The following is a 144,179-nucleotide window of genomic DNA, read 5'->3' on the forward strand; positions in this document are numbered from 1 at the left end:
ACAGATCTGCCTTGCAGGGAATGCTACTTATTCTTCAAAATATATATATTTTATATATATATATATATATATATATATATAAACTTCGGTATTTGAACAATATTTCCAGCCTTATTTTACAATACACCATGCAAAGACCCCTAATGTATACACATATACTGATGTTAGAATATAAAAAAGGAGTCGCTTTTTTTCATTTAAGCATCAACTAGACGGTCTCTTCTGGGTATATTTTAGGGTATATCACTGAATTTGAGTCTAGCTCACATCTCATCAGACGTAAAAAGTATCGTGTTTTTAACAAGTTTTATTAAAAGGAAGTTGTCATAGACGCCTATGCAGATGTCACAACAGTATTTCACCGTACTAGGTTCACGTCAAAAAACCATTCCCGAATTCTCCTTCAAAATTGGGCCGTTTCCGCCTGCGACAGGGGCTACCTTTTTATGGATGAAAAAAAATTGTGTAAGATGTCTGGCTATTCACGTTTTGTAATAATGCGAGCTAAGTCATTTTAGTGATGTGTGTTGTATTTATTGGAAGAGGTGTGATAAGTTTTTGGCTTTTGGTCTTGTGCTTTTCAAGCACACGTGTAACTTCGACGTAAAAAAAAATCTTGTGCCCTGCTTATGTTTTTGATACTAAATTGGAGAAGAAGTGTTGTTTTAAAAAATATCAAAAGGATTTTCGCAGATGTTTGTTTTGAATTTATAACCTGTGTCTAAAGATGCGCATTTATGGTAGGGATATATAGTAAACTTGAATACTGTAGTGACACCTGCAATACATATAAGGTCTGCCGGAAAGGCCCGAGAAGGTGCCATTGGATGGAAGAACTGTTTTCACCAGCGTAACAGAGGTCGTATTAAAGAAAACCCGTAGCCAAGTAATAGGGTACGGGTTCTTTTAGAAAATTTGAACTCATATAGAAAACTTTTAGTATATTTTCGACGTTATCAAGCAATATTAAATTGGCAAGAAGTTTTATTTCATATATACCAATATAATGGGTACAGTTATCACATAATACGCGAATTCATTTAAATATCTAAAAGTTATATTTAATTCATAGCAATGTTGAATCTTACACATCACTTTCAATTTTTATTGTTAGTAAGTGTTTTTATTACTGCGTAATTTGTCCATACTGCACATAAATTAAATCATTAATAAAATCATATATGCAAATTAAACGAGGTTAGCTGGTATCATTTTATAAAGATTGTTACATATATTTACTGTAGTATTTCAAGTAACTCGACAGTTATATTTTTTCATAAATAATAATCAAATCATTGGTTTTGGATAATTATAAAATTACATATCAATGCAAATTGAAAGAAAAATATTTCTGAAATATTGCATACAGGACACGAAGCCTAAAATAATGTTTATAAAAAGCACCACAAATTATCGTGGAAAGGGCCCGGTGTTAATCGAAAAATTTTGTATATTAAAATTCTGCATGTTTATATAAAACATGGTGTTCATAACTGTAACATATTACATTTAAAAATACTCAAAACCTATTGATATTGTAGAATTATTCCATTATTACTAAACACCTAAAACGCAACTTAATGCATGTAACATCCATTTTTTTCTCGAAATAAATCATCATGATATGGCTTTTGGAGCACCCGTATCTGATATATAATAATGGCATTTAAATGAAATTTATTGTTAATTTAATACTGGTAGAAGAAATACATGTGCATGCAGGATAACTTGAAGATAATTAATGTCTCCCAATTGCATAGTTATTATTTTTCCAGAGTACGACTTCTCCATGTTACGACTTCAGCATCCGTCAGTAGGTGGCGATATATAGGAAACGCGAAAACGAAAGTGGAAGTAGGTTTAGAAATCTGGCGACAAAAAACCGCTGCAGCTAAGTAGTCTATGTATCGCTATGTATTGCTTGTACTTCGATAAATGGCTATCAGAATATATGTCCTGCGATGGGAAGAGTAAAGGGGGAAAAAACTTAACTACGTCTCCCTTTGTTTCCGGTGTTTAGCAATTATTATAAGAACAGAATATCAAATTGTTGATCATTTTCCACAAAGGATGATGAGAAATTTGGCTCCTTGTAAATAACAAAAACATTTCAGTAATTTCAGTATTTTGGATAAGAGGAATATATGGTATGAAAGGGCAGGCACACCTATGTTATCGTATATTTATTATACTGGCGATGTTGATACACTCTCCCTCGTTTACTTATAATGAACCTAACTAAGTATGATATATCTTAATTGCCTTACCCCTTCGCTGGATTACTTATCGAGGTCATTTTAAGTTTGCCATTAGTTTACCCGAAACTGAAAGAAAGAAATTTGGGGTATTTCGAATTACCCAGCTAAATTTAATAGTGTCGGTGTTAATTTAAATGTACGAAACATCAACACATAACTACTCAACAGTCATCAATGTTAATGTGTAAGTTTAGCTATTTACTTAACTGATCATTTCTTCGAATGTCGATATGAAAATACATGTATTCTAGATCACTTCCAGTTTGAATACTGAAATAACCTGTTAAACGTTACATGTTTGTCATCTAAAGATAATTCTTGCACATACTTAATGAGTCTCTACCAACATGTAGTGCATTTCAAATATTCTAGAGGTATAAACTATAGGTTTTTAAATTTTTCTGAATAAATGATGTAATTCACGTATAAAATAAATGTTAAATATCTAAATATCGTCATTTCAGTTGAAATCATACAATGAATGCAATATATTAATTATGTTAAAACATAAATTAACATCTGCATGAATAATAATTCGTCAGCATTATTCCTAAAATAGGAATAAAAACAAATAAGACAATATTTGTTATCATAGGTACGTATTACTGAACTAAGACTTCATTTTGTTTCATGTTATCGACTAAGAATAATTAGGATGGACTAAGGTCCTTTGACTTCGCATAGGTCGATCCTTTACATGACCCTTCTGAAGTCAAAAATCTTACCTGGTTTTATTTTAAGATTACTGGTCTTTTACCGATTTCTTTACACACCCTTTACACCCATCCTTAATAGATATTTTTTAAATGACGGATGACACAGCAAGGTGTGTAGACTTTTTGTCAGTATGGAATCTCATGTTACGTTTTAGTTCCCTCCATAGCGTGAGGGACATTGGGGATTTTATTTTGTCAAAATTACTAGAGGAATGCGATATTTAAATCATTTTTTTTTATCAGGGTTTAAAAAAATAATTATAAAGAAAATGTAAGGCTTGTGACTGAGTTTAAAACACCGTTTTTTGTGAAATATCGAATTGGAAATTAGAATTTTTTCTACAACAAAACATCTGCAGGTAATAAATCCCCCATCAGTAAAATTTTATCCAAAATCAAAAACAGAAATATTCAAGTAGCAACAAATTTAAATGATTTTGAATACCAAGTGCGGTTGAAATCAAGACGTATCATTTGTTCTTCCCTATTGGAACCTCTGTCTCTTAAAACTGCGTAGTTCATATAGATATTTTGGCTCTGGAGCGCGGTTCTGCTGCAGCTAGACATAAGTGTAAATTCGCATTATTCGTTTTGGATTAATGATATCAGTGTTGTTAATTTTGTATGTTTTAATTACGATAATTTGAGTGAACATCATGGATAAAGTAGAAAAAATCTGATATCACATTGGCGTATATACGCTGTTTTTTCGTATAGATGTAACATCTAAAACTAAATATATATAAACAATGTATCAGTATGAGTACTAATAACATCATATAATAGGGAAAAGGAGGAGGGTATGCAAATTGCAAAACCAACATCATCGCCATGATGAAAGAGATGCTAAGAAATACTGTATCTCTGACATCCTCTGTCTGTGAACTACAAAATCGAGACAAAAAACGGAAAGTACCTGACGACGACAAACCAGGCCTTCGCATTTATATTTGAGTGATGTTTCTGAAAACGAGGATGGCCAGAAAGACGATTTGGAGGAGTTCGCATGAAATTACACGTTACGGCCGAACCAGGCTGAAGCTAGCAGCCATTAACAGCAGCCAATGAGCCCGTAGAAGCTAGCAGCCAATAAGGAAATTCATCAAAGTACTGAGAGTACTCGAACAGAAAATTATATTTTACTTTATTAACGGCATATTTTAATTAATATCAAGAAAATTTATGCTTGAATAATTTCTCTGAGCATGGACAATCTCGGAGGCAGTAAAGCTCGCCTGAAAAAAAAATTCGTTTGTGTCTAATGATTTCAACTGAATATTGGTATTTGTCTATTCGTATGCATAAAAATTGATCCCCAAGTTTGTTTACTTACCTCCAAAAATAACATGCATCGAAAATCATAAAAATTCTCTTATTATAACAAAAATGGGATGGACATACTTCATATTCTCATAAAAAATATAACCCTAAATTGAAAACCACAACGTTAGAAATCCAAACATAAATTTGGGATTATTTCGTGTCAGCCATGTTTTGACGTGTACCTTGGAGAAAAATTACAAGGGTCCAGTTAGCTCACCCGATCTTTGCATTTTTTTAAAACTGTTTTTTCACAATGATAAAGGGGTGAAAAGTGGTCCATTATCTACCTTATCTTTGAAGTGTGCATCAAACGAATACCAGGGCATTGTAGGGAACCTCTTGGGCTACTAAATAATCCAATAGGCCCCCTACACTGCCCTGGTATCCGTTTGATGCTAACTTCAAAGTTAAAAGACATAATGGCCTGCCTTTCACCCCTATAGCAATATGTATATATAACTAAGTTCGGGTGAGCTAACCGATCCCTTTTAGGGGTCATAGGTGCCATCTAACGCTTATTATGAATACCTCTTGCGGTCCTCTACCTAATCCTAGTGTTTCCAAGTTCTTGTGGTCAATCTCAAGTGAGATATAAACCCCTGAAATGAGCCAGAGCCTCTGGGAACCACTTGGTGGTATCCCTACAGCTCAAATCTAAAACCGGGAAATAATAGCCCCATATGCCGACTACACTACCCTGTTATTCGTTTGCTGCAGGACTGTAGCTCCCGGTCTGAAAAAAATCGGATGGACGACCTGGGAGCTACAGTGCCTACCATAGGAAAAATCTGCAATTTACGGCGCACAAAAAATTGCGCTATTTTGGACTTATTAACCTTATTTTCACACGAATTCTGTAAAAAGAATTAGTACCATTAAATTCTTCAGCTAATTTACTACTGATATCGTCACTTTACATGCCTCAGACTTTCTCTTAAAAATGATAACCGACCTCGGAAAATGAAGTATGTTAATTCACGTCGAGATCGAGAGTCGCCATTAAAAATTAATCAAACTTTAATTTACAGGGCTGCTGATGGTGTTTAAAAGAATATCAGGGGCAAGTGAAGTGACGATATCTGTAGTAAAATGTCCGAGGTATTTTTGGGATCAAATATTTGTACAGAATGTGATCGTAAATGAGATTAGTCAAAACTAGCGCATTTTTTTGTGCGTAGTAAATTGCAGTTTTTTACTATGGGAAGCACTGTTGCTCCCAGGTCGTCCATCCGAATTTTTTCAGACCGGGAGCTTCAGTCCTGTAGCTAGTTATTCGTTTGATGACTTCAAAGATAATAAAGATAATGGACCACTTTTCACCCCTATAGCATTGTGAAATGCTAAAATATGACAAAGTTTGGGTGAGCTAAACGAACCCTTGTAGGGGTCATAGGTGCCCTCTAACGCTTATTATGAATACCTCTTGAGTTCCCCTACCTAATCCTAGTTCTTGGTCAATCTCAAGTGAGATATAAACCCCTGAAATGAGCAAGAACCCCTGGGAGCCACTTGGTGGTACCGGGAAATAATAGCCCCATATGCTGCATACACTACCCTGTTATTCGTTTGATGCACACTTCAAAGATAATAAAGATAATGGACCACTTTTCAATCCTATAGCATTGTGAAATGCTTAAATTTGACAAAGTTCGGGTGAGCTAAACCGACCCTTTTTATCGCATTGTTGTATTCGAAGGTTCAAAACATGACTGAGACAAAATAATCCTAATTTCACCTGATGATTTTCGCTGTTTTTGACCGCGATATATGATAATTTTCTTATGAGAATAAAATCACAATGCTGGGTGTTCTATTGCTTCATATTCGTAATAATAGGATGTCTTTTAATTTTCGATTGATGTTGTTTCTAAGGGAGTAAAAAGGCCCGAGGATAAATTTTTTTAACACGCACATGTTAAACTTCGATGTAAACAAATTATCTTGCCACACTGGATTGGCTTGGGTTTTTTATTGTATTTTTATTTGTATCGTTTGATGCCTTTTAATTTACTTTAATTTATCATGTCTTTTATAATACGCTTGCATATCACTTTATACGATGCATATAGTTTTTCAATAAGTCTACACTTAGGATAACATTATTTTCATAACTTATGACCCGTATAGACGTATTTCATTTCTATCCTTATTACTCTTATCCAGGCAAGCTTTACTGCTTCGGAAGTCGTTAATTCGGTGTAAGTCCTCGGACTAGACTTAAGTTAGACCCCAAACTTAGGCCTTTTTATGAAACGAGCGTCAGAGTATTACATGTATAAATTTAGGATTTATTTGGAGTATGAAAAGAAGAATGTTAGAAGTTCCTGATCAAAAGATCAAAAATATAAAATCTATTTTGAAAGACATTTTAGAAAACAACCATGTTTCTGCAAGAAAGTTGTCTTTTATTATGGGAAAAATTATTGAATTAAAACCATTATTTGGAAATATCTGTTAACTAAAGACCAGACGTCTAAGTATTGATATTTGTGGCAAGAAAAGTTGGAATGCAATTTTAAATTTGGACAAACATTAACAATTATATTTGATCATTTATCCTTTTCCATGCCATTAGAATTACACCAACTATAGCTAATTTTTGTTTGCGTAGTATTTTTTTCAATACGACTCTTTGTTGTTATGACGGCTATACTTTTTTAGGTAGATTTCATGTATTTGATACTTAGCGCTACAAATAACAAGAATATTAATTTACATTCCAGACGATGATACTTTATTCATATACAGACGTTATTCTGCACATGTCGGTTTCAGGAGCAATATTCATATCGATTTCAGGAACAGTATTTATATAGAGAAGTCACCATAGATACAGGAACGTAGTGATTGTATAGCGTTTTGTTATGGTTATTTTTACAGGGTTTTTTTTTGGGGGGGGGGGCAACCTAATTAGGGTACTAATATCCTGAACGCCTGGCACGGTTTGTAGATGTAGGGCCGCCGGGGTCGTTAAAAAGGTACAGACGATATACACTCTGTATGAAAGACACAGGTGTTGGATGTGCATGCGAAGTAAGGCAGCACTTTCTGTGCAAAATAATACGAATTCTTACAAAATTCTTTCAAAGTCATGTTTCATGTTTTATTTATTATAGTTTCCTTTATTCTTTTTACACAAACAATTAACTACAATGTGTAGTTCATGCATAAAGAGGTCCTTGCAACCTGAATGCCTCGATAGGAAAGCAACCGACCGTAGATTTCTGGACCCGTATATACACCCCGGTGTCAGTTGAATATTGTTAGAATCAAATATGGTGATCAAATGTTTTATGACTAAAGTCAGCTTCAATAAGAAAACAGGGGAAAACAATACCACTCGCTAAATCTATTCGCGAACAAGTAGAAAACAATACATTGGACAAAAAGGGCCCTCTGTCAATTTATTTTAAAAGTATTATCGGAAGCTATGTTAGCGTGTTGTGTTATCTATAGTAACTTTGAAGATTTGCCTGCCTAAAACCAGGGCTTTGTTTTCAGCAGGGATCGGCTCAATAACACCACAAATGTATGAATTTCTGATATCTATTACAATTAAACAGTTTATAATGTTCATAGTAGATTTCATAGTAGATGTTCAATTATAAATATTTACATCCACCAAGCAGGCTTGGTGTATTGCTGAACGTAATGGTAATTCATTGCAATGTGTAATGCCAAAAACTTAGCATTACAAGAAATGGTAATGTAAGGCATTGCTTTCCAAAATCTATTGTAATGCTGGCAGTACAAGGCATTATTTTGCATTACTATGCTTATTTATGCATAATCAAAATAAATCATAATGAATTAAAAAACAAAAATTGTACTTAATTGAAAATATTTTTTAAAGACGAAAGAAAGAGTTCTTAAGTTAAAAACATTTAATTATATTATTCATTTTTAAAAAATCCATTTTGAAGTTGTCAATATTACTAGCTATGACAAAACAATTCCATATATTCTTAAGAGTGTTGTTATTAAGAGTTTGAAATCATTTGGAAAGTTTATTCCAATTAGTTGTGCATTCTCTCTCGATGCCTGTGTTGTATATTAGGTACATTAGTTTGGACTGATAGGAAATACATGAATCATGTGTTTTTCTTTTTATAATTGTCTGAACACTTAATATATTCAATGATAAAGATTTCCAGACAGTGTATCTTTCAGTCCCAGGTTGCATAGCTCCTGTAGAACGTTTTTTCAATGTAGCTAGAAAGATTTTCAAACAGACAGAATGCATTTAAAAGATGAAACCTTTGAAACGTTGATGATCATAGTGTGCAACAGTAATCTTTAATAAGTCATTAATTTAAAGCTGCTTGTAAACAAGAACCTGTAGATATGTTAAAGTGAGTTTTATAATTGTAACATTTGTTTATACTTTAGCTTTACTTTTTAAAAACGTATTATTGACTTAATTTTTCAGAGAGTAATGGAAATGGTAATGCATTACTTTACTCATATAATAGTAATGTATTGCATTACTTCAACAAAATGAAGTATTGGTAATGTTACCTTAATGCCCAAATGCATGAAGTAATGGTAATGTAATCAGGTCATTTACATAATATTATAACACAATTACTCAGATATCTCTTTCAATCTCGTCAGCTTCTAGTGCATTTTGTTACAAGTTTCTTTTACCGGCGGTTTTGTCAATATATCTCAAGAAGCTGTATATAAAGATGGAATACATCTACCAGTGTTGCTAATTGCAACATTCTAATTACTCAGATATCTTATTTTATCTCGTGAGCTACTAGTGCATTTTTGTTTCATATATCTTCATTTTAGACTGCTCTGCCATTTAACTCTAGTAGCTGTATAGTAATTCATAGATTGAAGATATTGAAGTGTTGTTAATTTTAACATTCCATCATGTCATGTCATCCACATGATGTTATGAAACAATTCTCAAATATTGTTCTTAATTTCGTCAGCCACAAGCGCATTTTGTTACAAATATCTCCATTTTTTAACATTTTCTAACGCGGGCGAAAAGTGAAGGACGACTTCATCATGCATCGCGGGCAAATACCCTGGCTCAGCAATCTATGCTTAATTAATGAATCTTAATAAATAAAAATGATTAGTTTGAAGTGAATTTATTTTTGATGGAGAGGACTTTCCAAAAAGGGGTGCCCAGGCTGTTGAATAGTGGGGGGGGGGGGGGGGGGGGGTCTCCACAATTATTTTTTAATCAGTTTTTTTAATTTACATTTTAAAGAATACTTTAGAAATCCATTAAGAAATTTTTTGGACACAGAATACACAAAAATAATGGTTCAACATATTTTAAAAGCATTCTTCATGTGTAAAGTGTAAATTCCCCGCGCTGGAATATTATCTTGTTATGTCATAAATAACAGGATAAAGACGAATTTGAGGTTCTTTTCGAATATAGTTTTAGTTTCATTCATGAAAGCTGGGTGTTATTTCTTATGGTGGATTGAATATGAGCACACAATTCCTTTATTAATTTTCTTAAGATTGATAACATATCAAGTTTGATTGGAGACAGTTAAGATTCCGGACTGAAAAGGTAAATGAAAGTGTGCTGTAAAAAACAACAAATTACCACCTTGTATGTAAAGTTTTCTTCAATAAAAATTAAGCGACCATGTAATATCAAATAACAATACACTCCTTTGGAATACGGATACAAATATTGATAGTTTCTGCTTTCATAACGTATATTTTACATCTTAATCAGTTAACATCCAATAAGACGGCAAACGAATTTGTCAAAATTCGACTTTAGATCTTGTCAAACTTTAAAGAAACAATACAAGCCTATGTTGAATACGATTTTACTCTTGTACGTACAATGTAAACTGTTAGAAAATAAACGATATGTAGTCTGAAAAAGACTACCTTTTCCTGTGTTAATTTTTTCTCTCTCTAATGATCATTATAAAAACACAATTTTGTAACATTTTCTTATTTCACATCAAATAAATATTCTTAAGTGATTCAGTAATCAAGACGAATCAAGATTCCCATTGATCAAAGTCATTTTTTTTATTTGAGGCAACACCTCCGCAAGGGCCCTCATTATATACTTAACCTGGGGTGCCAGGGACACCCTGGATCGGTAATTCTGTAACAAAAAATGAAGATACATTATACATTTTTATTTTTACAAAATAAAGTTCATAAAATAAAGTAAAATATTTATAATCATAGACGATATTACACAAATTTAACTTAACAGTGCAAATTTATCATCTTTCTTATGTAAAGAATATTGAAAAAATATATGTAAACTTTTCTAAGTCATAATTTATCTGCAATTTACGAATATAGTAGGATTTGACAATTATGATGATAGAAAATATAAAAGTTTAATATAGTCCGATAATGTACGATAGGACTTGCTTCCATAATCACAGTCACAGTTCTCATTAGTTGATTTTGATTACTGACTTTCCCCACTGACTCCTTACGTTGACTGGTTGTTGGACACGACGGGTTTTGAAATTAAATAGGTGTTATTTGCTTTTTGAATCGAGGTACGATGACGAAAACAAATAAAATAACGGTAATGACAAGGAATAAAACACCCCCAAGAACACCTCCCATTATTTCAACTGTTTGATTGTCCGAGCTAGGGTTGGCTGCTGTTGTGACAACACCTTGGGTAATGCCTTTTGGACAAGATATAAGGATTTGTTTTGATGATTCTGTCAATTCAATGAAGAAACAGATCTCATAGCGAGACCCAGGGTTAAGTCCAGTTATTGGATGATCCCTTTTGGATTTGTCAAGTGGAAATTTTTTTTCTTGGGGATTGTTTACTCCTAACTGTTTGCATTGCACCAGAAAGTTTTTTAGATAAGTCAAATCTCCACTGACTGTCCAAGAAATCACTATTGTATTGGTTGTTTCACTTGAAATTCCAAACCGAATATCTGGTAATGGGACAACAGAGGTTCCAATTGTTGACGTAGTCATTGTAGCTGTTGTAAATTCTGGGCAAGTAGCAGAATTTGGTGGATTGGAGCAGAACTGACCAGTTTCCAAAGTAACTAAAGATTTACCTGCTAAATTCGCTGGATTTGTACATGTCAAAATAACTAAACCTGAAGAAGGTATTGTCTTCAAAAACTGGTGAAGTCCATAAAGATTACAATCACACACAAAAGAGTTCTGCGAGGCAAAAAAGAAATTGAGTTTGTTAAATCCTTCAAAAACACATTTTTCAATAGTATATATTTGGTTGTTAGAGATATCAATGACATTCAGTGAATATTTCAACCCATAAAGAGATTCTTCTCTCAGAACAGTCATGTTGTTGTTTCTCATAGTAAGACTCCCCAGATTGTTGTGACTGTAGAAAAGCAAGGATGGAATGTCAGAAAGTCCAGTTCTAGATATGTCTAGATTGACAAGATTTTTCATAGCACCAATAGCCTCCCAAGCATACTGATCAATTAAATGGTTGTCCTGTATATGTAGGGTTTTCAGGGCAAGCTCTGCTCCTTCTAAGGCATCTAGGCTAAAATTCATTGGGTTGTTTACACTTGAGTCATACTGACTTCGTAGATCTAATGTATCCAGCCTAGTCATGGGAGACAGTGCTCCTTTTTGAATTGTGTGGATCCAATTTTCAGACAAGTCCAAAGAATGCATATTTCCAAGGCCTTGAAAATCGTTGCTTTTAATCACTCTCAATTTATTACCAGGTATCATAAGGTTAGCTAGTTTTGGCATGTTTCTGAATAAACCATTGGGAATGTCTGTAAAATCAGCCATCATATGACCTAAATTAAGCTGTTCCAGCTCAAGCCAATTATGATTGCCTAATGGTATAATGGCTTCTTTTGTAATTCTGTTCAGTTGAAGACTCAAAAACTCAAGCCTATCGGTGATTCCTATGAAACTCCCATTGAACATCTCCCTAATATCATTACCCCTCAGATCCAGTTCATTAAGAGAACTCAGAGAATCAAACGAGCTGTAGGAAATGGTTGTCATTCCATTGTGTACCCAAGAAAGATGTTGTAGCTTACGAAGTCTGTTTATAGCAGGCTTTGGAAAAGTTGGCACTTGGTTGTTTGCAAATTCAAAAACAGTCAGTTCCTGTAACTGATTTTTGAAAGATTCAGATGAAACAAAGTTTGTGTTCATATTTCTTAACCTCAAAGTTCTCAGATAAGGAAAGTTATTGAATTCTGTACTTTCTTCAATAGTAGGCATGTTAAAAAACTGTAACACAAGCTCTTGAAGATTGGTCATGTTTTTAAGTTGTACAAAGGGAGGGGGAAGTACAGTATCACCCTGGAGTTTCACTATTGTCAGATGTTGCTCCAAACCAAAAAAAGCCATAGGGTGAATGCTTTGTAATTTGATATTTTGGCCACTCATATCAATTTCTTCTATTTTTATTCCACTGAATGCATTGGCTTGAATAACTTGTATATTATTGTTTGGATTATCCATGTCCAATTTCTTGAAAATTTCTGCAGAGGAGTTGAAAGCTGGGATCTGGGTCAGACCAACACACCTGATGTTTCTCCTGCTCTGGCCGGTTACAGTCTCACAAGTACATGCTGGCACTGTGCTGGGGCACTGTGATTGGGTGAAGCCAACATGTAGCAAAGCAATAGTCATCAACACTAACATTTTCATCCTGTAAGGAGAGAGATATAAACACAATAGGTTCACAGTAATAAAATATTAATGTTGTAAACTTTGGACCCTTAACAAACGTTACTTTTAGTAGCCAAGAAAAATTACATGTCTAATAACAAGCGTTCAATGCAGTGCAACGATAACCTGAAAATATCTAGATGAATCAAGATTTTAAAAAATGTTTTATGATAAAAAAAAAAAAAAAGCCAATAGGAAAAATTGCTAACTTGAATCTTGTTTTTAAATCTTTGATTTTTAAGTCACCTGAGCCTGAACCAAAGGCTCAAAGTGAGCTTTTCTGGTTAAGATATTCCCGTTGTCTGTCGTCGTCCCTGTTGACGTCTAAGTCTAAGCGTTGTCGTAATATTTTCACATATTCTTCTCAAGAACAACTTAGCTAACTTCAACCAAAATTTGCACAAAGCATCATTGGGTGAAGGGGACACAAGCGGTACATTACGATGCTGTACTTATTTATTATAGACTGTAAACGCATTACATTTGGCTGTGCATTCTATTTAGCGTTTTTTGGCGAAAAACGGCGTCCGCTAAATCAAGTACATCGCAAAATGTAAAATATTTAAGAAAATAAATAGTTACATTCAGAAAAACGCTAAATGAAATCCATGCTAACTTGCATTTTCGCTAGCCAAGGGTTTCTGATCCGCACCGCTTCTCACGGGCCCTTGGCATAATGTTATCAAAGGTCGGGATTTTTTCCCTGGATTTTGATTTAGGTTTACTGAAACTGTTTGACCAATCAAAAAATCAAAGCCTATTTGATTTAATCGATAATGTTTTCCTACTGTTTATTCACGAGTGTCTTTAACACAAATAGCCCAAACCCTTATTTTTCTAGTCTTTCTGTTTGAGCCTTCATGATGCAATTATCATTCAATGGTGCAATAACAAAAATTGTGTATCAACAGACGCATGCACTAGTATATTAAGATTTACCGCTCCCAGTGTCATGTACACCTTTGAATTTCTTTATGTAACATTTCACATTATTCCTATTTATTGAATACACTGGGCACTAAAACGGTCCTCCAAATTGGTCAATATCAATGTCTATAAAGGCTGCTATTTCTGCACATTAAAGTACGGCGATTTTCATTATTTGGCTGATCTAAAAATAGGATGAGATCACGTGACGAAAAAAATCCCGACTTAAGTAGCACGATATGCGGATCAGAAACCCTTGTCCAGCGAAGATGGCTAACTTGTTCAAAAATCGTATTCCTCCAAATATAGTACACGCTAAAAATAATAGGTTTACAGTATGCTGGTGCTCTTACTTAAACACCGTCTATGGAACCCCTTGATTACCTGTTTGTATTCATTTAAGTTTAGGTTTTGGGTCTATCTGGACCGTGTCAAATCTAACTGCACATTAGCAGAGGGAAACAATTTCTCTGGTTTCATTTTTTATTAGCTTTGATATATACTTACAGACATCTTCTGAGGTGAGTTAACCAATTTAATGATTCATTTTTTTTTATAAGTTAAATGGTTCTTGGATAACTTTGTTGTGTCAGTGAGTTCATTTGTAATTTGCATTGTTTATTGAATGTTTTTTCGTTTGTCAAAGTTGAATAGCAGCCATTTTGTATATTTAATGATGAAAATGTAAACATTTCTTGAACTGGTTTGTTTCTGCCCAAAAACGGACTAAAGAGATAAAAAGCAAAAAATATGAGGTTTTACATGGTATTTTGTATGCAAATTACGCATACAAAAGCAAAATGCATTTTTAATCACCTGGAACTGATCAGCTACAGACTTAAATTCAAGATGTAAAAATTTGAAAAAAATATGAAAGAAGGTCATTGGTGTCCACTCTACGACCATTTGTTAAGAAAATGTCTAAACTTCCATATCTTAGTTGTACCTCGGTCTTTAAAAAGAGGGTTTCCTATACTTAAAATGGATATCAAAACCCATTAATTCCTAGGATTGTTTTTTCTGTGTCAGTGGTAGTACATTAATACGAAAGCCCAGAAGGCTCATTCGACATTCGATATTCAAAATTCGAATCTCGAATTTCGTATTTTGAATTTCGTATTTTGAATCTCGAATGAGCCTTCTGGGCTTTCGTACATTGAAGTTATATTTTCACTGAAAAAATTTATGTATATTTTCTAATTAAGACAATAATTTTTTGGACCATTTTTCTAAAAAGAATAATATGAAAATTTTACTTATAGAACTGAATAACCCTTTGGAATTTGTATAGAGATGTCTTGCACATTCAACACAGACTGTGTTGAATTGACATTCATTTTTTTCTGTGGAAAATAGTATAGACTGGATTTTTCTTGTCCTAAAAATAGATCCCAAACCAACTGATAAACAAAAGGTACCCTATTTTGAGGCATACTTCATACAAAAATGTGCAATATTCAACCTTTTTCTCCACGAATGGTTGTAGACTGGACACCAATGAACCCCATTCCTTTAATTTTTAAGATTTTTAAGTCTGCAGCTGCGCAGTTCTAAAGCTGTTCTTAATTTTCAAATAGGTTTGGTTCTGAACTTTCATGGGTAGTCTGTATATATAAAATAAATAGCCTGATATTTATTGCTTTTTCATCTTATGACAACGGTTTTGGCCAGTTTTGAGCAGAAACAAGGCAGTTTTAGTCTGTTATGTTCTGACGAGTTATTTTACAATAAAACTTTAGGAAGGGTTTTCATAGGTTTCTGTTACCCAATCCATTTGAATGTTTAATAAAATATGTTTGAATCAAGTTACTCAGTAAATTACAATAGAATATGATTGGTTGAGTTATTGAATATAGAGCCTAATTTATTGTGATGTCTAAATTGTCTTAGCCCCAGCCCCTCCCTTGAATTTCTTATCTGTGTCATTTAAAGTTGTAATTAATGTTCTAAAAATTGGCTCTATAGTTATCAGTGTGATAATTTACAACCGAATACAGAATATATCAATTACAAACCACACTGAAATACTGCACAAGTAGATTTTAAGTGAATTGCAGTTATAAATAAGTCCAGGTAGATTACTTCACTTATGCAGCCTGTTATATACGTCAGGGGTCGTAACAAATCATATGTAGATATTATTTTCGATTTAAATATAATTAACAAGTTAAGCCTTTTTTAAAAAAGCTCACCGTCTTTAGAGCAATCACTAAACAGCAGTAAGTTATCAAAGAAAATATACATGTAATTTTTTTATATATAAATGCTGCCTCCCTCTACATGCAATGGCGTGTAGAACTTTTTTATATGTACCTTAAGTGTGCGTGCCTAAAATTGAGAAATGCGTACCAAGAGCTTGTTAGCTGAGATCGACAATAGTAGAGAAAAAGAGATCTTAGAAAGAGTCGTTTTATTTTGATAAAATCAAAGTTGATACCACAGCATTCAGCATCTTGTTTTACTGGTAGTAGTTTTATCCTATCTAATATGCAAACTTGTTTACTGGTATTAGACATACTGTATGAAATTTTCACATTTTTGTTATTTGCATAATCAATACCAAAAGAAAATAACAAACAAAAAATTAGTAGATATTATAGAATATTGCTTTTAACTAGTTGTACTGACAAAATAAAAGCCTGATTTTCATTCGTGGCAATTTTAATGTTTTTTCTTATTCTCATTTTTTAATATTTAATATTTTTTAATAGAACTCCAACTTCTGAATGCCTTAAAAATTATCTCCCTTGTGCCGGACAGCTTTTCAACCTAAAAAATAAATGTAAATTTTCACATCATGCATTTTCTATCAATCACAAAGGAGAGGAGGTGCACAACCCGGAGACTGTAAATTATTTCAACTCTTTATATCGTTTTCCAAGGAAGACGGTAAAAACTATAAATACTAGGCAGTAACAGTATAGAACTTAAGTAAAGTTTAAGACTTAAGACGTAACTAAAATGGCTAACTATAACAATTTAATCGGAACATAGGGTGCCGATAAAAGTGAGTTATATTTGTCATTAGTATTGCTTACACAAATTTAGTATTTTTATTAACTACTAGTATTTAAATTTGGTGCTGATAACAGTTTTTATTATATAAATCGAAAATGATATTTACATATGATTTGTTGATAAAATATTTGCTTTTATCGGTAGAATTATCAATAATGAGCGTAATATGCGATAATATTGTCGCTTACTAAATAGAATTTTTTAATGATAATGTTTTCATTACTTTTATCATGGACTTAATGACAATTAAAAATTGTTAATAAGTAAATTGCAATATTTTCCATCTAAATTGTAGCATGTAGATTAGTGAATGTTACTAAAAAGTATGTAAATACTGCTCAGTTTATTAGCAGAATTAATTGAAAATCCAAAAAGGATTTGATTCACGTTCAATATATATCTTTAACACTGCCATGGTAATATTTAATTACAAACTTTATGAAAGTTATTTTTATTTGAGAAAGGAGACTTTAAATAAAATGTCATTATTGATTTCTACTTCCTGGATAAAACTTCAAATTGTGCTTTGTTCAGTGAATATATATCAAAACAACAATAGACAGAATGCTTCGGCAGAGATCCATCGCTTTGAATTATAATCAAGGTTTTGTTCATCTACACTGAACCTTATTCTCATTGAGTTGTTGTGTTTGTGCCATAAACATTTTATGTAATGAAGGCCCAAGTCCTACGATCCCGCTTTCGTCTTATTTATGACCCTTCTGAAGTAAAATCTTACCAGGTTTTATTTAACATTTATTGGTCTTTGAACTTTAAAAACGTTATCTAGTTTATACATTGTTTTGAATATGTCTTCTCTACACTCTACACCCATCTCTAATAATGGCGTTTACATGTATGCCGTTTTAACGACATTTTTGCGATGTTGAAAACCAGACCAAAATGTTGTCAGCATGACTAGACATATGAAAAAGTTGGGGGGGGGGGGTTTGTTGGAAAATTTTGATATTTTTTTTTTATATTAACGAGGTACAACTATAATTTAAACTCGAATGACGGCGATTTACCTATGCATATTCATGAACAATTAACGTTTGAGGTTGTTTGCGCGTGTGCGCGGGGTTAGTAATTCAGAAAAGCAGCTTGCAGACCGAGGTAATACGACAGGCTTGGTTACGATTGTTTGAATTCTTTGAAGTTTGTGTGCTTTAACAGAGATAAATATCAGATATTGTCATCTGCATTATCATTTCTAGGGCCCCTCGACTTAAAACAAATATAAAGAATTTATAGATTTTAAGTAATCGAGTAATAACTGTACAAGTTTTATCATATCTAAACAATGGATATTTTTTACCATAGACATAAGTTTCTTTTCCGTTATAAGTAAATATCTTATTAAACAAAGAAATCATATTGCTGTGTGAACCCATTTGTCGATAGCAAAAAGTCGACAAGCTCATAGTTAAACATGAAGGTTTTTTTTACACTTGTCCACCGCTGAAAGTGGTCTCCGGTATATATTCTCCTTTTACAATGTTTTCTGTCAAACTATTTTTTTTCTTCTTTATTTTCTCACCGAAAGCATCTTTCCACTGCAAACAGATCGACGAATGGAATGTTTTCGCTCGCGTCGCCATCTTTTGTACGACATCTTTTGTACGTTATAAAATAAGCTTGTCATGTCACGTGCTCATGAATACTTCAAAGTTGGGCGTTTACTGTCAGACCGGTCAATAAATAAATTGATTAGAATGTATATTCTAATACTTTTAAATGCATTTGATTTAAACTGTATAATTTGTAAAAAGTTTATATCTTTTGTAACTTTATTGAACAAGATGCCCATGGGCCACATCTGAGCAACAATGGGTATGATAAGATCACCTTAACAGAGTCATAATTCGAACTATCTGGACAATGTAGTATAATACATGTAGATCCTTTATAAATAAAAGTCCATTTTTTCCCGGGTATGTTTATAATCAAGTCACTTTTCTAAAAAGATGATTTTATAGTCATATCACCTGTTAAGCATTGCAGTTCTCAAAAAGATTCTAAACATTTGTTTATAAATGGGATATAAACCTACATCAAACTCTGAACCCCATGTGAGGCTCAAGAATATTCCAGGGGCCAAAGTCTAAACAATTTGAAAGAATCAGCAATATGTCAAAATGCTTGCGTAAAAGTAAAAAGTAAAACCATACATTATATCATTTCATTTTTGGGCATTTTCCTTTGTAATCCCAATGTACGTGGCGCCACCCTACTCCTCAATATTTTGATTTGAAAGAATTTAAATCTACATTATCATTAACAAACTTGAATCTACACTACATGAGGATGCTTCCACACAAGTTTCAGCTTTTCTGTCCAAATGGATTTTGAGAAGAAAATTTTAAAAGATATACACTATATATTTTCTTTGTAAAAGTACGACCCTCCATTGTGGCCCCTCCATTCCTCTGAGGGTCATTGTTTTCACAACTTTAAATCTAAAATACATGATGCTTCCACACAAATTTCAGCTTTCCTGGCTAATTATTTCTGAGAAGATTTTTAATGATTTACTCTATATATTCCAATGTAAAACTTCAACCCCCCATTGTTGCCCCACCTTACCCCCGGGGACCATGATTTTCACAAACTTGAATCTACACTATCTGAGGATGCTTCAACGCAAGTTTCAGCTTTTCTGACTAAATGTGTTTTTTTAGAAGAAAATTATAAAAGATTTACACTATATATTCCAATGTAAAAGTATGACCCCCTATTGTGGCCCCACCCTACCCCCAGGGACCATGATTTTAACAAACTTGAATCTACACTAAATGAGGATGCTTCCACACAACTTTCAGCTTTCCTGGCTGATTGGTTGATGAGAAGAAGATTTTTAAAGATTTACTCTGTATATTCTATATAAAACTTCACCCCCCCCCATTGTGACCCCACCTTACCCCCGGGGACAATGATTTGAACAAACTTGAATCTACACTATCTGAAAATGCTTCCACACAAATTTCAGCTTTTCAGGGTCAAATGGTTTTTGAGAAGAAGATTTTTGAAAAATATCAACAAATTTTCAATAAATCCTAATTATCTTCCCTTGAAAGAAGCATGGCCCTTCATTTTAACAAACTTGAATTTCCTTCACCCAATGATGCTTTGTGGCAAGTTCGGTTGAATTTGGCTCAGTGGTTCCGGAGAAAAAGTCAAAAATGTAAAAAGTTTACAGAGAGACAGACAGACAGACGGACGGACGCTGGACAAAAAGTGATCAGAAAAGCTCACTTGAGCTTTCAGCTCAGGTGAACTTAAAACGCAAACATTTGGAATTCTTTCTTTTAAAATGTTCAATTCAAACGGCATATTTACCTTAAAATGCCGGTGAAGTGTTATGCAGGTGATACAGTTAGGCCTTTGGACTTTTTGTGTTATAAGGGCCGTTTAAATTCCTTCCATGGCGTGATATGGATTTAATGTTTTCAAGATCATATTGTCAAAATTACTCAGATGCATTATTTTAGTTGTGTTATGCATGATTAGGTTTAAAAATGTATCATTAATGCAATGTAAATCATGCGACTGAGTTTAAAGCACCGTTTTTATGAAAATTTAAATTAAACGAGAGAAAAATAACATCTGCTTGTAACAATTTCCTCTTTGTTATGCAAAACGGCATATAGCAAAGAAAACTTGATTGAATCAAAATCCCCAATTCGGTTAAAGGCAAGACATGTAATGGGTGTCTATTGCGTAAATCAAGGGAGTCGTATCTTGATGCATGGTAAAAGTTTGACTTCAGTAGGGTCATATTGATAGTGCTGCAAGTGCGTAGTATCGCTGGTACATGTATTCAACAGCTGAATTGTCAGGATTTAACTATCAAACTTCTAAACGAGTGCAAATTATGATAATAAGATATACTTCAAAATTTTGGGCGAATTGTCCTAGGCAGGCATTGCTCTAGTTAGGTCTTAAGTCTAAGAATATACTTTATATTTATATACGTACCCTTTATATTTTACGAGTCCCTGGACAATATATACATGTAAATGTTGACCCGTTTTGTTCCTGACATATTTATTATCTCAGTATTGTCCCTGACCAATTGAAACTAGCATCTAAGTCCTATTGTACACAGTCATCGTCTCAAGCTTACCTGTCTTGGCTAGTCTTGCTATTGTGTACAATTTCCTGTTAATTACCACATATAAGTAGGTTCACATTCAACCAAGTTAGCAACTTTGCTATATCTTCCTTTGTTTCAAATATTTAAAACAAAATATAGGATTATTGATCCTTTTTTCACAGAAGGATGATGATGTGATTTACGGCTCCTCGTTAAATGACAAAAACATGTCAAATCGTCTGTTTTATTTTGCGGGTTTTAACCTATATTACGAGTACCGTCATTGAAAATATCCAAGATAAAACAATCATATAGATGATAGACACCTAATGACAGGGGGTTCACTGTTTGCATTCAGTTTCTATAGGTCTTAAGCTCCGCCTCACATATTAAAGCCCAAAAGGTGGAATGCTACACCAACCATCTGGATTTATGGATCGTTGAAGCACCATTTCTGAAACCATGATTTCGTTGTTCAAATAAGGATATACGCCCTTCATTACTTCACATTTTTTTTATTTTTTAGTATTTTTTATGAAAAAATGAAAATCTGTTTTGGGTGCAAGTAAGACTTTGTAGAGTTCAAATTTAGGTGTGAATATAGGCATGATATTACTATCTATTAAATGCCATTAATGTCAATAAGACGTTTTGCTTTTTAAAATACAAAAAAAAATATTTATGAGAATACACAAAAATTGTTTATATTTTTTCAAATCTATGGATAAAATCTATAAAAGAGATGTGTCTTAGAGAGAAGAAATGTTAAGCAATCATTGATTTAAAGGTAAATGAAACAAAATGAAAAAATAAATTTTTGTGCGGCATACCACCTTTAAATACATGAGCACAAATGTAACTATATTTCGCTCCTTTAGTTTATCAACGTATTTCATCAATATCCATCTATATGTACAAAAGTGTACTTATGTATATCTTTTTAAAGTTTGACTTTTCTATTACAAGCATAATCGACTGTTGTTTACATTGAATTAAAAAAGCGATACTTTTAAAAGTCTATGACAGGGCTTGTATCAAATACATTCTCAGACTTAAAACTTTAGCTTAGCGAGAACCAATTTTAAAAAGTAAATTCTAGGACTTACATGTAATTAACTAGAAACACGCTTAGCTAGGATAATTCACTCAGAACTCGAGCGGTTGTCAGAGGTGACTTAAATACATATGTATTTATAAAGTATATGTATATTTTATTTATTTATATCTATGTTCAGAAAGCGCTTGTAAAATAGAAAATTTGGAACTGTCCCTTTTCTTAGTATAACTTAAGCATATTTAGAAGTTCAATAATCAAATCCTTGCCCTTGTGCATTGTTAACACTTCATTTGGTATCTGAATAATAAAAAATTGACACCAACATATGAAACATGAATTAAATGTTTGATTTAATTGATAGAATTTTAAATATTGTTTGTGATACGCGTTAACAGTTTCAACTTGTACACAGCATGTAATGATAGATTTGTGTAAGTTATTGAATAGGTAAGGAAGTTGTTTAATATAAAGATATTAATTTGATGTAGTGTTAAGTTTAAACACCGTTATAACTTTCAGATTACAAAAACTTTGAAATACAGGTGTACATAAGTAGCAATCGAGTACAAGAAAAACCGTTATTCGTGTATAAATAAAATAAGAAGGGGAAGATTACTGAGTATATATATTTTGCAAATTAGACGTTTTTAATTCAATGTTACCTTTCTTTTTTTTCTCTTTAAAATTTTAAGTTTATAACTGTTTTGCTACTTTAAAAACTAAAATACATAGTTCTCAAATACTAGTAGCGTTTTCTTATTTCTACAACGTCTAGACTATATATACTCCTATTTTAATAAATCGAGGTCCTTACGGCAAAATTGTCAATAATAAATGTTTGTTTGATCTGTAAAAAGTTTGCTATTTTAAAGAGACAGTCCTTTAATGAAATACGTATATGTACTTTAGTACTGTATAAACAGTACATGGGTTACTACAATGCACGTACAAATACAATATTTTGATAGGTAGACTATGGAAAGTCGAATCTTTTCAACATGTAGACAACCATAAATTGTTTTGCTCCTAATGCGAAATCATCAACAAAGGGTTTATACAATAATTCCTTGATTTCATACAATGACAATCATTCATTTTCAATGCATTGTATACAGTTATGTCAATAATGGAAGTCGAGGAGGGAAAAGTAAAAAAAAATATTTCTAGTGAAATAAATCAACTAAAGTATGTTGTAAACACGATATATCTTATCTTGTACACTATATATGAAGTCGAAAATTTATCTTTTCTGAGTACGTTCCCTGGCAAACACAAGGAGGCTGTCGTGATAGGATATCCGTTATCTTTGGCCTTCAGGTAAACCTAATGCTGAAACAGCTGAAATAGCAACAGCATATCAATACAATCATATTACATTATTGATAAGGATAAGTTTAAAGCTCATATTAGTTTCGATCGTTCCATAAAGCTGACATAAAATCACAAATACGCATTCTTCCTCTTTCCGACGACTGCCTATTAGCTGTAAAGCTTGTCGCTAACCAACAGCTATTTAAGAGCAAGGAGAACACGTCAAAAGTACTCGTTTTAGAATGGTCCGTTTTATTTCACTGTTATAACGTCGCATATATTTTTTTCTTATAAATACCCGTGTCTACTATTACTTATTACGTTAGTTACTGACTCACTACGGAAATATATTGGGTTGATCAATCTCATAGATGGCGAGGCGAAGTAACTAACCTAACAAGTGTTTTGTTTTCCCGAGGATTATCAAGCGACATGTTTATTCACAAATAGCGATGATCTACGCAAAGCCACGTACAAAATGTCTAACATATCGTCCAATCTCTTCAAAATTTTCTATCTCACCTTTCAAATACTCTTTGAAAATCTTTGCTTCACCCATGTTTACTTACAATGTTTTGTTGCTATTCAATTTTAAATGTTTTCTCCCTTTCCTATGCAGAGATTTGAGCAAATTTCGACGCTGCCATTTTGTTCTCCTCCAGACAAAACAATGTGACGTCAATATTCTAAGGGCAACTACTCTAATTTTAAAGAATTTCAAAGGGCAACTACTCCATATACATTAAGAACTTACGGCATGTGGTTTATGTCTTAAATTCTATCAAATGTCGAAATGAGTAAGCGAAGCGTCGGCCAATGACGGCCATATTGCCTAATATTATTTCTCACCGAACAAATATAGAGATATATGAGGCAATCACGTGCTATGTTTCAACCAATGAAAGTGTGACATTTCAGTCCAAGGGAAAACAAAATGTGCTGAAAGCGTTATATACGGTTCACGTGTTCGATGCGCACATGATGTAAAACAACGATGCACCGTTTCTGTGCAAGATAGATTGACTGTTGTTGCGAAAAGTTTAATTTCTTCATGAATGTGTGGGGTTTTATCGTTTATAAAATGGTACAAAATATGAAGAAAGGTAAAGTAAGTTACTAGTAAATGGCTACGAGAAGTAAGAAAACCTAGCTACTAGAGTGGCTACGAGATTAAATAAAAGTGAGCAACTAGTAACTGGCTATTGGAAACTGGCTACGAGAAGTAAGAAAAGCTAGATACTAGTAAGTGGCTACGAGATGAAATCAAAGTTAGCTTAGCTACTAGTAACTGGTTACTAGTAACTGGTTACGAGAAGTAAGAAAAGCTAGCTACTAGTAACTGGCTACGAGATGAAAGAAAACTTGGCTACTAGTACTAGTAACTGTTCAAGTGACAAAACATACCTGGGATTTCTATTTGTGTTCTTTTAAAATATGTACATTGTATTATATCATCCACATGATTTATCATCTTTTTGTGATATCGTCAGCTAAAAAATGCCTTACAATATCTCATTTTAACATCTTTGTCAAAACATTCCAATTAGCTGCATAATAGATAAAATATATTAACAAGTGGTGTTAATATCAACATTTGACTAGATTATCTATATGATTATACCTTGAAGTACTCATATTCCTCTCATACTCTCATCAGTTATTGGTGGATTTCGTTTAAAATATCTCTATTTTAGACAATATTGTCCATTTGACTCAAGTAGCTGTACTTATAGATTGAAAATATCAACAAGTGTTATTATTTATAACAATATATCAGTCATCCGCATGATACTGTTATATTAATTTTTGACGTAATTTGTGGGGAAGCTTGGGTTGTGAGGGCAATGGACCTTAGTACTTGCTTTCAGCCTCTATTGTCTGGCCTTAAAAGAAAACAAGTTGTACGTCGTTACAATTTTATTATCGAGAAACCGCAACTCTACACAACAGAATAAAACAAATTAATAAACAACAATAATTCAATCAATTTAACAAAATATCCTGAAAAATAAATAATTAATTAATAACATTTTAAATTCCAAGTTATAACATCTTAGTTGCGTTTACTTATAAATGCTATTTCTAAAGCTAAGATGATTTGAACTTCACATACGTACCTTAAAAGAAAACAAGTTGTATGTCGTTACAATTTTATTATCGAGAAACCGCAACTGAGGTTGTCAGGGCTCGCATGGCCATTTTATACCCCAGAACCGGTTTCCATGACGTTTCCACAACTTGTTAACTTTCTTAGTACCCATGTGACTTGACCGCATGTGGTCATCCTGTGATCACTGTTTCATAATCTTAATTAAAAGTTTACCCCTTTGCCAAATTTTCAAATTCTAACTTCATAACACCAATATCAGCATTGGCTTATAATAATAAACTTTATCGAAATTCAACATTTTTATCTTTATTCAAACAGTGATCACGTACATGAAATATTTGATGAATCAATTATTAATCCAAGTGCTTGGTCCCAATGCTTAAATGTAATCAAAAATTAGATAACATGTTGACCATCTTTTTAATGCTGATCATCTAGAATACACAATTTGTAAACAAGGATCAAGAATATTCCACTACTGACGTATAAGTTAGGTAACTTTTGACCTTGCACTAGATATAAGAAATAAGACCTTTAAAATCAATGAATGCTATAAATATACAGTCAAATATGAAAATAATATAAAAAATCTATATTAATACTATAACAAAATTACTCAGATATCTCTCTTAATCTTTTAACCTTCAGCTACCAGTGCTTTTTGTTTCAACTATCTCTTTTTTAAAGATTATTTTTCCATGTTACTCAAGTACAGACACAGCCGTGAAGACATCTTCAAGGGTTGTTAATATCAACAGTGTATCAGTCATCTACATGATTTTACGATGTAGTTACACAGAAATCTCTCTTTATGTCGTCAGCTACTGGTGCGTTTAGTTACGAATATCTATATTTTTGGCGGTTTTGTCAATATATCTCAAGTAGCTGTATATATAGATTAAAGATATGTACCAGTTCTGCTAATTTCAACATTCAATGAGGTTATCCACAGGATATTACGACCAAGATATCTTTCTTTATGTTGTCAACAAGTACTAGCATTTTGTTACAAATATTTATAATTATATGCACTTGTATCTGACGATATAAAGAGAGATAACTGAGTAATTGTGTCGTAATATTATGTGGAAGACTTAATAGAATGTTGAAATAAGCAAGACTGGTATATATCTTCAATTTATATACACAGCTACTTGAGATATATTGACAAAACCCTAAAAAAAGATTTTGTAACGAAATGCACTATTAACTGACGACAAAAAGAGAGATTTCTGTGTAATTGCATCGTAAAATCATGTAGATGACCTGATACAATGTTGATATTAACAACCCTTGAAGATGTCTTCAATCTTCATGTACGGCTACTTGAGTTGCATGGAAAAATTGTCTTTAAAATAGAGATATTTAAAACGAAATGTACTGGTAGCTGCCGAGATTTAGAGAGATATCCGAGTTATTTTGTTTAGTATCATGCGGATGACATGATAGGTTGTTATACTTAATAACTCTTGTCGATATTTTTAATCTATATGTACATATTCTTGCGTCAAATGGACAATATTGTCTAAAATAGAGATATTTTAAACGAAATGCACCAATAACTGATGAGAGTATGAGAGGAATATGAGTACTTTAAGGTATAATCATATAGATAATCTAGTCAAATGTTGATAATAACATCACTTATATTGTAAATATAGTTTATCTATGATGCAGCTATTTGAAAGGTTTTGACAAAGACGTTAAAAATGAGATATTGCAAGGCATTTTGTAGCTGACGATATCACAAAAGATGGTAAATCATGTGGATGATATATAGTGTTATGTACATATAAAGAAAACAAATAGAAATCCCAGGTATGTTTTGTCACTTGGATATTAACTAGTATCCACGTTTTCTTTCATCTCGGAGCCAGTTACTATAGTAGCTAACTTTACCTATCTTATTAACAATTAATTCCGTAGATCTAACATTATAAAGCCTTTTACTGCAATCACTCTAAAAATGCAACAATTAAAATAATTTTGACACATAGATGAATGCTCACGTTTGAATAAAATTGTTTTAGGTTATTCATATAAAGCTTCAGAGATATTCACTTAAATTGATTTTTAAAAACAGATTTTCAAAAGAAAATATTGAAAAATTTCGCACACGACCTTGCAAAAAAATTCATAAAATGTCTAATTAATGAATGTTTCTCAAAAATTATATTGTTTAACAGTGACTTAGAGCAATATATTTGGTTTGGCTAAAAAATACAATAAAAATATTCCATCATACTTAACCATGTAAAGTTGTCTGATAGCGTCTTGAACATGTTACTTTTACCATTTTATTCAAACATGTGAGCATTTATCTATGTGTCAAAATTATTTTAACTGTTGCATTTTTAGAGTGATTACTGTAAAACGCATAATATGGTTAGATCTACGGAGCAGATTGTTAATTGAGATTATTTGGTTAATTTATTAAAGGTGGTTAAATGTTTTCAAGAGTTATTCTTAGCAAACTTTGATATTCTTAAAACGTATCAAAGAAGTAAAAAAATACATAACATTTATGTAAAAAAAATTTGAAAGGGTCTTAAAGGGTCACGGTTTTGGTCAAAAATTATTTCTCCGAATTCGATATTTATAATGCTTCAGTTAGGCATTTTCAATAGGCAACGAAATTTGAGTGTCATTCGTTAAAGGGACTTGGACACAATTTCGCTTGAAATTTTCCATTTTTAATGTTTATACTGATAAAAATAGAAGTTTATAATGCTATGTCAAAATTTGAAAGTCAAATGTCAAATTATAAGCAAGTAACAGAGTTCGTAATTCTTTGTTTTGTAAAAAAAAGCTCGAATGTTGTCATTTTTACATTATGTGTTGTATTGGTGTAAGTTTCAATCAAATGTATCTTTATTTTGTTGATAATAGTATTTATGAAGATACTGAATAACTTTAAATTGTTTTTACATATCATTTTGTTTAAGAAATGGTAATTCTCTACATTACATTTTTTGTAAACAACTTTAAGACTCGAGCTTTGTTTACATAACAACCAATTCTTACCTCTGTATCTCGCTCGTAACTTGACTTTAACATTCAATATTTTGGTCAATCATTTAAAATGCACCAGTAAACCATTTTATACATAAAAAATAAAAATAATTTTTGTTATCTCAAATCGTGTCCAAGTCCCTTTGAATTATAAGCAAGTTACAGAGCTTGAATTTCTTTGCTATATAAACAAAGCGTTTGTTTACATTTTGAACGCTGAAGTGAAAATTCCAGTTTTATACCTAAAATAAATATGTTAAACGTAAGGAACTGTTTATCAATGCTTTAAAAAAAAGAATAAAAATACAAACATCGGCTAGAAAAATATTTTTACTGGTATATTGAACCTGTGTTATCAAAAACAGGGTACGAGCCTTGTTTACATAACAAAAAAATGTGAGTTCTGTATCTTGCTTATTACTCCAAGAATGACTCTCAAATTTTATTTAATCATTAAAAAAATCATTTCCAAAGCGTTGACAAAAGTTAAATAAAAACAGAAAAAAAAGAATTTCAGACTGACCAAAATTGTGACGATGCCCCTTTAACCGTTAAACGCACAATATGGCCCCCAATTTAAAACAATGTTTTTGATATGGTTTCATTTTCATTTTTTTCTGTTTTCAATTTATATCATGTAGTCGAGGGATTTTTATGTTTGCTGGGGGCGAGGCATATTTTTGGTAATTTTACTATCTAAATTACAAGTATAATTCATAAATTTCATTAAGGGGGACTAGGGGGTTACTGTGTAAAATTATTTGTCAATGAATTTTTTTTTTTGCTATTTTTAACACACTTATTGGGAGTTGATTTTAATCAACTCTCCTATGCAGTTACTCAGACAAACCGAAAGTGAAACAGTGTTTGGACCTCAGCACAAATCATCGCTGCTGACAAGACTTAGTTCTTGAACATAATTGATAAATTCGATGTAATGTATGCTACAGCATTGTTTTTCAAGGAAACTTATTTATAAATACCTTGAAAATAGTCAGATTTTAAATGGTACGAACAATTTAGATATTTTTTGTTGTCGTATGTATTCCTATGCCAGAGTTCAATATAGTATCGTTCAACTCGACGCTCGGCTGTCTCCGTAAATCTCCGACAAGCAGAGAGTCTCCCTTGCTTGTCGGAGATTTACGGTGTCAGCCGAGCGTTTGGTTGAACGAGACTATGGAGTTCAATATTGCTTGGATCCATACAATTTTCGAAAGATATTTCTATTACTGATACATAGTTTGATTGAATTAATTTTATCTTTAAAAATTATTTAAGATGATTCATATGGGGGTTTCTCGACATTCTTGTCGAAAAAGTCCAAAAATTCATATTATAAAAATGTGCGTAATTCAAATACAAATTAGAAACTACATGTACTTGTCATGCAAAATAACATATCATTGATTTTAAAATAAATAAACATCGACAAAATCAACTCCCGTCAGTTTTTCAGTACTTTGATATTAAGATGTCTACTAAAACAAATATCATTTTTTCCTTGCAAGGGAGATATTTTGATAGGAATTATCCCCCTTTTCCGGCATTATGATTTTTTTTTTAACAATTTCAATTTTCTGCAATAATTATTTGATGGAATTTATTTGCAAATCATATTCATTAATTTAAAGAACGAAAACAAATTTCAAAACTGTTTACAACAAAGGCTCTTTTACATTGCAATATCATAATTTTACCAATATATTGCTGAAATCAGCACTTCAAATTTTGAAGTTTTTGATTCAAAATTTGAACAAAATGTGATGGCACATAAAAAGTTGTTAATGAAATTTTAAAAAGAATTCATATATTAACCTTAGCATATGCTTTATAACTTATAAAATTTTCATGGCAACTTTCTTCGCATTTCAGAGAGATACTACAGTAGGAATCACCCCTACCCCTTTATTCTGGAATTATGACCTTTTGTGACAAATTCTGTTTGGAACCATCAAAAAAGTAATGCATTATTAAGATATATCAATTACCATGAACACATCATTATCAGAATATATATCTGATTATATTAACCGCTTATGATTTTGTACATTTACATTCCTAAACTAAAAATGTTTCCACCAGTTCATTTTGTGACGATGACTACTTTAGAGCCGTTAAGGAAGGAGTTTTTTCATACTTCAAATATTAAGAATTTTATGAAAATTCGTATACATATGCATTTTAGAACACTCTCTTTCAAAATAATTTTTTTTTTATAAAAATCGACCGCCTTATATCACTCACAGCTCACTCAAGGTCACTCAAAGTCAACATCTTAAAATAGACAATAGTTTACGTTCAATAACCATTATAAGAATATAAACTTTTCTTAGACTTTGATACACCAGAAAAATCCTAAGACAGAAAATTTCCAAACTTACAAGGGATCTAAAATTGTAAGGTCAAAATATTTCAAAACAGTAAAGAAAAAAGGAAATACATTACAAGTTTTCAAGATAATCAAATCCGAATTTCCTCAGACTTTACAAAAAAAATTCAACTCAATTTTGCAAAATATTAATGTATTGAACATCTTTTCCTTTTATCATCCTATAGTAAAAAATTCTTTTCTTTGTTATAATTCCGTAGAATAATATGAGAAAAAAGCTATAGCAAAAGGAAAATAAAATTGACCATTTACATCTCTTTAAATGTCAACCTATATTGGAAATTCCTTTTCTCAGTTTCACGTTTGCCCAGTCATATGAGCCTAGTGTTATACCAAATAAAAAAGAAAATTAACCTTATAATGAACGGTAATCTTTAACCCGAATTTCTTTAATCTTTATACAGAAAATCCATTAAATTTCGCAAATTCTCAATGTTTTGAGCCTCTTTTATTATTATCATCCTATAATAAAAATTTCTTTTCTTGTTATAGTTTCGTAGAATAATATGAGAAAAAAGCTATGGTTCGGAAAAAAGATCTATCGAATCCTGTATGTCATCATAATGTATAAATGACATCATAGCATCACACGATCGAATCAATTATGATGTTATAATAGAGTTATCACATCAAAGCATCATTGCAATGATAGTCACGTGATGCTGTCCCCCTTAAGTGCCTATTATAAATAATTTGACGTGTTTAGCCCGGAAATAGACTGGATTGTCTAATAAATGTACAGAATTACATTTGGAGGACAGGGCAAAAATTTTGTTTGTCAACTTATTAAAAAGATACATTATATATATATGTAGAATTTAATAAGATACAATCTTACATATTATGTCAGTTTGTCAAACGTATTACAGTGTATTAGTACCTATTTGTTATACAGTTTTCCGTCGTGTATTTTATGTCTAATCAGAAAAATTTACGCTCACTTATAACCTTGAGCATTGATATTGTCCTGTGACCTTTGACCTTCAAATATCCTCATTGGCTGTGTTAAATGTATCAATGTGTTTATCTAAAGCAGAAATATAAAAAAAATTTTCAAATGTGTGTGTGAGAGAGAGAGAGAGAGAGAGAGTTAGAGAGTTTATTTGTCCAGTCTTTTGTAAAATAGTTTTCTATTGAACATGTCCTCATAATTTACCAAACATTTGATATGTGTTGAATAACAACCTAATGACTAGGAGAATTGTGAACAGTTATTGCATTTTATCTCTTTAATCTGTTATTATAGCTGTAACTATACTGAATGTAAGGTTCTTTTTACATTATATTTTGCCAAAGTACACTGTTCAAAAATGTGTTTTATTTTATATTGACATGAACAGAGTTGAGCTCTAAGAGTTTAACAGTAACTAACTGTTTCAAAATAGCCCCATTCTTTATTAGCCCAATGACAATATGGGCACATAAGATGAATATAAAATAAAGGCAAAATTTTCCTCTTTTAAAATACAGTGACTCTATTTGACAAAAGATTAATGCCATCCATGCTCAGCACTGGTTTGACCACTAGATTTATTGCATCATGTCTCCTCCTCTCCTGGCTTACTGGCCTGAATCACTTGAGCTAACATCCGTAGTCTCTCTGAGCACACTTGGGCCACGTCAAACATGTCAGGCTGAAATGACAACAGTTTTATAGAAAAAGCATTATAATACTAATTGTGTATCAAACATGTTCAAATACTAGTTGTTACAAATGTATTTGATGATATGATTCAATTTGCTGAAATAACAGAAAATAAAATTGTTTGCTGAAGAAACTGAAAATTTACATCTAATCAGTAATAACATAGTATACATACATGTTTACAGTGAGAAATATATACCTACATGTAGATGTGAATTGACTAATCAAATGTCCCACCTATTAGAAGTTAATAATTAGTTATCATTGCTTTGTTGATGAATATTTGATTATGGCGGTCAACTCAACAATGAAATCCATAAAAATTTGTTTTCTACAACAAATTACAATGCATCATATGATATTTGTGCATTGATTTTTTTCCCAGTAAAATCACAAACCTGTACGATATGGACTCCTTTCTGGGTGACCACAATGAGGTCATCTAGACCGTCCCCCACAATGTCAAGTCTGTCTACCCCCATCACTGGACAAGAGAAGCTCCTCTGCCACAGCAGGCTGTAATGGGCCTGGTGGGGGCCAGAGGGGCAGGCGTTGTCATACATGTGGACCAGACAGGTGCTCTCACAGCTCGGGCACTCCACAGACACGTTCTCCTGAGACTTAGTCTTCCTGGATAGATTAGATCTCGTCAGGTCCTCGTCAAAGTTGTAAGAATGCTTGCATTCATTCGACTTGTGTCGATTCCGAGTGTCATCTGTGGAATTCGTGGATTTGGAGATCTCATCACTGTTTTCTTCAGCTTGCTTGATGTTTTCTGATGAATCAACAAACTTGTAGGCCAAAAGTTCCTAAAATAATCCATACTATTAATTCACAGAAATATACAGTGTTTCAATTCAATCCTAGCGAGTAGTATGGTATGATAAATGGGTCTTAGTTTATAGTTTTATTATGATTACACATTTGCTGTTATGACTAATATTGTCTTCCATAGTTTCCAACAGTAGATTTTGCCATTAAGTAAATTTGACTCAGTAATTGATGAAAAAGATGATGGCGTTACTATCTTCTCTTCACATGACTCCCAGGAATTGAGGTTTAATATCAAAGTTAAGTTTTCAGGGTACAGGGTAATAGTCTGAGGGTAACACAGGATGTTTTGTTTCAAAATAGTTGTTACTAAAGGATGTCAACTCACCTGCCCATAGGTACCCACAAGAAGTTCATTCTGTCCATCAAAATCTACATCCATTACACAGACACAGAGTGGAATATCATAGGCATTGCTTCCAGGCAAGATCAGGCTGTCATTCAATTGTTTGTGAAGGACATCTCTAATAAAAACAAAATCAACAGTAACTTGTGTAGGTCATCTCCAATTAAACAAAATTACTGAACAGTATTTGTAGTTTCTTATTCTGTATGTAAAACAGCTTTAGCACAATGTAAAACATGTACCTCAGAATCAAATTTAATCATGAAAAAAATGCTCTTAGACTAGTTGTAAATAATTCCAGACCTAAACAAAATCAAAGTACTGAAGTACTGACGGGAGTTGATTTTATCGATTATCATTTATTTTCAAATCAATGTATCTTACATGGCAATTAGTTTCTAGTTAATATTTGAATTACGCACTTTTTCATAATATGAATTTTTAGACTTTTCCGACAAGAACTTCGAGAAACCCCATATGAATCATGTTGTGTAATATTTAAAGATAGATTTCAACTACTAGTGTGTATCAGTTATCGAAACACAATTCTAAAAATTGTATGGATCAAAGCACTATTGATATTGAATTCTAGTCTCGTTTAACTAGATGCTCAGCTGTCTCCGTTAATATCCGACAAGCAAGAGAGCCCCCTCTCTGCTTGTCGCAGATTTACGGAGACAGCAAAGCGTCTGGTTGAACGATACTGTATTAACTCTGGCGTAGGAATATATGAGACTACAAAAATATCTAAGTTGTTCGTAGTACATAAAATTTAACTATTTTCAAAGTGTTTATAGATAAGTTTCCTTAAAAACAATGCTTCAGCATACATTACATCGAATTTTTTTCTATTATTTTCAAGAACTTAGTCTTGTCAGCGGTGATGATTTGTGCTTAGGTCCAAACACTGTTTCACTCTCAGTTTGCCAGAGTAACTGCATAGGAGAGTTGATTAAAATCAACTCCCAAAAATGAAGTAGAAGGTTACATAATTTTAGTTTTTAAATTTAATTGAATTAGTTGACCACTTACTTACCTGTGTACCACGGCAGGTGATAATGCACTGACCACCAGTAAATGAAATATTGGAACTTTATTCACATTGGAAGGAGGAATTTTGTCTACCAAAGTAATAAATGTTATTATGATTATAATTATCAAATAAATTATGGCAAAACTGTCCTCCATATGTTAAACAAAGTTGCATGCATTGCACACATTACAAGTATTTTACCTGATTTGACAAATGGCGGTGGTGAAAAGTTTGTGACTGGATAAAATAACCTTACACTTGTAATGGGACTGTCATGTGCAGTCACATAGGTTTGAAGAATTTCTGAAAAATATTGAAAAATACTGGATTTTAGTCTTCAAAAAAAAAATTAATGTTTTTTATTAGTACATGTGAAATTACTATAATGTACATGTAAATATGGGTCAATTGTTTGACAGGGGTTCATATTTTTTTGTTTAAACAAACCTGTTTTGACAGCATCCACAACGGCCAGTTTGACTAGTCCTGTCTGGTGCCCCATAGCGGTCAGTCGCCTGGTGTCTGACTCATAATACTCAATATCCAACCACTGAACGCTGGAGAGAAAAATTGACGACATTCACTGACAACACTGAGATAGTTGCATCATTCATTTAGACTGTAGGACAAAATCTCAACAATTCTGAATTTCATCATTATAACATAAAATATCCAAAATAATGAAAACAGACCAAATTCATTATTCAACCCCAATATCATGAAGGGTAATTCATTTTAGATCCAGTGAAAGCACTAAAGATTAAAAGATCTTTCTGAACATAGTAAGACTCCTTTTATTTTTTTAATGTAAAATACAAAACTTCTTTTTAAGTTAAAAGAGAAAAAAATTAATCACCAACTGTCAAGGTCCTGAAATTCAGGAAAAAACTCATCCGAGTCTTCTTCTCTGAATCTGTGCTGAAGTCCCTAAATAGATTAAAACTTTTTGTGATGTTCTAATAAATTTATTTAACTATTAAATTTCCTGATTTTAATCAATGACATACATTCAATCTTTTAAAGTAATTTTTCATTACATATATATAATGCATGCAAAGTAATATGGTACATTATATGTGTATATTATGTGTTGATGAATAATAATATCCTATTTTATTCATATTGTAAGAAGGATAACATCCTACCTCTTTGTACAGGTGAACTTTGTTATCACTACCTCCAAGTAAGAACACATCTTGTTTATGCCCCTCTGATATAATTCTACAAAACACAGCAATAAAGACTTATTTTCTAGGTCAATAAAATGTGAGTTTTGTTTAAACATTCCTCACTAACATCTTATAAAAATCTTTTGAATTTGATCATCCCATTGCTTTTTTAAAACATGCATGCTAGTTGTGATATTAGCAGCAGCTTCATAAAATTTGTCAGCATTGATTAAAAACCAGCTCATTATTAATGATGTCACACTCTTACTGGGAATGGGTAAGCTGATAAGGAACAAAGTCCAAGTCTATTGTTAGACATCCCTCTGCAACATAATACAATACAAAACAACATTTACTAGCAATCATTTCACTTCACAAGCTCCAAAACAAGTGTTCAACAAGATATTTGGTCCCAATAACTTAACATACATTCATATCAAAATTTGTGCATATGTTGTGATTTTCATACTTTTATATGTTGATTTTTTTTTCATTGAATCCATTATCTGACTATATAAACTCACATGAAATGCTTTATTTTTTAATATTTTCTGTATGTAAACTAAGTTCTTCGCTTTCTTTTATCCACTCTCTGTATGTACATACGTGCTATATACTTTACTCTATTCATTTCCTGATGCTAAACTTAAAAGCTGTTTAATTTAAATCAATCACTCCTCTAAATAAATTAGGTAGTACCGGTATGCTTTATTTTTCCATTCTCTGTAACTTACCGGTAAACTTGTTATATTCTAATTCAAACATTCATTGTTCAAAGTAAACTTACGTGCTATGCTTTCTAATTGTGATTCTTCGCCAGGTTCACAAGAAGAGTAGATATTTAGGTACTGCTGTGTACACCCTCTGTCTCCATCCTCCAAATGGATCTGTGTGAATGAAGTGGAATTAAACTTAGTTATTGTTGTCTAAAGTAAACTAGATGATAATCAACCTTACCTCAGCATTCGAAAAATACAACAGTAAAAAGAGACAAATCAAAGTGAATATCTTTTAAAAATCTTAAAGCGTGATTAAAAAAGAAGAATAAACGAACGACAGAAAGAACTTGCCTCTTGTTTCTGTTTAATGAATGTGATGCCAACAACAATGCCATTGCCCTGGTTGAATTTACTTATAACATCCAGTGAGATAAGTTCTGCATCACCTACAATGCACAAATTTATAACTATAACATGGCTTAATTGTTAGCTAATTCTAAATAAATCTTAGACACCTTAATAATATTGATGCAAGTTCATGTACTGTTAATTCCAAAATTTCTGTTATAAAGCTTATTTCAAGTTGATACTATTAATCTATTGAAAATAACAGTTTTGACTGATCTGCAATAATTTTTTTCATTCTTTAATTCTCTATTTAAAATCTTATCTAAATAGTGCATCAGTTCATTCATCTTATAGTTTATCAAAGATGATTTCCTTAATAAAACTTACGTTTGTGTAAGAATGCTTTCAGACAAGTTTTAGTTTTCACTTTTCACCCCTGTTATACAGTTGAACTTCAATATTCTGAACACTGATATCTTTAATACCATGTATAATTAATATAACAGAAATAATCTGAAAGTCCATATCAGTATTTCTATACATCTACATCTGTATTTAATGGGAATTTTTATTTTGAATCCTCATATACTGGTATCTTAATTATTTCTGGCATCATCAATTTCTGACGATGAGGTTCAATTTTATGATATTCATTAATGCAAAGCAAATATAAAATCATCGATCAGTATTACTAGTATTAATCAACAGCAACTTCCAAACTATATTTACATCTTCCAAGTATCTTCTCCTCTATTTCTTAAGAAAACTGATTGTGATTCACAGCACTATAAAAACTGACAGGGCTGAAATTTACAGTTTATCAACCTGGAACCTTCAGCAACTTAGGAAAAATCAAGGACTGCACAAAATAATCAGAATGATGTCAGACTAAAATTCCAATATATGACACCTATCTAACATACTGATGTACAATTATAATTACCGTAATTTGTTCAAAGAAAGATGTAAATATAAATAATAAAATGCTACATTTGATGACTGCTTACGCAGGTTCTCTATTATTTCTGCAATGATTGCTACCTTCATAGCCCACATGAATCATCAAATCAAGCATTTTATTGTTTATAAAACGACATAACCCAAAGTCCACCAGATCTATTTATCTAAGAAATTATTTCTAGTGTAACTGTAAGGAACTTTGGACTGCATGACACTGTTCAGACACCCCCTTCAAATTTACTTGTTTTTAAAATCATCATTGCGTAGAACATACCAGGTATATAAGTAAAATGGATCTCTTTCGTTGAAGGGATTAAATTATCAAAGCTTCTGAGATATTCAGCAACCACAATTTTGCCTGCCAAAGATGCAATAATGACTTTGTTCGACCCGTCTGGATCTAGAACTTTTGAATGTAGATATATATTTGTTTGCGGAGTTGTTGTTATTCCAAAAATATTTTCTGTTGACGGTAAACTCGAAAAATTTGCATCGCTCCACTTCCAGTTGTTTCTTGTCATTATTTTTCTCCGAAAGTGTGGATAATTCAATGTGGATAAAAATGCTTACACATTTCTTGAAATAATTGTTATTGAACAAACGCTTTGGTGAGCACGATATGATGTTTACTAATTATCTCCCTTTACTCGTTCTCTTACGCCACCACGTGAAAAATGGCAACACAAACAGTTGACGGGATGGAGCAAAATGCGGGCGATACAGAATTTAAAGTCGTCAAGTCAAGAAAAAGAAAACTAAAACCGGAGACAGATGTAACAGAGTCGTCAATGGACACAGCAGCTCCACCTAAAAAGCCACATTTTCCCCCGATAAGTGGTGACAAATTAACAGTAAGACTATTTCATTATTTAATATTTTGATATCTTAAAGTTGACATGGCGAAATAATTGACGTCATGCCATAATATCATGCGTTTTGTTACAATTGGAAAGATTTTTTTTGATTGAAGGTTTTTCAATACACTGATTTGTGAATATGATCCTGCTGATCTGTCCTCGTTATCAGGTTATAGCAGAGACATACATTTTTATGCCTCTGGTACCGGTGTTATATAGTGCCTTTTCCCCCTAGCCATCTTTCTCCCCGGAAAAATGGCTATATAGCAGTTCTTCCCCCCGGAAAAATGGCTATATTGCAGTTTTTCCCCCACGGAAAGCTGACTATATAGTGGGCTTTCCCCCTTTTTATAGCCAGATTACCCCCACGGAAAACCTACTATATAGTGGATTTTCCCCCATTTTTACTTTCCGGCTATGTTTATTGCGGACCATTCGTGACAATAATTTGAAATAACTGATATGATAGTTATTTATCACAAAAAAGAATAATTATGGCATTTATTAATACCTAAAATAAAATACATGGTCTTTCAACCCCAAATATGAACTAAGGCATGCGCCTTCATAACATGATATGCATGTGTCATCATCGTTTATTTCACCTGTTCTCACCCCTTTTTGGTACACCTTTTACACGGATTTCGGAATACCTCGAATCTTTTTCATCTAATCGATGCTTATCTTCAGTTTTTACTTCGACGTTATGAACACGTAAGAACACATTTGAGTGAAAATACGCCGGTTTGGAAATTTAATTTTCCAATGTATTACCATCAATGTATAAGCTTCTCCCAGGGAACTAACTGACCAATCTTGACTTAATTTTGTAGAGGAAGGGAATAAAAAGTGGAAATGTATTACTCCCTTCGTCCAAAAGGCCATCAATTTTAAATTAATACCGTTCGAATTGACGAACTTAAAAACAATTACTAGTATATATTTCTTCTTCTAAATATCAAACGGGAGACAGGATGCAATGATATGATGAGAAACTGAAATGTTTTAGTTTTACTTTGATTGATGGGGTTCTAAATCATGGTTATGGGGTATTTTAATTATGTATTAAAAGCATGTGTAAAGTTAGTGTTTACCATTTCGTTTCAAAACTACGGATATTCATATTCTAAGCACAATTCTACGAAACACGAGATATTATGATGTAAACATTAAAAAAAACAATGAAATGTCTTCACAACCAGAACAATGTCGGTATCTTTGCTGGTTACTTTGGAAAATGTGAAATGGAGCCTGAACTAACTTTATGTTTATATTGGCACTCACTATTTGCTAATTTTTCCATTTTTAAGTTTGCAACGTGATTTATAAATATACAATATTGAAAACGATGCTATATAAATCAAGATATACGATTCCATTACCTAAAAAAATTATACTATTTGTTTCATATTTTTGCAATAAAGATTTACTTGTGTACCATATTATTTCTTCGAACAATTAAACAAGGGTAATTAAAAAAAAACAAAAACAAAACAAAAACAAAAAACAACCAACACATATATTGTGATGAGCTGACTTTTTTTTTTAAATATAAGATTGTTCTTCTAATCAACTAACAAGTAAAAAAGGCGTATATGCGCTTAGGTTGGTTATTTATTTTTGATTTTCGGTTTCTCCTTTTATGAATAAAAGTTCATTGATTTATTTATCTAATTATTTATTATATCATTAGTCATCTTATGAATTGATTAAATGTTTTGAAGAATAATGAATTTTACCCGCGTACCTTTTTAAAAAATTTTGTTCGTAAATTAAAAAAAAAACCAGCAGAATGAATTAAACGTAATTTTTAATCATTTTGATAAAGATATATATGAGTGATTGTGTATTTTTAAATGATGTTTTTACTTTTAAATGACCGTAAAAATATGTTTATGTGGTCATGTGGTCATCTATAGTTTTTGAGACATGGGGCCCTAAAAAATACATATTCTTTATAATTGGATTTCAAACATCGAGCTCAAAAACAACAAAGGCTCCTACCCTGCATGGGGGCTTAAATTTTCGATGTCATCTACTAGTGGTATACCACTATCACTGTGAAAATATGGTTAATTGGTCATCTCTAGAATTTGAGAGAGCACTATTCAATCATTATAATGGGGTTTTTAACATCGGGCCCTGAAACATCAAGAGCCCCTACCCTGAGGGTTGAAATGTTCAGAATCATCTTCAAGTGGTAAACCACTGCCACTATAAAATATATGTGATATTGTCATCCCTAGTTTATGAGACATTGGACCCTAAACAATATGCACTATTATTTTTAGAATAGGATTTTTAAAATCGGGCTCCGAAACATCGGAAACAAAATTTCTCTAAAACAGAGGTTTAGCCTGGATGAAATTTTCACAAACAGACAAACAGTCTGATAAATTTATCAAGAAATTCTTAAAACTTTCTCGTTTAATACAATTTCAGAACACAGAATTATGCATATAAGTGTATAACTTGTAAAACTTTTTTCAATAAATTACCTAAATTAAGTTCTATGTGTATTTCCATTACACACATGTTTAACTTTCAGCATTGTCTATAAAAATAATAAATCGGCAAAACGAAACTTAACCTGTACAGATGAATGCAGATATACATGTATGCAACCTGGGAGTGTAGATACATTGATTTTAATTCTTTCTGGATTTCCATAAATATTTGTTATAATATCTGAACCAAAAACGTGAGGGAGAAACCCTACTATGAGGGAAAAGCTACTATATAGTAGATTTCCCCCCCGGGGGGAAAGGCTACTATATAGTAGGTTTTCCGGAGGGAAAAGCTACTATGGGGGAAAAACTGCTATACAACACCGGTTATAGTCTGTCTAAAGATATTTAATAAATGATGCAGCACATTTTCTTAAATTATTCGATATTTATAAATACCTCAGAGTTCAAATGATTTCAATCGATAGTATGAAAAATCCCAAGATTTCTTTTGAAACGCTCCATTTAACTTGTCAGGTTTCAGTACACAGCTAAAAATAAAAAGTTAAAAAGATGAAGTGAGATAAAAGTACCAGAATGATAACATTTATAAAAAAAAAACTGTGTGAGGTACTCCGAGTAACCTCTGAATGGCAAAAAGATGTCAACATTTCCTATTATAAATCTACATAAGAAATCTGTTTTCATTACCGTGAACTTTTTTGAGTAAAAAATGATAATTTGCATATTCATTTTGATTAAAATTAGATCTTTGATCTGCTCCGACAGATTCGATGTTGCTACACAAAGTAGCGACATCAAATTTGTCGGAGCTGATCAAAGATCTTATTTTAATCAGATTGGTGCAAATTAAGATATCTTGGATATTTTAGCTTTGTATTGAAACCTGACAAGCTAGAGGAGGGGGAGCAGGGGTTCACAAGAGAAATCTTGGGAATTTTTCATACTATTGAATGAACATAACTTGAAGGCATTTTGAACCATTTTAACAAGATCTCAGACTTTTAGTAGGATGTAACTAACTATTTCTTGTGTCAAAACAAGTTAAAAATGATGCTGGTTTTAGGCTAAATAAGCAAAAAGTGCATAGTCTTTGCTCCAAAGTCAGACAAATCTTGTTGATAATTTGATTTCAAAGAGCCATGGCTGAGTGGCTAGCAATGAAATAGACAGGTTTATGTCACATTGCTGTTTGACACAATTACACAAAGTCCAAGCTCTTGTTAAAATGGTTTTATGAATATCAAATGTATTTTGTTACTAGGGAGGAAAGTCAGAGTTCAGGAAAATCCCAATACCTAGTCACAGATACACACCTTTAAAGGAAAATTGGATGAAGATATTTACACCTATAGTAGAAAAACTGCATTTACAGATCAGATTCAACCTTAAAACAAGAAATGTTGAGATCAAAGTAAGTACATGTATTAAGAATAGATCTATAAAAATTGTGAATATGTAGATCCCAAATTAAAAAATATCCGCAGTATATGGGGTAGGGTGGGGCCACAATAGGGGGATCAAGTTGTACATAGGAATATATGGAGAAAATCTTTAAAAATCTTCTTCTCAAAAACTATTAGGCCAGAAAAGCTCAAATTAAATTGGAAGCATGCTCAGGAAGTGAAGATTTACGTTTGTTCAAATCATGGTCCCTGGGGGTAGGATGGGGCCACAATTGGGGGATCAAGTTTTACGTAGGAATAAAGATAGAGAAAATCTTTAAAAATCTTCTTCTCAAAAACTATTAGGCCAGGAAAGCTCAACTTTGAGTGGAAGCATCCTCAGGTAGTGTAGATTCAAGTTTGTTTAAATCATGGTCCCCGGGGGTAGGGTTGGGCCACAATAGGGGGATCGTGTTTTAAATAGGAATATATAGAGAAAATCTTTAAAAACCCTCTTCTCAAAAACTATTAGGCCAGAAAAGCTCAAATTAAAATGGAAGCATCCTCAGGTAGTGTAGATTTAAGTCTGTTCAAATCATGATCCCCGGGGGTAGGGTGGGGCCACAATTGGGGGATCAAGTTTTACGTAGGAATAAAGATAGAGAAAATCTTTAAAAATCTTATTCTCAAAATCTATTAGGCCAGATAAGCTAAAATTAAAATGGAAGCATCCTCAGGTAGTGTAGATTCACGTTTCTTCAAATCATAATCCCCGGGGGTAGGGTGGGGCCACAATTGGGGGATATATTTTTACATAAGAGTATATAGAGAAAATCTTTAAAAAAATTTCTTTTAATAACTATTTGGCCAAGAAATCTCAAATTGGCGTGTAACCATCCTCAGATAATGTAGATTCAAGTTTGTTCAAATCATGGTCCCTGGGGGTAGGGCGAGGCCACAATGGGGGATACATTCTTATATATAGAGAAAATCTTTAAAAGTCTTCTTCTCAAAAGTATTAGGCCAGGAAAGCTCAAATTTGAGTGGAGGCATCCCCAGATCATATAGATTCAAGTTTGTTTAAATAATAGTCCAGGGGTAGGGTGAGGCCACAATGGGGGATGAAATTTTACATAGGAATATATAGAGAAAATCATTCAAAATCTTCTTTTTAAAGACTATTTGGCCAGAAAAGCTTAAACTTGTGTAGAGGCATCCTCGGGTAGTGTAAATTCAAGTTTGCAAAATCACAGTCCCTAGTGGTAGGGCGGGACCGTGATGGCGGTTTGAATTTTTACATAGGAATATATAGAGAAAATCTTTAAAAATATTCTGGGAAAGTTTTTTGGTCCAAAACTCAGTACTTAGTGTGAAAGCACAGGTTATGAGATTAAAGGTAGATTTAAGTTTGATGAAACCATGATTCCCTAGAGAATAGTGGGGCCACGAAATGGGGGGGGGGGGGGTATATAGGAATAGAGAAAAATCTTAGAGGTACAACAACAAAAGGGGCTTTGTATTTACCAAAAAATAAGAGGTGGATAAAAATTGGCAGATCTTCATATTTTTTTTTAGCAAGTCTAGATCTACTGTACTCAGTTGTCATGATATTTTGATACTGTAATGCTAATTTGATCAGAATTAAGGCAATTGTTGCTCAGGTGAGCGATGTGGCCCCTGGGCCTCTTGTTTATTCTCCACGCAAAAAATTGCCAGGGTAATGTTTTTGACTGTCTACCAGTTCCTGTAAGTTTGTCATTCCCGTTTCTTCAATTCTTGTCAGCACAACTCCTCTTATAGCCCTGCACAGAATTTTTAAAACTTTCTAGGTATTTAGGACACATTATGTATGTTCATTATTTTTCTGTCAAGTTCTGCCCCTTTGAACTTAGAATTTTAGCCATATATTGAATATAGTAGTCATCAGTTTGTCAGCGCAACACCTATTTAACCGTTGCATAAAATTTTGTACAGCTTTGTAGGTATTTAGGACACAGTGCATAGATGTGAATATTACCAGAAATTTGTGATTCCATTATTTTTCTGGGAATTTATGCTGATTTATAGTTAAAATTTTGGCCAAATATTGAATACAGTAATGAACAGTTTCTCAATACAACTTTTTAGGTATGTAGAACACAATTTGTAGATGATTCCATTTTTTCTGGGAATTTTGGCCATGAGTACCGGTATATTAAATGAATGATGAGGTGATTAAAAATATACATGTATGTTATAACAAATTAAGGGTATTAGTTTACTTCTCTTTTCAGACCTGTAAAGATACAAAAGACATCGGGTCATTACAGAAAGCTGCTGATTTTGTTAGAGCATTTACTCTTGGGTTTGAAGTTGATGTACGTATAGTGAGAGAAAATATAATCTTACTAGAAACTACATGTATATTACATTTAGTAACACAATATAAGTAATGTTCATAGATTTCACCAAGTGCATAATGATTACAGTTTAATTATTTTGTAGAAAATGGTTAAACATTGAATGTTAAAAAAACAAAACTCTTTCTACTCTCAAACTACTTCAATTTTTATTTTAAAATTTTTATTGAAAAATGCATTATCTTGTAGGATGGTTTAGCTCTGGTGAGGCTGGATGATCTGTTTTTGGAATCCTTTGATGTAACAGATGGTAAGTAACCGAAAGATATAACAATCTACTTTGTTTAAATTAATTTTGATTTCTTGGTAATAAAGTGCAAATAAAGGCCAAGTGTAATTCCAGTAAACTAACAGATAAAAATACAGAATGATTTTGATGTTTGGGTGTTCAGTCAATAATAAAAACTTTAATAATCTTAACTAAAATAAGAAGCCTATCTCTCTTTTACTAGTGAAACCATTGAAAGGTGACCATTTATCAAGAGCAATTGGAAGAATAGCGGGTAAAAATGGAAAAACAAAGTTTACGATAGAAAATGTCACCAAAACTAGGATTGTGCTGGCAGATTCGTAAGTAAACATTTCATCGCCAACTATTTAATTGCCAACTGTGATTAAATTGGAAACGGATGAATATGTGGTGGCTCAATTTTCATGGATTTTATCACAGAAAAATTTACATCCTCAACACATTATGAAACACAGTCTTTGTTTATGATTTTAATATATACAAATTACTACATATGCAAAAATATGACAATGGACTTGTGAAATATTGATACTCCAAGAAAATTGGTCCCTAAAATTTTAAATGATTCCACAGTAGTTATAACTTTAACAGACTTATGTATATGTCACTTTTATTTTTAGAAAAATTCACATACTAGGATCTTTTTCCAACATAAAGATTGCCAGGACGGCAATTTGTAATCTCATATTAGGTACGTATTACAACAACTCTGTGTACTTTATGAGATAAACAGTAATTCACAATACGCAGACAGATTCTCAGTATCATCATCATTTTATTTAACCCCCCTCCCCCCAGTTTCAGTGAGTGTTTTGGTTTTGGGACAACCCAGCAATACACATACTTGATCAAAAATCTCAAAATTAAGATTCAAACCAACAGTTTACTAACCATTTTCAGCTCAACTTCATGTTACTCACTTAATATATAGAGAACATTTTTTTTTTGGACAGACATCAATCTTGATACATGTATACAGGTTCCTTTTATTAAGGAGTAGATACCCCTATTGATTTTTAGACTGTTAATAAATGTACAAGATTAAGATCAGCAGCAAACCTGTTAGAACATTCTGTTAATTTTTGTAATCATTTCTCTTTGCAGGAAGTCCGCCATCAAAAGTGTACGGAAACATGAGGAGTGTGGCGTCCCGGTCTGCGGAGAGATTCTGATCGTTGTTGATGTTGTTTTATTACAAAAAATAAAAACTTTTGTGTTGCCAGCAATGTGTATATTTCTGTTGAATTTTTATTATCAGGTTTTTATACAAAAATCTATGATGTAGTCTTACTGTAAAATTTGATTCTGAAGTGGAATTCAAAATAATTCTGTATTTGGTACTTTCCACTTGATGTAAGTGACATATTCATTGAGAAAAATGGGCTGTAATAATTGGACTGAAGTTACTAAAATGTTAACCATTACATGTGCAGTTCTGATTTAAATTTTTAAATGTTTGAAAGATTGACATAAATTGAATCACCCTGAATGAAAAATTTTTAATATGATGAGCATACAGACAATGATTTGAGATCTTTAAAATGCGAATTGGAGTGTCAGAACTCAGCAATGAAAACTAAGTTTTAGTAAACCAACAAGAAGTCAGTGAGATTAAACAGCCACCCGAATACCGTATATCTATTTTTTTTTTTTGTGTGTCACAAAATCTGTGAAAATGGAGAAAATATGTAACATTTTTAAGATTTGCATCAGTAATTTTTTGTGATTTTAAAAGTTTCTTATAGAAAATGATACTGGATATAATTTCTGCGTATTCTTGAAACAGGCGAAAATTAGACCATCGCGAAAATTACCGGATATACGGTATATGACAGACTGGCAATGAATCCATAGAATGGCATTTAATATACTTAAAGAAACATATTTGTGGGCATTATCTCATTAGTGTTCCTGCTTATAAAGAAGATTCATTTAGGATTGCAGATCTTATCACTTTATCAAATAAATATTGTATAATTTACAAAACATTATTATATTAATTAAAAATGGGATGGGTTGTTATGAAAACCCAAGAGGACTGGCCAGAGCACTTACGTTTGTCTTTAATAATGCATGGGAAGGGGGGGGGGGGGCAATGAGCAGTATTGGAGTTATTAGTTTTATGCTTTATTCATAACTGTGTAAAAGTTGGCCCATGCTCAAAATTGAAAGTTATAAAAGTTAAAACAAATCAACATTCTTTTAAGACATAATCATCGTTAAAATTCTTTTTATATCTGAACATTTTGTGCAAGGTAATCCGGACCTAGTTAACGTTGTAGACTTTAAAATTATAGTAACCGGAAGTTAAATAGTACCCCGCGAAACTCTCCAGAAGGTAAACAAAAAACGTTAAAATGCCCAAAAGAAGGAATCCTTTTGGTGACGGGTCACCTCTCCAGCTAAAAACGCACATTGGAACCAAAGAATTAAACACTGGTGTCAGTGGGGAACAGAATCTTAAAGCTGTTTATGGTAATCATTTGTTTATGTGTTTGTTTGTCTATACAGTGTACATGATGGTCGCTCTGACATATAATCATGATAACAGTTTAATGATTAAGCTCATTTCACTTCCACTACGATTTTACGTTTTGTTCCTACCGTCCTGTGCCGTTGCATTACATTTGATGCATAACCATACGAAAAAAGAAGGATTATTAACAGTATTCGGATGCTGTTAGGGCTTTGTTGACTTTGTTGGGACTCGCTTTTCAGTGTGAGAATTTAATTGTGGGTCTATTACCAGTAAACCAAAGGGGGAGGGGCATTTTTTAATTTCCCGTTTCACTAACAGTTTCATTGTTCATTCGTTTTCGTGTGGTTTTAATGATATTGTGACGGTCAGACCGGTTCGCATACCGGCGCCAGATGGCTCAGTTGGTAGAGCACCTGACTAGAGATTCAGGGGGCGCAGGTTCGAAACCCGGTCTTGTCCGTCATTATTTCTCCCATCCCGTTACATTTGGTGCCGTGACCAACCCCTGGAACTGACGGGTGAACTCCTTCCAGGGGAAGAGCCTGGGGTGATCTTCAGGGACGAAGATCATTTAAGGGGGGAGGAATGTGACGGTCAGACCGGTTCGAATACTGGCGCCAGATGGCTCAATTGGTAGAGCACCTGACTAGAGATTCAGGGGGCGCGGGTTCGAAACCCGGTCTGGTCTGTCATTATTTCTCCCATCCCGATACAATATACTTCTGATGAAATTCTTGACGTGATAACCTTTTCTATATCTTTGTTGTCCCCCTCCGCAACGCGGTGCGGGGACATAGAAATGCCGGGCGTCCGTCCGTGTGTCCGTCCGTCACACTTTTTTGTAAGCGCTCTCATGCCTACAAATTTTGACCGATTTTCATTAAATTTATACCAAATGTTTATACTACTAATACTTTGGTCAAGTTCGAAAATCAGCATTGGTCGATACTTTTTGTTGGAGTTATAGGACTTTGATCACAATAACGACTCTGTTTTATCTAAAAATTGACCTTGTAAGCGCTCTCATACCTACAAATTTTGACGGATTTTCATTAAATTTATACCAAATGTTTATACTACTATTACCTTGGTCAAGTTCGAAAATCAGCATTGGTCAATACTTTTTGTTGGAGTTATGGGACTTTGACCACAATAACGACTCTGTTTTATCTAAAAATTAACCTTGTAAGCGCTCTCATACCTACAAATTTTGACGGATTTTCATTAAATTTATACCAAATGTTTATACTACTATTACCTTAGTCAAGTTCGAAAATCAGCATTGGTCGATACTTTTTGTTGGAGTTATAGGACTTTGATCACAATAACGACTCTGTTTTATCTAAAAATTGACCTTGTAAGCGCTCTCATACCTACAAATTTTGACGGATTTTCATTAAATTTATACCAAATGTTTATACTACTATTACCTTTTTCTTTTTTTTTTTATAACTGTTTTTATTACCCCAGAACATGTAGAAGTATTCTTATAGCCGAGGTTGGGGAGCCTTGGAGTCTATAAGTTAACATTATATATACTGAAAAAATTTTGAAACAGGGTGTTTTTACAAATAACATCATTCATACACCCACTCATTCAGTTGCATGTATATGCACATTACTCTACATCATAATCAAGTACAAAAAATCAGCATTTTACAGTAAACAAAAATAAATTACTTTGTAATATCCAAGATCATAGGGGCAAAAGGCTTAAAATCAACAATCATTATTAAAGGACAACCTCGCCCATCTTACATGAAATTTCTCTAATTCACAATTTTTCGTGTAAATAAATTTTTCACATTTGTAATAATAAAGTATTTCACGTTTGATTCTGCACATTACTCTACATCATAATCAAGTACAAAAAATCAGCATTTTACAGTAAACAAAAATAAATTACTTTGTAATATCCAAGATCATAGGGGCAAAAGGCTTAAAATCAACAATCATTATTAAAGGACAACCTCGCCCATCTTACATGAAATTTCTCTAATTCACAATTTTTCGTGTAAATAAATTTTTCACATTTGTAATAATAAAGTATTTCACGTTTGATTCTGCACATTACTCTACATCATAATCAAGTACAAAAAATCAGCATTTTACAGTAAACAAAAATAAATTACTTTGTAATATCCAAGATCATAGGGGTAAAAGGCTTAAAATCAACAATCATTATTAAAGGACAACCTCGCCCATCTTACATGAAATTTCTCTAATTCACAATTTTTCGTGTAAATAAATTTTTCACATTTGTAATAATAAAGTATTTCATGTTTGATTCCAGTAAAGGAGGGTAATTCTTTTCTACTACTTTTTCTATATATATGTCTCTTTACAATACATATTATTATATTGAAAATGTTATAATATTTGTAGTATCTACCAAATATAACATCTATTTTGTTCAATGGTATATCTAATTCAAATTCGTCCTTCATCCAAACTAGTAAATTATCCCAGATTTCACTCACATATTCACATTCCCAAAAAAGATGACAAATAGTTTCTGCATTACATCTACAAAATGTACATAACTCTGATTCAACTATTCCTATCTTACATAAATAAGTATTAGTCGCAATAATTCGATGTACAATCCTGTATTGAAACCATCTTAATTGTACGTCATTAGTTATTTTGAAAAATAATAAGTTTTGTCTTTTCCACCATATGTTATTTACATTCATGTCTAGTTCCTTTTCCCATTTCAATTCTGATTTTGGTTTTTTCCATTTCTCATCAATAAAAATATCATAAAAGTCTCTTGAGCCTTGTTTATTTTTCCTAATTATCCGTAAAAATTCTGGATAATATGGAATATTTTGAAGAATAATTTCTGTATCATAGTTTAACCGTAACTTTTTAATACAATCTACAATTCCTAAAAAATGTGTAAACGGAGGTTTAATATCATATTGGTTACAGAATTGTTCGTATTTCATTATTGTACCATCATTGTTGAAAAAATGTAGTATTTGATGTACACCTTTTAAAAACCATTGCTTATAAAAGACATATTTGTTATTAATACATATAGACTCATTAAACCATATCGGGCTTAAAATAGATAATTCACTGTCAGTACATTTTCTAAGTTCAAAAAATGACAAAAAAACATCTTTCCAAAATAGATTTTTACAAGTTTTTGACAGTTGATATAGTATTTGTCTTCCAACAATTGTCATATTTAAAATATTAGAAAAAGTACTTATTATCAAGTCTTTCCAACTTGACTGACAAGCATCATTAAAAAATCTGCGTATCCAGGTGATTTTCAAGCTTTTGCAAAAAGAATCAAGACATATCATTCTTAGCCCACCCTTTTCATAACTTTGAATAATGCTACTTTTGGCTACTCTTGATGTTTTTGAATTCCATATGTAATTATAAAAAATTGTTTCAATTTCCTTTATATGTTTTCTTGGAGGATTAGGAAGACTTATTAAGAGATGCGTAATTTTTGGAAGAATCAAATTTTTAATTACTGTGATACGTCCTGCTGTAGATAGCATTCTTCTAGACCATGCGCTTATTGATAGTTTCATTTCATTGATTTTTGGTTTAAAGTTTAACTCGTACATATATGTATTATCTAAGTTTACACAATAAGTAATGCCTAAAACTGTAAATGGTTCCTGAGACCAGTTAACTTTTTCAAAATCCTTGAAATATTCATTTGATTTGTTTGATAAGGGTCCTATTTTTACACACTTAGTTTTATCATAATTAGGTTTTAGTCCTGAGTATTTTGCATATTCATTAACTAAAGAAAGTGCTGACTTAATTGAATTTTTCGAACCTTTTAATAATAACACTGTGTCATCTGCGTATTGTAGTAATTTATATTCTTTGTTCATTACACTAATCCCTTCAATTAATATGTTGTTTCTTATCATAAGGCCCATTATTTCCGCACAAAGTATAAAAATATATGGTGATATTGGGTCCCCTTGTCTACATCCCCTGCCCATATTAAAAAATTCTGAAAATATACCATTTTGTATCACACAAAGTTTTGCATTATTAAATAAAGTTCTTATTGCATTTTGGAAATTCTCACCAAAATTAAAAAATGTTAAAACTTTAGAAATAAATTTCCAAGAGACTGAGTCAAATGCCTTTTCAAAATCAAGTATGAGAATTAGACCTGGGGTATTAGTTTCATTGCAGTAATGTATAATATCATAAAGTAGTCTGGAATTCTCCCCGATATATCTCCCTGCGAAAAAACCTTTTTAATTTTCGTGGATTATGTCAACAAGAATGGGCTTCATACGGCTAGCCAGGACACTTGATAATAACTTATAGGTTACATTAAGAAGTGAAATTGGCCTCCAATTTTTAAGATATTCTCTGGGTTTTTGTCCTTTTGGTAGGATTGAAATGATTCCTTGTGTTTGTGAGTGAGAAAGGATACCAGAATCAAGACTACATTTAAAGGAATTAAATATATAAGATCCAATATCAGACCAAAAAAATTTAAAAAATTCTGCTGTAAATCCATCTGTTCCTGGTGATTTATCATTTTTAAATAGTTTTAATGCCTCTAATATTTCCTTTTTAGTTATTTCTAATTCTAATTTATTTCTCATACTTTCTGTAACTTTTTTTACATCCTTTTCCATAATTACTTCTTGAAGATTTACCTCCTCAAGTAAATGATCTTTATTCTCATACAATGACTTATAAAATTTTTTTACTTCATGTAAGATTTCATTTTGATTATTGATCTCTACTCCTTGGTCATTTATTAGCCTAGATATGTTTTTATTTATATAGTTTCTTTTTTCAAGTGCAGCAAAATATTTAGTAGGTTTTTCTCCTTCCTCTATCCATTTGCAATGACTTCTTATTAGTAGTCCATTAAGTTCATATTTTCTTATATCTTCCAACTCTGTTTGAAGTTCATTTAATAAATCTGAATAAAGTTGTGAAGGACACAAGTCATACATTTCTTGTAGAGCTTTAATCTGAATGATAGAATCTTTTTTCTTATCTTTTCTTTCTTTAGCTTTAAGTGATGAATAATATATGGATAAGCTTCTGATTTTCATTAGCAATACATCTAAGAATAAATCTTTGCGGATATATAATTCCGCATCAGGCCCTGGCACGTACGGAGGCCTTGTATATTCAAAAACTGTGTCATTAATAATTTCTTTGATTTTCAATATATATTCTTTGTCTCTTAACAAAGAGTTATTGAATCTCCAGAATCCTCTACCTCGTTCGAAGTCATTAATCTTAAATTCAATATTAATTATTGAGTGATCTGTTCTATAACCTGGAATAATCTTAACATTTCCTAAAATTGACATTAACTCTTCAGATATGAGAAAATAGTCTAATCGAGCTTGTTTTGTGGGATTTCGACGAGTCCAGGTAAATTTTTTTGAAGTTGGGTTATTTACTCTCCAGGGGTCTACCAGATTGAATTTATTTTTAAGATTTTGTATTTCTATCCTATTTTTGGGGTTGTTTTCTTTGACATAATTATGGCAATCTAACATAAAATCTTGAACTACATTCCAGTCTCCACATAAAATAACAAATTCGTTACCAAATTCTTCTATAATATTTCCAACATTTGAGTAAAAATCTTGATCATCTACTACTATTATACTACTATTACCTTGGTCAAGTTCGAAAATCAGCATTGGTCGATACTTTTTGTTGGAGTTATGGGACTTTGACCACAATAACGACTCTGTTTTATCTAAAAATTGACCTTGTAAGCGCTCTCATACCTACAAATTTTGACGGATTTTCATTAAATTTATACCAAATGTTTATACTACTAATATGTAAACGGTGTGACCGTTGGACCGAGCGCAGATTTAACAGTTTGATTTTTGTAGAATAAAATTTATTTGAAACGCACATAGTAGGATTCGTCTGGTTGCCTACTCAAAGCATTAGCTAAAATTAAACGAAACGTCGCGTGCTCAGTCTAATTATGACGTCATGTTTCAGACGTAAAACGTACACGTTTTGTCTTCGGAAATAGCCGAAGAGAGTTACGTTATTCCGATTTTTTTTTATATTTCTTCTTTCATTGTTTATCACTTTAATTCAGATAAATACCCCGGTAATAAAATCGAATACTTTATTCAGTACCCAAAAGATCAGTTCCTTGATGTTAATGTTTTTATTTTCCATCTGATAATTTGATAAGACATACATAGATCTAGTCGTGTTTCTTGACTGAAGCACTATTTAAACTTATCTGGCGTCCTCTTTTATTTCTTGTAATTCAAATTACCTTCTTTTGAAACACTGGAACATTTTAATCGAGTTTAGGGACAATAAACATCGATAAGTGCCGGTTAATCAATGATCGAACTAACTTTTAAAAAACAAAATGGCTGCCAATATGGCGGCGCCCATAGCTGGAAGAATTTTTTTTAGGCCTTAGTACCCCTGATTCCACTTTCATTTTTCACTGATTTTCTTATATATACGTGTTACCATTAATCCTCGCTTCGTGAGGCGGGCTTCGCCCGCCTCTCGCTGCGCTCGGTATTACCTTGGTCAAGTTCGAAAATCAGCATTGGTCAATACTTTTTGTTGGAGTTATGGGACTTTGACCACAATAACGACTCTGTTTTATCTAAAAATTGACCTTGTAAGCGCTCTCATACCTACAAATTTTGACGGATTTTCATTAAATTTATACCAAATGTCTATACTACTATTACCTTGGTCAAGTTCGAAAATCAGCATTGGTCGATACTTTTTGTTGGAGTTATGGGACTTTGACCACAATAACGACTCCGTTTTATAAAGAAATTGACCTTGTAAGCGTTCTCATACCTACAAATTTTGACAGATTTTCAATAAATTTATACCAAATGTTTATACTACTATTACCTTGGTCAAGTTCGAAAATCAGCATTGGTCGATACTTTTTGTTGGAGTTATGGAACTTTGTGACGGATTTATCACACTTTTTTGTAAGCGCTCTGATGCCTACAAATTTTGACGGATTTTCATTAAATTTATACCAAATGTTTATACCACTATTATCTTGGTCAAGTTCGAAAATTAGCATTGGTCGATACTTTTTGTTGGAGTTATGGGACTTTGTGACTTTGTAAGCGCTCTCATGCCTACAAATTTTGACGGATTTTCATTAAATTTATACCAAATGTTTATACCGCTAATAATCAAGTTCTTTTAGATTGTAGTATTTTGGATATATTTGCGACAGGAAAAATAGAAAAAAAAATGGGTGGTGGGGGTAAAAAAATGTTCCTCCCAACCTCCCCACACATTTAATTCTGGAACAGCCCTGAATGTTTGAAAATATTCCAATATACAGTATACTAGTATACTGCTTGACCGGCGGGGGACCCTGGAATTCTATTCTTGTTATTGAGGAAATCTTTCGGCGTTTCAATCTAAAGGCAAGTGGTAAATCTAGTAATCTGAAGTCCCGGCTGTCCAGGATTTCAGTTTTTTGTTGATGTCTTTATCTTCTGTGCAATGAGTTCTTCAATATTTTCGTCTGTTTTTCAAAGTTGAAATTTATTTCCAAATGCTAAAAATTATATATATAAAACTGTGTATTCTGCATTAGCACAGTCACTGTGTCAAAAGAGGAAAATCTATTACTCTGAGTTTTGGTGTCTCCTTGCTAGCTTTTTGACAGCTGCATAAATCTTTGTAAATCTTTAATCTGTAATTGGTTATAAATACCTTAAAGGTTAACTTCACTTTCTATAAATGTTCAATTCCCGTTTTAGATACTTATACCAAAGTTGATTAAATATGTATCATTTGATTTTTCATCTGATAGTTGTTAATCATTACAGTCAGGGATTGAAAGTAACTTTTTTGACAACTCACAAATTTTAGCCAAAGGAATTTTGTTTTACTCGCAAAATTAAACTTTCTCTTCCATTTTATCTTTTCATAATTATAATTTGCATAAAAAAATAACTTTGTGTTGTAAATACTCTTTACATTAAAATCAATAATTCCACATGTCTTGCTAGTGTCTGTGTTAAAACCCTTTATTTTGTTTTATAGGGGCATGGTCACGATTTAGGTCAAAAATTATTTTTCCGATTTTAATATTTGCAATGCTGCAGAAAGGCATTTTTAATGGGTAACAGAAATTTGAGTGTCATTTGTTGAGTTATAAGCGAGTTACAGGGCTTGAAATTCTTCGCTGTGTAAACAAAGCGTTTGTTTACATTTGAATGTTGAAGTAAAAATTTCAGTTTTAAACCTAAAACGAATTTTTTAAATGTTAGGAACTGTTATTTATGCTTAGAATAAATAAAAAACAATAGACAATTAAGCTGGAAAAAGATTCTTTACTGGTATATTGAACCTATGTAAACAAAAACAGAGCACAAGCCTTGTTTACATGACAAAGAATTGTGAGCCCTGTATCTTGCTTATAACTCTACGAATTGCTCACAAATTCTATTTGATCATTAGAAATGCATTTCTAAAGCATTGTAAATAATAAAAACATAAAAATAGAATTTGACCAAGATCGTGACCATGCCCCTTTAAAACTATCACAACTTTATTTATCAATTAATCTTAAAAGTAAACTGCTCAATCTGAATTCTAGTCACAAACAACATTGGTATAAAAGACGTTTCAAAATGTATTTTACCTAAAGGAGCGACAATTAGCGCATGTGTTCACATGTTCAATGGCTTTGGTAGGGCTGGAGAGGGATATGCTTAAAGATAAAGGGGAAACAAATTCGGTTATAATTAGTTGTTTAATTAACATTAATTGTATTAAATCATATTACATAATATTCATGCTTATCATTTGATAAGAACATTATGATCATGATAAGCTAGTGGAAACCAAGGGCCAGATCATGCACACATTTATTGATAACATCTAGACTAGTACTGTAAAGGCAACCTACACAGAGATGTTGAATACACAGCTCAAAATTCATTATTCATAGTGGCTTGATGGTTACAGGAAAATTATCTGATTGCAAACAAAGTAAAATTAAAAACACCCGAACCTTTGTTTTTACATTTACAGTATTTTTAGAGTACCAGTTTAAGCTGCAAAATCCCAAAAAAAGACGGTTATTTTGTTACTTGTTAAAATTAGTGACCACAGGTCTCTTTTATTCTTGCAATTTAAATTGTTAACTTGCATTTAGTGAGTATTTCTGCTTATTTTTAACCCCTGCATGACGTGTTTGGTTTTGTAGAGAGGACAAAGAATATGCTGTTTAATGGTGTGCAATCCTTGTATAGTTCCGAGACAGTCACTGCTGATGCCAATTGTAACCTGCCATTCATCGCAAACTACAACACCGTCGATAATGCATCACAGGTCCCCGGTCAACTGGTCATCGACCATGAGGGTCAGCTGACAGTTCCCTCAGCTTTAAACAAAGCCAACAGCGAGGAAATGGAGACAGGCAACCCCACCCCTTTTGGGTTGAGCAGTAATTCCAGTTCATTTGATTTTTCTAAGGGTAAGAGGAAAAAGTGGTCCAATGTTTTTACTCACCAAAACACTTGTTATTTTAAGTAATGTTCAAGAAATAAAAAAAAAATTGTAATGACTGTACACTGATGAAGTGTTATTTCTTTTGGCACCAATTCTCTTCCAATTTGTGACAGTCATAGGATTCTTAAATTCTATCAATTCAATAATGTTGCACATTGTGAACATTAAAATTTGTGGATCAATTCATTAGTGAAATCACAAAAATTATTATTATAGGAATATTGATGAAATATCAGTTCATTTTACATATAATTAAACAGGTAAGAAATCTGTCGATAGAAGACGATTGCCATCAAATGAACGCTGTAATTTCTGTGAGAAGGCCCTGGAGAGAGACCGAACACTTCAGTGCTGCAACTGTCAGCGAAATTACTGTCAGTTTTGTTCCGTTATTAAGTGAGTAGCTAGTTATCTTAAATATCGTAAACAATTTTGCCAAGATTCTAAAAATACCACTATCAGTGTATTCAACAACATGAAGTATATATATAGAGTGAGATCCATTTTCAATATGCCCAGGCTGAAATGAAATTTAATTGCGGCTCAGGCTATTCATAATTGCTTCTTGTGTGATTGACAAGCGATATGTTATTGATCTCATTCAAGGTAAACTTTAGGGGAGGTGGCTTAAAAGTGGGTCTTTGATATACTACAACGTAAACAATATTCTGTTTTTCAGTTATGATGAAAGTTCTGAGAGGGTTTTCTGCCTGGGTTGCTCAGCATAAGACAAACTTGACCAGAATTCCATTAGATCTCTGTACCTCGTAGTTCTTCCACGTTTAGCATGGATGTATGCAAACATTTTCATTTGTGACTGTACTTCTGAAATCCTGGAGTTGATTAGATTCCTATTGCACAATATGAAGAAAAATTTGTATGAGATTTGTGAAGTGCTGTAATGTAGTTATTTATCATGAAGCATATTTTGTGATAAAATGGAATTTATTGACATGAAATTTTTATATACCTGTTCATACATATATATTTTGTTTGTAAATTGTTTATATACATTGTTTATAAAATGATTGATGCATTGACATTGTTATTGAGTTGGAATCCGTTTAGCGGTAGTCAGACTACATGACAGTGTATAATATTTTGTCTGGTATTTTGAATACATTGTACTTGGAAATGCTAGTACTAAGTCATGATGATAAATCAAAATATTGTAAACTAAAGTATCCAGCAGTTACCTTATTTTGGCACACATACAACATAGATTTTTTAATATAAAATTTGTTGTAGCCACATCTATTAAGGTCTGGTAACACTTGATGTGTAAATAAAATAGAATGGTTTTGATATGAAACAGAACAGCAAAAAGCAAAGTGTATTTATCACTGCTCTTAATGTTAGTATATTGTTCCTTGAATATTTGTTTAGTATAAAATACTGTATACCTGACATACAATTTAATTTGATAGAAACTTGGAAATTATGGGTGTACATGTATATGTACCAGTAGTAACCCACAAATGGCTTAAAACAAATAAAAATCATGTATGTAGACCTGCATTGAAAAAGGGCAAAATTGGAACCATGAGGTTCATTCTGTTTTTCTTTCATTTGATTTTTTTATAAGAAAAAAAATTAATAAACTGCGTTTATAGAATAGCAGACACACTTGTATTGTGATAATTGTAAAGTTACAAATTTTACAATTAAATAAATGTGAAAACGTAATTAGTCACATTATGAAAAATGTAGATTAATTTGAAACACAAACTTGTATTGATGAAACCTTTTGATTTGGATTGATGCAACCTTTTGATTTGTGTTGAAGGCTATGTTTAGATTGTTCAAAGTTTTCCTGCATTTATCCTATAAACCTTGCTATGGTTGATATAAGTGAGATGTGAGGTTTGACTAAACCTGGTCACAAGTAACGCCATATTGTCCACAACATTTGGTCATAGCAGACATTTAGTACCTGGTAATGTGCATTTCTTTACCTCTTAATTGTACATGTACTAGAAGTTGTTTGTTTGCCCAGAGATGTACTCGTGTTTTTTGTATATTGAATTTGTTTAGTTGAACTGTAGGGAGAAAGAGTTTATAGAAATAAGGAAAATGAACAATAAGTATGGTAATTATTGGGTATACATTACAAAGTGCTATGTTTACAAATTAAAGTGGTAATCATGCAGTTGATTTAAGATGCATTTCCATGATTTGTTTCATAAATGAATTACTGAAAACTTAAATTATGATGATAATCAACAATATAAAAGATTTATGTATGAAAAATCACAGCAAAGTCAAGTCTAATTTGTACCATTATATATTGTAATATCTTGTTACAGTGAAGGGTACTAGCAAGTTGTTTACATTGTGAATGCCATTTTGTACCATGTTATCTTAAATATATTAATAAACATGATAGAAGTTTTACAATGTGTTTATTGAACTAACTCCCAATGTATCACTAAAAGACAGTGGTTTGCTTAATTACCGGTAATATCAGTCAATCTTTTCTCCATCCCTGACCTCTTATCTGAATCCCATGTTTTCATTTGCTGGCTTTTTAAAATTTAATGTTAAAGTAATTTTACCACACACTTTTTGTACATGGTACATGTAGGTCTCTGGTCTGTCATTCTTTTTGTAAACACACCTCCTTTTAAACCCCTGCACAGAGTTTCCTGAAATGCCATAGGGAATTGGGGAAAAAATGTATATACATGTATTTGTGCCTAATACCAGGATATAGTCCTGTTCCATTTTTTGAAGGAAATTTCACTCGGACCTTTGGCCATTTATTGAGTGTACATGTACATGTAGTAATAAACAGTTGTTAAGTGCAACTCGTCTTGAACTGCTGCACAGAATCTTCCTAAATTGTAGGGAATTAGCACACAATGTGTTGATGTGCATATTACCAGGAAATTTCAGCTCCATGATTATTACAAGAAATATGGCACTTTTGAATTTAGAATTTTGTTGCTGCTAAACACAAAAGTATAGATTTGCATATAATTTATTTTGTATATTTAATGCGTACCCTAGCTGCCATTCATTATGTGTGTAGCATTGTAAAGTTATGGGGTATGTGAGCCTTCTCACTTTTCCTTTGATATTGCAAAAATCAGCTTGATAGTTTTGGAAATGAAGTGAAACTACATGCATGTTTGTGTACACCTAGGTACCCCCTGCCCAATATACATAGTTCAACAGTCAGTCAAACACACATCCTTCATATAATTTAAAGGTTTAAACGTCATTGCTTAGTCCAAGGGAAACATCTTGCTGGTGTATTCAATGATTACAATGCTTGGTTCTGACACCTTGAATTATTTCTAGTGTTTGGTGATAAAGAGTTGTGGTTCTTGCTATTACTCTCTCCAGTAACTATAGAAATCAAATGGTTTGATAATTAATATGATTTATAAAATTATCATTTGATAATAGTATGATATAATGATTTCTCACAAAGGCAGAAGTGTACTGCAGGAAATAAACACATGCAAATGAAAGTAAAAACAAAAAACCATCACGTTACGGCATCAATTTATTAAATTATCTAGTATATAAAACAATTTGTTCATGGCAACTAAGGCATTGTAAATAAATGGAATTTATACAAAATATATTGCAACCAGACTGCAATTTTTGCTTGAAGTCTGTCCGACAACCACAATATGCTTGAAGCATAACTAAAAGTAAAAGAGGAAACCATGACAACATAAACAATTACAGGCACGTAAAGATCCATTTCATCTCAATGGAATGCATTCAATAAATCTGAATTCTAGCAACACTCAAAAGCAGTATGAAATACATGTATTGAAATCTCTAAACTCAACAACACATTTTTCTGTTGTTATAAACAAAAAATAAAAAAAAAGATATCAAAACTTCATATGTCAAAAAAAGAGCAACTTTGAACAACCATTTGATATCCCAGACAATTTTATCAACCAAAAAATGTGACTCAGTCACAAATTACAACAATTGAATAATAAACACGAGCTGTGTATACTTAGCTTATAAACGCTGTTTAATATATATGGTACGTGTGGTAAAGTTCACATAACTTAACAACACATTGAAACTTAAGCTTTAAAAATTCATTAATTTAACTTTCTTATATTAATAAAGTTTTCTCCCTTGTTTCTTCAAAATTCCAAAACAAACAAAATAGAAAACAAACAAACATGCACCTGCATGTATTGTGATAACAGTGAATTCGACTGATAAAAAAATACCAGGTATTAATTAAAAAGTCAAAAATAAAAAAAAAAACATTTACTGATCTGAGACACAATTTTAACACAGAAGAACAAATATTGTTCAATAAACATAAAGAATTTCTGGCAAAAATGAGTATATTTTTTCTCAAGGCTACCAAGGTAGCCACCTAGTGAAACTATAAAAAAATTTAAAATTCAGATAATTCATCATAAATCCTATCGATAAAAAGTAAGTCACTCTATTGACAATCATACATGTATATCTAGGAAAATTCGCAACTCTCAAAGCAGTTTCACCATTGAACTGGTCCCCAGTAAGATGTTGCATAATATCTTGGTTAATATCCATAAAACACTGTAAAATGCCACTAATGCAGGATCACAGCCAGAAAAAGCACTACCACATGTATCACAGAGTCCACATTGTAACAGTCTTATCCAGGGGGCCGTTCATCCACCACATCTCCACACATCCACCAACAGACATTCAAACCCTCCACATTCTACCAATCAGCAGTACAACTCACAACACACAATTCAGTCTTCCAAAATAAAGAGCAGAATGTCAGATTTTTGTAAGCAGAAGATGCACTGTCTTGCTTAAGCTTATGAACACCTATCAACAACATCCTGTAATCATTTTTGCTACAAGCATATTTTCTACTTTAATATGCATCTATGATATTTTGCCATTTACATAAAAAACCAATGGAATTCTAAATGTTTCAAAGAAATGAGCTTCCAAACTGAAGCGAATCTCCTCTGTGATCCCATCCATGTCGAGACTAGAATACAATTGGCTGGAGAAAATTCGAAAAAGAATTTGAAATGTCTGAAGACATCATCAAAAGAACTCATCAGCAGTCCCCAATTCTTCACAGTCCGATTCAATGGAAGCTTGGTCGTCCTTGATTTGGGGTTTTGCAATGGGCTGGAATCCTGCAAGTTCGCTGCGGATTCTCTCAATTTCCTGGAGGTATTCCCTCTTCTCTCGACCAGACAATCCCGGGGAGTCTGAGCAGCTGTCATCATCTGGATACAGTGCTTTTTGCATCACTACGGAAAAAAAGAGACTTTTAATATACCCGTAATTAACATTCCAGTTTTACAATGTAATTGACAAAACCACCTTAATTTATCCAATTTAACTTTTTCCTTAATTGTTTCACCATTTCTTTAATGTTCAGGGAAGTTTTATATAATTAAATTGATGTTTCTATCATAAATCTAATTTTCCATCATTAAGCTAAAAAAAACCTTGCATTTCTTATAATATTATCAGTTAACCCGTACTGTGTATCCTGTGCTCCGTTTTCCTCAGATTTGAGAGGATGGCAGCTAGCTCCTGATTGGCTGTCTTCCATCCAGGAATATCGCTATTGGAAGACGATTGGTTTAGAATGTCATCAATAGGTGAGGGGGAGGACATGTCCTCAATTCTCTGGTCCTCTCTACAACAATAATGTACTGTCAATTACTGGCAACTCATCTAGAGAATACACATACTCATCACAATAGCACCAAAAAACTTAATTGTGAACATATCAATTGTTCTTATCAGAAACTCAGGGCTGGACTCTTTTTTTGTATCTCTAAGAGAAGTGAGACCAATCCTGGGTTTCTAACAATACTCAATAGTTTACAAAATTATACATGTATTTTACAACTTTTTTATACATCTTCTTTGAAAATGAGTTCTTGTCATGTACTTTTCTCATACTGAATTCTAATAACATAACCAAATAGTGTAAACAGTAGAAAATATCTCAGTATAAAAATTAACTTTATCAAGCTTTTAAATTTATTAATTAACTAAATGTATTCATTACAAGAACATTATAAATGGTACAAATGTTTCAGTAACATTGTCCCTAGCAGCCTCTTACTTGAGCTTTGTGAGGGTTTTCTCCGTGTTGGTTTTGAGTTTGAGTGACAGCTGATAAATGGAGGACACCAAGATGTTGTCATAGGACTGTAAACAAACAACAAGACAACTGTAAGAGACATCATAAAACAACTACAACTGAATCTGAGCGTTGTTATTGACAGCATCCTGCTGTTTTTGTTCTTTGTCTTTACTTAATCCTACAACATATCTTTGTGTTTGAGAATACCTCTGGTTTATTATTTAATACATTCCTTTGAAAATTGTAAATACATGTTCTCTTTTAAAATGCCAAAAATATATTTCCACACAAAAAAGCAAAGTGGCATTAAAAAGATAATTTATGTTGATTAAATTGCTTTTGGTAATACTGGCTATATATAGAAGAACAGACAACATACCAAAGAGCAGGTATATATATTCAGAGTGGTTAATCAAATACAAACTGATATTTTTTTTACAGAAATTTAAATACATCTTTTGAAAAGATAGTCATAAATTTTGTTATGGCACGATACTTGATACCAGCACCAAAGTACTGTTTAACAAGAAACCAAAAATTGGCCACCACCACCAAATGTTTCTTTATTATCCCAACCAGATTCTATCATTAGTACCGGTAAATAGATTTAATCAGATCTTTAGAATCAGTTTTCTGATTCCTTGCATCTATATATAAATGTTTGAAATGAGCATCTTGTACAACAAAAGTTGCTATATTAAAAACAACATACAAGTTCAACAGGCTTATACATGTTTACACTACACACATACAGTTTGTAAATATATATGTGTATATATATATGTGATAACAAACAAAATATCATGGTGTTCGTGTATCTAATGTTCTACATATAAACAGGTTACTGTCTTCTATGTGAAAGTCTACAAATAAATACATGTAATTATTAATAGTGTAGTCATCCTGTGTAATTCCCTGGCCCTCCATCCTAAAACTCAGTTGTAAAATGCTACCAATTAATGCAGTCACGTAGCTTGCTGGCATGTCTATATAACCTATGACCAACGTTGGGACCATTCATACATCTGTTGTAACACCTCCCCCCTCCCTCCTTTGAATTCTTAAGACACTTTAAAAAAAAAAAAAACTTATTCAATAAAATTAAATCACTATGTACTATGACTTACAGGATGCTTCTTCAGCTTGCAAGATATTTCATTGCTTGACTCTTCTTCACTATCAATTAAGTATACAGTGTGGAAGAATGGGATGAGTACCGGTATGAGATCTCTAAATTTGAATATTAAGTACCTGTATATTGAATATGAAATAAATTTGTTTGATCATTGGTGATATATTACCCTCCCCCGAAAGAAGTCTCAATATATTAAACATACCAAACTGCTATTATATTTTGTTATAGGTGAATGTGTACTAATAAGGATTAAAAATCAATATACAGTGTATTGTCAAATGTATGCTTCTAATATTGCACCTTTCATTAGTTCAGCAGGAATGAAATTATGAAGCACAGGGAAGAGCGAGATTCACAAAACTGAGGTCGTCGGCCACTATATGTAAAAGCTGAGGTTAGCCGCCAATGGCAATGAACACTACAGATTAATGGTTACAGAAGTAATTAATGATGTGGATCCTGGAGGTATATGCCATTCTACACTAGTTTTGGCGTACTTCTGATGCCAGGTTAATGAGCTCCACATTTCTGACTCATTTCTTTTTTTAAATTTTGAGATGCCAAAAAAAAATTCATAAAATAAAAATAAAAACATTCCCCGAAAATCATGCTCAAACTCCCTGACACCAATGCAAATTCAAAAATCAAAGAAAGTAAAGCTACATGTAGAAGAAGAAGTCTATATATACATAGACAAGTTCAAACAAGCTGGTAGTACAATGTACTGAGTATATACACTCAGGGGGTGTGAGTCGTGGGGGACAAACCTGCTGAGGCTCGAGTGAAGCTCTGTGTCTGGCCACTCCGTGACGAGTCTCGTGACTCTCAAACGAGTTTCGCTTTTTAAATACTGACAGGGGCATAAGAGGGGGAGAGGGGGCAGCATTCTGGGGAGGTGGGGTGAATGCTGATTTAAAGCGTCCGCAAAGGCCACTGGTTAGATCCTAAAACATAACATATTGAGTTATTAGACTGCTAATGTAATTAGAGAACAGTCCTCTTAATCAAGCTAAAACCTCTACCCAACATTGAATAATGGCCCCCACAATCAATATAAGCAATATCATGAATTGTTAATAAATAAATTACACCATACCAGCGTATGTTTATAGGATATACAGAACACTGATACACTTGTATCCACAACATTAAACAAAAGTGATCGACCTAATTTTCCATATTTGATTCTTTCTAACTTAATGAATACAAGTTACACAATCACACATACACAGAAACACATGTAAAACAAGCATTTACCTGAGTTGACTTGACAATTAGGCTACTTTCTTCATCCTCAGAACTCGGAAAGATTCGACTTGACTGGGACCGGCCGGAGTATGGAATGAAGCTCCGCTGATACACACTGCTACACACAGTGTCCGCTCCCTCACTGGCACAGCTCAAATCGTCCGGACTTGATACCGAGTCTTTCTGCTGGAGAGCCTGTCTCCTGTATTTTTGAAGCTCAGCCGAGTTGGTGAAAGATGCTGACCTAATCATTTTTGGTTTACCCTGGTTGTCCAATTTGACCTTGACATCTTTCGCTTTAGCCTTGGCCTCTGCCACAGCTCTTCTTGGGTCATACTCCTTTCTTCTCTTCCATGCTGCTTTTTCAGCAGATTTTGGGGAATTGGATCGACTGGAAGCAGAAGTTACACTACTCCTACTACTGTGAATTCCAGTCACTGAAAGACCATAAGTGGGGGTACACTTTAACTTTGATTTCACATTTTTCAAGTCAGGTTTGCGTGTAGAGGAATTGCTACTGTCCATATGAATAGAGTCTTGAGAACTTAGAGACCTGTTCAGTTTCAGACTGAACCGACCGCCATCGCTTCTGTTGAAGGAGTTGGCCAAATTTCCTGAGGATTGATTATTGCGAGATGCTTTGTTAGCTATTTGAGCACCTAGACTAGCGTTACTCCTGGACGAGGAACCACCCCCCTCCCTGCTCTTCTGAACGATGGCAGCTCCTAGGCTCTCCTTGCTTCTGGCGGAGTCCTGCTTGGTGTATGGATAGCTGAGTCTGTTACTGGCCTTCATGGATCGGGTGGGAGTGGAACTTTTGAAAGACCGTGTAGAACTGACGGCGGACACATTGGTCAGCGACACAGCCTCCGAGACTCCTGAACTAGGAGTGTCTGGTGCATCTCCGTCTGCCAGAGCCCTCCTCAACTGGAAAGCCCTGTTGGGTCGGGTCATGCTTATTGTACCTTTTCCCTTTGAGCCAGATCTATTAAAACTAGCACTTGAATCACTGCATTCACTGGTCCTGTCTGTTGATTGATTGAGATCACAATTTTCACTTAACACATCAGATACCACTGAGTTTTCAGGGGGTGTTGCATTTTTGTAGTTTCTTTCACGGAATGCTTGAAGTCTTTCACTAGCAGAGCCCCCTCTTGTCACAGACTTGTGTTGCTGTAAACCCCTAGACTTTGCTAGAGATTCACGAGGACTAGTATAGGAACTGGATTTTAAGAATCCTTCATGTCCATTCACAAGGGCTGCTGTGCTCTCATTGTCAGATAAGTTATCCACATCATCCAGCATGTGTCCATTTTGTAATCCACTGGACTTGGAATCCATGCGTGCCTCCATGGCTGCCATGACAGTTTCTGTGTCCTTTAGCAGGACCTCAGTCTCAACACTGGCTGAACTTCGTGCTGAACCTTTTGGGGATGATAAGTCCTCTTCCTTTGACACAGATGTCACTTCTGATTCACTTTCAAATTTTGTTTGGGAAATAGATTCAGTGTCTGTGCCTTCATAACGTTTGACTACATGACTAGATATTGTGACAGACTTCTGCTTGTCTGCGATGTTGTTGTTCTCGCCGTATCTCGGCGTGGAGGGACACCTAGGACTCTGGCTGTCTGTACTCTGACTCAGTCGTGAACTGCAGTTGCTCCCGTCTGGGCTTTTACCAGGGATTGTGGGTAATTTTCTACCTGTTCCAGGACGTTTCCGACTCAAGCCTTTTGAAGGCTTTTTTGAGTCAGGTGACAGCATGGTATCTGTAATCAACAAATAAATAATATTTCACTAACTTGTCAATTTTATGACAACTCAAGCGTTAAAGAGAATAATTTTCCCCCTTTATCAACAACCTTATAAACCTTCTCAGTATATCCCACACTAGCATTATATTACAAATGTCTCATGTACATAAATGAATATTAAACTTTAATTAATCTAGTAAGACAATTTTGACAGTGCAGATGAATTCTCTAATTTCACAACATTATTCAATGTGAATCTTTTATGCGTAATCTCTTCAAACCCTAATAATACTACCTGTACAATAATAGACAAAATAATTTTATGACATAAAAGCCTGAGTCATCCACTCAGCACCTCACCTGTGGGTGCACTGAGGTGGATCTCTTGATTAACTGTGCACCAACTTTTAAGGTTAACGATACAGGTGATATAACCTTCCTGAGAACCCAAATCATGAGAGAGAGAGAGAGAGAGAGAGAGAGAGAGAGAGAGAGAGAGAGAGAGATACTATACCAGTATATACTAACCTTTATCAGAGACGCTACTACTGGGACTGCTAGGTTCGGAAGTCTTGCTTTTATTGGTCAAGGCCGCCCATTGGGTCACCCAAGTGGGAGCAGTGTTTGCATCTGAGGGGTTCTCCTGTAATGTTAAAATAGGCACATGAAACGACGTCTTTCACCTCTAATCGTAACTAAGTAAACCTATACACTCATCATTCAGGTATATCCTCATCAGGCGTTAATATTGAGGTAGAGACAGCACCTATGTTAGATTTTACCTGTTACCTGAGAATAAAAAAAGAATAAAGAATGCTGTCGCTATTTAGGAACACAGGTCATACTTCATCATTATATTTTTGAGATTATACCCTTCAGTTGACCGACATTTACAGGTACATGACAACAACCTCCCAGCTGAGAACACCTTACAGACTTTTCAAAGCAGCTTTTCTATCAATTGCAAATGCTGGCTGAATAACACACATGTTTAATCTATGATTGCTTTCTCAACAAACATTCAAACACTTCAGAACAGGTATACAATGGTTAAATTCAATAAAGAAAAACCCACACATTTTTTTTTAAATTTCATTATTCCATAAATATATAACCAAGTCTTTAAAGTTTTGACATGCGTGAACAGCTTCCACAGTCAATAAGAGATATGTTTCTATCTAGGCCCTTCAATCACCAAAATATTTACTTCAGGGGCCAAGGATATGTAACAAAAGCTTTGTTACATAGAGACACAATAAATTACTAGTGGACAGACCCCCCTATAAACCTGTCATCATATGTCCTCCAGAGGGGTCACCTGTATTGGTGATGACCCGCAAATCTGCACATTACGGTCAATTCCTGATCATTTGTCAGAACACAACAAAACAGGACTTTGGCAAGTAGCATTTATAGCATAAAATGTATGGTCATTACAGCATAAAACATATCAAAATCAACCAAAACCCCATTCACTGCTTATCAGGGCTGGCGATCTAATCTGAATACAGGTTCTGGCAATTTTCTGATCAGCACCTACCTTTGTGTACATTTCAAATTAGAGCTAGAATGAAACTTCTATAAAAGCCCTCCATTTAAAAAACAATTTCCAAATCTTCCAGTTTTAAAGACCTGAATTTTTCTTTTGTCAAAGTTTTGGAAGAGTTCTTTGAGCTATAGAATAAAAGTATGTACACTAATAACAATACACAACATGCCAGGTTCTTGTCTTTTGACTTAATAAAGTCAAGAGTTCCTCCCAGTGTAAATTTCTGGGGGTGACAAATGTAAATGGTCCAAACTCTGTCTCATTTTAAGCATTAATTCACATTTTCAGGAAGAAGACGACATGTTTCGTGTAATATCTGGGAGCAGCCCCCCTCATTAGCCTGTGGACATTCCATTATACAGGTAAACAACCCTATCGACTAGCTCAGATTGACCACAAGGATCAAACAAGTCACATACTACACTACAAAATGTTTCCCCAATACATTTAAACTTGTTCCATTAGGCCTCAAAGGCTTAGATAGTACAGTTAATCTGCCATGTTTTGACAATATGCAAATTCCCTGCCCGTTTAGCAAAAACTAATTATCAATGCTGTTCAATGCAGTTATCATGCACACATAGCCCTACAGTATATGTATATTCCCAGACATGTCGCCGTATTTTTTCCTGGAGACATAAATTTTAGTCCCTGTCAATAACTCACTATCACTTTCCTTTCTTACAAAAAAATCCATGATTTACTACAAGTATAATCTATCACTTCTTATCAATTTCTTAATATCAATAAGGAACAAGGTAAATCACACTTTCATGCTATTCATACATACCAGGTACACACCAGTACATGTTAATGTCCCACCACAAAAACCTGACGAGATGAAGTTGCTACAAATACCTTTCAGTATTTATCTCCAAGCTGATGAAATCGAGCACAGGGTGCAACATCTGACACACACAGAATCAAATATCCCAAACCGACCGGTTAACATACAGCCCAGGAATGTAGGTACAATCAGAGACTTATCCTCTCACGTATCAGTGTGTACGAGATTATAGACCCAAAATAGAGAGAAATGTTTGAAAAAAAAATATCTGGCCTATGGGGGTTTTAGTGGCCTGTTAAGTGTGCCAATTACCTGGCCAGTGGACTGCAGGTTTGATTAGAAAAACTCTCTGACAGGTAAATCTCAATTCTCAAAATGACATGACACGTTCCTAATACAATCATGTTCCATTTCATACATGCCAGGCTTTTTATGTCCACATCAAAAATTAAATGACATCAAACACAACAGGAAATATGAGTCCATGAATGTGAATTCCACTGTAAAGATCTATACTATAGGCATAAAGCATATCAATATTAAATGATTTTGTGAATAAATATAGAGTTTTAAAAGAGAGATGACCAAAATTAAGAGCAATGTACACTGACCTGAATAGGGTGAATGGGATAATTCATCCATAGATCACTCGCCATTTTCAGAGCACTTTAGTACTGACCGAGAGAGTAAGGCAGAGAGAGCGTTATGCCTTGTAGTCAAAGACTCTGACAGTAAACAAATACCCTCTGTCACTGGGCCCGTGTCTGACTAAAATCGAGCTAGATCCCTATCACCGACCTGTCTCCACATTCCCAACCTGAGAGTACCAGTCAGAGAGGATCAGCTAACAGTTACAGTTAACAGTGTACGAACGCCAAGCTCACAAAGCTTTGAGAGCCTCCGAGGGAGAAGCGCTTGTTCACTAACACCTTCCTTCAACAAACATGAACATTACCAGATTTCTACGACAATTTCCTGTATTCAGCCAAGCGTGACTCGCCAATTTTTTTTAAAGATGTCGACTTAAATTACCCTAAAATATGTGCAATGTGGGGGTGAAATTTAAATAGACTGGACTATTCATTAAATCAATCTTTTTACTGTTAAACAAGGAAAAAAACCCATTTACCTGAGCCATGTGTCATTGTTTACAATGCACTGTTTTGTGTTACTAGGCAAAGATCCACTATTTGTTTAGACAAGAGAAAATCAAACACTCAAGACTTTTAAAAACTATGTAATCTTCTACAATTAATAGCTAGAATAAACATTAAGTTTTTAGCTGACCACATAGAAAAAGAAGTCACAAATTCAGATCCTCTGATTTAAATTTTGAAAAGTACACAAACCTGTGGAGAAACTCTATAGTTATACATGTAGTTGATGTAGGGATTACAGTAACATTCTTACTTGCATTTCAAATTCTACTCTGATATTCTACAAATTTGATAAAAAAAATGTTGTTGCATCAACTTCAAGAGGTATTCAGGTAGGTTTTGTATTTCAGGTACCTGTAAATGTGTATGTATTACAGGTATAATAAACCTGCAGTTTAATGACAGCATGGCAGGGCATTACTCAGTGTTATTCAAACTGTGGTAACTATCAGTGTGTACTGCCTCAAGGTGTTAAATCACTGTATCAAATCTTTACAGCTCATTACAGCCTCATATATCTTTCAATACAGGTCAGTTCCAAACTATGCCTTCAATTAAAAACTGCAACATCAAAAACAACTGCTTAAAAATTCCATAATTATAGTTCAATTTCTTTCTATTGTTTTAATAAACTGTAATCTTTTGACCTATAACCTGAATGAATTTTGTTCATGATTAAAATTTAAGATTTAAATTCACAACAATTACAAAGATTATAAGCATTAATCCAAAGCCTCCTATCACAATAGGTAAATTTTCTATAACACATTTAATATGAACTTCATGAATCAATTAAGTAACCTAAAAAGTTTTAAACAAGTTAATTACAGCGCTCATGATATTTCCTCTGTCAACATTATTTCTTAAGTCTCATTTACATAACCCTTCACTTACCTTTAGGAAATTAAGATCCTCTCCAAATTTCATAATTATCTAAAATTTATACAAGAATCCCACTAAGGTAATCTGCCTGAACCAAATTAATTAGTGTTCCTATCCACATAACATTAGGTCCTTTCTCTGAGGTGTTAATTTCCTTGTCACAAGTTTTACACATACATCTGCTATGTAAATGAGTGACCCATCCATTAATGATATTACATGTGGCAGTGTCCTAAAATACCCTTAGAGGGCCTCAGAAGTGCATGCAGGGCCACAGGGGGAAAAGAGAAGCTCTCTACCTGATCAATGTAACACCAGACTGCTAAACATAGAGAGGGGAAAATGTGTACATACATTCATAGAATACCATAAAACCTTGGGCAATTACAGTACGTTTAATCGGACTGTGTCAATAGTCACCGGCCTTGTGAAGGAAAAAAACGTGTTGGGACACACCTTTATAAGCTGATTAAGAGGCTCTGCTACCTAGACAGGGGGCATAATCAATGCCCAATTACACCCCATGTACATTTCTTCAGTCCACAATAAAGATGTCACCAACAAAACATTATTGTCCAGCATGGCTGTTTTGTGTGTTCAATGTTCACATATAATCCAATGCAATACACAGTGCTAGGAAATGAGCCATATCTAGCCAACATAAATCATTCATGGCCAAGCCATCTGACACACTTGCATACACTGTTTGTCCATTTATGTAATGCATGCAAAATTTACTGAACAATCAAATAAAAAATAAATCATCCACAGGACAAGACCTATTCTTGTTTTCATTATGGACTGTATTTATAAAAGAAATCTCTAAACTTTGAATAAATTTCCTAATCTTGCTACTGAAACCCTAGCAACAATCATTTTGGAATAAAACAATATGCAAATTAAATACATACTAAAATTGCAACTCATATTTTCCAATGACAATTTCATAGCAATCTGTCTTATCACTTTTTTATGACAATTCATTTCCATTTACTTCTATCATTAACTTTTTTCCTTGAAATTCTTTCTAACCCCAAAATAAAGCACAATATAAACTGTATAACATGCAAAAAGAAAGTTGTAAACATCCAAGTACATGTAGCTATAATTTGTTTTTGGCAGTCATTACTACAGAAGCATTCAATACAGCTATGTATTTACAAACTCTACCAAGCCCTTACCTGTTCATCCTCTGTAATCCTGAGGTCAGTGACCTCTGAACTTCCGACCTCCATCTCCAGACTACTGCCCTCTGGTCCTCGACTTCTCTTTCTCTCCAAGCTCCTCAAGTCCTCCTCATCCTCCAAGTTCTCAAGGATCAAGTCCTCTGAGGATGGTTTTCTATCTGTGGAGAGCCCCTCCACAGAATCTGAGACAGTGGATTGAGTATCCTTAATTCCAAACACAGTTTCTATGTCCTTACGAGCAGATTCTTCCTCCTTGGACGGTAACTCACCATCTATAGTGTAAGTTCCTGTCTCACTCACATTGTCTGTATTATCAACAGGAGCAGCAGAGGAAGGTATGACTTTCCCCTTTTTCTCCGATGGAGACTTCTTGGATTGTGGAACAGCCTTGTTGGAATCCTTCCTCATAATGATTGGCTTTCTACCAACCTTTGCACTTTGTGTCTTTGACACTGAAGACTCGTGCATTTTTGCCTCTGGGTGAGTGGAATGCTCACTTGCTGTAGGTTTGTCAGCTTTTAGAGATCTAGGGGTACGTCTGCCTTTAGCAGGAGACTTGGTATCACTGGCAAACATTTTGTCGATCAGAAAGAAGGCACTGTCACTAGTAGTGAGTTCCTTTCCTTTGGGTTGTTTTGGGGACTTAGGAGTAGCTACCTCTCCATTCTCTTTAGGTCTGGACAGTTTGGCTGGTATAGGTCTGCCTGTTGATAAACTTCTTCTATGCAAGCCTGTCTTCTGTGCTGGCTCTACAACATATTCTATTGACATAAAATCAAGAGGAAAATCAAAGGTACAGGCCACTAATAATCATAATTGATATCATCAAACAGTATAAAAATACAGAAGAAAATCCAAGTTACAGGGCACTTTAATATTTTAATTGACACCATACAGTATTACATGTATATACTATATGTACTAGCTATCATCAACACGGATGACTTACTCTTTGGAGTGGTGTCAGGTTTTGGTTCCTGCTCCGTGGATTTGGCTGGCCTCTTTAAATCCCTGGCCTTCCTTGTGGGTGAGGACCAGATGTCCTCAATTTTCTTCTGCTGTACAGGGGACATTATATCAGAGCCCTGCAACACACATTTATTCACTTTCTTAACACCAGCCTGCATTTTCAGATTCTCTGCACAACAGGCACAAGTTTCTTTCCTTGAGAACCTGTGCTTCATTTTCTTTCTCACACGAATCTTACACGTAAACAATTGGCAGAGTTCATCCACCAACTATTCAGAGCTCCTGCATACTAAGTGTTAAATTGAGAAGAGACAAAAACTCTTTGAATTAATGTATGTAAAACATTACATATACATACTTTGAAGAATGCAAATAAGTGACAAGTATTCTCACCTTTTCACTCCCCGGTGAGGAGTCTTTCCCAGTTGCTTCTTTACCAGTCTTGGTACCAAGAACCTTTTCTTTCCGGTCCTTGAAGCTCTTCCGGATCTTGGAGGGCATGAACTCACTAAGGGATTTCCCAGCCATGGGTTTCTTTGGGGATTCTTCACCAAAGTCCACAGTGAATGCTGTGCATGCACCTCCTTCAGGCATCTTGGAGGGTGGGGGTTGGACCCCCTCTGACGTGGATTTCTCTGGGGAGGATGGATTCAGGAGACTGTCTTTGGAGACAGAGGAGTTAGAAGACATGCTATACAAGTCTGCAGAGGGTGTGGTTGTATTATCAGTGGGAGGGGGGTAGGTGTTGCTCAATGGCAAATCCTTTGGTGGTTTTGGGGTTTCTGTAATAAATAAATTATTCATAGTTCATGATTTGACCTTGAACCAAATTTTGAAATATTCTAATTGAATTTCACTTGCTGCAGATCAACACAAGGCTGAGAAAAAGTGTATTGACTAAATATATTAGATTTACTTGACAAAAATCAATGACTGAAATTTAAAGCACCGGTAAGTCTGCATTATTCTCACTAGCAATCTGAATAGCATTATTGGTTTGAATTTATTTCACCGGCCAATGTTGATTTAAACTTCACACAGCATAACTGTGTCACATGCAATTAAGACTATTCCAGCACATGAACATTTCCAAACCACTTATAATCAGTCAACATTTCCAATAAATAAATACCCACATATGTATTTGTACATATTAGATACACTTAACAACTCTATTCCAAGGGTAGATAGAGGGGGTTAATCCACGTTATCTTCTAACACAAGGTGATAGCTGATAATGCTCAGGAATTTCAAGAGCCCTGCATTGTTGATTGATTTACAAGATACAATGTCCAACTTCACAAAGAGATTCTAACATAGCCCTCACAGTTACTCAATACTTTATTACAAACTACAATAAGTTTACACAACTTGTTTGATTTACTACAGATAATCAGGTGCCAACTACATGTACCGGTACTACAAATGTTAAAAACCTTGAACCAGAATCATTTTATTTTTTGTTTGCAGCATCACATTTTCACTTCTCAACATACATGAAATATAAGTTTTGTTCTTTAAACCATTTCCCAGCAGATAAACTTATCCAGAACACCTGATTTTTCCAAGGAAGATTAATTACAATATCAGTGATTTTGACAGGCTTCGCCATTCATTTGCCTCTTGAATATTATGTTGAAAGTGAAACGAGAGGAAAAAAATTAGATCACCAATGGCACCGTGCCATAAGGCAAGCTTTCACAACCCATTTTCCTCCCTTTGCCGCCCTACAGATTACAAGAGCACACAGGTGGTTACATATGGTTACACTTTTAATGCTTTTAACTAGTTCACTCATATTTTACAAATATACAGGAACATACGGAATAATTATGTACACAGTTTTTGAGATTTTATGAAGTTTGCCTGTTCAGCAGATATCAAGTGCATCTGAATTTGTAATAGATAACGTTAGTTATCAGATTCACCAGGTATTGAGATGAAGTGAATCTGACTTTGTAACAAATGTGATCAGATTTTGACACCAGGTATATATATGAACACAATAGCTTACCTGTAACATTTCCATTGACCTCTTCCTCGCCCCACCAATCAGGCTGACCGTACAGGGGGGTGCCTTTCTTCACCGTTTCCAACTCTGTTCAAAAAGTCCAAGACAACATTTCGTTACAACAGGTAGGAGATACACACACACACAGACACACAATGGGTTCCCTTCTGTTCCTATCACACCCCACTATCACAACTAGTCAATTTAAACCTTTAGTAGTTTTAATCCTCCAGTCTAAATGCTCCTGGTCAGGAACAATTAAAACGCTACAACTGTATGACCAGAGATTATATTGATCACTGTACAGAGAGGCAGTCTAGTGTTCTGTTAAACTCTGAGACTTAGGGGTTAATCTTTATAATCTCCGAAATGAGCCACCTACATTAGCTTCAGTACAGGAGAAGACACACGTCTGGAGATTTTAAACAATGAATAAAGAATAACATTGGGAGGAAGGAGAATGTCCCTTCCATCGTACTCCTGACGTAATTATACGAGGGAATCTCGAGTCGTTGTACTACTCTCACACAGAACACTTAATATCTCATTGTATTGCTAATTGTTTTGTACATTTCTAACAGTAAGAACTCAGACATTCTTCTGTTTCCTCTATAGTTTTTTTTTTAAACTGAAGTAATTTCAAGAATATATTTCCTTCCATAACATTTAGACACATATGCAAAGTTAAGTACTTATACTATTCTTATACCATTATAATAATCTGCTAATTGCTCATGCAAAACATACAATTAATTAATGCAACCAAAAATGTGGGCATGTGCATATAATAGGCAATGTGTGAAAAGTAATCATCTGAATGACATACTCCAAAGCTAAAAAGTGATTAAAACTAAATGTTATAAAATGCAAACTTAAAAAAATTGTGTTTTAAATTTTAAGTACCGATCTGCATATCAAGGTATTTCATTGGTAATTGAGGAAAATATCAATTCTGAATGATTACTTATCTTGTAAAGTAAATATGGATATATCAAATTCAGCACAATTTTGATAACAATATTGTAGTCACTTCACTGTATCTTTTATTAAAAGTTACCAGCCCCAAAATTCAAATATACTGTCACTACACATTTATGAATATATCTTAATATTGGAAAAATTGCTTTTTTCATTTATATTCATGTAAACTTCAGAGGCAATAAATTGGGCGTTTATCAAAAGTTTTAAAAAAAAATCCCATTCCTAAATTGCTATCAAGATACCAATAATGAACCTCCCTTCATATTTTTATCAGACACAAGGTCTAGTCATTCTACATGGAATACTTTAAAGATTTTGCAAAATTTGAATTTTAAAGAGTTCAAGGGTTCAAAGAAATATCTTCAATACTATCTAAAGGAAGGTTTTGAAATCATCTACAGATAATGAATAAAAATCACTGGATATCAAAGTAAACAATATTCTCTATATAAGGGGAAAATAATAGCTTTGGGATCATGCAAATGCCCTGCCGTAGGTGTCTCTTCTAACAGTGCTTAATGTTGCACGCAGTGAACAAACACAAAATGCAAGGACATCATCAAACGAAGGAATAAAAAGCTATCATCACAACTTGCATCATAATATATGACTAACACTCCACCATACTCAGTGAACCACAACATATTCATGCAAATATACGAAATGTAGGAGAAAACAACATAAAATATGTATCAAAGGTCAGCCCTGTGTATAATGAGAATCTTTCACTTTAATTACTTACAAAAAGAGGTCATGCTGCAAAACAAACTTTTCATCACGTCAGCATTTAGTGAGGGACGAAATAAAGTTCCTTGAAAGTTTCACAATTAATGAAACATTAATGTAATATATTTACGCGCATTCATTATCCTCGTAAGGCAAAGCTAGTAGAGCTTACTTCAAAGTGTATCACATTAACAGTTTTTTTTACAATTGATACTGGGCACCATACCCTGATGTGCTTGACCTTTGATACATGTTAAGACAACGTACCTGGGGGGAGGTTGTCGGGGTGACCGCCTTCGCCCCTCAGGACTCTACTGCATGCATAGCTATTGTCATCAATACTCATTCTAGAACCACTAGTGTCCTCATCAAAAACATGGAAAAACGTGCTGATATTGGCGGTGTTGCGGACTCGAATTCGTTTGCGTGGCCAGGTGTTAGAACCCAGCCCCGATTGATTGCTCTTACTCTGTTCCTCCTGATGGGTGGTCATCATCAGTCCTCTTCTCTCTCGTGTATCCTGTCCACTATCCTGATACTCACTACTCCTCACATACTCATTAACTGGTGGATATTCACTAGTGTGTGGATAGTCACTAGTTTGTGGATATTCACTAGTATGAGGATAGTCACTTCCTCTCAGATACTCCCCCTCCTGAGGAGGATAATCACCTAAATGTTTAATCTGGTGCCCTGAGTATTCCTGCGGATGTGGATGCGAGTGCACATGAGGTCTGTGAGGCACGTTGTGCGAGTGGTGCACGTGCTGCTGCTGCATATCTGCAGCCATATGCATCTGTTCTCTTTGACTAATGACATTGTCTAATGTATGATTTCCACAAGTGTGCGCGATTCTCTGCTCTGCTATACAGCCCTGCAATAACAAAATTCTTTACAATTTAACTCCTATGGCTTTTTAGTGCTGTGTAAATACTACATTTTTTTTTTATTGCAAACAGGTTTCTTCTTGCTGTGTAAACAAATACTGGCACTCATTTCTTACAAAGATGACAATATGTTCACATTTAATAAATTTTCCAATTATTGGTTTAAAAATACATGACTATGAAATATTGCATTTCTTTTTTACCTATATCATTTATAATAATAAGCATACATATATAGGGAAAAACCTGTTGGATAGCATGAAAAAAATGCAGAAAATAGTTCCTCCTTTCATTATCTATATTTAGTTCATTGTATTATTAAACCAATTATAATCAAACAAATATAAACCTAGACATATAAATTGAATTATTTCAAAAGCCCCACCCTAAATATTTGGCAATTTTACTATAATAACAATTTGAAATATTTGGCTAAAAATAGTAATACAGGAATAAACTTACCAACAAATATAAGTAGAAGCACAGTATAACACAGATATAATACAACAATCAGGCAATTTATATCATAGACACCATCACTTGACTTATTTTAGTCCCAGTAGTAAAGGCAGGTCTTAGTGCATGTATTGATGCAGACAGTCACCGGCCCTGATTGAGATTATGTAGCTCAGTAATTGGCAATGATTGGGCAATGTTTTGTTCTATATGCAGTGTCTGAGTTAACAAGTGTTCTTCATTATACAAAGAATCTACACTTAATCCAAGGAAGACAACTCCTTCATAATCTTTCCAATTTCTTATAACCCATGCATAAATATATATAAAAAATGCATATTAATATATTTTTAAATGAATATTTACAGAGTACATTAACTTTTTCCATTCTTCTGTGAATCAATTTATGAAATGATGTTTTTATAAAATATGTTTTTATTTTTATCAACATTCACAACAATGAGAATACACAATATAATTAAGGATATAAAGAGAGTAATAAAAGAAAAATTAAAATTTGACTAAGATAACTGATGACAACATTGATCTAACGTACCAAACAGGACATGATTGGGTAAGTAAATACAAGTCCTCGATATGGAACTGGCTGGCAAAATAAAGGTAGCTATTTGTCAGAGACTTTGGTTAAGATCTTGCAGGGTATATACTAATATGTACCCTGCATGTGCACTAGTCAAAAACTACTATAGAATATCTAATTCATCTTTTTGTAAGCTCTGTATGCATCATTTTTTTTAAAAAAAGAAGTCTTATTATGCTGAGACTTTGAAATTACAGAAAACCATCAATTCAGTATTTCATGGACCTCTGGTTGTACAATCTATCGACAATATAGTCAAGATTAGACAAACTACAAACAGTCTTGTCTAAAAGTAATAAAATCAGAAATCTTATTGCTGACCCATACAGAACGGGAGAGAGAGTTTAGAAATTTGTAGCATATACTGAAAAGAGAAACCAACACATCTACACCTGTCTTCAACTTCTCAAACAAGCTTACCTGGCATTCCATCATGTGGGGGAGTTCCCGGGACGCCCAGTTGGGCATTGAATGGGGCGCCTTCTCTATCTGTATGTCCCCTGACGACACGCCCGAGTCTGGTACCCTCTCCACATGGTATACTGTGGAATGTGCTCTTAGTCAAGGAAAATCACAATCCATTTCTTGGCTTTTCTTCTTCTAAAGTTACAATTCAATCATATACCTGGCATATATTCTTCTAATGTTCCCATTTTAATTTTTCAATAGAAAATATACCAAAATTACAAATTCCATCCCAAAATTTCTTTGGAAATAATCAAACTTGTATATAGTTTACTGGTACATTGCTCTTCTTTTTAGCAAGTTTAAGACATATTACATCTTTTCCAAGGAAAAAAGATTGCACTATTCACCCCAGCTAGTAAACCCTAAGACACTAGCTGATACAACAGTATCCCACAAAGTTCGAGTCAACTATAATGTGATCAAGTCTGTTAATGAAGGTTTTATCAATACATAATCCCCCACACAGTAACAGACTGCCAGTACATGTAATCTACAGAAGGATATCATTGCCGAGCCTGACGGTGTCCATGTGATCCAGCGTGACGTATTCCTGGTCGTGGATCTTCTTGTCGTTCACATACGTCTGAAACAACAGGAACAACAATTAGCTTATATATATACAAGTCTTATTGAAGTTGGACACTGTTCAATACATGTATCCATATGGCTAATGATGGGATAAGCATCAGAAGGAAACCACAGAAATAAAATGAGGAACAGGTAGCTAAATCACAGTGCATTGGGCCAATGATGCAGGGTGCCCAAGTCTTTTTCAGTGAGAAGTATTTATAATCGTTAAAGATAGGTGCAGTGAATGACAGATGCCTAAACTACAAATTTAACAGAAGGTATTGAAGAGGTGAAGTGGCAGAAAATGTGGAGGTTTGCACAATGCTTGGCATTCTGGTTGCTGTACAATACCTAAATGTCTGATGAGATTCTTATCCTTTAATATATTTCTATTCAACGCAATGTAAAAATTTCAAGAGCACAGTTGTCAATTCCAAATTTATATTCTAAACAAATCAATGTTATCAAAGTGATGTTACCTGTACTCCCAAAAAGCATTAATGCTTATTGCCTATACTATGGAAACATGCCCTTAGTTCCATTTAATTTTTATTTACCATGCTGCATGGAAGATTGCATAGCTTAACAATGAAATTTTCCATGCAAAACATTTTAAAAATATAATTATCATTTTTTTTTCTGCCTAAGAGCCCTACCCGGTAATTTTCTGCTGATACACAGTAGCTAAAATGACCCACTTGATTTAACAAGCATGTCATCTTGCGTTATTACTTCATATTGTATCACATACACAAATACTTGTAATGATTAACTTCCTCCTTGCCAAGAAAACCTTAGACTTGCATCGCACGTTCTCCTTCATAATGGGGTAGTAATCTTATAAGAATTATTAAAGATGGAAGGAGTGGTAAGAAGAAGGATTGAAGAGAGATAGAAAAAAGGAAAAGGGAACTGACTTACCCCATGACTGGTGCTGAGGTCCTTGATTTTGAATTTGTCCAGGTAATGGTCAAAGGTGATCACAGCATGCCTTTTGTCAACAGTCGATGTCTACAATCACAAATAGAAAGCTGTGAAGATTACTTCAGCTAGCAAAATATCCCATGGACATACCAGTTCGTCGAGTCTAAATAAATTCAAAGGCAGTTTGTTTTATGTCAGCAAAATGAAAAATAGTAAAAGAGTCTCCGATCTTATAAATCCCCAACAGCTATTTGAAGCCGTTTGTTTGGGAAAAATAAGAACCTTGAAGTGTCTCTAGTCTGTCTGTCTGGATCCATGTCCAAACCTAATAAATTCTGTGGCCATTTGATTCTGACATGTCAGAAAAACTGAAAAGACCTACCCATTGCCTGTAACTTGTGAATATCCTACCGATCTGGCTTGCTAGAGTCTAATTGAATTCACTGGTTATGTCAGTTCTATACCAGGGACATGACAGATCCAGGATCAATGAAGGACCGGCTATGCTGCCTAGATTCTTGTGGCCCCAATAACATTTTCAGGAAGCCTTGAAATCGGACATAAAATGCATTAATCTCCCTTAAAACCCTGATTATTTAGGGGATTTAAAAGTCAGCACACATACTTTCTTATCCATAATGTGGAATGATTAATCCATCTTGATATGATGTCTCTCTCTTTGTGCAAAATTTCTAGATCACTTGGTCCGTGAAAATATTAAAGTCACGTTACAACATAAATCTGTAAAAATCTTTCCTGGTCTATATGAAGTACTCTTAATCACCACATATCTTTTCAATTTGAACGCAACCATCAGGTACAAAAAAATCACCTGTTAAATGTTTATGACATCAAATTATACATTACAGCCCTTCAATACAAAGAATAACCATTGGAACCGATTCAAACTTGTTACCTGGGAACACTTGAAGATTCTTAACATAAAGTTTCTCCAATTACCATCATTTTCAGCTGTTCATTATTACAAGTTCCCTGGACATTATCAGGTGTGTATTGACCATGAGCAGAAGCTAAAGTCTGATCACCACACGACCCATAGTCTGAATATCAATCAGGTCTCAGAGCTACTTTCTTTTATCAAACCTGGTCTATTTAAATTTTGACAAGGAGGCAAATTTACATACATCCATTTAATCAAGATACATATATGTCTTATTCAAAATGCTCGCATAGATTCCTGAGCTCTACATAAACATTTGTGTACAAACATTTTAAGACCTTACCATTGGGACTTGGCTACAAAGAACATTTGAAGGCCTTACCATGGGACTTTGCTGTAAAGAACAGCCTCAGCTGAGATGATATGAATGAAATTCTGGACACTTCAAAGAAATTTTTGCCTTGACGTCAGCAGATGCATCAAGAGAAGATGCACCAAATAAAGACTGCTGAAAAATGATCTTTACTTTTCACACTGACAAGTGACAAGTTGTACATATAAATCAATGTACATGTATATCCCTATACCTACATCTTATAGTGAAGGTTTTGTCACATAAACAATAATGAATCTGACAAAACGACTGCAGAACAAAATGTATATGCAGTTAAATTGACACATATATCAGGTCAAGCACTGTACTTCTCACACTACCAACAAAGTCTGGATTCTTAGTTATATACTGCATTATACTTAAATGGTGCATAAATATGGGTCAACTAGGCAGTATGACCAGAAATGCTGCTTTGAAAGTTATCTCTATCAAATTGTGTAATATAATGTTAAAAAATTTCGTAAACTCAGACACTTAAAATTCATGTACTAAATTCATATACTAAACATATATCTGGTCTATCTATAATCATATCAGTGTTATCAAATGTACAATACATGGAAATGACATGTGCCAATACACACAGGTAGTCAATCTACCGGGTTCACAAGTATGTTTCCAGTAAATTTACACAAGCTGTGGGGTTGCCACCTTTTTTCTAAATTCATTGCTGGAACCCAGTTGGTCTACCTTGTTTTCGCATTGAAAGTTCAACACTAGGCTTTGGTATGAGAAGGGTCTAGATAGACCTTGTGTTCCAACAAAATAATACTAGTCAGTTGAGGAATAGGAAGGGAAGATTGGATAACAGAAATGAATAAAGCCAATTGTCTGTTCTTTAATCTGATCCCCCATTGTCATTCTATAGTCTTGAAACCTCTAAAAATTTTCCTGTCCCCTTTTTCACTAAGCTCTTTACATCTCAAGGGGTTCTCCATATTAATTTTTTTTCTTGTCAAGAATCCCTCTTTTCCTCTTTAAAGTCTTGAATTTTAAAAATAGATTTAAATCAGGCCCCCATTGCATGGCCACAGCCCCTTGCCTTATCTATCATTCAAAGAAAGATGAATGAATGTCCCAGTGTATATTGATTCCTTTAAAAACTCAGCAAACATTGGTGTTCTTTCAGAGAAGCAAGTTACCACATGTAAATAAAATGAAACTTCACTACCTGAGGTGTGACCAAATAAAGGTGTAGGGTGTTAAGTAATGGAGAGCAGAATACACAGGACACAAGTAAAAGGTAGACATTTTCTAAGCCATTGAACTTAATGTCCAATACACATCATCCCTATCAATTATTTCTCCCACTATGCTGATTGCTTCTGGGCACAGGTTTATAACTGGAGCAAATTCTAGCATTTTAGTAGGTGGCAGTGAGATTCGTGGTTTATAACCAAATGAAAATCATTAAATGACAATTTACCATATAAGATTAAATACACAAGTAACATCAATTGTGTATTGAAATGATTAAACAGAATAAAAACCGTCCCTATCAATGACACATGCTCTCTCCCCAAACCACAACAAAGGAATAAACAAGGACAGACTGACAGGGGGAAGACTTTTGGTCTTTTCTTGGTTTCTCTGATTGACAAGTCTGAAATTCATTTGGAAACACTAATGTAAATATCATATATGAACTCAATTAAAGACTGAAATAAACACCTGGCCTTAACCTGGCCAAGGTAATTAAGTTATGAGTTTCAGACTTGATACTTATAATCCTTACGGAAAACCAGCTAATAAGAAAAATGACCCATTTGGACCATTGCTTACTTGTAAATCAATGATGGCTAAATGTTGACACTTATTTGTAAATATAAATCGATATCAGAATTCCTCAGATTCATTCAGTCCTAATCCACTATGAATTCTGCATGTTCATTTGTACACTGTGGCTGATTATCAAAGCAGTGATTGAATGGCTACCATCATCCTATGGTTAACATCCCCCCTCAGCCCTGCAGACAAATCATCAATGCATTTATATCTGATTAGATCCATTCAAAAAAGACTTCAATGAGATATAGATCTGTTCTTGTTTAGTTTTCCACAAACATAAAATAATGAATGTCATTCAATATACATTATAGTTGCAATTGTTCTCTGACTAGTATCTAGGGCATTAAAAGAATGAATGGCTACTTGTACTATGAACAGTATAGATCTTCTATGGACAGTTCATCGGCTGACACAACCTGCCGATAAGTTATATAAACATCAATACCAACCAAGATTTATTACAAATGACACCAGCCTAGGCCAGTATACGCCTTCATCACTGTTGAGTAATTAGCTATAACTATGTGGTGTATCTACACACTGGTATATCATATACTCACACACGTCTAACCTTTCAGGAATCAATAATGCAGTTACCAAATGAAGCATAATACTTCATACTACAAGATCAGAACTAGACAAACATCAATGAGCTTATCCCATTTACACAGCGAAGTCTACAAACGTAAATATCTCAAATCAGAATGATAGGATACAGTACCTTAAACTGATTCTTTTTACCCCTAAAAAGCCTCTTCAGAAGAATATATTGTCCAAAGTGAAGTTATTCCCGGCTAAAACAGCTTACACACACCATGTGGTGACACCGGACTATGTATGTATCTACCATAAACAGTCATTGTTCAATGGAGCCAAGCAAAACAAGACCATCTACCAAGAGAGATAACTCTCAGAGAAGGATTTCACTGCATGACAAATAGCTATAAATGTTCTATTTATTTATGATAATGACTTTTAAATACAATGTGAATACAAGATCTGTGTATTGTAATGTAGTGTAGATTTGTACATGGATGGCTCGGGTTATACTGATGTAACTCCACAATGAATCAGTGTGCAACAGATTGAGAATGACTAAGATCTGTGTGTCAGAGAATAAACTCCACCTTTCATAATTAAATCAGTTGTAGAAAAAATAAAACTGCAATCAAAGACCTTGCTAATATGTTGTCAAATAAAACTTTCAAAAATATGTGATGAAAGCAAATCAAAGCATATGGCTTATGAAGTGCATGAGTGTGGAAAGTATTCAACACCTAATGTACATAACTGCATTTTTTTAACATTTTCACATATATGCTTTGCAAGTGCAGAACACACTAAAGAAACAGTTTTCTGTGTTCGTGCAGTACTCATATCACATAATCTATCCTCTCTTAATCTACTAATGATGAAGTTAGATTTTTTCGGTCTAGAACATCTTGCTGTTAAAGGACAGAAAAAATCAACATATCTCCCCCCCCCCCCAACTTTCCAACCACAACAATCTCAGTCCAAAAATCCTTTTATTTGCAAAAAAGTGAAACAGGGACAGTTCAAAAAGTGGACAAATTATATTGCTGTCTTTTGCACTTTAGAATTTACCCTAACAACAGCTTATAACCATATTGGTTTGACCTTGAACTTTGCCTGACCTTACCTTGACTACAATGTCACACTCCTCACGGCCCATGAACAGCATGGTCTTGGGAAGGCGGTGGTGATGGCCACTCTTGTCCACCAGGCTCCAGTCATCACTGTGGGAGGGGGTCGGATCCTACCAAAAAAAAGTAATCACACTCAACATAAACCAAACTGAGTATTATCATTTTAAGTCTCAAATCTCTTCTTTCTCTCCAATACTGATCGAAGTTGTAAACATTTACAAACATATACATTACATAGATATTTCTGTGAAAAAAATTAACCATGAAATTATTCACACTGGAACTCCATGCAGTAAGATAAAACCATTCAATGAATATATCTCACATGTGATCTCATCTTTATTTCTGTGGTACTTTTTAGCCATAAATTTACATTATCCCTGCAAACAGATTTCCACATTCTACCTTTCCTCTAAGATTTATATTTCAAAATACTCTTTTATCTGCATTTCTATGACATAATCAAACAAATAATGATACGCAACCAGGTACTTTGGAATGAAGTAAACATTTTCCTTTTACCGTACAAGTTCTCCCCTGGGTCATATTCTGAGATCAGTAAATGTTTTTACACAGGATCAATGTACAAAAAATATAAGCTGATCGGAAGTCAGCGTACACTAGGATATGGAGTTTGTTGCAAATGAAATTAAACTCCTACGTTATCTGTCATTCACCTTAAGTTTTGTTTTCTACAGCTACCATGTTATCATGTCAAGATGACTCAGAACACTGATTTGCATGGTGACCAAAAGCACAGAAAAAAAAACTGACAGAGGTTTATCAATGGGCTTTTAATCCTCTATTAATGATTAATGTTTGGGTATCCCATATGTAAATAATTTCTCCATACAGCCACAGCTCTCATTTGCATATCAGTGGATTATCACTTATTACTAATGTCAAAGCCAACAATACCTGCACAACGAAGTTACGCACTTGTCACTCGGCTAGACATTTAATATGCATATCAGGTAAAACCTTATTGTTTACAAACACAAACATAATGGGCACGAAGACCGATAAAAAAATAATAAGGGAGCGTTTACACAGGAGTTCATTAGGTGCCACAAAATGGTTGGAGCCGGTTTTTAATCTTGAGTTATGATTCCTAAGATGCACAGTTTTGCAGGAGAGTGATAAACACCCATGGAGAGAGAAAAAGAATGATTTCTCTGAGAAAGCGAACACAGCTATAGATAAGACCAGTTTCTCCTGAAACAACTACAACTTATAGCACAATTTCTTAACCCTCCATACTTTTCCTCATTAAAACATATGGTGGGATTTATTCATCTTTTCTTGCATCATTGTGCCATTAAAAGATTCAATTCACAGAGACACTGTAAACAACCCAGACACTAAACGGTAAACATATCTGCACATGTATGCACTTTTACAATTCAAGGTGGGAGAATTGCTAGAACTGCACGAATCTCTGCATAGCTCATGAAAAAAGCCAAATCATTGAAGTCATTTCAGACAACAAATGTATAAATTTCCAAATCTTCAGAACATGCACAAAGAATTCTGACATAATGATCACTGACATGTCAAACGTTGTAAAATTTAAATAGACAATGATATAATGATAATACTCTATTCTTTCCTTTAACTCGTTAAAATGACTATCACATAATTTCAACAAGTGACGGCTTTTTGACCTGTGGTTAACTGGTCAACACTGCAAGATTCCTTACCTCCAGTTGTTCGGAATCACATCCAAAATATATTCTGGTGATAAGCTTAAACTGAAGCCTTCCCTGAATTTCCATAATAGTGGACTCAAAGTCATGAAAGCTCTGGTCCTCCGTTGAACTCGGGGTATTCATATTTCACGCTTGTTTTCACGCCTTTTTTTCCCTCATATAGGAGGCATATTACATTGCATAACAGTATTTTAAACTGCTCCATTTATCAAGTCTCTGTCTTTTCCTCATAGTGGGATAATTATAAGATATTGTATATCTACAAAGGCTGCAGACAGCGGTGAAAAAGCCACCACCATTTAATTTGGGTGTATTAAACCTGACAATCACACGAACATAAGGCAGGGTTGAAAAAAAAATTCCATACTATAGGTTGCACATGTTGCCCCATACTTTTTATGACTAATACCCAATTTGATCAATACACATAACCTGCAGATTGCTTGAACTTTCACTCTACTGGCATACAATTTTTTATGAGTCTAGGGAAAAACTATGAAGCTAATGCCAATCCATTTGGCATACCTAAATTATTAGAATAAAAACTGTCAAAATGCATATCAATCTCCTGGCAAAGATTTTCACTATGAAATGTAATAAAGATAAATTAATGAAATATAATCTCAAATCTTTATCCCTTGCTGCCTGCAAAATTTCTTGGTACAATTTCAATTGCCTACCCATAAATAAAGTATTTTGTTTTCAACATTAATTCAATCTAACAAGATACAGTGTTTTTACTCATTAAGAAGGAAAGGTGCAGTAACATGTAACCAGGTACTGATAGTGAAATCAGATATTTCAGAATCTGACCAAAGCTTTCATATAACATTTCCACAATATATATATGAATGTCAAATATGCTTACAACTTGTATAAGAAATAACAATGGCCATTGATCAAGATGTTACTACATAAACAACCAGATCCAAACAACAAAACTTGCAGCCAACAGTAATTTTTAAATACCGATCACTTATACCGACAGATGCAATAGATTCTGTGTGTAAGACAATTGTAACACATCCTGTCAAATTGTTTTAGGGGTTAGTCCTTTATCACATCCATTTTAATTCCAGAAAACTTTGGGCTTAGAATGAAATATACTCTAATCCTTCCTATAGCCACTCAACAGCTGGATTTGACACAGGTGTGCTTACTTCTCGGCAGCCCACTGAAATGGAGACAGTGAATGCGCTCCGATCAATGTACTTTCTAACACACTGGAAGCTGACTCAGACTAAGCTATCTAAAAAATAAATTTATCGCTCCATCTACTTATCATCTAATGAAAAATCAAATTATACACGGTATATGGGACTCTTTTTATCCATGTAGATCGTATTCTCAATTATATCAATACCTAATTACCTTCGTTTAGTTTTATTTCTTTTACATCAATAAAAAAACATGCAGTCTTGTTAAGTTCTTTGACATAGGCCATTATCCCGAGAAACAACGAACACAGACAGAAATTTCTTCATAATGTTTTCTTCAGAGAAAACAGGATTTTGTGTGATGTACATGTATTTGCTCCAAGAGAAGTCTTAAATTCTCTCTAATTACAAGAGTTTTCTCCCTGTCGAATAAAAACTTTGACAACCCATGATTTGCAAAACCAAATACGTGTAGAGTGATAGCATTCAACCATTACTATCATCCTTACTCTCATTATTGATAATATACGGTATATCGTATAGGTAACTGGGTCACAGATGTCATTCACAAAGGTATAAACCTACTAATCCTCATGTTTTCCCTGGAATCTCTTGAGGCTCTTAGTGCATCGATGTACTGTAAACAATAAATGCTGAGGTAACATTTATTAACACTCTCACAAGGAGGCCTTCTCCCTCGTTACCATCGCCCGTTACCATCACGACTGTTGTCACTCAGCCTTCACATCTGCTGGGTGACTGCATGCTAATCTGAGGCACCCTCCACAGTGCCAGCATACAGAAACCTATATTCTCACTACTCATGCAGTCAAGTCTCATTCAGAGCTATTTATCAAAATTCTCTTATTCATTTTCAAAGAATAAATTCAACATACCAGTACAACAAATATATGACCCGTCTATGCACCATGTCATCTTACTCCTTGCTGTATATTTATATACTAGTATATAAAGCTTCCTATTTCCTTGTTTACATTTAGCTTTTGTAAAAACTAACTCTTTATATGCAGTGTTTAGTACATTTAACTCATGTTGATTCCTTTTCACTAATTAGCATTAGATGAGCTAATATTACAGCTACACCCACCCACCCACCCACCCACCCTAAAAGCTTCAAAGAAAACAGGTAGATAAAACATGTACATTGCAAACACAGAATTCAGTACCAAAAGAAACAGGTACTATCAATATAATCCTTGCTGTCAAAATTAAACTAATTTACAGTCCAATTAAAGAAAAAACAAGTTTATATATAAATTAGCCGAGCGCTCTCCGCCCTGACAGGTGAAACACTCACACCTGGTATCTACTACTTGCCCTGTTGTTGTTCCTCTCCCAGGGTACGATGAATCCTTTGGTCTTGAATCCATACTTTTTCTGTAACTTTGTTATCAGTATGTAAGCCTTGGAAACAGGTCTGTCCATGGTAGTGTTTTCATTCTTTCACAATAATTAAACCCACAGCACATACCTCATATTTCAATCAAACACATTGACTATTCCCTTCCATTTGATGAAGATCTTTTCAGACATACGAGACATGTATTTACCCCATACAGGCATATAACCGTATTGTCACATTCTTCTCCCAGAATTTTAATCAAACCTGAATTAAGGTACACATAGAGAAGTTATCTATGTATATTACAGGCAGGGGTATATTGTATACATATCCCACTGCAGATTCAGAGTGTGATGTAAAAGCAATTATTTGTCCACCATTCACTCACTCACAATGGCAAACAGCAGTGTTTTTATGTCCAAAGGGTTCTGGCATCCACAATCCAGTGAAAAGTAAATACCAAGGAAAGGGAACGGAAAGCCATACTTTCCAAATAACTAGGAATAATAACTGGAGTCCTCAAGAGTCATGTTGACCGAGCTAATATTGTTACAGGCTACTCTCTTCTAATTACTGGATCACACAGGCTGCCAGCTTTATGGCAATCAAGCAAGTACTAACAAATCTGATAATTGATGACCCAAACACTCCATGCACACTGACCCCTCAGACACACACAGGCCTAGGGGTGGGGCAGGACACTGGATTCATTCTCCTCAGCTGTCTCCTTGGGGCAGCATTCAATCAGTTTGCACAGATTTATACAAGAATTCCTACCCTCTCTGCCACTCCAGGTAATAACTCAAAAACAAGATATGATAAGTTTAAACCATATCTAATTATCAATTGAAAGGAATTATGTGCATGGATTAGTCTTATCTCTCTGTCCATTTAGAGCTCTTTACATATTGGCTGGATGACATATCAAGCACAACTAATGGCTCAGACGTGGCTTCTTGAGATGATAGCACTGCCTTATTTACTGTTTACCTATAGTTCAATATTAATTGTAGGTAAATATTGGTCACTTTCACTCTTGTATCCAATCACTGGTTCCATATTACGAAACACTGTCAGATTTATCAAGATACAAAGAATAAGAACTGTAAATCCACGAGCCACATCTAGAGATCTTTGCGTACAAAATTAAGTCACTTGACATATCCTTAATTAAAGTTCTGTACAACCATCATAAATATTCATTTAAATCTTTGGAACAAAACTGTTATGATAAAACAAGGCTTTTGATCATTCACCTGAAATAATTGGAATTATCATAAATGCATTAAAAACTGTTTGCTTTACACCATTGCAGTGAAATACCTAAACCCTAAACCCCCTCTTATCCCCATATCTAAACCGTTCTTGTCAAAAACACATAATTCTATTAAAGAAATATTTTTCGCTAGATCAAGTAATTCCAGTGTCAACATAGACCTGGAATATTAGTTCTGTAATGTGTCAACTATTAGATAGGGGAGGATGAGAGGGGATCGATCCAAGCCCCTGGTCATACTCCTAGATCCCTGTCCACAGGTAAGGCAACAAATGTATGCAATTAAGTCAGCATAGGTACACAGGTAGGACAATACAGGTACAAAGGTAAGACATAAGAGGTAACACAAGGAAAGCATCAAAGATACACAGGAAAGACAACAAAGATACACAGGTAAGACAACATAGGTAACAGAGATAAGACAACAGAGGTAAGACAAAAGAGGTAACATAGGAAAGACAAAATAACAAAAGATACAAAGGTACATAATATGTAAGACAAGAGAGATACACAGGTAAGACAAGAGAGGTACATGGTTAAGACAACAAAGGTACACAGGAAAGACAACAAATGTACACAGGAAAGACAACAAAGGTACACAGGAAAGACATCAGAGATACACAGGTAAGGCAAAAGAGGTACACAGGTAAGACAACAATAGTACATAGATAATACAGGGGTCTCAATAAGCAGCCAGTCTGGAGCAGAAGTAGCTGCAGGACTGTAGCTCCCGGTCTGAAAAAATTCGGATGGACGACCTGGGAGCTACAGTGCCTCCCATAGTAAAAAACTGCAATTTACGGCGCACAAAAAATTGCGCTAGTTTTGGACTTATTAACCTTATTTTCACACAAATTCTGTAAAAATAATTAATTCTTCAGCAAATTTACTACTGATATCGTCACTTCACTTGCCTCAGAAATTCTCTTAAACATGATAACCGACATCGGAAAAAGAAGGATGTTAATTTACGTCGAGATCGAGAGTCGCCATTTTTAAATGTAAACAAACTTGCACCTCTTTAATTTACATGGCTGGTGATGGTGTTTAAAAGACTATCAGAAGTAAGTGAAGTGACGATATCTGTAGTAAAATGTCCGAGGAATTTTTTGGGATCAAAGATTTGTACAGAATGTGTTTGTAAATGAGATTAATCGGTCCAAAACTAGCGCATTTTTTTGTGCGCCGTAAATTGCAGTTTTTTACAATGGGAGGCACTGTAGCTCCCAGGTCGTCCATCCGAATTTTTTCAGACCGGGAGCTACAGTCCTGCAGCTAGAGCAGAAGGACCTGCAAGGTGCACCTTTTGGAATGATTTCAAATGGCTCAAAGTCTCAGATACCAGACAGTTTAGTGTTACACTACAGTGAACATGTATGTTCTAAGACCACTCTTTGTGTAATATGTGTTCAAAGCATGTGATCATTTGTTGAATACTAGTATGTTTGCATAGCATACATTCACAGTTTTATTAGCACATGTAGTACATACACCCCTTAAAGACATTAAACTTATCCTTTTTTACTATGACAAGTAAAGTCTCATTAGTCTTTAGAATGCAAGAATGAATAGGTTTTATTTCATAATAATACAGATACATGTGTAATGATAAACACTTGCTTTGTTTTTGTAATCAACATGATCAATAGGCCTTAAAAGTCATATACCAGTACATGAAAAAAAGAACAACATATTGCTCTCATGAACCCCCCCCCCCCTCCCCCCCCCCACCACCACTTTAAACATCTGACCCAACCATCTTTCAACTTTCAATTGAATTTTCAATCACAATTTTTACCTGATCCAATTACACAGGTGCATATATTAATTCAAAAAAATTCCACTTACACACAAGTATACTCCTTTCATAACTGTTGAACTGTCAGTACAAGATAAGATCCAAATTACTCATGCTTTCTGAAACAAAAGAGTTTCAGAAGAACGCTGTACCAACAAAAATGAAATAGTCCTGTCGTTAGGAAAGGCTCTCCCAATCTACTGTCTACAGACTGAATGACATAAAAAACCTATGTTGACTATTTCCCAAACTTGCGTCAAGAACAATCTAGCCTAATCCTTCAATCTTACCATTTCAAGGCCAAGCAGAAACTTATGGAGGTCTACCTCATTCTGCCAAAAGAATTTCCCCTGTTGAGGCCGATAGTCCATGATCTGTGCAGAATTCCACCCAATGCACACATCCTCATCATTTTAAAACAAGCTAGAGTCCTCGAAAAAAAGCAGCTCTTGGTTCTATGTCTACACCTATTGAATTTGATTTAAACCGTCCAAGTTTACATTGAAAAACCTTGTTCAAATTGTATTTAAACAAATACAATGCAAACATTCAACAAAGCATACAATTCCTTTAAACATTTGAAACGGACATCCAAAGCCCCTTTGAAAACATACTGATATATCTTGACAAGGTCTTATCAACTTATGATCTAAAGTTAATTTTTAAGAATTTGTACTTTCAGTCCTCAACAGTACCATCAGTGTTAAAGTACAAGGTGTGTAAACTTTGATTTTATCTTGTTCAGAAATATAAATCTTGGATACCGGTATTAGAATATGTTTAGTTTAGGAGCTTATGTAGTGGTAAAAACATTACCTGTAGATAAATTATGCTCTTAGGTCTGGTATTATAACATTTACAGGGGTTGATACACAATTTGTGACAACCAAAGAGAAGTAAACAAGGTATAGCAATGAATGAGGGAGGTCCTCTTTATAAAACCTAAAAACAGATTTATATAATGGACATGCATCCATCCTAGATTCACTCACTTACATGAAGATTTCACCTTCTATGAATGTAAAAAAGCCACAACTTTCCTATAATGGGTGACTATTAAGGATCATTATTAAGGCAACACCCTCTTTTATAGAAAACCTTGGTCTTAAAAAATCTCATCAATAAATATCCAAGTTTATGTCTTGAAGTTTTTATTTTAAAAATCACTTGATTCGTGTATCTGACTATCACTAATACAAAGTCTGTACAATGTCAAAGCAGTTAGTAGGAAGACTTGTTCTAGTTAAAGTCTCACCTATGACACACCTTAAACCTAACTTTAAACAAACACTTTTGTAGGTAGTAAGACAAGTTCTGCATTGAAAGTGAAACTTGTAAGTACCATACATTACTGATAAATAAAATCATAGAAAATTAAAAGTTAAATTGCATGAAGTATACATGTACGCTGTCCAAAGGGTGTTATTATACATAATGTACAAAAATTTCAACACATTTCTGTCAAAAAATGAATTCATATAGATGTAGATCTCAAGGCTTTGTGATTTTTTTATTCTTTCAGTACAAGAGTACTATTTCATATACCCTCCAAAAATGAAATATGATTAGAAATTGTGATGTCAGTGTGTTTGTCTCTAAAACAACTTTATATTCCTTTTACAATTTTAGTCAAAATCTTTTTAATCAAGGTACTGACATCATCATCAAGGCCTTTCTCAAAGATGTCCATAGATGTCTAAATAGTGTTAGCAATTATCAAGATCATCAAATATTGCCTTATATCTAAATACAACATTTGTATTTATATGTATTGAAATGACCAAATCAGTCCAAATCTAGTGCAAGTTTTTGTGAGCTGTAAAAGGAAAGTGTTTTAAATGTGAAGCACTATGGCTTGTCAACTCTTTTCTTGTAGACATACAGATTTCCAAGCTATTATAATTACTGACCACCAGTATGCCACAGTAATCATTCAAATCAACATAATACTCAAACGCTAGGTGTATGACGGATATCTCTGATATCTTTAATTTGTCTTCTCTGTACGTTGATAAGCTGTTAATTTTTATTAATTCTTCATAGTTTGTTAACATTGTTTATATAGTACATGTAATTAGGCACATTTGATTAATGCAATCTTTATGACTTTGATCAACTTTTTCTTCTTAGAAAAAAAGGTTGGCATCAGTTGATCAGTGAACATCGAATTTGACACTTTAAGGGTATTTCACTGTAAAATAGATAATAAATTGCAAATGCCCTTTTCCCTAAAATATGATATATTTTATTGATTAATCAATAAATTGTACAAAATGCGTTTGAAAGGTAAACTGACCTTAAAATGTTGTATTTTAGAAAAAAATACTTTCTTTAAGTGATATTAAAGCACAACACTCTGATGGTATCATTCTCATCATCATTACATGCTTGGAGAGCAGACGAATTTTGGGGACATTGTCCAGAATATCACGAGTTTTTCCAAGATGACCATGCTATTCCTTACCATGACCTTCTGTCCGCCGTCTGGTGTGGTGTTAGCTGTAGCTCATGATGCTGCAAGTCCATCCAAACTCATTTTTAGTAGAAAACTTCCTTTACAGTATTTATTATTATTAATTCATAACATTATCTCTCTGCATGGATGAGCTCATCATTTACCGGAAGTTCATTGATTGCCTTTGAGTTTGCGTGTGTTCCTGGAGAATGTAAACTTCCGGTGATGAGGTTTTTCGTTTCAAATGTGTATTCTGTGTAGACCAACATGTATTCGTACGAAGAAAATGTGGATCCAGTAGATAAATATCAACGATCAGTGAGAGGTAACAATGTGCATTTACTGTTTTTTATGATCGTGCTAATGCTGAACCGGTGTTGGTTTGAGATAATTTTAAAACATGCAAAAGGGGTAGGGGTTTCAATGGATCTGTATAAACTAAAAATTACCTTTATTTTAATTTCAAAAAGATATTTTCCATATTTTTATTGACAGTTAATTGAATATTTATGCGTGCTTTAGTTGACAATAGCATATAAGTGTACTTAAACTTGAATATTCATCCATATAGGAGCATTTAAGCAAGTCTGAACATGCACTATATACATTGTAGTGCTAATTGATATTGTATAGCCTATAATTAGCATACGGATACACTACTTTCTATTATAAATCATATAGCGTATCCCTTGAAAATAAATGATTTTGACAATTAAAGTAAACATCTGAAACTCTGTTGTAAAAAAAATTGTCATTAAAATCACAATGACATATTTTGTAATCCACTTTTGATTAATACACTAAACAAATGCTAAATGGCAATGATTATTGACCTATTTTAAAAGTGTATTTATGAACCCAGAGTGTTTAATCTTAATATCATATTCAGAGAGAGCAAATGCCAGTTTACATGAACTGGAGGATGTTTTATTGGGGACATCATCAGGCAGAGGGAGGGTGGAAACATCAAGGACGAAAGTCCAACTTCAGGCCACAGTTAATCCTCGTACACTGAAGTGGTATGAGGACAATGCTCGTCCACAGAAATATAAGCATGCAGTCTCAAAGCTCAGTGCTATGCTTGGCCAAGACTCACATGTAAGTTAAAGGATCAAGATATTAAAGATAAAGATATTATTATTAAAGATATTAAAGGAAATATTTAACATGAATGTTTTCACTTTGCCTACATCAGAAACATACTTGTAAATAACATAATATGTTATAAGCTGCTCTACAATGTATAAGGTACTGATAATATCATAGCTGAGTTCATGAATTCTATAATGCAGATTCCCCAGTCCCTGAGGCAGGCAGATAGCAGTGTTCCCTCCCTGGAGGAGGCGGCAGCAGTAGTGCAGGCCCAGACAGGTTATTGCCAGCAGCTGGAGGCAGAGAACCGCTACATTAAGGTAGGTTCAAATTTAAGTCCATTTATTTTCAATTGAATTGAAGATTGAGATGCAGATAAAAGCTGCTAGAGTAAATATTTATCGAGCAATGAATGCAGTTTCAGAAAAGTTCCATTTTTTGTACCGGTACATTTAATTAGATTCAAGGAAAAAATACAGGGCAATTATTTCTTCGATACATGCATTTGATGAATGATAGCATATTATACATTAAGTATTTTTTCCTTCTTTCAGGATGAGCTTGCAAATTTAAGAGCAAAACTTTCTGAAATTATAGAGGAAAACAAAAGACTACATGAGGAGTTAAAAACCAGTATACTTCAAGAAATAGTTGGAGAGAACATTGATCTAGAAAAATCTGAGGTATCAAGATGTCACCTATTATATGAATGATTAGAATATGCATTTGTTTGATAAAATCATGGCCTCTTACTAAAAGAATCATTAGGTATCATATTACATGGACGTATTTCAGTATACATGTATATGTATTTGTTCTAACCATTAACTCTAAGAAAAAGAACAATTTTAGAGTCACTGTTAACGGATATGGCTACTTCACATTTCTCTCAGGGGGAATCATATTTCTTAAAAGTGTATGCTACATGTCATAATTCTTTTATTTCTACATTACAGGTTGAAAACTTCTTCCTAGCAGATAAGTCTGATCACATTTTTCACACAAGAGAACTTAAACATCTCCAAGTGGAACTGGTAATTCTTTGATTTTACAGGTTCAATGTAAAGTTATAATTTTATTTGAATTTGTTGAGTCTGACTGGTGGCATTAAATCCTGATACATGACTAACTGAATCTAGAGAGAAGATGTTGTTCTTTGTGTATGAACATGTCATGTTGTTTTACAGGAAAGACTGAGTTCCCTTCATTCTGCCAGAGTCAGTAGACTAGAGACTCAACTGGAGCATTCCAGGTATTTTATTAATGTACAGATACATGTACATTTCAGTATATATGCTTAAATTTACTAAAGTTTATATCCGCCTGATATACTTTGTATACATGTATTACATTTCAGTAAATATGCTTTAATTTACTTAAGTTTATATCCACTTGATTAACTTCATATACATGTATGTGGTACTCAAGGCCATCCTTAAAGAATTGTTCGTTTGGAATTGCCACTTTTGGGTTTCAGACCCAGGAGGTTTTTTCAAATTAAAAGATCTCAAAAAGCAGAGAAAATCTTTATTTCGTTTCTTTGATCAAACGCAGTTTTGAGGAAAATGTTTTGATAAACAAACTCACATGTGAAGATTGTACCATGAATTTCAGAGAAAAAATATTTATTTTTTACTAGTAAAATTTTATCAGCGGAGGGTATTTCAATGAGACAGGATGCAATTCCAAACAAACAATCATTTTATTTTGGGCCAATGATTCTACCAGTATTGGTCTCAAATAATGTGCTTGAGTGAATGTTGAGTTCAAGTTTGATATAAAACAAGAAAGGAATAAAACTGGAAAGATTATACTGTTAACTTAAAGTTAATGAATCTGTAAGATTATTTATTGTGATTGAATCAATCTTTTATACTATGTAGTGTGTTTTAATTATTAAAGATTTTAAAAAAAAAAAATTAAGGATTTTTCAGCTTTGTTTTGGAGATTCATGATATGAATCCCTCCTAAGTTTCTGCAACCAGAGACTGCATGATGTTTTAGAATTTTGACATCTCAGTAGTCAAATACTATGACGTGATAAGAAGCATTTCATAAAATTGAATTAGAGCAATTGTTATAAGTCATACAGTTTTAACAGGTACAGGTTTTAGTTGAGTTGAGCTTTCATATTAACTTCATGATGCTGTTCTAGGTCAGAGATTCAGAAATATGAGCAAATGGTGGAGGATCTAAGATCTCAACTGCGAATGCACGACAGCATACCAACCAGAGAAAATGGAGAGTTTGTCTCTGAAAAACAACGAAACTACCTCCAAATCACAATCGATAAATTAACAAGGTTCGTGTTTAATTATATCTGAATATGATTACATGTACATATGTTTTTAATCATAAATTGACTAATATATTAAAAAAAAAATTCTTAAATACGTATACACTAAATATGTACAGTAGTATTTATATGAAATGTACATTTAATCATTTCCTCATAACTTTATTCTGATTGATATGTTAAAGTCAAAAGATATAGTTTAATAATTTGATAACATTTAACCATGCATTTAAAATTATAGGAATCATATTTTATAAAATCAATACAAGACTCATTTTCCAGAATATAAATGAAATCAAAGAATCAATGTATTATCAGCCTGATTTGAATATTCATTTATATTGAATCACTGTTACTCTCACAGCAATGAGCAGCCTTAGGGGCTATGATACTAATTAGTATTGAACATCAGTCCTTTATAATAACTTATGCCATCTGTTGCATTAATTTGCTGGATTAACCAAATTGGACAATTTGTCTCTTATTTTCTGTTAGAGAAAGAGATGAACTGATGGAACATGTGACAAGCTTAAAATCAAATGTCCAGAAACTAGCACAAAGAGAAGAGGAAGCATACCAGCAAACCAAGATGGGCATTGAGATGGTGGAACAAGCTCAGCTCGAACAAACTCAGGTAAAATTCACTGTGGCCAAGTTTTTGATTTCATGTTTTTCTCTCTGATAAATCTTGTTAAATCAACTTTGCCAACAACTATATTTAAACAATAAAATGCTTTCTTTGGTGATTCATTCGGGATATGAAGGTAGCAACATTGCAGGAAAAATACATAACCCGCTAACGCGGGTTATGTAAATTTTTCCTGCAATGATCGCTACCTTCACAACCCGCATGAATCATCAAAGAAAGCATTTTATTGTTTATATTAACATCTTTCTTTAACTAATTAATAAACTGATTATGAAAAGTTAGTAAAATTCACTAAATTACTGTTAATGTACAAAAGTACGTTAGCTAAAAGAAACAGCTAAATTGTCTCCTGTGAGACTTTGAGTCTGGCATCGTCATGATTATTTCGTGCAGTCCAGGATTTTATTAAGGTCGCTGTAGGTTCAGACCAATCGATAAACAGGGCGTGTCAATTTCAGTCCTGTCACTTTCAGCAGCTGTAGATTTCGACCAATCGATAAATAGGGCTTGTAGAATTCAGTCTGGCTGTTTCTATAGAGCTATGAATTAACTATAGGTTTCCCTAAGAAATAGAGGAAATAATGCTTGGTAGATGTAAATATACATGTATAAACATTATGTTAAATCCACTATGTAACCAAATATGTGTGGAATTTTATGAATATTTGATAAAGTAGGATACAAATAAGTTTTATTGCAGCAAGATTTTAATTATAATTAGTACATGTATATTTGATTAAGTAAGTACCAGTAGTATATTAATTGCTTACCACTAGCCATCTCTGAATGGTATAGGTATTTTAATAGATTTACATATACATGTACTCTTGTACAAATAATTTATGATACATAGCACTGATGAGGCATAGCTTGAGTGACATTAGATATTTCTATGGAACACAGGCTATAATGAGACATTACTTGATTTTATGATATTTCACAGGCAATGGTGCAAAAAGAGCAGCTTGCAGAGGAGCTCAGCAACATGAAGAAGAGGTTTGACACGTACATCCTGGACACTCAGGCCCGCCTCCTAGAGGAGAGAGAGAGTGTACGCAGGGAGAGTCAGATGATGATTGACACCATCAATCAAAAGGTTTGTCATTAAGGTCAAAGGTCACAGTACCGGTATATGCCTTTAAACACAGACCAAGATATTTATGTTGCACGCAATATTTAAAAGCTTTATGTTTTTGTTTTATCCAAACTTTATTTTTTGTAACTGTGGTAGGTAAAGTCATGAAATTTGGTATCTATGTTTAACTGTAACTGCCTTTCCAAGTATCTTTACCTGTAGACCATGTATTTGTCAGTCTGTCATTGTTCAATATTTATATAATTACTATAAGATCCAGATCACACATCAAACATAAACCCATGGGATTAACATCAATATGGTATTCGGATTACATGTACTTCTTATGCTCTCTTACTTTTATTTTACAGTTTTATAATTTTTCATATTGTCCTTTGTAAAGTTTGTACCGAACTACATAGGATGATGTGGGATATATATCCATGATTTTGCAAGAAATAAAAAATTTAAAAAGCTCTGCGAAGTTAAAAAAAAACAACACCAATATAGACTAGATATATACTGTAGAAGCAGAAATATTCGTTGAGGATTTAATTTCGTTATTTTCGTTGGCAATATAAATCAACGAAATTAAATCCATGACGAATTTTTAACCCTGGTATTAATGAATACAAAAAGATTACGATATGACGAAATTAAATGCCAACGAAATCTTGTTTGGTTTAAAAACAACGAAATTTTGACCCAACGAAAATATATGTTTCTACAGTAGTAAGATTTATTTTCAACAGTTGAAGGAAATGACAGACCAGTATGCTGCAGCTTCTGCTCAAGTGGACAAACTATCTCGGGAAAAGGTGGCCTACATCAACGAAATTGATGAAATGAAGATCCAGCTTCGCAGATTCGATAAAGAGGCTTCCATGGTAAGAGAACATTTTTTGTCATAAGGAATACAACATTTGATAGTTAATTCTGATTATTGATCTAGATTTTAAAATAATAGTTAAACTACCATGAAAAACATACATGGAAATCATTAGAATATATTTCTTAATAATGCTTTTGAAAGTTGAAAGTTTGAATGAATCTTACATCGTAAGTATTGGTTCAAGCACAATTGGGGTTAACATAAATGGATGTAAAAATAAGATCAAAGACTTGTAAATTTATTATCTGTATAATGCAGGCTGCAGAAACATACAGAACAGAGTCTACTCATGCTTCCATTCAGAAAAGCCATGCTTCCCAAGAGGTGAACAGATTGAGGAAAGATTTGGAAATCACAAAAAGAGAAAGGGACCAGGTTTGTCAATGTACCGGTAGATTCAATCAACAAAATCTACTGAAAGAAAGAAAATTGAATAAAAGATTATTTCTTTTGAACATTTCCTTCCAGTGGTGCTTTTGATAAGATTAGTATTAATTCATCATTATCATGGTTCTTTAATGAAAATTTTACAGGAAAAAAGTAAAATGGAGATAGAGCTTGAAGGTCTGAAGCGTCGATTAAACAAGGCAGAGAGAGAACTTGTCAACAGTAAAGAAGAATGTATCCATTTAACAACGAATGCCCAAGCATTAGAGAGAGAGGTTTGTAATTCCATTTAATTTTAATTTGTTTAACAACGAATACTTAAGCATTAGAAAGAGAGGTTTGTAATTCCATTTAATTTTAATTCATTTAACAACGAATACCCAAGCAGAGAGAGAGAGAGAGAGGTTTGTAATTCCGCAATATTTTAATGTTTAAATAAGTTCAGTGTTCCATTTGGTGAGTCATTCCTTTGGATTTCCAATGATAAGCCTTAAGGTATTACATGTAATATGGACCCTTCTTCCCATCACCAATAGCCAGTAGTCAGATTTGTTTATTTTTATCTCCCTAAGGTGACAATTAATGATTCTAATCCTTGCATTGCCAAGATAACCCTCTTCTATATTCCTTATAAATTCAGCACAAACAGAGATCAGAGGCAAAAGAAATTTTTTATAAAGTACCGGTATGCATGTATGTATGAAATCTGATGTTTGCTTGCAGCTTCATCTAGCAAAATTAGCCAAAGAGAGCATAGAGAGGAGCAGAAATGAGGATTTGAAAGCTATGACCAAACGAGCGCAGATGAGAGAGGAAGAACTCAACAGCTACATAGAGGACATAGGAGACAAGCATGGTAGTGTACTAATAAAAACTCCCTTAGCATCAGAGGAAACTGTTTATGAATTAGGATGAATTTTCTCATTCCAAAAAGCAGTCAAAACTGATTTTCTTTAAAGACAGCATGCTTACTTTGTAAACAAAAAGTGTAGTTTATTAGTTTTTCCTTGAAGGAGTCTCAAAAGATTCTTCCTATGTACCGGTATGTACAAGGATCATGTATCTTGTACATGAATGAAATAAATTGTAAATGAAAAAATACTTTCTGAATTATTCATAGAAAGATCAACTCAGGAAATGGATGTGATGCTAAAGAAGCAAAATCGTCTGATGATAAAACTTCGTGATGAATGCAAGAGACAGGCAGGCCAAATAGAAAAAGTCACAAAGAAAAATAGGTCAGTTTGAGCAAGACAGGGATATGAGTGTTTGACTGTTAGAAAAGAGCAATCAAAATAACTGATGTAAAGTAGTTGATGCATCCTGTGTTAATTCTTTAGTTTTTAAATGTTTGGCAAAATTTATGATAAGCAACAAAGGTATAGTAATATTTGTTTTTTTACCTTTTTATTTCACATGACACTATTTTTTTACCTTTTCTAAGAAATGAAAGTGGTCAACTACGCAAAGAAAATGAGGAGCTGAGACTTCGACTGCAGCGAGCTTTGATTCGACTTGAGGACTTAGACAACCAGTCAGATCAACATGGCAGGGTCCACGAAAAAATGAAAGAGAGGCTAAAAAAGATGGACGACTATGCTCAGGAGCAGGGACAACAGGTTATAATTGTTTATTGAATTCGACAATATTTCAGAAATTTGCAGACCAATTCTGATGTTTACAGTTGAGTTACCTCTCATGGCATGTAAAAATCTCTATGAAATGACTTTGCATTGCTTTATCTGAATCTGTAATGCGATGGAAATGGGGTTTATCATTCTTAATGCTAAATTCTTTTATTTCCACAGATCTTGGATTTGCTGTCCCAGCAGAGTGCATTGCTAAGGGACAGACTACTCCTGTCTCGAGAGGTAGAATTCCTCAGGAAGGAAATCACAAAGTTCACGGAGGCAGACTTGGAGAAATTCTTTTCTTCCAATAAAACTCTTGTAGATGATATTATTAAGAGTGTGAATACTGAGGAAATGGAAAATAAGTACAAACAGAAGTCAGTGATATTTTCAGACAACAAGACAGATGAGGACAGAGAGGATTTGGTAGACACATAGTGCTTGTTGTTAATGTTGTTTATACATCTATAAACTGTGATATTTTTGTACATTTTATATTTATTAAAAATATTTATCATACCTCAGAAAAGTACATGTCTTATTTACAGCGCCTTGTATTTTCACATATCCAATTGCTTTCATGTGTCTGTAACAAGACCAATGCCTTGTCTCATTGGATAGATCAGCTAAAGCAAGTTAAAATCAATTACATGACCAGGCCAAATAAAGAAAATATCAAAGTTCAAATCAATCTAATTAAATGTTGGATCCACTTGCGTTCTCCTTACACCGTTTGTGTAAAATTAGATTGATGGTTGATTAAGCTTATGTTCTCTCTCCATCATGGTAGAGAGATGAAGGAAGTGTAATTAACTTTGGAAACCCACTTTAAGCTTCTTCTCTCCATCAAATCACTGAGGTCAAATGTGTGCTCTTCCGTTCATGTGAAATATTCATGAATTAAACTTGGCCTATACAAGTTTCATCTTCTTGATTCCATATATATATATATATATATATATATATATATATATATATATATATATAAACAAAATTGCTTCTTATGTTGTTGCAGACCCATGTGAAACAACAAAAGAAGTATCTTGGATCTAGTTGATATTTGTTGTGTCCATGCGGGAAAAAATGCTGACTTTGCTTTTTCTGTTATGATATAAGGAAAGAAATTTTGTGATTAAATTTCTTGTTAAGTACACTGTACAATCACTGCTGCATTTTCAAGAAACGTGTGTGCCCTGCAAATTGTTATTGATCATCATTGCACAGTTGTGTCGGAAGCAAATTGAAAGGGGGGGGGGGGGGCTAGACTAATCCTAATATATTTTAATTTTAATTTTGTTGATTTTTCTAAAATATTTGTTCGCAAAAGGGGGATTGCTTTAAGATTCAACTTTCAATATGTTAATTTAAAATAAAACACAGTCTAATTAGGCTGTTCAAAAGTGGGGTTTTGCAACCTTTAAGACTGCATTTTCATCTTGAATTGTAATCTCTAAGCAAGATCTATTTCGGATTCAAACGGAAGGAGGACCACGTACCTCTTAAATTTTTCTCTGTTTCATCACTAGCTCAGCCTCTCCCTCCTGTCTAGAAAACCCCTAATAGGCTATGTACGAAATTTAAAAAAACAAAAACCTCCCTTTGGAACAAATGTTGTTATATCGTTAAATGCTACGATCCGAGCAGTTATTCTCTCTCTCTCTCTCTCTCTCTCATTTTCCCGCGCTGATATAATTTTGGCAGTGATGTAACTTTGATCAGCCAATGAAAAGTCGTCAAATCTCAGCTACGCATCAGTCTATTCACATCCTTCCGAAAAGTGAACATGCCGGCGAAAGTCAAGAAATCTAGAAAAGGCCCGTTGCCCACTGGTCCACCAAAACTAAAAACTACTGCAAAATCAGCTACTAAGAAGAAGCCAAGAAGTAAGAAAAGAAAAGAATCGTTCAAAATTTTCATCTTCAGGGTCATGAAGCAAGTCCATCCCGAACTTACAGTTTCTACCCGAGCCATGGGAATAATCAACTCTTTTGTCATTGACATATTTGAAAGACTTGCATCTGAAGCGTCCAAGCTGGCAAAACTCGGTCGCAGAGCTACGATGAGCAGCCGTGACATACAGACCGCGGTGCGCCTGATTCTTCCCGGGGAGCTGTCCAAGCACGCGGTGTCCGAGGGAACGAAAGCTGTCGCCAAGTACACCAGCGGGATTTAGGAACCGAGGCACAGGTGTGCCCTTTGATGTGTACAGAATTGCTTGACATTATATTTCTGATCCTTTATTGTGCAATTTAATGCTTGGCAAGTGCTTCATTTTGCAGCTTGTAAGAGTTGACCACTTTTGTATTGTCATTTAACTATATTTTAAATTGTTTTGTTTTTTTTTTTTTTGGTGATTGATCATCATAGCCCATTTTGTAGATAATAGAAAACACGTTGATTAAACATTTATCAACGATATTAATTGTTTATTGTTGAATGGTTACAACTTGCACCAAGGAAGTATGGGCCTATTATGTTTCTCGTGAGATGAATACAAACCAGGCAAGTAGCATCGTTTCGAAAGTGTTGAGGGGGGGGGGGGGGGGGGCAAAAGCTTGATGAGCCAAAACAAGAGCGAAACTGAAAGAGGGCAACGTGATAATTGAATATTCTATATGTATGTTTACTAAAAATGCTGGGGTGCCATAAGTACAATCCACACTTTGCAAAAGTTGTTCCCCTTTGCGGGGTCAACTCAAAGGGAAAAAGCAACTTTTCCCTTCTCTAAGCAACCAAATATTTGGGCGTCCTCTGAAGAAATCTCTTGGAATTTGATTTATTCCTTCGATGTGTGGGTTGCCCCAACTTGGGGCAATTAAAATTCACAGGGAAACGTTTTTTTAATGTCAAATGACAAAGTTACAACCCTCTAATATGGGTTTTCCCCAAAGATGGCGGCCAAGGAACATAACTTTTGTAAAGTGTGGATTGGTCTATACCTATAACTAAAATTTCAATGTTAATTTTTTATATTTTCAATTTAATTTTTTTAAAGGGGGGGGGGGGGCGGAACTCCATGATACGTGATAATCTTTCTTTATGTAATTTTATCAAAAATGTTTGAGAACAATACGACACAACCCACCTCCCTTTTCGCTGCATGCGTGCTGTGTTGCAGTCCATCGTTCTAGACCCTTGTACTCTGCAGTCGTCACAAACATTCGTACTTGTCGCTCACGTAACTGTATGTACTACAAGTTGCTGTGAACGATTTACGAGTTCCTATGGGTTTTTTCAAAGAAATAGAATTTTTTTGGTGTTCCGTTTGGGCCACTTGCATCTTAACGAAGTCAAAAGTGCAAAGTTGCGAAAGCAAAAGTCGGAATTTCGTTCCTTCGCGCTTTCCTCTCGCAACTTGGTACTTATTCTCGCATGTTCGTTTTGATTGGATGCAGAAATCGTGAACAGAGATAATACAGGTACTTGTGAACAGAGATAATGTATACAGGTACTTGTGGACTGGACCTGCTCTGTCCTATCCATTTTCCCTCAAAGTATTAATTTATGCTAAGTAATGCCTGTGAAGGTATGCAGTTTTAAAAAAAGTGCAAGAAGTGCGTAAAATAAAAAACCATAGATGGTGATTCGGTTTTGATTCGATTTTCTTATAACATAGTGGGAAAATAATCAATAGATGTTAATTTTGCAGAAAGCGTTGTAGATGTATATCAGTGCATTGTTTATCTGTATTCGATAGATCATTTGTTTTCTTCAAGTATTAAAATTAAGAGATCGCAGGAGAATTATCTTCAAACCTTCCAATAACTACCATGATTTTTGTTGGAAATTGCTGTGACCGTTTATAGCTCCGTTCTGACGCAGAAATGAAGTACCGAAATTTGAATATTATTGAAGACTTTCTTTAATACTTGTTTACTCCATATTGTTATTAAAATCAAATTTTGATTTGGACTCGAACCGATCTAGAGCAGACAAGCCGCTGTGATGACTTCTATAGCTGATGCGACCTTAATTGTCATTTCGTGTACATGTAGTCGCTTCACAATTTATTTTATTGTTTTTTTTTGTACGAAATCATGTATTCGTTTGATCTGATTGATCAGTTGCAAAATATTCAGGAATTGCAGACAAACGAGTTTTGAGCAATAAACATGAAACGCAAAATGAACGAAAAAGCACTCGTTTATACTGGTGAAATATAAATTTATTCAGTGTATGGTAATTTCTAGTAGAGCTCTATATTTTTCGAATGACCCATATGTACGTGTACATGTGTAATCTCGAAACTCGGTCACCGATTGATATATGCCAAATTAGGAGGACGAACATAATAATTTTAGGTATTTGAAACGATTTTTGATTTCGTCTACATTACTCCGTATGGCCAACAAACGTATATGAATAATTAACCTTAAATGTATGATCATAGTGATTCTTAGACTGTCAAATTGTTGTCGAAAGCATGACGTAACAGTATGGAGATACTATAGAATCTAAATTAAGTATTTTATAAATACGCAAATTAAATGTGATGGTTTATGTGTATATGCAAAATGAGGTATCGCAAAGCAACTGATAATGATAGCCAAGTACGATGTTTTTATAATGTTTTTGAGAGCTACCTTTGTCCTAACGGTACTTACACCAAATAAGTTCTACAAAGGACAATATCTGTTAATCCCAGATATTTACTGAATTAATACCAATGAGGTATAGTTTTTGACAAAAACAAAATTAAATGCTGTAAAAAGGTTTAATATATAAACAAACTTGTATTAAGATAAATGAAAGATCTAACACAGAAATACATATAAAAATCATTTTCCGATTTTTAAGTTATTATTATCATTATTGATTAATATCCACACTTCTAATCAAATTATTTATAAAGAATCAAAGTATCGCAAAAATATAAAATAAAAAAGATTGTTTTCAGATCATCCAGGAGACTAACATTATTCGGGGGAAATGAGAATTTGATATGTATTGTACAAGTTGATCGACATTCCGATTTGGTCGGTTTTCTAGAATTCCTATAGTCATGATTCTGACCATGCATCATGTTTTCAATATTCACCTATAACGCGCTAACATAAAGTTATGCCATATCCATGACCAAAAAGTGCACCCCACGCAGTGCACACACTGTAAGAATGTTCTTGCACAATAAAAATAGGTCTTGTGTCGGGACATTGACAAAATATCATTGCAAAAAACGTAGTTGAAATAACAAAAATTCAAGATATTTGTTGAGGACAACAGTTTTTATCACAGCTTGGTTGCAAAGGAAGACAATTGTTAATGACCTTTCACCTGTCAGGCCTGTCATTTCTTAGTAAAAACCTTGGAAAAAATTAACCGAATTTTGGTTAACTTGTTCAGTGTCAAGGGTGCATTGAAACATTTTTCAATGACCTCGGCATAAAACAATGGCACGAATACATGCAATCTATTTGCGTTTGCCTCCAGAAATATAGTGGTTCGAGGATAGGTTTTTCTAGGCCCATCTGAAAGTAATATTTTGCATTCAAGAAATAAAATTAATATTTGCTCTTTACTCTTTTTCTCTGGAGTTTGTCTTGATCTTATTTGGTGGTAAAAATTCTAAAATGTCTGCATTTTCTTAACTATGCCACTCTTTGATACAACAACCACTGGACATAATTTGACAACCATTTCTGTTTATTTCCTGTTATTGTTGTCATGTTGTGAATTTTGAATTCACCGGGTGGCAGTAAATACAAAATTCACAACATGACAACTTTGAATATTTTTGTTGTTGAGATTTTTGTTGTTGTTTGGTTGTGTGGGGAATTTAACTCAATAATCCGGACGTTTTGCTCGTTTGATGCAAATGACGTGATTTGTCGTGGTGCACTAGCTGCAAAGCTGCAAATAACAAACAAAGTCGGAATAAGGCTTGTCGATACGTATATTTGTTGATCTCGCAATGGAATGAGCCAAAAGTTGGGCGCGAGTATACATATCGAATTCCGACTGACCAACAGGTATCCAATCAAAACACATTATTTTATCCATGTGATGCAAAACATTTATTACAAAATTTGCCCGAAAGCTTTATTTAATTTTACGTAAGAAATTACACAAATAGGAAGACCGACTTGCCTAAGGCTAAACAGTTTAAAGTATTATCACCTATTTAGCTAATAAAATGGCTGTAATGGATTAAAAATTACTAGATCAAAAGACCATAAAATTGCCAAAATCAGTGTCAAACATGTTTACAGAATCTTCCTTGATATTAAAATAAACCAGTGAAAATAAGCAAAATTAAGAATGAAGAATGACCAACAAACTTTTAAGTGTTTTGTTAAGTATTTGAATTTGAATAGTAAAGTTATGCTTAAAAAGTTTTGAATTTACCGGGTGGCAGTAAATACAAAATTCACAACATGACATTGTCATAAAGTTAAAAATGTTTGCCAAAACAATGACCAGGTGATCAGTAACACCTGTCAATATGTAGACTATTGGTTCAGTGAGCGAGTTTGTAGAAATGTTTTCAGACAAACATTTAACCTGCATATATAATTGTTTTATACATTCCAGATCAAAAATATCGATAGAAAAATAAGTGTAATGTCGTAATTGATGTTTCTTGTACATGTATCATATGACCATTGTGATGTTGCTGAAATGTGATAGCTGACAGTTTAGGGTCAAAGGTTACAGCAGCTGTTGTCTTCCTCAACATCCTTCACCAACTGTCACAGTCCAAATAAACTGACCAGTGTCCAGAATAGAGAATCCATATCAACAGTTGCACCTTCGCATTCATAGAATATATTTAAATAAGGAATAATTCTTTGAATATAATTATATATAATGAGGTGATCGAACACGGTCGGGAAGTGATAAAATCCATGATAGATTTGATCACACCCGATCGTAATTGATCACCTCATAATATTCAAAGAATTATTCCTTATTACTTATATTCACATGATTTTCAACAATTGTACGATTTAATATGAAAGAAGATGGGTGGATAAGGCGTGTAAAATGCCCATACGCGGTCGGACAGGCTACTAAAAAATTAAAGTATCAACAAATCTGATGGTATTTTTTAAAATCATTTAAAACAATATATATTTAACGAATCATTGATTTGTAAGCTGTAGGTATGTTCAATACTTGGAATATGTTGACTCAAACAGGCGTATACGTATCAAAACCTGCAAATATTGTCATTTTTTAGAACTTCAAGGCATTTTCTTTTATAGAGTGGGTCTGTGCTCCATATTTTTCTCATAGCCTAATTAAGGTCTAATGGAAAACAAACCGATTTCAATCAACAAAAACGTGGAGAGATGACCCACTATACATTAAAAATATCATTTTGTATCCCAACAACTGAACGTATTGAAAAAATAATACAAGTCCGGTAATTCTTGACCTTAGTCACACATAATATTTAAAAAGCCGCCTTTGTTATGTCTGAAATGGCTCAGTGGTTAGAGTACCTGGCATATGCTAACCGTATATATCGAGGGTTTTTATGTTACGGGTTCGATACCACCAAAATTTCTGTCAACATTTTTTTTTCTTATTTTTTTTTTTGTTAAATATATTAAAAACTGACTATAGTTAGAAATTTTGCTATTGCAAAGTTCTATTATAATATATTTGAATAGATTTAATTAGGGAAAAATAAATTTAAAATTGTATTTCACTACTAAACCGAATGGGCATTTGCGCCATCTTATTCCCCCATCTTTTTTTAATTGATGAAATGTATTGGACTACAGTAAATCACGCCTATAACGCAGTGTCAGGGACGGATGATTTTACTTCGTTATAAGCGTAATTCGTTATATCCGTCAAGTATACAAAATGTAATAAAGTCTCGGGGAATGAAAACCACTCGCTGTAAGCGTCAATTCATTATAAGCGTTTTCGCTATAACCGTGTTTTACTGTATAAATTACAAAATCGATTCCGTGGTATTATTACGCACAAAGACACTGAAAAATGTAAATATTTCATTTTGGAATAAAGATTATTTTACTTTTTACACTTGATTTTGAATTTATCAACATGATTATTTTACTCCAACAATGCATGTGAATACCACAGCGTCTTAGTAAATGTCACGGGTATCTTACTAGTAAACCCCTAGCAGTTGTGTAGTCTCTTGATAAAAGTGGGGCAAACATGTGAGTGTACTATAATATTCATTACTTTTATATTAAGCCTACACGTGCTTTGAATCTAAACTTGATGTACTGAAAGATAATGAATCGATTAGATAGTGTAATATTTGAAAAACTGTAAGAACATTAAAATAATCGAATAAATGTTAGATTTATAAAGTTTGTATAATGTCATGTTGATTATACCGAGAACATTTTTATTATAATGATTATATGAATATCATACATGTAATTATCATGTCTGGTAGTAAAATGAAATCAATTAATCAACAAAAAATCAGCCTTGAGATAGCCATTCAGTTATCCAATTTTATCTAAACTGGAACATATTCTGTGTGCAACATATGCTACAGATTTTACAATTGATTGCAAACTGCGTTTTCATACAATTTCGCCCATAAGGTCGTTATCGTTATCTGTAAGTACGTAACACGTGCCACTGATACTGGACTAATTCTTCATTTAGTATTTATCCGTTTAAAACCACTTTTGACGTATCTGTTGAGGGAGTAGGTTTCTGAAATCAGAATGGTAAGTTTGAAATGAAAAGTACTAAATGATATTGTCATATTACATAACTTGCGTATTTAGGGACGCAGTCTCTTTGGATACTTATCTTACCTTGGAGTCTAAAGGGATTAACTAATAGATGCGTGATAATTCAATAGGATTAAGATAATATTTCATATCCATTCTTCGTTTTTTCCAAATAAACAACCACTTTGACTAAATCTTAGATTGGAGGATCCTTGAAAATTTCACATTTTTTAAACCCTTGTCACACCAGGGATGCGTACTCAAGGCGATCCTTAGAAAATACAGAACGCCGCGGCATCTAACAGCGCCGCAACAATACAGCGGCATCAACATAGAGGCCGCACAGAAAGCTATGAAGGCGAACATTCTGAGCATGCACTTAGTACGCATCCTGACTCTACAATGTACGTTCCATACACGGAGTATACACGATGTAAAGTCACCGAAGCTGCGCGGGAAAGATTTCCAACAGCGTTAAAAGAGCTCCGTTGGCCCACTTAATCGACGCACATGAACGCATTGGTCGTCGTCAGCGTATGCACAGTGAATTTATCAAGGTCCTTTAGGATTTAAATTAGGTAGGGATTAGAGTCCTACGTGATGAACACTCAGCGGCAGCCAGCGCAGCCAATAACAAGTTACGTGTAGAACTAAGAGGGAACGCAATAACATGCCGTGGAAGGCTCAATTAAACGCTGCGGTCGCCGTCAGGACGCCGCGACTTTATCTTATGAAAATTGAGAATAAAAATGCACAATTTTCTGCATTTTCCTTCGATCCTACGATTATTCCAAAAATTTAAATACACCGTTATACATGTACATCTGTGAGGACACAATCTGGTTTGACAGGTCCTCAAGAATATCAAGAATGGAGTGACATTGGTTTTTTAATTGATCCTCTTTTATTGTATTCATCTGGTATATACTGCATACAAAATACATTTTGGCATTTTTTTTTCCATAACAATAATTATTACAAATGGTTTATAACAACAATTTATTCATATTTCAGTTTCGATTATTCCTCGTTGCGGCAGCTGTCTTGGTCGCAGTCAGCGCCGTATGTAACGACTTTGACATCCAGTATGGCTGTCTCCAGAACGTTGATGGCCAACTCAACGTGTGTAAGGCTGGCTGCTCCAGGGTGCGGGCTGCCCTGCTGCAGTGTGAGATAGACTGTCTACAGAAGGCATATGGACGACTCGTCAGCTGCATCACGCTGGAGTAAAGCACCGCTCCAGTAAATCTTGGTTGTCTTTTTTGCAAAAACTTGATATAAATTTAAAATTGTGTGATTCTAACGGACATTTTTGAGTTTTGATTCTAACATGTAGCTGTGAATTAATTCTCAAGATATGGATTGCAATGCAATAAGATTAATACAGGTGACATAACACTTTTTAATTTTATTTCCAATATAGTATGATTCTATATATGCAATTCTTGCTACACATATATGCCTATCATTTAATAAAGGGCGATATGAGATACACGTTCAATGTTTCGAACACCTAGTTAAAATCCATTGAACTGCTCATACATGTATTAGCAATAATCGTATTCAAGCACTTTTAAAAAGTACTTTAATTTTCATTTATTAACGCAATAAAAGAAATAGATGATTCTGTCAAGCAATTAACAAAAATGTAGCAGAGTACAGCTGTCGAAATACGTTTTCAAAAAGACAAGAGGTGGCAATGCAGGTGAGAGCTAATTAAATGTCTTTATTCCGGATTTTTATTAATATCTTGGTAAAAATTGCTAATGTTATTTTACGTCTTACAAGCTCTACAAGATACCTCAAAGCCCACACACAAATTGTGAACTACAGAAAAACCTCACACCATACAGACTAAAGTACGCTCATAAAAATGATTAGATGATTTCCAGATTTCCAAGTTTACGTTATTCAGATTATTGGAGAATCTAAACATTGAATGTTCTTGATATTAATTTTATATAGAATTTGATGGTTGGTCATAAATATTAAAAAATCTTGTTTCAAATAAGCAATTTTATTTCTTAGAATTTTAAATAGGACATTACATATACAAAAGTTAATTCCCAGTTGGAAATTGTTCATTCTGTAAATATACGTGTATACAGAATGTGAACGTTAATTTAAATGTATTGACCATGAATATAAACTAAACTTATAAACAAATAATACAAGAAGCTAAAACATTTGTCAAGAAAGGCAATCAGAATATGAACGAAGTTGGCCACCTAATCGAATTCCGCGTAGCCTAATAACGTTGTTTCATGTACCAATCAAATTTATTTTCTACCAGATCTTTTTTAACCTGTTTGATAGTTTTATATATTGTATAACCCTATGATGGTTGACAATTCTAGGAATAAGAGGACGTGAATAGCATTAAATTACTGACAGAGAGAAGAAACATTCTATACTGGGCCACTACACGACCCGCTTCCGTTGTTGTTGTTTCTTTCTTGTACATATTAAGTAGGCGTGTGCCGAATCGTTCAGTACCACTGCTTCGTGAAACCTATCACAAAAACTCTAGGCCTAAAACATAAAACGGACAGGGAACCATGATCTGACAAATTGTCAGCAAGAGGCGAAATAATTAATCCAATGAAAATGATTGTTTTTGCCAAATAAAAAAAACTTCCCCAAAAATATGCATTATTCGGAAGCTAATTTCCACAAATGTTCCAATCCTGTCAACTGCTCTTGTGAGTCAGGTGCTGATTATCATGAAATATGTACAGTTACGGCTCTTGTAATTAACAATGTAATGTATAACCGCCCGCCAACACCTGTCAGGTAAACAGCTGTCTCTGACAACAACATCAACAAATACACAAACAAGTGGTTATGTTGTAGGTCCTCTATTGGTATAGACCTTTCTTAGTCATGCTTACATTTACCATTTGTGAAATTTTGTGAAAGGTCAGAGCTGCGGTCGCCGAATACCAGGGGGAGGGGGTAGTAGAGTGGTTAACACTATGACTGTGTTTCGTGATACATGAAATAGAGAAGTATCCTAAGGAACTTATTGAAAACGTTTTCATGCATTCCAAAAGTCGCACGATTTTAACTCATTTGGAAATTTTGTTACATGTAATTGGATTTGGAGATATCTGCGTGAGATGTATTTAATAGCAATAATGTTTCCATTATCACAATCATGCAACTAATATTTGGCATCAAAATTAATGTTTAAGCCCGAATTTTGCAAACGTTTCAGTTTGTAGCGCTTGTGAATGTTCTCATAGTTAACCCTACATATTAACATCAAGCGATAAAGATAATTCTAAAAAAAAAAAAGCAATCTATTCTCTGTAAGCATTAAAACACTGGAATAAAGGATTAGGAAAACACACTCGTGATTGTATTTTTTTAAACTTCATATAAATATTAAAACGCCATTAGTTGGTTGCTAGGCAGTTCTATTCCAATGGGTACACTAACTGTCATTCAAAAAATCATTGGGAATCAACATTGGTATATGTAATGTACAAATTTTGATTACCAATTATCTTTTTTGTAAAGGACAATACCAATTTATCCTTGAACATAATGTACTCAATTAATACTTAAAAACCCTGCTGAAATATTCACTTTTAAATGAATGTTTATAATAAGGGTTAATTGATTGAATGAAACAAAAACTACTTTCTTTTATTCTACTTGTGGTTTAAAAGTACCGTTGAAGTTTTTGGAAAATCCAAAACAAAATTACGCAAATTTCGGTGATGACCTGTGAGTTATTGCGGACAGGTTGATACAAACCGGCACCTTCATTTAAATTACTGGGTTCTCTGTTATGAAACAATCTTAAAAACAATGGGGGAAGTCATTTTTCTTCTTTTTCTTTAATGTATTTTATTAACGACTGACATTTTGAAATTTAAATTATAACTTTTGACTCTCTAAGAAAAAAAAACGATAATCGCAATTCCACTTACAAATTATATGGGGATTCTGCGGCTATTGTAATGACAAATCAAATCTTTCTATTTATATAACATCTCTTGATATCTGTAACCATGAAGACATGCAACACATTAAATTTGAAGTATTAATGAATTATGTCTTATAGCCAAATTAATGATTTCATAACAGGGTTTTTTTCCATTATCATATTAGCAGACTCGTTGCTTGGTGACGATTTTCTTTTAGACTTGTGCATTGTAACTTGTGCAGCTGTTTTAAGATGCACGGAGCAGACTTCTGAGTTATTGATTTTCGATTCCTTAGTTTCACTGATTATGAATGGTAACCTATCTTTTTAACAAGTCTTAAATTACCTTCTTTTTTAGAGACTCTTGCATATGCTGCAAACTTTTCGTCATAGTACAGTTTTATAGTTAAGAGTGAGTGAGTCTCAGAATACAGTTGCTCAGTTTTTGTAGCCATTGAAAGGTCATGACATTTTGAAAACAAATACAACAATTATACCGGTATGATGCAATTACTATTTTTTTACGTTGATTATTTTTCTTGTTTTACAAATACCTAACAAGTGGCCATAGAAAATTAAAATGATAATGTAATATTTCTTTTAGATATCGTATCTCTTAGCTTGATAGTTTTTAGGAAGTTTTATATTGATATTCAGAATTTATGAATTAATGAAAAAATAAGAAAAAAGGGGAAAACCAGTTAATAGTTTGAATATGAGCCAAATTGATATTAAGCTTTCATAGAAAGAGATAAGGTGTAATAAAAAGATTGACCTATTTAATACATTTACGTGTTCAAATATTTTTATCAGTGAGTGAGTATTTAACCGAAGAATACTTTTTTTGGTAATATTCATAAAAATGAAAGACATTGTAACCTATTTTAATGCATTCATCGTAAGGCGATGGTTTAATTTTAAAAGAATATAATTGAAAAATTAAAATTATATTGGAAAATGCAAGAATATAGTTAGTTGGTTAATTCTTTCTTGGTTGTACTTTGGGAATGAAAAGCCAGAATACGGCGGCGTTGAAGGGCCGGATGAAAAAGTTATTTGATTGGACAAATTAGATTTTTGTTCGGACGGATAAGTCGTTCGGACTAATATGTTATTTGTTGGAACGGATAAGTTGTTTGTTGGGACTGATAAGTTATTTGTTCGTACGAATTAGCTATTTGCTCGGACGAAGTCATCTGTTTGAAAAAACAATATTGTTGACAATTTAGACAATCAATTATCGGTAAAGAATGAGAGTTATATTATTTATTCGTCCGAACAAATAGCTAATTCGTCCAAAGAAATAACGTATTTGTCCGAACAAATCCTAATTCGACCGAACAAATAACTATCATGTCCGAACAAATCCTAATTTGTCAAAACAAATAGCTTTTTAGTTCGATAAAATAACTAAAGGTTAATAATTTTTCATCTGGCCCATCCATGTCGCCTTATCAGGAGATATTTTACTAAAATAGTTTAGATTGTTATTTAATATCTCTAAAAACTGTTTGGATGTACATTAAAATATTTATTGATTGTTAAAATTAACACGGGCTCATAAAGTCCCATAATATATTTCTTAAACTAATTTGTTCTAATAATAGATCTTTAATTTTAATCACACGTTGTAAATAACCATTAAACTTTTACGCAAACTTTTAATTAAAACGATAATTAATGAGTCAAGATAATTCGGTCGTAATTTATGTGGATGTGTACGGTTGTATCCTGACGCCCCCTTTCTCTTAAAAAAACTTTATTTAGTAAAGAAAAGGCTTTGAATACTGAAAATAAACCAATGTATTGAAACATGCGTGATGTGCATGAAGATATTTAGACACAGAGAGTCTAAATTTGTACGAAGTGAGACAAAATTGCCGACTTTTATTGTAATAGTGACTTATAATCCTTAAAATTCAGACAAACTTTAATCCGATTAATAGCAAACTTATTGTTCTGGGAAACACATGAATATTAATTTTGGGGTTCTTTTTCAAAATATTTGAAAAGGTCCTTCCCATTACTTGAAAACTGAGAACCACTTTGAAACACATTATCGGCTTTGTACCACAGCAACTTATTTTGTTAAGTCATGGCAGCGGGGAATCTCTATTTACGCGATCTAGTAAAAGACATAAAATAATCTTAATTTTTTTTTTTTTTACGTCTTACGCTAATCATTTATTATCCCTGGTCACATTTGTGGTAGAATAATAATCAACAAATGTCAGTGTTACTGAAATAAATAAACTTTATATACTTTAAAAGCCCTATTTTCATATTCTATAACCATATAGTACGAAATGTACCAGTCGCAGTTTTGATAGTTGTTAAAGCAGGATATGCTCGTGCAAGCTCCGACGACTTGCTCTTCCCCTGGCGTACTTTCCAACTTCTGAGACTGGAAAAAACCAAACATAGGTTTGAATTCTGCTTCAATGTAACGATTTAATGAAAATTCAAGAACGGATATAATTTTCTTCAGGAGAAAATGAATGATGACAGTAGAGTTTTACTGGCTAAGAATTTGAAGAATATCAAATTATTTTGTTTCATAGAACGTTCTATATCAAACTTTTTGCCAAATAATGCAGTACTTAATGGCCTTTATCCAATAGTTGTAAGTAAATCATTTGATATTACAACCAGGCGGGATGCATACTAATTTATTCAAACCGTGACTCTTCATGTCAATATCGGTTAAAAATTTACCCTTTCTGGAAGAAATTGGCTTATTGTAAAAGTTGAAAGTTTTGTAATGAATAAAACTACACTGCAGAAATAAAACCACACAAGAAGACACCTGCTAAGCACCAGAGCCATCTAATGATGGAACATATTGACATTTCTGTAACAATCATGATATAGCAGGCCAATCTTTGACAATACCAGATAACTCTTAAATTGAATTTTCATTCTTGTGCTTTTTTAAGCCAAAACCTTGTTATACAGTGCATGTATATAGATTCGTTAACTTGTTTTAAAAAGAAATTCAGATTTAATAACATGCATTTATGGTTTTTTGTTTTTTCAGGGGTTTTTTTGCAATATGAATTAATCCACTCAACCAAAATGGAGACATTGCACAACTGCAGAAAGAGTGGGTGCGTAACAAAAAAAAACAACCATATATCGGGCATACTTAAATAAACCGAACATCAAATCTGTATTGGAGACATGTTGCATGATACATGTACATGTATTAGGGCATTGTATAATATTAAGTATTCATAAGCCATTAGATAAATTAAATTAAATGAGCATGGTCACGATTTTGATCAAAATTTGTTTTCACTTACTTTTATTAAGAATGCTTCATTAATGATCAACCAAAGTTTGAGTGTCAGTCTTAGAGTTATCAGCAAGATAGGGTGCTCACGTGAAATTCTTTGTTATGTAAACAAGCTCGTGTCATGTTTTTGTTTTTATTGGAACAAGATACCGATAAAAATTCTTTTCAAGATCATTTTCTATCTGCCATTTCGTTTGATTCCTAGCGTTTGCAACATTCTTTTTAGGTCTGAACCTGGATTTTTTTTTTCAAAATTCAAAATGGAAACAGTTTGGTTGACTGTTAGATGTTAGAAAGGACATCAATGTATTAAATTTCGTTAAATTTTGAATGCATCAAAATTTTAACTATCAAGTATGCATGTCTAAAATGACCTCCCATAAAACTAAATTAATGAACACATCAAATATTTCCTATCAGCATTTTTTGTACCTGAAGCGACAACTCTTCCCGAAGTTTTGTTCGAACACCTGTGAGAGGCATGCTGAGACAATCAGGAACTGTCCGTTAAACTGATCAGGAACTTCTTTAATAATTTGATAGAAGCGTACTCTAATAAATACTTTATATCCTTTTTTATCAAACGAAACATTGATAATTAGGAAAAACTAACATTGAAAAATAATGCACTTGATTGCATTGCATGCTTCAAACATAAACTGATGCGCACGCTACATTTTTTAGGAGTGAACAATTTTAAGTCAATGAATTTATACTTTTTCTAATTTATTATGAAACAAAAATTTGAATGCATACCGATTTATGCGAAAACTATTAAAATTGTAGACAAAAAATATGTTTTTAGTGCATTGTTTCTATAAATAGTACATGTGAACATTTTTTCGTAATGTCAAATTGAGATCAAAGCACAGAACTATTGTGATATGATTATGGTTTTACATAAATGATAGAATTATAATACTTCAATTAGGACAAGCCTAACTAGCTTCTTTTTTATTTGAAGAGCAGAGAATCTTTGGAAAAAACCATCAAAAATATTTAACATGTCGCCACTATTAACATATTGCACCGTCTGAGGGAGTCAGACATTTTTATGTGGTATTGACTGAATTTTACAAAATTTGGTCAACGAATAATATGCAAGACAGAAGAAGTCATTTCAGCAAATTTTGGCACTTTTCATTGCAATTTCCCCAGTAAAATTGACATTCCGTACCTAGTGACACTCAATAAAGTTTTGTTTTGGTCAAGAGATATAGAAAATATCATTTTGTTCAAAAAATGTTAACCGTGTGACTAGAAGTATAACGCCTTTTAAACACAGTATCGTAATATATCGAACCTCACATACAAAACAAGATTACTGATATTGATGAATTGGAAGTTCATGTTTTTTATTTCTTGAATCCTTGTCAAAGATGCTTTTTGTATGAATTTATTTTTGTTAACATATTAGTTCATTATTAATCAAAATGCTGTTCGGAACATCCAACTTACGCAAGAAATAATGTGCAAAATTATAAAAAAAAAACAACACATACTCTTATAAATATATTTTTCAGAACGATTTTTCTCATAGTATTTTCCTATGGTTCAGGTTAAGATTGTAAGCTAGACAGTTCTTTAATAATTGTTCATTTGAAATCTTAAACGTCATTTAAAGAAATACGTATAGTAAAATAAAATTGCTGTCTGTGTCTAATATAATTTGTTAAATGATAATGTAAAGAAGAAAAAAATTCAAACATTTATGGTTATGTTGCTGCCAAATTAAAATATAAAATGGAAGAAGAATCATTTAGTTCACAATTCATCTACATCAGTTTAGAAGTACATTTGTCTTTTCATATTCTTTTCCTCTTAAAATTAAACAAAATTAAACACCAAAATCAATTGCACTTAAATTAATTGAATTTTTTGATCTCTTTGTTTTCAGAACAATTTGTATTTACATAATAAACAATTTTACTTAGAAAAAGTTTTTGTAAATTCAACCCTGAGTTAACGTCACTCCTAAAACAATTCATAATGTCATTTTAAAACAAGAATCGTAGTTCCTTTCCGTTTTGAAATATGTCCAATCTTAAATTGATTGACATATTACATCTATTCACTTAATTTAATAAGTATTTTATTCAAGTATATAAATACATTGAATTGGATTGAACAGCAGGCACAATGCCTATTTATGTTCTCTCCTGTAGTCAAGGTATAATATGAGTAATTATATAATTATATATAATTTATATATATACATATATATTGCCATGGAATTTTGTATAATAGATTAATATTGTAAATAGTATTGGAAGGAGGTACAGTGCAAAAAAATAAACAAAACAAATAGCTCATGATAGGAAAATGAAAATAAAAAAAATAGAAAAATAATGGTTAATTGCTAAGGTTGGAAATTAAAAAGTATATGTAATGTAGGGAAAAAATGAGAAAGAAAAGAAAAAACGTAATAAAAACAAAACAAAAATTAATAACAGAGTAGAAAAAAATGGAAAGTTTGGGGGGATGGGGTGGGAGGGGGAGGGGGAGAACAAATAAGCAATAAAAAATGAAAAGAAAGGAGTGTAAGGAGAGTCAGTGGTACCCATTTTGATACATTTTTTATACAATGTGTACATTTTTACCTATGCATTTACTTAAATCTGTTTGTACTTTTTATGTAAAAATGAATTTTATCAAATAATAGTAAGTTATTTTGAAATGTCAGTTTATCACTTCCAAAAAGTAGATTCTTAATTGTGATTGGTATGGAATTGTCGTTCATATAATCAAATAGAGATTTTTTCTGGGAGGCATATGATGGACAGTGTAAGAAATAATGTTTAGAGTCTTCCACTTCAAGAAAGCACTTCTGACATAGTGGAGAAGCAATAAGGTGGTGTGAATAAAGGTCAGCATTTAAGTTACTACTGTTATTTCTCAACTGACAATGCCAAATATTTTCTAATCTTTTGCCATGGTTAAATAATTTATGCATATACAGTTTTTTACTATTAATATTTTTGAGGCTGTTCTTAAATGCTGAAACTGTAGTTATATTTTTTGTATTTTGAGGTAGATTGTTCCACAATATAATTGTAGATGGTATAAAACTATTGAAGTAAGATGTTGTTCTTGCAACAGGTGTGCGATAGATGAAATTGTTTCGAAGATTGTAGGTATTATGTGGGGGGAAACATTCACCAACAATATTAGATAAGTATTCAGGGGTATAATTGTTTAATATTTTGAACAATAATATTAATTTATGGTTACTTCTACGTTTCTTAAGTGTTTCCCAGCCTAATTCCTGATATAGGTATTGTTTAGATGAGTTTCGTCTAAGACCAGTAATTATTCGTGCAGCTTCAATCTGTATACTTTCCAATAAATTACTTTGTTCATCTGTACAATTGTCCCAGACTACATCACCATACTCTAACACAGGGCGAATAAATGCAAAGTAAATTTTAATCAAAGATTCCCTATTTATTTTATATTTGAGTATGCGTAGCATGTTCAATCTTTGGCATGCTTTTTCGTAGATATTTGATATATGATGTGACCATCCCCCATTTGATTGCAAAGTAAGTCCTAAATGACAATGATTATTTTTTTGGATAATATTGTTTATAGTGTTACCAAAAGAGACCTGGGGATGGGTTTTTTTCTTTCTGGAAAAGTTAACATTTATTGTTTTGCTTGGATTAAAATCCACCAGCCATTGATTAGACCACTGTTTGATTTTTTCAAGATCAGCTGTTAATGATTTAGCTGAATTATTATCATTATCATCAACTACTACAAAAAGTGATGTGTCATCTGCAAAGAGTCTTATTTGGTTGCATATATTTTCAACAATATCATTAATGTAAATAAGAAAGAGGACGGGTCCTAACACTGACCCCTGGGGTACTCCTGCATTAGTGGTTTCAATTCCTGAGGAATAGCCCTCGATGACAACCTTTTGTGTTCTATCAGTATTATAGTTTTCTATCCATCCAAGGATTTCTCCTCTGATTCCATATTTTTGTAATTTATAGATGAGACCTTTATGCCAGACCTTATCGAAAGCTTTTGATATATCACAAAATATGAACATAATATCTTTACCTTTATCAAGGTTAGATATTATAATATTATAAATTTCAGTAAGCTGATTAATAGTGGAATCAGAGGGCTGAAATCCTGATTGGTTTTTAAATAAAAGATTGTGGTCCTTCATATAATTGTGCAGGGTTTTTAAAAGAATTTTTTCCAGTATTTTACATAAGGTGCATGTGAGTGCAATTGGTCTATAGTTTGAGGGGTCCTCTGGGTTGCCCTTGTCTATTCACTTAATGGTAGTAAAAAGTTTGACCTTTTAAAGAATGCAACATATAAAAAAAAAGCTCTAAAGACATGGGACTCCTTGTCCATTGCACCCACCGTCTTAATTGTGACGAAAAAAGAATTAGGTCAGAAGTTCAGCTTTAAAATAACTGCAGGATCATTTGATAGATAGGAAGTAATGCCATACATGAACATTATTAAAGTGACTAGTAAAGTAATCCACAATACCCGTGTTTCATTTGGATGAGAGATACATTGGCGTCCATCGTTCATTCATGTATCTTTCAAGCATTATAAAGGACGCTTTATAAGTTTATCTAGAATGCAATAGGGAACATAAAAGTTTAATTCTAATTGAAAACCAATTGCAGTTCATTTAAGAATCAAGCTGTCTTATTGAATGATTAGGGTTTTTACTAGACAAATAAATAAAACAAGTGCAATTCGGATGCCTTTTATCCACTTAATATAAACTGTCAATGACAAATATAAATTCGAACAATAAAGTGACTCTAAAACCGTTACATTGTATTGTTTAAAGCCATACCTAGTTTTATCAACAATGGAAAAGTTTTATATGATTTTCCTTTTAAAGGGACCAAGAGACGATAATGTTTAAATAGGTAGTTGTCATGTTATGTCAAAATTTGAAAGTCAAATATCAAGGTATAAGCAAGATACAACGTTTGAAATTCTCTCGTAAACAAAGCTCGAGTCTTGTTATTGTCTACATATGCGTTGTATTGATATGCATTTCAATCAAATGTTGCTTTCTTTTGTTAAAATGATATTTATGAAAACCTTGAAATCAGTTTATTTTGTATGACGCAAGTAATTTTGTAAAAACAAATGGTAATTTCTTTACTTAAACTAAAAGACTCAAGTTTTGTTTACATGGTGTCTTACCTCTGTTTCTCGCTTATAACTTGTCTTTTAGCGTTCATATTTTGGCAAATCATTCGAAATACAAAAGTAAATTATTTTCTATATAAAAATATAAAATAAAATTTTGATCTCAAATAGTGTCTAGGTTCCTATAAGCACAGGATTCTAGAAAATCATCAGAACTTGATGTTCAAACCTGTCATTGCAGAATCCAACTATGTCAATTTTCAGCCCATTACGAGTACATTGTTATCAAAGGCAAGACTCTTATTTTATAGTTACTAATAAGTTATGAAGGAAAATCAATCATGGTGATCAAAAACACAATTTGCATTATTTGGTAAAAATATAAAAGTTTGCACAATCCGATATCACTATAAGCGGAGAAAGGCGAGCTTTTGTGATGATGAAATCAGGTCAGTCGTCCTTATGTAAGTTTGTTTTAAGACATGTTTTGAAATATAATTGGCTTCTGAAGCTATGCAAGACTGAATCTGCCATTATTGAAACCTGAATGAAATAGGAACTGAAAATTATTTCTTTTGTAATTGTAATTAAAATATTTGTTATTTCTTTCTTGGAATAGACTTTATTTAAAGACCTGAATAGTTATCCTAATCCGACTTTTTTTCACATACATGCACTTTACAATAAACCTAGATACTCTTTCAATGTAATTTATTAACCATTTGTGGTACATCTTTCTTAACACTAATTCAAGTTTTGCTTTTGGGGTCTAAACAACTCTATTAATCCTCTGTTTGTTTTAATCAAAAAAGTGGCTTTTCTAAAATTTCTTGTAAAAACTATGTGACATTAATGAATAAAACTGTATAACAAGGTTGTCATGAACTTGTATTTCAAAGTACAGGAACCTGTATTTTTTTCTTAAAACCTCGATCTTTCGTTAATATATTCATGTTCATGTAAATGCGATTATCACATCGAAAACGTCATTAATTAAAGACAAGTTTTAAGTATCTGTTATGTAGAAACAACTTCTTAAGATGAAACAATTCATATTGTAACAATAAACTAATGAAACAAGATGCAAAATCAAGTAATATTCTTCAGTTAATTACATTTATTTTTTAAATTATTTTTTTACAGCTTTATGTCTTCAAAACAAAACCAGTCCTTCGGGAGAGAGAGAGAGAGAGAGAGAGAGAGAGAGAGAGAGAGAGAGAGAGAGAGAGAGAGAGAGAGAGAGAGAGCATGAACATAAGTTGGATATTGGTTATAAATGATATATACGATAATAATCTCTATACATTCAGAGTCTGCTATAATTGTTCAGTCAATTCTTTTAAGAAGAAAAAGCCAAGTTTCCGATCTATTATAGAAATCATCCAGTCTGCATTTTCAGGTTGCTATATATTTAATATTTGATATATGTGTTTTTATGTCTAAAAGTAATTCATGAATTTTTAGTGTTTCGTTAAGACATCTTTTTTTTTCTATAAATATAGGATTTCATAACCAAGAAGATAGAATAAGTGTCTGTAGAAATAACATCAGGGTGTAGCCCGAATATGAAAATCAAATGATCTCTTAAAAATCGATTGTCTTTGTGTGACAAAGTTTAAAAAATTGCTGAATGAGTTCTTGAACATTAGGACACTCCTATAGTACGTGAAAAATTGTTTCATCGTGTAGTTTACAAAAGTTACATAACTTACTATATCCCTTTCGAACTTAAAATAGATATCAGTGGTTAAGATAAGATGGTTAATTGGAAGTTGCAGCCATTGTAACTTGGAACTTTTAGTGTTGACAAAAGGTAAATGGTATTCAGTTCTCCACTGTAAATTTGACAACATAGAAACAATTCCCATTTTGATTTATTGAAAGATGTAACATTTTCCATGTTTAGAATGTTATAATGTTATACATAATCTTGGATCCCTTTCGGGGAGAGCAAATAGTTTAATGTGAGAAGATATAAAAGGCTTTGGGTTATCATCTTTTTGGGGATTCGGTGATAATCTTAACTAGTTAAAATAGATTTCTGTAGACCAAGATATGAAAGAAAGTTTGATTTGAAAATCAAACTTACTCTGAAGGTCCTATAAACTTTAAAGGACTCATTATCATCAATCAGATCATTTGTTTAAATCTTATTATACCATTCAATAAAGAAAAGTGATTTTTTCCTCATTATACTGTTTTTATTGTACCATATGGGTTGTGTAATAAATTCTTGCCATATAAGTAATTTCGTTCTATCTTGTATATTTTTAAAAGTAATAGATTTTTCCTTCCATAAGGAGTTTGTTTTACTAATTAGGTATACAGAGTATGAATTCTGACCCAGTCTTAAGAATTGTTTCAATTGATTTATTTTATAAAATATTCAATTTTGAATTTGGGCTATTCATCAATCTTTTAATCCAAGATGATTTTAAACCTTGAATGTATACGTAATTCTTTATTGCAGTCATTTTAAGACCACCATTTGAGTATTATTGTGTAATTTGTTTTTTTTTATTTTGTCCACCTTAGATTTGCAAAGGAAATTTAATATTATTTCATTTAAGTCTTTAATATATTTCCGTAATGGTGTTGGAAGTGAAATAAACAAATGGTTCATTTGTGATATGATAAGATATTTGATCAAAATAATCCTACCAATACAGATTGTACGTCTTGTGTTGAACTAATTGATGGCTTCTTTAATTTTAACTAACTTTTTATGATAATTGAGTTTCAAAATATTTACTAGATCTCGTCAATTTGTATGCCTGATAATTTAAATTAATGCGTTGTCAAATGGAAGTTCATTTCACAAGATAATTTTTCAGCTAGCTGCCTACCCAAACTTATTGGGTTTTTGATAAATCGATATTGAGTCCATAGATTGTATTAAAGTACTCATCTCATCAATAGAGGTTCTGAGAGATTTTCTGAGCCATCTAGTAATTCAGTACAGTCTCGTTGAGATATCAGGTAATTAGTATCATCTATTACAATTCCTTGTTTGTTCCTATTGCTGTTTATCTTATATGTCAAAAATTCTGCAAACAGTAGGAATAAATAGGGGAAGATTGAATCGTCCTCTGCTAAGTTTGAAAATTTTGAAAAGCTTGTGTGACCAATGTTTCTTTATTACATTGCAAGTAGATATCCAAGATTGAATGGATGCGCCAAATTTTCAAAAATCTTAATATTTGTGAATAGATTTCCATGAAACAGTATCAAAAAATCAATCATTTATAATACACCAGGGATGTCATTTCCTCTGTATATTGCAAATAATCATAATATCAGTCTAGCATTCTCACTGATATATTTTTCTGATATGAAGCCTGTTTGATCGGGACTAATAATAATATCAAGCATATTTTTAATTCTATGAGCATGAACGTTATTTACATGTATAATGATGTTAATTAAAAAATTCTTTTCTGTGCTCTATGTTAAATAAAACGTTATTCTGTTCGATTTCTTTCATGTCAGTATTAGAAACTCATTTGTTCCTTAGTTTTTGTTTGGCATATTCACCAAAACCAAGCGTTAATTAATACAGATTATAAAACTGTTGTTCAATATACCTGGTATACTACTATTTATGTGATCATTTATAAATATCATGACGTCAATCTATTTCATTTTTGATGACATCATCTTTCCTTCCGTTGAAGAAAGGAAACACGTTACATTTCCGCTAGTCTGTTTCCTTCTGTCAAACAATCTTAGCGTTTGAATTTAATTTTCAACCTAAATCACCAATCATCCACGTTTCTGTTAATCTTTATTTTCTTAAAACATGTTCTCGTGTCGTTTTGGCCTTAATTCTTGAATATATTGCTTTTAATTAGCAATTGATCAAAGTTAATAGGGACGGAGAAAGCAATCATGCATCTTCACCTGTTCATTTGACTGCTTGCTGTGGACTCTAACGACTTGAATGAATTAAGCGCGCGACAGTTTATTATGGGGAACACGCATGGTATGTGTGTAATTAACTCATCAGAATGTGTAACAAATTGATTTATCGCTTACTTGTGACAGTTTTAAAGATTACAAATCAGAAGTGCAAAAACTGGCTGCTTAATGTCCTCTCGTTCTTTATCTTTCGGTTGGCAACTATAAAAATTACATGTATCTGAAGGACGTTTGTCTATTACACATCCTGTCTTATTCAGACTCTACTAGCACGACCAGGAATTAATGAATTTTGTCTTAATTTGTTAAATGCAAAAAGGTTACACAGAAAACATGTTAACAAGATGAACTTAAGGGTCATTATAACTGTAAAAACTTAACTTGCATTTAAGTTCATACTAGAAGGAATATTTAAAAAGAAAAAGAGATTGTCCTGCAACTATTTCAATATTGTTTTTTAACAAACGCGACAAAAAAGTAAAACAATTAGATATTTTTTTCTTCTGTATTTGTGTTGCAAATTTGAACGTGGGAAATGGGTTTTGTGAATCTTTCTTCTGCATTTCGTCAGTATTTTGACGGGCAATGTTTTGAACCGACCATGCAAGAAATTCATTCTCATAGTGTCGTCTTTGTTTAAATAGAAGCATTACATAAATTCTGAATAGTAATGGCGACGAAACGGGCAAAACATCTGACATACAACAGAAAGTGGTTTGCAGAACTTTCAACATTTACTGTAAACATATATGCGAAAACATGGATTGCTTGCACAAAGATGCGCATTAGCCATTGAGGTTTAGTATCACACGTTTAACAAGATTCTTAACAAAGAGGTATCTTGTTCAAGTTAAGCTATAAATACTTCCTATCCATTCATTTTTCCTAAGAATGAGTAAATAAAAAAGAACCAACACTGATTATGGCATTAGTAATAAAACTTAGCTGCTTGGAAATCTCATGTATTTAACTTTGACAGAATTTTAGCAATTCCTCATGTATTTTAAATCGAAGAATACAGAATTGATCCTGTTTTATTATACTATATTTATACGATATTTTAGCTAAATGATAAATAAACTATGTTTGATGTATGTCACCTTCTGAAAAAATAAGAATAATCTTATGAAAACTAGGCAAAACAAATGTTCGATTATTCAGGTTAATTCTAACCAAGAACACTCCAACTCTTTTGAGGGTGGCTGCTTCCTTAAAAAAAATCAAAATCCCAGTCTTGTTGGTCGATTATTTAGTTACACAATAACCTTGAATGGGTATAATTGGCATCAATACTAACAATTTTTCTTTTTATTTGTTTATTCATAAATGCAACAGGACTAAACACAAAAATAAAAATAAAATGGTGATTCGCTTCTCAACCATTAAATCTGAAGTCAGAGTTTGGATAAACATCCAGTTCTATGATTTAAATAAATTTCTATGTTGAACATTGCAATTCTCCTGAAGACCCAGTATTTCTTTGGTAGACATGATCAATCGAACCAATACCTGATTATTTGATCCGCTTGTATAGATCGCTACAAGAAAACGAGAAAATTGCTTTTGAAGTATTTTTCACGATGTATCCTACATGTATTTTGTTCACAGGACTCAAAAGCTGGTACGAAATTTTTCGCGCAAATAAAAAAAAATGTTTAAAGTTTTGTATCATTATTATATGTTTTAGACTCTCATACTTGAACTATTTTTGCAAAACAACAGTAAGAGATCTCCGTCAATTTAAGATTTTCGATATACGAATCTATTTGGAAAGCCTTTACCTACAGTTTGAACTCTTTGATTACAAGTACAATTTTCATTTTTAAAAGCATTCTCACACTAACATATTGTGATAAACGTTATGATTGAAATGTTAAATTACTTTGAATGACAAAAAATAATTAAGGTTAAAATCTAATTGAGAATGAAAGTTTTAAGAAAACATTATATATAAGGTTTACAAAAAAGTCAAGTTAAAGATGAAATTAAATGTGCGATTGTAAACTATGGTTTTAGGATAGTTTAATTTGAAACAAAACACAACCGTTCGATTTGCATAGGAATTTATGAAATGAGTAGTTATTCTTTACGGTCAAAATGCGCAAAACCTTTGAAGAAACGCACAATGACGCAAGTTAAGGCATCACATATTTTGATGTGCTTTTTATGACTTGTTCTAGATTTTTGTGACCTTTAAATACCCAAGCGTCAAGGATTTTGGGATTTTACATAAAAACCACAAACACAGTATTGTCTCTAAAAAACCAACATTGATTGTAATATAAATGAAATATTTTGACCATTTTTAGGGATCTTTATAAATAATACTTTCCAAATAGTACATATAACACCAATGCTAATTTAGTAATTCAATTTCGTTACGAACACAAATATCATTACTTAAATTAGGACTCTAAAATACATTAGAGATAACGAAATAGTTATAAAATGCTTTTTTCTTCCTTAACACTGATTGTTTTTACAGTACGTAATTGTAGTAAATCTTTTTGATAATTAATTTTCCATTTCATTACAAAATACATTGATTCAAAGCTGTTCATATTAAAAAAAGCGAGCATATTTATCCCCTCGACATCAACTGTGTCCAGGTATCGTAAAAGAAAACCGTCAACATGTAAATCTATACTTTTCTTAGGCATTCACTTAAGTTCATCAGTATGACTTAGTTTTCACCGTATAATTCGGTCGTCAAGAATAAATATACGTTCCATATCATAGGTCAGTGACAGTGTTATAAAGTAGGAGTCTGAAAACGAAAAATATCGCATCATCGTTCTTACGACGTCAAGCACAGACTGATAGAGAAGACGTTTGTGTTAAGGTTGTTGATTTTTTTTTAATAAAATAATATTTCGTTGGCTCAAATAGGACTTTCTAGATATCGATACGTAAAACTAACAAATGTTTGCAACCTTATACATACATTCATTAGACATAAGTTACCTGTAATATTTATTGAAACATCATTAGTAAATAGTAATGATGTTTAACACGTTGTTTTTTTTAATCAAAACAAACGAAAATGTTGTTTTTCTTAAAATAGTGATAATTGTAGGCGAAATGTTCTAGCTAATTTATGCAATAAAATCTTTTTAAAAAACCATCCAGAATTCTGCAATTGTATTGTAATCTTTTGAACAAAAATACTCTTATTCAGTAATAAAACGTAACTTATACGACTTACGACTCTAATTCAAAATTTTAAAACAAACATTTGTCTCCAACCATCAAAAGTTATAACACATAATTTAGTATTTTTCTATAAAAAAGAATATGATAATTCTTTTGATTTATATATTTCATAAAGTAATATCAATAACATAACACAATACAAATGCTTTTTTATGATGCGAACTTTAAATAAAAAGGAAATCTATTTCTATAAATATAATTGCATAGGGAATTGTAAATCACCAGCCCCCGTAAATTGAAGTAAATTTAATTTACGTTTTTGTGTGAAAATGACCAAAGAATCTAAGAAGCTTGTCAGTGAGACAAAAATTCACATTTTTTTTGTTTTCATTTATAATCTAATTAACAAAACAAGCTATGTTTAAAATGTTCCAGACAAAGCACCTGCAAGTTTTTTTTTCTTCATTTTTTGTACAATGTAGGTATAAAAAGAAATTCATTTAAAAAATGAAATCAGAATAAAACGCCTTTCCATTCAAAGTCTTGGCACGTAATCTCATTCACAAAATTTCTTTTTTACAAAAATTATGTATATGTTAAAAACCCCCACAAAAGTCAAATTACAATTATAGATATACAATTACAAATACAATTATAGATAAAGATTGGGTAAAGTAAAATTAAGCAAGACACGATATGACTCATAATCATTAAACAATAAATTATTAGAAAATATGATGGGGTTAACTACATTTTAATTGCCAATTTATGCAGCGAATGAAAACTATTTACACTTTGGGAGTAATATAGTCGTATATTGTGTTGCCAAAAGCCAATAAAGGTTTAAAATACAAGTGTTGGAACAGACAAAACAAAAGTCTGAATATAAGGAGATCCACATTGGTTGGGTTTCAACAATAGAAAATCACTTAGCAGACAAGGTCAGGCCTGTCCGTTTAACACGTAGAGAACTGAATACATTGGTCCCTTTATCATACATCAGGACTTATTGAATATTCAAATTTATTTGTTTTCAACAACCTTATACTGTGTCAATCAAATCAAAGTCTTGTCATTTTACATCTCTTTGTCATAGTTTTACTTCCATCGGCTAATTGCTCTTATTTATACAATCTTTACCCTTTAACCTAGAAATGCTGGCAACTACGTTATATTATTTTGACCAAGTTAAGAAGAAACCAGTTACCTTCATAATGGACCCTAAATTTAAATTTGCATACCGTAAAACCAATTTTTTAGCAGCACACGTGTAACTAGCATTTATCATTTCTACTCAGCCTCTTCTTTCTATAATATATCTAGTCTGTTGACTAACATAATTAAACACTTTGAATTTTATCATTTTGTCTTTAGATAAATAATAATTTTAAAAAAGCCATTATGTGACAAAGCCATATTAGATTGATTTGATACTCTTCGAATCCCACCGATGTATGATCAAAAGGGTCAAAATAGGGATTTCGTATCACGAGACTTAAGATGATACAGATTTAAAAGTTTTAACGAATAAATTGAAAATATGTTAGAATTACATACAAACATAATGGCATGGAATAAATAATTAGAAAAAGTTAAAAATTTTAAAATGACTCTATGTAGTACTAATAACATAAATCGGGCGTCCGACAGAACATTTTGTCAATGTAAGAGTTTAGTTTTCTGAATATTTTTTCGACAACTAGAGAAATCGGTCAATGTTATGTACATTATCAAACCATATTCGATAAGACGTTACACATTTCATTGTAATGTGATGATTAATCATAAAACAAATGCGAATCAACCTCTGGTCGCCAAAGACCCCGCAAACACTGTATTAGAATTTGACTTGGGCAAGGCGAGTGATTTATATGGATCAAGTAGCAACCGGCAATTTTTCGCTAACATTCAACAAGGTGTTTCATTGGGCGGTTTTTCAACCGAATCACTAATTGTTTTGTTCATAATAGTTACCACATGTTATTATTATCTTATCTATAAAGACTTCTCGTCAAATAAAATAGTTTCTAGGACAATGTCAGACAAATTTATTGTTGTTTTTTTTTAGACCATAAACAATGTGATTTTAATTCTAATGTTATAATTAGAGGGAATTATTCACTAATATTCACTTTGTCAATTACATTTTAAATTTCACTCATGTTCGTGGTAAATGAAAATAATAATACACATATTCCACTCTCTTCTTGTTTTTATAGTTTTTTCCTAAATAGAAATACCGGTATAATTAAAAAGAAATTATATTGATGGATACATAATGTAAATATTGTTTCTTTATACAAAATACAAAAAGGAGTTTTAAAATATGCTTTGTATATTCATTATTTCAAAGCCATCATTAACATTTTTTATGTATATTTATTGTTCCTCTCTACTCTTTCAGCATTATACCATTACATATGACTTCAGAGAAACCTCTAAATTTAAATTATCAAACTTTGAAAAGTACATATTCTATGTAAAATTTTCAAAACTGTGATGAGAAGTTTAAACTCGTATGATTCGCTGTATCATAAGCAATTCGTGATAATCAAACTAATGTTAATCATTATATTATTATTCAAGATGGCAATTTAAAAATATGTAAAAATACAATTTTGAATTGAATTGTTATCTATAGGACATTGAAAAATCCATATCTCATCATTATAAGAAATTAAATGGAAAATATTATATTAACTAATATTTATCAAAATACACTTTTGAATAGTAAATGATGTCAAAAACAAAACATTAATTAGTTTTCAAATCATAATTTTAGTTCTATTTAATTTTCTGGGATAACATTTGAACGATGTGGCCGTCTTGATTTTATTTCAGGACTGTATAGTTTAATGTAATTGATATTTTTAAATGGTAAATTAAGTAGAAAAAAAACCAAAACATTTTAACAGATAAGCTTTAATTATAGCGTTTAAAAAAGTGTTCTGATAATCATGATATAAGTTTAATTTTTTGCGTATTTTAAGGGAAATGTACTGTGAAATCATCTCAGACAATTTGATAGTCGAATTGTAATTTACTTATCTAGTAGACCGAAAATCATAGTTTTGAAAGTAATCATTTCAAACAAATATATTCTATTAAAAAGAAATACATATTCATATATATATATCTAGGCACTTGATTCTACCTCTATCTGTTTAGAGGTCCGCGTTGCCCTGCTTTGAATTTGTATTTCGTTTTATGGATTTTGAGACGGTTTGTTATTGTCTTTTTTTTCATATATGCCTATTAATTACTATTTTCAAAAACATAAATCAGTAGGCAAATCAATATTTTATAGAGCTAAATTTTTATTTTGGGACTCTAATTGAAGCAAAATAACGTTGTAAACACTTTAAAAAATAATTTTTGATATAGAGCTACTCATTTCTTGATACATAACTCTTACTATAGGTTGCTTAGGTTTAGTGTTATTTATCTGAAGAAATGTTAATGCAGAATTATAATGATATTGCGTTTCTGTAACGAAATAATATTCGTTTTGTGGCTCCTGCTGGTTTGATGTGTTCTACATTGTTTGTTTTGCTCTTTCAAAGAAGAGCATTTTTTCGTCAATGTTTATCTTAACATAAGTTAAAATTGTAAATTGCTTAAAAATTAAAAAAAAAACAATCGATAATTTAAACCATAAAAAACCAAACAAATTTGAAAAATATTGATTTCATTTATCAACAAATAGAAAAATACGGATTCTTCGCAATACCTATTGTTTTACCATGGAAATTGGTTAATATAAACTTTGCCTCTTTGTCGATCCTTTGGTTTATCATTAAAACATCTTTAAATTAAATAGTTAAAATTAGATTAATAATACCCTCTTCATATCGTCAAATTAACCAAATGCGCATCTTAAAAATATTTAAAAAAGACAGAAAGGTCGATATCGTACAAACAAGAGCACTGCACATCAAAAAGGACGAATATTATTTAATATCCTTCGGCTTAAAAAGTAAGCTTATTTCTTTAATAAATTTTTTTAAGAGTGTCGTGTTTCCTAAAACACTTACACACATGTTTTATCCACCAGTAAATAGTATAAAAAGATATAATTGTCTGCTGTCCAATCCTTATTATGTAATATTTTTACATAATGAAATATTGCTTATATAAAAAAGATAAAAAAAATATAAATGTGTGGTTTTAAAATCCTTTCTTTGTTTAATTTGTTGAGGTTTTGGGTCGAAACACCAAATGAATACGCAAAACAAGAATGCAATACTACAGAGGGCGTCAGTACAACCCCCTCAAGTGTTTTCACGTCCTACTTCGTTTTCTGCAATACCCTTCACAACTTAAAATGTGTTGTGTGGTTATTTTCTCCCTGTCAATATTGTCAAAATTATGCAAAATAGATGTAGATTCAGCAAAGTTTCCGTTCTTATGGGGCGACTCTTTTACAAGAAAACGTCATCGAACCAACATATAATCTTCATTTATACTGTTTTTGTGTCTTTTAAATAAATGAATTTGCTTGGCTTTTGGAACAGATGATCATGACCCTAGAGGTCACTTCCGGTTCTAGATCTTAATATATGAAATTGCTGTCGAGTCCTCCAAAACTTCACTTAGTTGTAAGTTTGCGAAGCAGTGATTTAATATATAGCAAGAACTGGAACAGGAAAGTCCTGTTTTTGTGTTACGTTTAAATTCAAGGTATGTATTGTAAAGTTAATTTTAAAGATGGTGCAATTGTGCTAAATTCTCATTGATCGGCTTTAAATTATGCTGCTTTAAGTTTACTTTTAATTTTCGGTGCACGCTGCAGTGTAATCGATGGTTATGAATAAATACTAAACTACAGGAAAAAACTGCAAGCTTAAATATCATTAGTGGTAGATTTTGTATATTGATTAATCCTTCAAATATCATTAATGCTTTTTGTATTCTAATTAGATATAAATGAATCTAAACTGCTGCAAGACATCAGATAAATAAACATATTTGACATTCCATATATCAATTGCCATATTCATTCAATTCAGAAAAGATCAAAGCAGTAATTATCATACCTAGGAATTTCAGGTAAAATTGGTGCAATTTTGTAAAATATAGTTTTTTGCACGTCATTTATTAATAGTGAAAGCAGAATTGTAATAAATATTAACATAAGCATTTAAGGCTGACATTATTTCACATCAAACTAAAATAAAATGTGCATTATATGGTAGCAGAATAAACACAATTCGAAATTTGGAAGAAGAAAATGTACTATCATCTTGCAAAGTGGTTGAAGAGAAATTTTAAAATTTAAATAATTTATCATAGACAATTAAGACTGTTCTGAAGTTACTACGGTAGGACACATCTACATTTATTTTTGAAGTAGTATAGAACCCATTTAAATATCATCTTTTTATTTTTTTTATTCGATTCATCTTGTTAAAAAAAAAATAAAAAACAATTTTAAGGTTCAAGTTTAAGCCCTTGTTTTGAACATTATTTATTTTTTAAATAAAACACCAACATTTATAGTAATTTCTTTTGTTTTGATAGTGCTGCATTAAGATTTTAGGGATTGGGTTTTTTTTAACACCACTGTTTTTTTAACAGATGCAGATGTTTTACGTTGTTTCCATGGTTTTCATGCTGATGACCACAAGAGGCATACTTAGTGCGCCACAGCAGCCGATACCAACAACTATCGAACAATTAAAAAGTTGCATCAACAATCCATTAACCGCCCTAGATAACTGCAGGAAAAGCTGTGATTCCAGAGCTGCTGTGTTGGATAAATTCAAATGTGAATTAGCTTGTTTCATGAAATTCCACGAACAAATTCAGCAGTGTTCAGCGCTAGAATGACATCAATCCAGGCAATAAACATGCCCAGAGTGCAATGTCTTTCATTAAAACTTATCTGTACTTTTAATGCAAAAACCAACTGGTTTGTTTAAAGTACAGGTTTGGTGGATCTTACACAGAATCTTGATTTGAAAGGATCATGTTTCGAATGACAAGATCCCTGAGAATCGAGTCAAGCAAACATTGACACGGCGTGCAATGAGCTGTAATGAATAGCGTTTCTACCTGTCCTCCCAATTCACAGCAAACCTTAATACACTCATAAACGGCTTCATGTTTATGTGATGAACACCTGGTTTTGACAGTTCACTGTATAGCTTAATGATTTGTATTGTGTATATCATTGCCCTAGCCAATTATCATTAGTTCTGACACACTAACATTCCGCTGTTTGTAGACTTCTATGATCATAATATCTAAAATAAACCCCACTGAATTGAGCTGATGTTAAAGATGTTCTTACCTATTATTGACTACGTCCAGTTAACACAGATATCCAGAACGAACTAAGCGCATCTACCATACTAAACTAAAACTATTGTCTTCTTTTTTGAGAGATTCATTGTTCTTATATGATGCTTCAAAAATACGTTTACTCGTCCATTTCCAGGAAGATAGGTAGTAAAGTAAAACCACTAAACAACTTTCTCATTCATAAAAATCATTGACATTTAAATCTCTTATGTTAGATCATTTGTTCATTTGTTAATTGTTTTCCAAAATAGAGATTCTATTTTGTCACAGTAAAAGTATTGTTCAAAGTCTAAATTCATCTTGACATTTTCCTTTACGAGTTATAAAGTTGATTTTTTCTGCGATTTTTTATTTGATCTCTACACCAATGTTCATTGTCATTGAATATTATATTTGGTACATTGGTGTAAAATGTATTCCAAGCTCCCGTGACTAATGCCACTTTCAACAAAAAGGTGAATTATTATGTAAATTGTGTTTATGTAAACGATTAAGAGCTTATTCTACTTGTGCTTTTTATGTGCTTCTTACAGAATATTTTTTTACAATGTACATACTTGCATGGATCCAATACAGCATGCTGCTTTCTGTGAAACGTGTGTTTGTGTATTGGAAGCAGACTAAGAGAGTTGAAATAAAGAAACTAAAGAAAGAAGTCTTACTCTTTAAGTTGCTTTATTGAATAATTCAGGTCACCAGAGAAAAATGTACAGTGAATACACAATTCTTTTGAAATATTCTACAATTATATTTCTGTATTTTAAACAATGCTTTGCACTAACACTAAATATTTGTAAAATATAAAACAGCATTTTTATAAAATTTAAAATTATCATCTGATAAAAATAGAATATTCTAAAAACCTTGCGTATGCATATTATTTATTGTGTGAAGAAGCATTTTAAATAGATAATTATTTTCTCATTTTCCTTTTAAAATTCACAAAACATCTTTAAGAATATTTCTAGAGTGCATTTATTAACAGAAAGAAAAATTTTAATGAGAACTTTAATAGATAAATTGAAAAATGTTCTTGGTTTTACGAATAATGCAAAAGATTGACGTTGTTCTTTGTTTAGCTCATAAAATTCCATATAGAAACGGAAAATGTTGATTGTTTTTGTATGATTTTCTCCATGCATTTAAATACATATCTACAATTAATTCAGAGAAAAAAATAATCAGAAAATTTAGATATGATCCAAAAACATAACCCAAAACAGAAATATATTTATAAGCATCAAATACATTTTGACAAAGTAAAAGGTACACACATTCTCTACTCTATTTTAAAGCTTGACTTTCATCTAAGTTATTAAAGATGCAAATCCACATTCTTTAATATAAAAAAGTACATAGAAATTTAACATAAACTAATCAGGGGAGAAAATTGTCTTTTTGGGTACATTAATGAAACGTTAGTTATTGGAATAAACTAAAGATTGACTGATGTAGTACAACTTGATCTTATGCTATCTCTATTGAGTTGTGTTTAGTCGTAATGTTTGTCTAGATGTTAAACGGGGATGCTCACGATTTTGATCAAGAATTATATTTCTTTTTTTGGGGGGAGGAGTTGATTTTAATTAACTTTAGATCTCCTATGCAGTTACTCTGGTAAACCGAAAGTGAAACAGTGTTTGGACCTAAGCACAAATCATCAGCGCTGACAAGACTTAGTTCTCAGAAATAATCGATAAATTCGCTGTAATGGATTCTGAAGCATTGTTTTTCAAAGAAACTTATTTATTGATACCTTGAAAATAGTCAGATTTTGAATGTTAGGAAACAATTTAGACATTTTTTGTAGTGGTATGTAGTCCTACGCTAGAGTTTATATCGTTCAACCAGACAAGCAGAGAATTTCTCTTGCTTGTCGGAGATTAAGGGAGACAGCTAAGCGTCTGGTTGAACGAAACTACAGTTCAATATTGCTTGGATCCATACAATTTTTCAGAATTATTTCGATTACTGACACGTGCGTTGATAGAATTAATAGTATCTTTAAATATTACACGACATGTTTCATAAGGGGCTTTCTCGAAATTCTTTTCGGAAAAGTCCGAGTATTCATGTTATAAAAAATATGCGTAAATCAAATAAATAGAAGAAACCACTTGCCATGCATAATAACATTCTTTTCAATATCAATAGCATATTTCTTGACCAATTACATGCGGGCTCGCTATTCAAAGAATTTAAAACCCTCTTAAGTGACCTCACTAGTATAAATAACCACCGCCATGCTTAAATCGCTCATATTTTTCTTGGCGCACGTTGTGCGGGCTATAAGGTATTATCTGAGAATTTTTTGATTAAAATTTGAGTTAAGACAATGTCTAAATTTTGGGTGTTTAGTTCACGTTTTATTTTCAAAGTGTGTTATTGTTTCTCAGACGTGGTCTGGGTGTTTTCACGTGAGACGAGTTTGTTGTTGAAACTTACATGCATGTCCTCGACAGAAAACTCTGACGTTTTATCAATAATGACAGACTCGGCTGATGAGTCTTTTGAGGGTTTTGATAGTGAGGACATTAGAGAGGCAGAGAAAAGACTCGCCTCTAAAATGAATGAGATAAGGTCAACTGCAGGTTCTGCAGTACACAATGATAATGAACATGGGCCTTCAACTTCGACGGCGAAGCCGTCTTCAGCATGTAAAAAAAGTGGCAAACGTAAAAGTTCCAGCAAAAATGCCACGAAAGCAAAGAAAAATAAAAAGGCTGACATTTCTGGTAATGATATTACCAATGCCATATTGAATATGGACACTGAAAATATTGACAAAATCAAGAAATGATGGCAATTAATGACATATTTGGGTGTATTTATAATCTGCAGAAAGAAAGATTAGATCAGTTAGAACAAGAGAGTGTTGACCTTGATGTCAATAATAATGAGCATGAAGGCTCAAGTGTAAATGATGAAAATGATTTTGACTTTTTCATGAATGATAAAGAATCAGTTGAACAAGAAAAAGAAGTAGATAATGATTGGGATATTCCAGAATGGTTCTCGTCAGATAAAAAAAGGAAAGAATGTTGATGACAAATTAGCAAACATGGTGAACACTCTCTGTACTAAAGAAGGTGAAACAGAGAAAATAATTGAAAGTCACCCCCGACCAGCAAATTGTACATATTTATTAGCTTCTCAGGTAAATCCAGATATCTGGAATTTTATGCCAAAATCTGCTTAAAGTAGAGACTCTGGCTTTCAAGCCGTTCAAAAAACTATAGCAACAGGGATTGTTCCTTTGCTTAAAATAGCTGAAATGTCAAAGTTAATTGAGAACTTGAAGGAAGTTAGAAATTTGATAAAACAGGCAGTTATTGCACTCTGTAGTTCTGTGTATCAATTGTCCCCAAAAAGGAGATTTCTTTTGAGAAAAGTTTTGCCAAATAAGTTTTCTAACATATGCAATGCCACTCAGCCAGTAACAGAATTTTTGTTTGGCTCTGATATACAAAAGAAAAGAAAGGAGTTATCAGATTTTGATAAATACAAGAGGGACAAATTTAATAGAGGTGCATATAGCAATGCAGGCTACAGGGGAAGAAGGAATTTCTCCTACAACTATTATTATGGCAGAGGAAGAGGATCTAATAGACCTTTTTTAGGGGGAAGAACTCGAGAAGCGAGATCAGACAAGAGAGGAAGACGAGAGAAATACTAAATGAGACAAACACGGTAAGTGTTGGGCAAATTAAATATCACGTATCTCAATGGAAAAAGATCGTTAATGATCCATAGGTTCTGAAGACAATCCAAGGTTATGAAATTTTGTTCGATGAAAGACCTTACCAATTAAAATAGCCATCTCAAAGAAAGTGGGCGCTTAAGATGTACATTCGGCAGGAATATGGGCGCACAAGGAGAATGAAAATTTCATCAACTAATTTTGAATATTTTTCGAATTATAACCGTTATTTAGTTTCTGTTGGATGTGGAATGAGTGGAAAAATATTTGAAATGCAAAAGGTTTTATCATAATATGGGTCTAAATATAGCAACACGATGCAATTCGTGCAAAATCCTAATTATTTACAACTGTTTTTAAATGATTTTGTTGTCTCTGGGTCTTCTCTCCACAAATTTGAAACGTGTAAAGATAACATTTCAACATTAAAAATGTCGCTTTTTAAAAAAAGATGGAGAGATGACCCAGAGATGACTAATTATGTACTTTTTCAAATTATTTTTGAAGGATAAAAAACAAAGTCCATTGATGTGACAATGTTGTTTCAAACAGTACTTTAAAGAGCATATTGACAAGTCTCGCATGGCTCAGTGGTTTCGTGCTGGATTAGTGAATACAAACATTCAGTGTTTTGGGTTCAAATCCAACTGGTGGTCTTTTTAAAAAAAAATTAAACTTTTTTTGTTTTAAATGTTTGTTATCATAATATGATGTTGAATTATAATATTCCCGTATATTTTAATTTGTTGTTATTGATTTCTAGATCTGCTGTATGAACACTATTTTCTTTACTTATTACTAGTTTTTTTAAGATATACACAATATAACTTCATTAAAATATGTTTGCATTAACATTTCCAACTAGTTATCGGTTTACCTCTCATTGCCATTTTTTGAAAGCTTGTGAGTTTTTTAATAACCGGAATAGCCATGTACTTCGACTCTCAACATGATATATTTTTGTTGAAACCTGTACATAGCCTTACGAGGTTATAGACATTTAAATCCCAATTGATTCGTGTCGAGGATTCCTGCAAACTTACAATCTTGTGCGCTCACTTTCTTTCTTTTAATGATCAGGAAATTATGGTTGTTAATGATGAAATTAAGGAATGTTAAGAAAAGGTGCAATAAGAGAAATAGAAGACACTGATGAATTATTCATTTTTAATATATTTGTTGTTCCTAAGAAAAACGGAAAGCTTAGACCTATAATAAAGAAAGTGAGCGCACAAGATTGTAAGTTTGCAGGAATCCTCGACACGAATCAATTGGGATTTAAATGTCTATAACCTCGAAAGGCTATGTACAGGTTTCAACAAAAATATATTATGTTGAGAGTCGAAGTACATGGCTATTCCGGTTATTAAAAAACTCACAAAGCTTTCAAAAAATGGCAATGAGAGGTAAACCGATAACTAGTTGGAAATGTTAATGAAAACATTATTTAATGAAGTTATATTGTGTTATCCTAAAAAACTAGTAATAAGAAAAGAATTTTTTTATAGTGTTCATACAGCAGATCTAGAAATCAATAAAAACAAATTAAAATATACCGGTATATTATAATTCAACATCATGTTATAATAACATACATTTAAAACAAAAAAGTTTAATTTTTTTTAAAAAGACCACCAGTTGGATTTGAACCCAAAACACTGAATGTATGTATTCACTAAATCCAGGACGAAACCACTGAGCCACGGAGACTTGTCAATATGCTCTATAAAGTACTGTCTGAAACACCACTGTCATATCAATGGACTTTATTTTTTATCCTTCAAAAAATAATTTGAAAAGTACATAATTAGTCATCTCTGGGTCATCTCTCCATCTTTTTTTAAAATGCGACATTTTTAATGTTGA

General features: G+C 32.9%; 8 protein-coding genes, 1 long non-coding RNA gene and 1 pseudogene across 21 annotated transcripts in view; 6 read left to right on the forward strand and 4 right to left on the reverse strand.

The window, feature by feature from the left end:
• The window catches only part of LOC128175054 (uncharacterized), an 8,729-nt gene extending 5,649 nt beyond the window's left edge, over positions 1 to 3,080 (reverse strand). Inside the window, exon 1 of one of the 2 annotated variants that reach the window (XM_052840445.1) lies at positions 2,984 to 3,080. Coding sequence is in view for 1 of the 2 variants with exons in the window: in XM_052840443.1 (XP_052696403.1) it covers positions 2,268 to 2,296 (29 nt within the window). In the remaining variant the exon portion in view is untranslated. Of the gene's footprint in view, positions 1 to 2,267; positions 2,356 to 2,983 lie in introns of those variants that run through there. The other variant, XM_052840443.1, reaches the window with a different exon arrangement.
• Positions 3,081 to 10,031: 6,951 nt separating this feature from the next.
• Positions 10,032 to 21,130, reverse strand: LOC128175249 (leucine-rich repeats and immunoglobulin-like domains protein 2). Its single transcript, XM_052840741.1, has 2 exons — positions 21,024 to 21,130; positions 10,032 to 12,932 (listed from the first exon to the last, which is right to left on the reverse strand). Exon 2 carries the CDS (start codon positions 12,929 to 12,931, stop codon positions 10,781 to 10,783), a length of 2,151 nt encoding a protein of 716 aa, XP_052696701.1. The 5' UTR covers position 12,932; positions 21,024 to 21,130; the 3' UTR covers positions 10,032 to 10,780.
• An 8,152-nt stretch (positions 21,131 to 29,282) lies between these two features.
• LOC128177660 (KICSTOR complex protein kaptin-like) lies at positions 29,283 to 38,557 on the reverse strand. Its single transcript, XM_052844459.1, has 12 exons — positions 38,201 to 38,557; positions 36,970 to 37,064; positions 36,687 to 36,786; positions 36,168 to 36,222; positions 35,876 to 35,951; positions 35,587 to 35,657; positions 35,178 to 35,287; positions 34,932 to 35,033; positions 34,734 to 34,818; positions 33,680 to 33,815; positions 32,919 to 33,329; positions 29,283 to 32,509 (listed from the first exon to the last, which is right to left on the reverse strand). The coding sequence occupies exons 1-12, from the start codon at positions 38,445 to 38,447 to the stop codon at positions 32,414 to 32,416; spliced, it is 1,584 nt and encodes a 527-aa protein (XP_052700419.1). The 5' UTR covers positions 38,448 to 38,557; the 3' UTR covers positions 29,283 to 32,413.
• Positions 38,558 to 38,562: 5 nt separating this feature from the next.
• LOC128177662 (RNA-binding protein PNO1-like) lies at positions 38,563 to 46,515 on the forward strand. Its single transcript, XM_052844460.1, has 7 exons — positions 38,563 to 38,777; positions 42,516 to 42,665; positions 44,910 to 44,993; positions 45,225 to 45,285; positions 45,488 to 45,605; positions 45,906 to 45,976; positions 46,390 to 46,515. Exons 1-7 carry the CDS (start codon positions 38,601 to 38,603, stop codon positions 46,455 to 46,457), a joined length of 729 nt encoding a protein of 242 aa, XP_052700420.1. The 5' UTR covers positions 38,563 to 38,600; the 3' UTR covers positions 46,458 to 46,515.
• A 1,064-nt stretch (positions 46,516 to 47,579) lies between these two features.
• On the forward strand, positions 47,580 to 59,674 carry LOC128177370 (apoptosis regulatory protein Siva-like). Its single transcript, XM_052844063.1, has 4 exons — positions 47,580 to 47,760; positions 56,973 to 57,242; positions 57,538 to 57,673; positions 57,957 to 59,674. The coding sequence occupies exons 1-4, from the start codon at positions 47,643 to 47,645 to the stop codon at positions 58,003 to 58,005; spliced, it is 573 nt and encodes a 190-aa protein (XP_052700023.1). The 5' UTR covers positions 47,580 to 47,642; the 3' UTR covers positions 58,006 to 59,674.
• A 1,096-nt stretch (positions 59,675 to 60,770) lies between these two features.
• Positions 60,771 to 96,324, reverse strand: LOC128175056 (centrosomal protein of 170 kDa protein B-like). 12 transcript variants are annotated; one of them, XM_052840452.1, is made up of 17 exons: positions 96,187 to 96,324; positions 86,413 to 86,529; positions 81,667 to 81,756; positions 80,678 to 80,758; positions 80,128 to 80,256; positions 79,663 to 79,713; positions 78,031 to 78,637; positions 76,060 to 76,143; positions 74,439 to 74,827; positions 74,026 to 74,161; positions 73,071 to 73,825; positions 68,043 to 68,157; positions 65,770 to 67,529; positions 65,280 to 65,456; positions 63,357 to 63,442; positions 62,764 to 62,921; positions 60,771 to 62,526 (listed from the first exon to the last, which is right to left on the reverse strand). In XM_052840452.1, exons 1-17 carry the CDS (start codon positions 96,187 to 96,189, stop codon positions 62,315 to 62,317), a joined length of 4,950 nt encoding a protein of 1,649 aa, XP_052696412.1. In that variant the 5' UTR covers positions 96,190 to 96,324; the 3' UTR covers positions 60,771 to 62,314. The 12 variants fall into 12 exon arrangements, with proteins under 12 accessions (XP_052696412.1, XP_052696409.1, XP_052696411.1 ...); XM_052840449.1 differs by lacking the exon at positions 96,187 to 96,324 and adding an exon at positions 94,013 to 95,539; XM_052840451.1 differs by lacking the exon at positions 96,187 to 96,324 and adding an exon at positions 93,773 to 93,965.
• A 3-nt stretch (positions 96,325 to 96,327) lies between these two features.
• LOC128175057 (serologically defined colon cancer antigen 8 homolog) lies at positions 96,328 to 104,718 on the forward strand. Its single transcript, XM_052840460.1, has 16 exons — positions 96,328 to 96,502; positions 97,067 to 97,275; positions 97,470 to 97,589; positions 97,824 to 97,952; positions 98,226 to 98,303; positions 98,457 to 98,521; positions 99,425 to 99,571; positions 100,061 to 100,199; positions 101,158 to 101,310; positions 102,042 to 102,176; positions 102,440 to 102,556; positions 102,715 to 102,843; positions 103,292 to 103,424; positions 103,689 to 103,806; positions 104,013 to 104,187; positions 104,377 to 104,718. Exons 1-16 carry the CDS (start codon positions 96,445 to 96,447, stop codon positions 104,635 to 104,637), a joined length of 2,166 nt encoding a protein of 721 aa, XP_052696420.1. The 5' UTR covers positions 96,328 to 96,444; the 3' UTR covers positions 104,638 to 104,718.
• Positions 104,719 to 105,875: 1,157 nt separating this feature from the next.
• On the forward strand, positions 105,876 to 106,617 carry LOC128178161 (late histone H2B.L4-like). The gene has a single exon (XM_052845202.1). The coding sequence runs from the start codon at positions 105,983 to 105,985 to the stop codon at positions 106,370 to 106,372; it is 390 nt and encodes a 129-aa protein (XP_052701162.1). The 5' UTR covers positions 105,876 to 105,982; the 3' UTR covers positions 106,373 to 106,617.
• Positions 106,618 to 112,768: 6,151 nt separating this feature from the next.
• LOC128178590 (uncharacterized) lies at positions 112,769 to 114,363 on the forward strand. Its single transcript, XR_008242970.1, has 2 exons — positions 112,769 to 112,865; positions 113,886 to 114,363. It is a non-coding gene; the product is annotated as an uncharacterized LOC128178590 (long non-coding RNA).
• A 26,699-nt stretch (positions 114,364 to 141,062) lies between these two features.
• LOC128175464 (uncharacterized) lies at positions 141,063 to 142,289 on the forward strand (annotated as a pseudogene).
• Positions 142,290 to 144,179: the final 1,890 nt, after the last annotated feature.

Source organism: Crassostrea angulata, chromosome 3, assembly GCF_025612915.1.
Source record: "Crassostrea angulata isolate pt1a10 chromosome 3, ASM2561291v2, whole genome shotgun sequence".
Taxonomy (NCBI): Eukaryota; Metazoa; Mollusca; class Bivalvia; order Ostreida; family Ostreidae; genus Magallana; species Magallana angulata.

Bases quoted from the DNA above. Each gene is read 5' to 3' on its own strand.
- LOC128175249 (XM_052840741.1), bottom strand. From the start codon at position 12,931: ATGAAAATGTTAGTGTTGATGACTATTGCTTTGCTACATGTTGGCTTC.
- LOC128177660 (XM_052844459.1), bottom strand. From the start codon at position 38,447: ATGACAAGAAACAACTGGAAGTGGAGCGATGCAAATTTTTCGAGTTTA. The intron at 37,065-38,200 runs GTATGTTCTACG...TGTGCATTGTAG, and splicing joins CCATTTTACTTATATACCTG to GTGATGCAGAACTTATCTCA. The intron at 36,787-36,969 runs GCAAGTTCTTTC...TCATTCACACAG, and splicing joins TCATTAAACAGAAACAAGAG to ATCCATTTGGAGGATGGAGA.
- LOC128177662 (XM_052844460.1), top strand. From the start codon at position 38,601: ATGGCAACACAAACAGTTGACGGGATGGAGCAAAATGCGGGCGATACA. The intron at 42,666-44,909 runs GTAAGTACATGT...TTCTCTTTTCAG, and splicing joins CAAGAAATGTTGAGATCAAA to ACCTGTAAAGATACAAAAGA. The intron at 45,977-46,389 runs GTACGTATTACA...TTCTCTTTGCAG, and splicing joins AATTTGTAATCTCATATTAG to GAAGTCCGCCATCAAAAGTG.
- LOC128177370 (XM_052844063.1), top strand. From the start codon at position 47,643: ATGCCCAAAAGAAGGAATCCTTTTGGTGACGGGTCACCTCTCCAGCTA. The intron at 47,761-56,972 runs GTAATCATTTGT...TTGGTTTTGTAG, and splicing joins GAATCTTAAAGCTGTTTATG to AGAGGACAAAGAATATGCTG. The intron at 57,243-57,537 runs GTAAGAGGAAAA...ATAATTAAACAG, and splicing joins TTCATTTGATTTTTCTAAGG to GTAAGAAATCTGTCGATAGA.
- LOC128175056 (XM_052840447.1), bottom strand. From the start codon at position 88,251: ATGAATACCCCGAGTTCAACGGAGGACCAGAGCTTTCATGACTTTGAG. The intron at 68,158-73,070 runs GTAAGGGCTTGG...TTAACATTACAG, and splicing joins GGATTACAGAGGATGAACAG to GAGAACCCCTCAGATGCAAA. The intron at 65,457-65,769 runs GTAAATGCTTGT...GTTATGTTTTAG, and splicing joins TAATTGTCAAGTCAACTCAG to GATCTAACCAGTGGCCTTTG.
- LOC128175057 (XM_052840460.1), top strand. From the start codon at position 96,445: ATGTATTCGTACGAAGAAAATGTGGATCCAGTAGATAAATATCAACGA. The intron at 98,522-99,424 runs GTATTTTATTAA...ATGCTGTTCTAG, and splicing joins ACTCAACTGGAGCATTCCAG to GTCAGAGATTCAGAAATATG. The intron at 101,311-102,041 runs GTTTGTCATTAA...TATTTTCAACAG, and splicing joins TTGACACCATCAATCAAAAG to TTGAAGGAAATGACAGACCA.
- LOC128178161 (XM_052845202.1), top strand. From the start codon at position 105,983: ATGCCGGCGAAAGTCAAGAAATCTAGAAAAGGCCCGTTGCCCACTGGT.